Below are 110632 nucleotides of genomic sequence, written 5' to 3'. Positions count from 1 at the left end.
GCAGGACTTTGAAACTCCAGCGTTTGGGGAGGCCAGAGGCAGGAGGATGGTGAGCTGCAGGCCAACTGGGCTCGAGAGTTTTGGAAGTGGTTTTAACAAAACTGCAAAGGAGCAGATGAAAGAACAGGGGAGAAGCCACAGGAGAGTTTGTTGGCTTACAGACAATTTCACTAGACTCTTCCCAGGGACCTAGCAACAGATTAGGTCATCACATGGCTCTCATCACCTGACAGCATATAAGAGAAGTACCCTAGGTCCTTTCTCTGTCTCTCCCCACTCTCCCTATCTCCTGTCTAACTCCTCTCTCTCTCTCTCTCTCTCTCTCTCTCTCTCTCTCTCTCTCTCCCCCCCTTCTCTGTTCTCAAGTGTTCCTGGCCAGGCTCTCTTTCTTTCTGTCCTTCTCTATCCCTGCTTTCTCTGCCCTGTGGCTCTGTCTGCCTCTACTCCTTCTCCAGGTCCTCAGTCCCCTCCCCTCCATTCCAAATAAACCTCCCTTACACCAGGTCTGTCCCATGGCGTGATTTCTCAGCCTCGGCATGGTCCCTCCTTACTCCTGCTGCCACCACATTATAGTTTATAACAGAGTTGGCCCCATGACCAGAGAGGCAGAGGCTATGATGTGTCAACAAACAGCAACCCCAGGGTAGTGCTACCAGTTAGGGCTGGAGCTGGCACTTTATAGCCAGTGAGTCTATGGCCCTTTGCCCTAGGCCAGAGGTCTAGGGTCCCAGAATCAGGAAGGTTGAGAACCACTGGTCCAAATCCCAAAGCACTTCCTACGCAGTCTTTACCTCCACCCTGGCTTCCAACAGGCAACCTGCTGAATCAGAGCCAGGCCATCCGTTCCAAAGATGACTGAGATGTCACCGCCCATGTCACACCCTGCAAAAGGTGCTTCATGTGCTTGGAAGACAAATCCAAGCTCCCCTCCTCAGCCCGTGGCATCTTGCTCTGCTCTGATGTCACCCTGCTTGTTCCCGCCTGCTTCCCCCATCTGGTAGAGCCCCTGACCTCTTCTGACAGCCTCCAGATGCCCTCTTGCCACAGGACCTTTGCACCCACTTTGTGTGTGTGTGTGTGTGTGTGTGTGCGCGGGGGTGTTGGTAGTGGTGTCTTGTCTTCTGATTCGTTGAAAGCCTATGCCTCGGATCTCTCTGCAAACGCTTGCTTCATCTCTAAAAAGCATCCCTCGCCTCTGACTCCCTGTTCACCCAGCATCGCCTCATTCACACTCCAAGCAGCTCCTCCCCGCTCTGCCATCTGTTTTGGGCCTGGTCTGTTCACTGCCTGGCTCCTGGAGGCATCAGCCCCAGAGGGCAGAGATATCTACCATTGGGCTTAAGAGCTTGCTAGCGCCAGGTCTAGTGCTGAGAAGAGTGGGGGTGGGTGGGTGGGTGTAGTAGCCAGCCTCTGCCTTCAAGTGGACCCAATGTCGCCTTTTGCCTATCTCACATTGCACACATGGGTGGGAGCTTGGTGATGTCATTGTTAGCACCCACTTGGCCACTCCTTCCTTGCTTTGACAGGAATCATGATATTCCATCCTAGGGTTGGCAGATCTGAGCCTCAGCGTTCCCAAAGCTGGCAGACCCAGAGGCTTATGGCTCCTGAGAGCTGGGTGGCCTAGACCATGGCTAATTCAAGGTTATGCCAGAGACTAAAGTCTCTCGATTTTCTATTGCTCCAAGCTTTCACCACTGTCTTGAAGCTTGGTAGCTGATGTAAGCAGCTCCCAGCAGCAGTGAGCAGCAGGCACCATCTGCAGTTCAGAAGGTGTTGGAACCTCCGCTTCCTGCTGCCTGATTTTGCAGAGCTCCGGTTTTGTTCATTGGGATCTTTCCTTGGTGCTGAAGATTTCACAGACTCTCCAAGCCTGGCCTTTCTTGGCTGGCCAGCTCCACCCGGTCTCCCTGCTTCTGCTGTCCCCTGTCCCACATTTGTCTCTGCTGTCTCTGCTTCCCAGTGCTCTGCCCTGGGATGCTCTCAGGAGTCCTGCATATCTGTAGATAAGAAGACAACTTGTGGGAGTCTCTATCCTTCCGAAGTGTGAATTCTGGGGGGTTAGATCAGGCTGTCAGGCTTGGCTGGAGGTGCCTTACTTGCCAAGGCATCTCGATGACCCAGCTTTTATTATTATTATTATTATTATTATTATTATTATTTGGTTTTTCGAGACAGGGTTTCTCTGTGTAGCCCTGGCTGTCCTGGAACTCACTTTGTAGAGCAGGCTGCCTCGAACTCAGAAATCCGCCTGCCTCCGCCTCCCGAGTGCTGGGATTAAAGGCGTGCGCCACCACACCTGGCTGACCCAACTTTTTAAAAAAAGATTTATTTATATTTATTTACTCATGTGTGTGTGTGTGTGTGTGTGTGTGAGAGAGAGAGAGAGAGAGAGAGAGCACTGAGGAGGTCAAAGAAGGCATCAGATCCCCTGGAACAAGAGGTATGGATGGTTGTGAGCCACTCTGTGGGTTCTAGAAAGCCAACCTAGGTTCTTTGCAAGAGCAACAACTGCTCTCACCCACCAAGCCATCTCTCCAGTTCCCAAACCAAAGTTTGTTGAGGGTTTTGGAGTAGACTCCCCACCCCTGTCACTAGCTGTCCTCTCTCTATGGACTTGCTCCGGTGTCTTCACAGCACTGAGAGCCTTCGGGATTCCTCTTTCTTTCTTTCTTTCTTTCTTTCTTTCTTTCTTTCTTTCTTTCTTTCTTTCTTTCTTTCTTTCTTCCTTCCTTCCTTCCTTCCTTCCTTCCTTCCTTCCTTCCTTCCTTCCTTTCTTTCTTTCTTTCTTTCTTTCTTTCTTTCTTTCTTTCTTTCTTTCTTTCTTTTCTTTCTCTGTGTAGGCCTGGCTGTCCTGGAACTCACTCTGTAGACCAGGCTGGCCTCAAACTCAGAAATCCACCTGCCTCTGCCTCCTGAGTGCTGGGGTTAAAGGCGTGCGCCACCATGCCTGGTCAAGGGATTCCTCTTTCTTTGACTGGCTTGTCTCACTGAGCATATCAACACGCAGCCATGCTGTTTTTTCTTAAGAGGCTAAATGATATCCCACCATCCACGGGGGCCACGTGCTGTTTACTCTTGTGGCTGTTGGTGCAACGTGGGTTGTGTCCGTTACACTATGCCCCTTCACTTTCTTCATATCTCCTTGGCAGTGTCTCATACCCACGGGCCCCTGAAAGTGCCCCCAACTCCCGCCCTGCGTTTCTGATCCCAGGACCCATTCTGCCTCCTCCATCCTTCTGGTTGCTGTGTCCCCCACAGTCCCAGCACTGGACTCAGCTTAATCTCTCATAGGCTTCCTGGACACCCCTGGCAAGCAAACTACAGGCCTTCCAACCCATTGGCAAAATCTGGTGCCTTGCCTCCCCACCCCTTCCATGTACCTGATAGACAGAGCTCTTGACCCAGAACTGTAGTCATCACATCTTTATGTCTCTTAACATGTTATTTTAGAACTATTCATTCCAAACAAGAACAAGGGAGGAAATGTCTTGCCCTCCCTCCTGCCTTTATTAAAGCCAATGTCTAAATATTGCCTTTGCAAGTGTTCCCCTGTCCCTCCAGTTACTGCTTTCTCTCGTGGAGGAAAGAACAGAATATCAATCATAAGACATTCTGGAAGTGAGCTTTGAAACCCAATCATGGGATCCCTGAGGCAGAACGAGGCCTACCAGGCACGCTGCCAACAGTTCCACGCCTGCCTTGCTCTCGTGGAACGGTAGTCACGTGTCTCAGCAAAGCCATGACCCTATCCTTCCTGATGCACTCTTGAGGCCTAGGTTGTGAGTGGGTCAGGTGGCTCGGGAAGGAAGTGAATGGGTGACAGCTAGGGGGTTGTGCTCCCGTCTCAGGCAGTCAGAGCACCGGCCTTCCTGCTTGTCAGGCGTGGAATGTGTGTGTGTGTGTGTGTTTTAAATTAGGTATTTTCTTTATTTACATTTCAAATGTTATCCCCTTTGCTGGTTCCCCCTCCGAAAAACACCCTTACCCTATCCCCTCCCCCATCCCCCTGCTCACCAACCCACCCACTCCCGCTTTCTGGCCCTGGCATTCTCCCACACCGGGGCATACAGCCTTCATAGAACCAAGGACCTTTCTTCCCATTGATGTCCGACTAGGCCATCCTCTGCTGCATATGCAGCTGGAGCCATGAGTCCCACCATGTGTGCTCTTTGGTTGGCGGTTTAGTCCCGAGGAGCTCTGGGGGTACTGGTTAGTTCATATTGTTGTTCCTCCTATGAGGCACAAACCCCTTCAGCTCCTTGGGTCCTTTCTCTAGCTCCTTCATTAGGGACCCTGTGCTCAGTTCAGTGGATGGCTGTGAGCATCCACTTCTATATTTGTCAGGCACTGGCAGAGCCTCTCAGGAGACAGCTATATCAGGCTCCTGTCAGCAAGCACTTGTTGGCCTCCACAATAGTCTGGGTTTGATGTTTGTAAATGGGATGGATCCCCAGGTGAGTCCATCTCTGGATGGTCATTCCTTCAGTCTCTACTCCACACTTTGTCTCTGTAACTCCTTCCATGGGTGTTTTGTTCCCCCTTCTAAGATGGGTAGAAGTATCCACACTATGGTCTTTCTTCTTCTTGCGTTTCATGTGGTTTGTGAATTGTATCGTGGGTTATTTCGAGCTTCTGGACTAATTTCCACTTATCAGTGAGTGCATAGCATGTGTGTTCTTTTGTGACTAGTTACCTCACTCAGGATGATATACTCCAGATCCATCCATTTGCCTAAGAATTTCATAAATTCATTGTTTTTAATTGCTGAGTAGTACTCCATTTTGTAAATGTACCACATTTTCTGTATCCATTCCTCTGTTGAGTGACAGCTGGGTTCTTTCCAGCTTCTGGCTATTATAAATAAGGCTGCTATGAACATAGTGGAACATGTGTCCTTATTACAAGTTGGAGCATCTTCTGGGTACATGCCCAGGAGTGGTATAGCTGGGTCCTCAGGTATGTCCAGTTTTCTGAGGAACCACCAGACTGATTTCCAGACTGGTTGTACCAGCTTGCAATCCCACCAGCAATGGAGGAGTGTTTCTTTTTCTCCACATCCTCGCCAGCATCTGCTGTCACCTGCATTTTTGATCTTAGCCATTCTGACTGGTGTGAGGTGGAGTCTTAGGGTTGTTTTGATTTGCATTTCCCTGATGACTAAGGATGTTGAACATTTTTTTAGGTGCTTCTCAGCCATTCGGTATTCTTCAGTTGAGAATTCTTTGTTTAGCTCTGTACCCCATTTTTTAAACAATAAGATTCTAAATTTAGGGTATTTTGAGTCATAGAAATATTGTGGAGACAGAAGTGTGTTCTGAGATTTGTCACCAACTTCTACCATAAAAACGTATGCTGCCACTGCTCATGAGGAGTTAAGGGCCCTTTATATCAGATTTAACCAAGGGTAGAGATCATAGCATATGACTGTAATCCCAGGAATTAGGGGATAGAGGCAAGTAGGTTAGGAGTTCAAGGTCAGCCTCAGCCACATAACAAGTTTTAGAACAGCCTGAATTCACCATGTGAGATCTTGTCACATAAAACAAAACAAAAACTCAAAGATTTAATAAATGGTTCTCACAACTGTGTTTCTCCTAATATTGCCAGTCCAAAGATTTTATCCAGGCAAGACATGATGTTTAGTGACTGTCTCCTCCTGGTTGTTCAAGATTTGGGACGAGGGGCTATCTGGTGCAGTGGTGCTAGTTAGGACTTGGCTCATATTTTTCTTTTTTTTCTTTTTTTTTTTTTTAGTAGTACAGAGGCTTTTTATTTTTTTTATTTTTTTTAAATTTTTAATGTTTTTATTACATATTTTCCTCAATTACATTTCCAATGCTATCCCAAAAGTCCCCCATAGCGCCCCCCACTTCCCTACCCACCCATTCCCATTCTTTTGGCCCTGGCATTCCCCTATATTGGGGCATATAAAGTTTGCAAGTCCAATGGGCCTCTCTTTCCATTGATGGCCGACTAGGCCATCTTTAGATACATATACAGCTAGAGACAAGAGCTCCGGGGTTCTGGTTAGTACATCATGTTGTTCCAACAATAGGGTTGCAGATCCCTTTAGCTCCTTGGGTACTTTCTCTAGCTTCTCCATTGGGAGCCCTGTGATACATCCAATAGCTGACTGTGAACATCCACTCCTGTGTTTGCTAGGCCCCGGCATCGTCTCACAAGAGACAGCTATATTTGGGTCCTTTCAGCAAAATCTTGCTAGTGTATGCAATGGTGTCAGCGTTTAGAAGCTGATTATGGGATGGATCCCTGGATACGGCAGTCTCTAAATGGTCCATCCTTTCATCACAGCTATGAACTTTGTCTCTGTAACTCCTTCCCTGGGTGGGCTCATATTTTTCTAACCATCAGTCCATGGCTGGGTTTTCTCTGAGGTGGACTGCCACGTCAATGAGTTTGCAAAAAAAGAAAAAAATCATGGCGAAGTTTATATTCCCTTAGGCAAGAATCTGTGACTTTGCCAGGTATCGGAGAAACACACCTTTAATCCCAGCACTCAGGAGGCAGAGGCAGGCAGATCTCTGAGGCCAGCTTGGTCTACAGAGGGAGTTCCAGGACAGCCAGGGCTACACAGAGAATGTGTAGAAGGTGTAGAATGTGTAGAATGTGTAGAATGTGTAGAATGTGTAGAAGAGAATGTGTAGAATGTGTCTTAGGAAGGGATTGGGAGAATCCGGGACTTACCTTGGAGGTTTATGTCTTTGTTGTCTGATGTCATTCATTCAGCCGGGTTGCCTCCCTCAGGAAGGAGTTGCTGCAAACTCCCCATGAGGGGGCAGCCCCACCACCTGAGTCTGCTGCACAGCGATGTCGTAACTGTCTTAAACATGCTCAGTGATGTTCACATGGTAACAAATGACCAAGCACACACTGCTCAGAAGAAGCCTCTTAAGTGATATGTGGCAGGGTTTGAGGGCCATCTGCCCTCTAGCTGCTGTGAGCTGACCTGAGGACAGGAGGTGTCCGCATGAGAGATGAGTGCTCCTCCATGTGAGAGATGAGTGCTCCTCCCCGCCCCGTGTGAGGGATGCCCATTTGTCTCTTTCCCATTTACTTTGCTGTCTCATATGGGCATCAGCATGGATTCACGGATATTGATTCACATGCTAGAATCTATTGCGACGTTAAATATGTTGCTCCTGTTGTGAGGGCTCTTTAGTTGGCTCCTCTGGTAAGCTCTGCCTACCCGGGATGTCAGTCATTTGGGTGCACTTCTGAGCCTTGCTTCCACTGTGCCCTTCCTATCTAGTTCTTCTTCTTCTTTTTGTTTTGTTTTGTTTTATTTTTCGAGACAGGGTTTCTCTGTATAGCCCTGGCTGTCCTGGAACTCACTTTGTAGACCAGGCTGCCCTCGAACTCAGAAATCCAAATCCGCATGCCTCTGCCTCCCAAGTGCTGGGATCAAAGGCGAGCACTACCACCGCCCACCCGGCTAGCCAGTGCTTCAAGAAAACCTGTCACTCAGAGGTCACAGTCTGGGCACTGGGTATTAATGCTAACTGGGGCTCCGAGTTGGTCCTTCTCTCCCTTGTTCATCTCTCTTCAGCAGAATGCTAGCTTTTACTGACACACCACCCCTACCCCACTGCTTTTCTGTTCCCCTCACTCATCTCTCTGCCTGTGTCATTTGTGCCCCGCCCTGCCCCCTCTCCTGTCTTGTCAGTCCCAACACCCGCTGAGTGCTCTCCAAGGCTTCAATGGTCAACGGACTTTATGCTGTATGCTGGCCTCCCACTGCCCTCTTGGGGTTGAGGTGTGCACAAATCTGGGGCCGCTGTGTTTTTCATCTCTCTCTGTGGGAAGGATGTTCCTGGCTGGTGCCAGTACAGCTGAGCAGAGGCTGTGGCCAGATTGGTAACTAGGCACTTGAGGTTTGTATGTAGTCAACAGAGGCACCCTCAGAAGCCCAGGGGTCACAGGCCCCAAAAGGGAACCTGGGTCATTTCCAGGTCAGTTTGGGGATCATCCAGGCCTCATTGCTATGTGATGTCCCTGGGCAGGACACAGAGGCTTCTGTTCTGCCTTGAGATGTGGGGGCAGTGGGGAGCCCCCAAAATGCTCTCTCAAATCTACTTGGCTGCGCCCACTGAATAGCTTATGAGTCTGTAATTAAAGCAACTTTTCATGTTGTTGAAGTGAGATGGTGCAAGGACATCTTAGGATGTCCTTCAAGGAACCTTTGCACAGCCTAAGATGACTGAAACTTCAGTGGACACTGGGGAGCCCGAGATATAGGCTCTGACCCTGTGTAGGTCCAGGGCACGTGCGTAATCACCAGCCCTTGTGTTATGGAGTACAGCGAACCCTGAGTATCTATACTCCTTGTGCTTTCTTGGGCAACAGCACCTCTTGGGTAACAAGCTTCGAGGTTGAATGTCTCCACTGAACAGATTGGTGGCACTGGCTGCACCCACTGAAAACTGTTCCCTGAACCTGAACAACTGAAAAGGGTGAAGGCTGTTGGGGGCCAGCAGGACCACTGATGTATGTCTCTCTGAGGGAGTGGGGAGACGAAGAATAGTCACAGGATACACACCACAGCAACAGGCAGCAGCCTGTAGCCATGAGAGCCTGGACCGGCTCCCTACAGAAGGAGGTCACAAAGGAAGGTGTGTAGGAGGTAGCTTTGTCCTGAAGAAGGCACTTGGGGCCCTGCTCAAGAACGTACTTCAAACAAACCCTCATGCTCCCGAGTGCTGAGTTCTTGACTCTGTCCCCGTGTGGCACCACCCTAGGTCCTGGACATCTCAAAACAAAGATAGTGTGAAGTTCCTCATTCGGTCAGGAGCTGACAGAATCACACACTTAATTGCAAAAGAAGAGCACTCGTTATTACCACCCAGGACAGAAGAGGCACATTCGTATCAAAGAGGAGAGGCTGGCGCTGTCCCGAGTGACACCTTCCCCACTGACACTATTAATCCCGATTTACAGTGGGAAAAAATGACACAGCAGAGAATGAGCACTGTATGTACCTAGGACAAGATACAGATGACCGACCACAGGTGGCACCGAGCCCTGCCTCACTGGGACAGCACCCTGACACTGTCACAGTCTACACAGCATGTTTTGGTAATAAACAGCCATCGCTTCTCGGCCTTTTGGCTAAGATCAAGTGTGGTAATAAACAGCCAGTAAGCAGATCATGTAAGAGCAACATAAACACAATCAGGTTTTTTAAAAACACAGTTTTTACTTTGTGTGTGTGTGTTGTCTATGTATATGGCCCATGTGTGTGCCTGGTGCTGAGGCCGGAAAAAATATGGAATTCCCCAAGACTGGGATTACAGACAGCTGGGAGCTGCCATATGAGTGGTGGAAACTGAACCTGGGTCCTTCACTGCTCTTAGCCACTGAGCCACCTCTCCAGCCCCCTCCCACACTGTGCAGACCCGGCTGGTCTGGACCTATGGAGAACAGACTGGCCACTTCATTTTATTAATCACTCAAAATAGGAAATTAAAAGGAGCCCTTCTCAGCCTGGCCAGGTGGTGCACATCTGGCAACTTGGGATGCGGAAGCAGGAGGGTCAGGTGTTCAAAGTCATCCTTGACTGGCTGGTTTTGTGTGTCAACGTGACACAGGCTGGAGTTATCACAGAGAAAGGAGCTTCAGGTGAGGAAATGCCTCCATGAGATCCAGCTGTAAGGCATTTTCTCAATTAGTGAACAAGGCAGGAGGGCCCCTTGTGGGTGATACCATCCCTGGGCTGGTAGTCTTGGGTTCAATAAGAAAGCAAGCTGAGCAAGCCAGGGGAAGCAAGGCAGTAAGTAACATTCCTCCGTGGCCTCTGCATCAGCTCCTGCTTCCTGGCCTGCTTGAGTTCCAGTCCTGACTTCCTTTGGTGATGAACAGCAAGCTGGAAGTGTAAGCTGAATAAACCCTTTCCTTCTTGGTCGTGATGTTTTGTGCAGGAATAGAAACCCTGACTGAGACAACTACACAGTGAGTTAGAGGCCAAACACAAAATAAATGTAAAAATTCTGCACACATAAAATGGACAGATGCTGTTGGGAGGTAGATCTCTGTGAGTTCAAGGCCAGGTAGTGAGATTCTGTCAACTCCCAACAAACAAACAAGTCCCTTCTGTTTATCTGAGTCCCTGTAAGAGTCTAGACTCGTGAGTGTGGCAGCACTTTTGCTCTAGACTTACCCTGTGGCCCCCGTAGGCAGCTGAGGGCATGTGTGATGTTTTTCCTGAACTTTGTGCTGTGGACAGGGGGTAGGAAGTTGCTGCCTGGGAACCAGAGACTCAGATTGGGCACAGCAGTGTCAGGGAGTCCTCTGAGGACATCTGCAGTCCATGTGTTTATAAAAGTCCCCATTTGTGGCTGCAGCCACTGGGGATGGGGAGGTGGAGGTCTGGGCATTGACACAACCTCACATTCCTGAGGGAAGGAAGCAGAGCTTGCCACCAGCCTGCTGATGACCAGACACCCCCGGGGATAGAATGGAGGAGCCCGGTAGCTGCCTCCAAGGCAGGTGGTGGTCCTGTCTTCTCTGTTGTTGGTGGCATCTCTCATGGACACCCATTTCCCTGACCTGTCACCTTGAGTGTCTTGATGGTAGCACCAGGCCCACACCACAGTGAGGACCACTTGGAGGAAAGGAGCCCATTTCTGGGCAGGCGCGTGGCAGAAGCTGCTAGGGATGTCTGAGAAGCACAGCATAGTCCTGAGCAAGCTCCAGTGCCGGGATGGAGACGGGGCTCTGGTGTTCATTTCTGCTGTCAGGATACTGTGTGCCTAGCACGTGAGAACTTCCGAGAGTAAAGGCATCCTGAAGGGAGGGACACACAAACCCGCATCTTCGTGGGGCAGTCAAGAGCCTGAATGGCAGGATGACCTTTGGCTGACTGGCCTGGCAGAGCCCCTCAGGGGCACAGCTGGGACACCCTGGAGCACGCCCCTTCCGGCAGGCATGGAGAAGGCACTGCTGGAGGAACACCCACTTTCCCACAAGCAGGCACAGTACGTGACAGACACACTGAAGAAGGAGAGCCCCAGGCTGCTAGCTAGAAAAGCTGTTCTTCCCATTTTATTTGATAATACATTTTCACAGAAACATGATATATTTACATATATACAGATAGAGACTGCTGGTCAAAAATCTGAAACAGAAAATGTCACCAAAAATTTACAAAAGCCACCGACTGACCCAGGAGTCGGGCTGGAGAACCTGGATAGCTGCATGTAGGTCGGCAGAGCTTGCAGCTCAGCTTCTGACGTCTGGACTGTGGCTGCTCTGAGCAGGAGCCCAGCACCTGTGGCCACAGCCAGGGCCACAGCCAGGGCCACAGCCGTGCTGCTCGCCTGGGGCTGCTCCGTGGCTGCCGTCTCAGGATGCACTGGTTTGCAGGTTTTTTGAAGCTGCGAGCATTGCTCTTACTTTGGCCATGAGATCCTGTGTGGGAAGACATGAAGGAGACCTGAGCCTCCTGCTGACCAGATTCGTAAGGGGGCCATGGTGAGGACAGGAGGCAGAGCTTCCAGCAGCCAAGCCATGCCCTTGAGTAATGTATGCAGCTTTGAACCCTTTGCAGGCCATACAGGGACCAACCTCCCAGGGCTGTGACCCCATGTGGCCCGAGGGTACAAGCAGGGCCTAGGATGTGTCTGTCACCTGTGGAGAGTCAACACTCCACAGCATGGCAACCCCACAAGGACATGAGCTTCCTCTGGAAGATGAGGCCCCCTAGGAGTTGATTTCTTCTCCTTCCTACTAGGCTCTGACCTAGTGCTTGGCCGTGGCCAGCCAATAGATTTTGACAGGGTCAGTAACTGTGAAACAAGGGGCGAGCGAGGAGGAAGCCTGGCACTATTATAAAAGGTGGGCAGGGAAGGGAGCACCCCCATCTTACCTGAGTTATTTTGCTCTGCACAGAGGAGACGATTGCTGAGGAGATCTGGCCATCTTTTTCCTGAGAAACCCCCCTAATGCAGAGGAAAGAATGGAGGCTCAGATACCCCCAGAATCTGAAGAGCAGTTCCCATGTCCTGTAGAGTACAGCTTCCGTGGCGAGCATTTGCCCCCACCGGGCCACCTTCCTATCTCAGGGGCATGCACTTGTACACCCACTTCACGGGCCTCAGAGAGTGAAATCTAACACTAACCCCAGCAGTCCACAGATGCTTGCAAAGAGGAAAGGCACCTACAGCAAGGCCACCAGGACCACAACAACAGCCTCAGTGGCTTTTGGTTCCCATGGAAGCGTCTGTGGGTGGGACAGCACCCACCACCCCAGAGCGGTTGGGGCTCTCTACACTCCCTCTAGGATGCAGCCTTTCAGATGCTGACCCTCAGGTGAGCTGTGTTCCTCACCGAGCAGCCATGGACCACTCCAGATTCCCAGACTTGAAGGCAATCCCAACAGGAATAAGTCCTTGATCCCGTTTGTCACTGAGACACGCTGAGTCCTGCACGGCTCCTCGGGAGCTCTTTTCCCTGAGGAAGGACTCTGGATGCCCAGTAAGGCATGGGTTGGGGAGCTGCCCCCATATGCTCCTGTCTGAGGTCAGGACACCCAGGGTAGGGATTGGTGGAGGCCCTCACAGCGCTCCAGGTCTCACTGCCCTCCCTCGCTCTTTCCAGAAGTCACAGTTACCTGGAGCGTTCCTGGGAGGAACCTCGGCTCTCCACAGGAGAGATGCTGGCCGAGTGGGCTGAGTGGGCCGAGGGACGCTGTGCGGCCTGTTTACTCGGGGAAGTTGACTGCGACCTGGCCTTGGCTTTGGTGCGAGACCGTGAGCGCCGTTTCTTCTTCTTCTCGTGGGGACTTCTGAAAGAGAAGTGCTCTTGTCAGGGTACATGGAGTGCTCGACAAGAGGGCAGTCTCAATTTGTGTCAAGGGGCCCCTCTACAGACGAGACCTTTTTTTGTCTTTTGAAGACATATATTCTGGGATGGCTCTGAACTAACTATGAAGCTGAGGAGGATCATAAACTCCTGATCCTCCTTCTTTTATCTCCTGAGTTCTGGGATTACAGGATGCACAATTGTGATTGGTCTGTGTGGTACAGGCAAATTGAATCCAGACCATCATGCATGCAGGACAAATACTTTACTGAGCACACCTCTAGCCTCATATGCATGCCTTAGACAGCTGTAATCCTTCAGTCAATTGAGCCTGTGCATCCACAGAGGACTGGGTGTTAAAACAACAGTCCAGAAGCCAGCCTCGGCACAGAGGAAGCTTAGTTCTAGGGAAATGCCTGGCATTTAATGTACAACGAACAACCTATTTGCATTAAAAATACCAAGATAACCAACAAAGAAAAGCCTCTAGGAAAGTCTGTACCGCTTTCTCATTCATGCCAAATGACAGGAAAGTATCAGCCCATTCCCGTAGACATCAGCTTCATCTGCTGAACACACAGGAGGCAGCCTGGGTCATTCTGGGAGTGTCTGATATCCGCCGTACCAGCTCAGCTCTGACCACTGCCTCGCTCACATTGCAGGACAGGGCTCCCAAGCCCATCTGCCCCCATTCTACTCCTTCCTTCCTTGCTTCGCTGTGTCTACCATGTACAGATCTTCGCACTCACGAACAGTGGGCAGATTGGGAGGACGCACCCCCAGCACACAGGATGGTGCCACAGCCAGCCTGCATGCCACCTCCCACCGTGTCTGTTCTGAGATACTCTGCACATTTATCACTGACTCCTAGGGCTCTTCCCTCCCTCCTGGGCTGCAGGACACCACCAGGCAGCCTTCCTGCTCAGCAGTATATTTCACAGTGTGTCCACAGGAATACTAACCAGTGTGATTAACCAATCATCGTCGGCCATTTCTATCCTGTGATCACCACCAACCCTCAGCCCCATGGTATTTGGGTCTGCAGAGGAATCACAGAGGCCCTTCTCAACCTGGCCCCGCCTTCTATCCTCCAGGAAGCCCTCCAAAGCCTGTCCACACAGCCCTTCCTAACCTGGCCCAGCCTTCTATCCTCCAGGAAGGGCCCAAAGCCTGTCCACACAGCCACTGTTACACTGGGTGGCACCCTGTGTTGTATTAGACTATGTGATACTCCTGTATTTCTTTGGTGCTGTAATGCAAAAATGTTCCTGCCTAATGAGAAGCTATGTTTGGGGTCTGTGGCATGGAGACTCCACAGATACGCCATACCCCATAGTCAACTCCAGTGCCCACAGGGGTTTATAGACTGACAAGCACTAGCAGTGGGCCAGTGAGCTCAGTACAGGCAGCAGTGTCAGCAGAGGCCCTTGTGAGGCCACCAGTGTCATCCCAGCCTGGCTTTCTGTGCATCACCTAGGTAAGAGGCCTGAGGAGCACAGCTGCCTCAGGAGCCCAGCACAGCTTCAGTTATACCCAAAGTCCAGAAGGACAACAGCTTGTGATTGAGATTTAGCTCCTAGAAGGCAGTGTCCCTAGGTTGGAGCTATGGGTGGCAGCCTGGTGACCTTTGGCAAGGAGACGTGGATCTGAGTGGAAATGGTTCAGATACCAAGCACATGCAGGGAGAGCTGCTGGGCTGGAGTGTCTGTGTGCACAGCTGAGCTGGGTTTCAGAGTGGGCAGCCCAGGATGGCATGGCTGTGTAGCTCAAGAGTGAATGGCTTCCTCACCACAACTGTGAACTTGGTTTAGTGTGGTGTGTGTGTGTTGGGGGGGGGCCCTGCATGCGCACATACACATTTGAGAGCAAATATGGAGGTCAGAGGATGCCAGAGGATGGTTCTCCCATTCTTCTACCCTTTCATGAATCCTGGGGAATCAAACCCAGGCTGCCAGGCTTGCACAACAAAGCGCTTTACTTGCTGAGCCATCTCACCAGGCCCAGTTTAATCTTAACAGTCTGACCTCACACAGGAAGAAGTTAAGCTTTTGCAGGAGCGAAGCAGTCTGCTCACTTCTGAAGTTGCTGAGGTGCACTTTGCAACTTGGCCCTCTGTGCTGTTGCTGAGTTGTCAAAGCAACACTGCAGCCCTTTGTTCTGGAACATTCCCTCATTATACTTTCCAGCCTATGCCACTCTTCACAGTCAATCGTGACCGCTGCTCTGTAGGAACCAACCACTCACCACTCTGTGTGGGGTTCTGTAGTGTTCCCGAGTCTCCTGTAAAACTGGGCATGTCCCTATTCTTACAGGACTGCCCTGTGTGCAGTTTTGGTAACCTCACATCTCCTTGCTTCTTTTTTTTTTTTTTTTTTTTCTCGAGACAGGGTTTCTCTGTGTAGTCCTGGCTGTCCTGGAACTTGCTCTGTAGACCAGGCTGGCTTTGAACTCAGAAATCCTCCTGCCTCTGCCTCCCAAGTGCTGGGATTAAAGGCGTGCACCACCACGCCCGGTTTCTCCGTGCTTGTTGACCAAATGTTTCCAGTGCACTCTGGGGGAGAAGAGCAGCTATAAAGTCTGGCAGGTGCCCTGTAACTTGTAAGAAACTGTAAGCTGTGCCTGCAGCTATGAAAATGGGCTGCAAGCGCCCTCACTCACTCACACTAAGCAAAAGCAGAACCTCATTGTTTCCCTTACTCCTGATTGCCCATGTTCAGCAACATCTAAGCGTACCCTGCTAATGTGTTTCTCTGTGCCATCAGTGGCCTCTGGTGTTGACACAGGCAACTGTGGGTGTCTTTTTCACAGGGAGACTAACCACTTGGTCTCTTACTTATTCCTGGAGGCAGGTATTTGACTTTAATGACACCAACTATATTATATTTTCCTCCTATGGTGGGGTCTCTTCTATATTCTTGTGGGTGGGTGTACACACTTGTGTGGAGGACAACAAACTTCATTCTTCAGTTGCTATCCATTTTGTTTTGTTTTGACAGAGCCTTACTGTGGAGTCCTAGCTGGCCTCAAACTCAAACTCTGCCTGCTGAGTTTCCATGGGCCCGCCCATCTGTTCCCCTGGTACTGGTGTTTCTAGCACATACCATCTGTCTGGCTTTTTTTTTTTTTTTTTTTTTTTTTTTTTTGGTTTTTCGAGACAGGGTTTCTCTGTATAGCCCTGGCTGTCCTGGAACTCACTTTGTAGACCAGGCTGGCCTCGAACTCAGAAATCCACCTGCCTCTGCCTCCCGAGTGCTGGGATTAAAGACATGCGCCACCACGTCCGGCTCCTGTCTGGCTTTTTATATACATCCTGTAGATAGAGCTCAAGTCTTCCTGCTTGTGTGGCAGGTACCTTACTGAGAGAGCCATCTCCCCAGCTACCAGGGTTCTCTCCATCCTAAGCAGTCCCAGGCACACACAGTTTTCTGGTTCTGGCTTGTGCATTTAGATGCTGATCTAAACTGAACTAACATGTATAGTTTGTTCTTTCTCATTGCAGTGTTCAGTAGGCTGAGCAGGTTTCACTGGAGAACTCTCCAGTCCCCCTGAACTGCTTCAGTGCTGTGGTCTAGCCACAGGCCCAGGCCGCAGCGTGGGCTCTGAGGGTGTCACGGTCTCAGTGCTGTGGTCTATCTAACCAGAGGCCCAGGCTGCAGTGTGGGCTCTGAGGGTGTCACGGTCAGTGCTTCAGCATGAAGCTTGACTTTTCCTGCCACGGAGATCTAGGAGGTCAAAGAACTCCACCTTTGTCCTTTGACTGTCATGGTCTCAGAAGGCGTAGGGGTGGTTGGATCCACAGAGCACAGGACAAGAGCTGTGAGCACAGGACAAGAGCTGTGAGCAGTACCGTTTGCTAGAGTTGAGGAGAGGCTGTTTCTCAGAGTACTGGTCTGTGACCACGAATACGCACAGCATCCTTGCCGGCTTATGGATTAGTCAATATGGTTGGACGTGAGTGGGAAGTGCCCATCTCTCCACTGAGAAGGTGGATGAGCGAGTGGTAACCTGATTCCTGCATACTGGATTCACCGGGAAAAACAGGTTGGAACTGGTAGCAAGGTTCCAAGATGTAAATTCCAGTTCCTAAACTGGATTTTCCTAAACAGACGAGGAACCAATCAAATGATGGCCTCCTGTCACTTTGGGACTTTGTCCATCTCTCAGAAAGAAAGAATTTCCTTATTATCCATTTACAAGTCTGTAGGCCATTCCTGCTTGTCAGCCTAACCACAGATCAATTCTTTGACTACTTTTGCTTGCAGTGTCTCAGCTCACTTTCACGAGTCCCTCCCTAGCTTCTGCTTTGCCGCTGACTGGCTCTTTCCCCAGACTCTGGCCACACTCCGACACTGCCTTCCTCTTGGAGTATAAGGTAGACATTAGAGAAAGCGATGTCTTTCCTAGCTGGCACCGACACGGAAGAAAGGCCATGCTTCCACGTTCCACACTTCCAGGCATGGCTGACTCTTTCTCAATGACTGCTTCTCTCAGCAGGCGTGCGTGGGGTGTGCTGTAAACCCACCCGTGGCTTTCCATACTGTCGTCTCAGGTCTCTGACACACTGCACCACTGTCCAGGTCAATGCTGTGCCCCTGGGCCACTGGCCATGGCTGCAAGTCTGTGTCTATCTGCTTGCACTGTATCCTGCTGTCACTCTCCCAAGCACTGAAGAGCCATTGTTGCACTTTGCACACTTTGAACATCACATCTCAATGACAAAACACCTGCCTCAGAGTTAGCTGTCACCTTCTTGCCATGAGAACAGAGAAGTACATCTTCCTTGCCTTTTAAGATCTGTTAGTGTGTGTGTGTGTGTGTATATATATATTTTAAGATTTATTTACTATATGTAAGTACACTGCAGCTGTCTTCAGACACACCACAAGAGGGCGTCAGATCTTATTACAGATGGTTGTGAGCCACCATGTGGTTGCTGGGATTTGAACTCAGGACCTTTGGGAGAACAGTCAGTACTCTTAACCACTGAGCTATCTCTCCAGCCCCAGTATATTTATTTTTAAAGTGTCTTATTTTTTGAGTCAAAAGTTCCACTTAGTCCAGGCTAGCTTCAAACAGGCCATGTAGCAGAGATGACCCCTCTGCTCCTGCTGCCCCCACTTAACACCTTCCTGAAGATAGGCTCTGTTTATGCCCAAGACTGAGCCAAGGTCTTGAGTCCCCTACCAACTGAGCTAACCCAGGCCCTAAACTGTCTCTCATAAAGTGGGGTCCATGGTGGAGAGCTTTGTTTAGCTACGAGAGGCCTTGGCTTCACCCCTAGCACTGCTCATACCCCCAAGTCTCCAAAGCCACCTCTTTATAAACAAGCCTAGGACCTGCCTGACCTGCTTATCACCCACCCTCTTCCTCCTTTGTTTTCCTTTCCTTATCTGCTATTTTCTTTTGAATGAAGTATTTTTAATGTTTTATATCCTCTTAGCTTTTATTCATTTACTTAAAAACATTTTTTTTTAAAATTTTTTTTTGTTTTTTTGAGACAGGGTCTCACTACTGTAGGCTGACTGTCCTGAACTGTATATACCAGGCTGGCCTCTGTCTCTGTGTGTACTACCCCTGGTTTCCTCTCACCCTCGAAGACATTTATATTTACTTATTTTGTGTGTGCACATACATACTTGTTTGTGTGTGTGTGTCTGTGCTAAGGCCCACATGTGGGGGTCAGAGAACAGATTGTGGGTGTCGTTCTCTCTTCTAACATGTGAGTTTCTGGGATCACACCCAGGCTGGTAGGCTTGGCAGCAGGCGCCATCCCCACCCTGTTTGCTTTCCAGCTAAGTCTTCCTGGTTGTTGAAGGAACTGTAAGGCACATCCTCTCATTTTTCCAAGGTCACCTTGAATGAGTAACACTCAAGCACACCGAGAGCCTTTCAGCTGTTAACTTCAGATGCTATGCCAGATGCAGTGCTTTGTATCAGGAGTGCAGTGGCAAGAAGCCATTCCTACGTTCCTTCTTTCCTTCAGTACCACACCAGGGCATCCTGTTGACAACAGTGGGAATTCCGTGGGCTCTAGTGAAACATGACTCACTGTCCACGCTCATGCTGTCTGCGGATGCTGGCACTGCGTTCTTGCTTTGACAGTGTCTCATAAACTTGTTCAGCTATGGATAACCTCGATCTCTTGATGCTATCTTCTGTGTGTTCAATGGCGAGGTCACAGGTGGGCACTGCTATGCTCTGTCTACCAGACTGCACTCTAAAAATGTGCATCAGGCTCAGGGCCTGATCTCCAAACCCTCACTAACAAGAAGTGGGGTGGGCTGGAGAGACGACTCAGTGGGCAAGAGCACCCACTGCTCTTCCAGAGGCCCCGAGTTCAATTTCTCAAAGCCATATAGCAGCTCACAACCATGTGTAACTCCAGTTCTCTTCCGGCCTCAGCAGGCACCAAGCACACATGTGATGCACAGGCATGCCGACATTCATGCACATAAATAATTAGATAAAAATAAAATGAAAAGAGCCGGGGCAAGAAAGGCAGGAAGGATCTGGACACTGGTATCTGAGGAGCACCACAGCCCGCGGAAGAACAATGTGACATCTGGCCTGGAGGCTCCTGGAGTCTGTCACAATCAGACAGAATAAGGGAACAGGAAATTGTACAGTCTACCTGTCCAGAGCAGTGCTGGACAAGGGAGGGGGGGCCAGCTGACAACAGAGTAGAGAAGGTAGCCATTCTGGCCGTCACTGACTATCGTGGCAGAAGGCTGCTGGGAAGAGAGCTCACGTGCTTGCTCAGTGCCCACTGGAAGGTGAGCTGCTTGGTCAGAGGTCAGGGCAGAGGCAGCTTTACCTGAGGGACCAGGTGCACCATCACTAAGGTGCTCCTTCCATGCCGAGGACCACGATCCCACAGCACTGCTGGCCTGCATTCTTTTGCAACAGAGGTGGAGTGGGTGGAGCCAGAGGGAAGCAGAAGAGGACATGCAGCCAAGTGAGCAGCTGAACGAATGTGTGAGGTGCTTTCAGTACCACATTAAGACTCGTAGTTAGTGGGCAGAGCAGTGGTGGAATGCACCTTTGATCCCAGTACTAGGGAGGCAGAGGCAGGCAAATCTCTTGAGTTTGCAGGCCAGTCTGGTCTACAGAGGGAGTTTTAGTACAGCCAGGGCTACATAGGAAAAAAAAAAAAACCCACCTGTTTTGAAAAAAAAAACAAAAAACAAAACACAAAAGAAAAAGAAAAAGAAAATCCCCAAGCTCCTTAGTTAGCTATAATCAGTCTGTCCAATAGTGCAAAAAGAGCACAGCAGCATACCTTCCATCTAGGTGATGCCAAGTATCAGAATTAGCACAGGCCAGACCTACCCGCTGAGATGGCGGTGTGGAGGGAGGGAGAGTGCCTGACACAGGACTGAACGGGGCGGGACAGGATGGCACTGCACGTGGAGCAGCTCCAGTGCTCAGCTGTCTGCCTCTTCCTATCCTTTTAGGACAACCGTGCTCGAGCAGAAGGCTCAGAGGCCTCATAAGTCCTATGCCTAAGATGGGGATGGCTCCCAGCACTGTGGACACCGGCCCTCTTCCACCTTCTCCCATCATCTCTCTTTGAACGTAAAGGTTAATTTGAGGGCAAAGCAAGAATTCTTCTGTTGAGAAAGATCTTTTGCTGTAAAAATTAATTTTAGACCATGCCCTTTACATATACCAAAGGTGATGATGAACTTCAAATGTTAAACCACTTGCTTCAGGAATGAATCCTGTGTATTGCAGTAGCTGGGAGGATTACAGAGGCTGGAATGTAATTTATAAATGTGAACTTGTATTGCAACCCTTTGCTAAAACTCATCAGCCTCATGTTCCTCTGCTGGCTTCTCAGGTAACAGAGAATGATCTCCTTCCCCAGTCAACAGGCTGCCTGTGACCAGCTAGCAGGCTGCTCCTTCACCTTAGGCTGCCTACTCTACCCATGTCCTCTAGGTAGCACTGTGGACAATGGGCAATAGCTGGGGCCCCAAGGTCCACGGTTTATCTGTAATCCCGGGTTTGTCCCCCACAGATTCTAGCCCTTTCTGGCTGTTTTTCCCATGACAACTCCTTCCCAACTGGGAACTAGAGTGATCCATTAGGTGACACTCACTACTGTTGGAAACAGAGGAAGATGCTCCAGGGCAGCACTCATGCTGGAAACATGACTCCCATGGAGTGGCGGCCCCCACTGCAGCCAGAGTCTAGATTTCCAACATCTTTCAAAAGCCTATACATAAACCACTTGGTCTCTAGAGGGCTGCTGCAGGGAGGGACTAGTACCTTCAAGAGGGACCTAGTGGAAGGTGGTAGGTCACTAGGGACATGCCCCCTGCAGAGGGACCAACCTTTAGGCTTTTGGCCCTAACATGCTCCCACAACAATTCACTGCCTCAGCACAGGCCCAAAGCAACAGGACTAACATACAGAGACCCCCAAAGCTGATCAAAATAACCCCTCACTCTCTATAAGCTGATTTACTCAGGCAATGCGCTATAGAGATGCAAGGGGACCAACACAGCCAACAGAAGCAGGCACCACAGAGTGTACACAGGTTTCCCAAAGTTAGACAAGAGAGGGCAGGGCAGCTTGGGGTTCTCACTAGGTGGAGGTACAAGGAAACTATGGCTCACAGGGTAAAAGGGTGTCCCTGGCTACCAGGAGCTAGGTTCAAATTTAGTGGCTCTATAACCACTTTGGCTGACCTCCCTGTTAGCCTTACAATGGATACAGAAGTGATCCAGGGTCACAGCCTGGATCTATTCTTTGCCCTGCTCCAGTGGTCATTACTGGAGACAAAGCAGGACACTGAGAAAAGATGTCTATTTTTTCTTAGTTGACCCCTGTTCCCTGAAGACAGCTGGGAGGGACTGGGGTAGATTCAGCAGAGATAGCAAGGGCCCTGGGTTAGTGTTAAGGAAGAGCAGGGTCCAGAGAAAAGCCATTTGAGGGTTCCACAGGCATGGACACATTGTGCCCTGGAACCCACATGATCCCAAGAGACAGCCCTACTGAAGAAAGGGACTGCACCCTTTCATTATCTGTGACTCTTTCACACAGGTGACAGACACCAAGACTTCAGACACGTTTTTCCCTGTGAGACATGGTAGCCTACCTGGAACGGGTCCTTTTCCTGCTGACTCCAGGGCTGCCGCTCATCCGGTAGGCTGTAGGGACACTCCTTTCTTCCCGCCGTCTCTCAGGAGAGTGAGCTCTCCTTCTTGGGGACCGAGACCGTGACCTAGACAGACAACAAAGTAGACTTTAGCTCTGTCTGAGGCCTGGTCTGTGTGGTGTGCACCTCCCTAGCATGAGGCGAAAGAGACCTCAGTCTGAGATGCAGGCTGCGCAGATGGGCCCTGCATCTTTAGAGGCTGTGCATCCTGACACCAGCTTGGAGGTACAGGACCTCTCCCCACCCCTGCCTGCACTACAGCAAGGCTCAGGTCTTCAGGAGGCTGCGGCTTGAGCCTCCCTGCTCCTGCCTTGTGCTCTCTCCCAGCCTGGGACTTTCAACTCCCTGAATCCATTCCTATGCTCAGGCAGGGAAAGGCGCCTAGATACTGGCAGTAGGGAGAAACTAAAGGTTGAGAAGCTAAGAACTGCAGGTTGCACCATGACATTCCTCCTGTTACTCATCTCAGGCCATGGACCTGAGATGAGGGGCAGGAGGCATCAGGACCATACTGCAGACCCACTGGCATGAAGCCCAAACCCTGCACCTGCTCAAAACATGATACCCTCGTGACAGTCTGACTACTTTAAGTCTATGGGAGGTTTCATGGACCAAAAAAAAAAAAATCTAAGAATACTTATACTTTTTTTATTTTGATTCATGCCGGGATATACTCCACAAATAGCAAGACAGACCCTCAAGTCCCTCTCACCCTTTGTGAATCTGGAGGTCCTTAATAAAGGGTTCCTCAACAATGGTTTGAGACTTTTATGTTCTCCGACCATCTGCTATTTCAGGAAAATGTGCAGTAAGCAGAAATTTAGGGGGAAAAAAGCCCTCCCAAACCCGAACTCTCTTTGTTCAGTTTCCATGACAACCTACTCAAAAACATTATTAAGAGAGCAGTTTGACTTCAAAATTTGAAAAAGTTCTTCACTGAATCATTCTAAACAGAATGAGTTCCTCCCTCCCAATAAAAACAACACACAGTTGTTCAGGAATCAAGTTTTGGTCATATCCTGGTCCCCATGAGCCCGTGCTGGCCTCTCCAGCCGGGCTGGTCTAGGTGGCGTGCCTCCCCAGACCTTCCCTAGGCTACACAGACTACAGAGGTGGGGGCAGTCAGACACCTTGACGGTTTACCAGGTTTCCCCTCAAAAGAGCTCCAGGAGTCAAAGCTGCTCGAGGCCGAGGCTGCCTGAGAACTCTCCTGCTGTGCTGCCGCCACTGCCGAGCTGCTGGGACAAGGCTCCACACTCAAGATCCCTGGGGAGGCTGAGGGCCTGCGGTCGGAGGCACATACTTCACATTCAGAATGAAATGTGCCGGGCTGGGTGCTACCAGAGCCATGAGAAAGCTCCGCTCACTCAAAGCTTTAGCACCTATGGATGCTTAGCATAGAATTCTACAATAAACTCAACAATTAGGAAAAATAAGTTAGTTTTAAATGCCTGCAGATTCAAAACGTTGAAGTACAATACTGTTTTGCAGTGGCCATTAGTAGTAAGAATTTTTCAGAACACAGCGGCTGTTCCCAGTAGAGTGCAACTCTCCTGGGAAGGAAGCCCTGCTCAGAACAGGGCACCAAGTAACAGCCAGCAATTCTGCGGGTTTCACTGTAATCAAGTAAGCCTTAATGCTTTTAATTTTGTTAACCAGGCTCTTAATATTGATGCCAGGACAGGGCAAGAGCCAGGAATTTCAGCCTACGAGTAAATCAGTAGTGTGATGTCACCACAGGCCTTCTTAAAGAAGACAAACTGGTCTGAATTTAAAACTTCCAGGCACAGTGCAACAAAGACATCCCTTTCTGAATGACCACAATGCTTTGCTTTCGGAAGCAGGAAATTTTTAATGATAAAACTCCAAACTATTGTCGGGATGCCAGTGTCTGCACCCATACCAACCACTTCTACTGCTCCTCTCCCTGCTCTGGCTTCTCACAGCTGTGGGACATCAACAGTGACTCGGAAGCCAGGCTGTGGATCTAACCCACCAGGAACTGGCTACGGCTGTGAAGGTTAACTGCACTGGGGCCAAGCTCCCCTCTGTTTATCCCATTCACAGGTTTGGCATTGTTAAGAGCAGGTATCTGAGCCTTTCCTAGCTTGGCCACAGGTCACCCCAACATAAAACTATCACCTATACCCACAGGAATACAGAAGTTCTAACCATACCCTTTCTTCCTTTAAAAGACAGTTTTGGGGGTTAAATTTCCTTTTCTAGTTTGTTATAGTTTACCACTGGAAAACGGATAGTAAAAGACTCAACAATTTAAAACTAAAATAGAATGTCAATGTTATAGAACCTCAATGCCTGTACAAGTTCTTCGTGGCTATTTTGTTTGCTTCTTTTTTGTTTTTGTTTTGTTTTGTTTTGAGACAGGGTTTCTCTGTGTAGTCTTGACTGTCCAGGAACTTGTTCTGCCTCCGGATTGCTGGGAATAAAAGTGTGTGCCACCACTGCCAGCTTTCTTACCAAATGCTAAATGGAACCAGCAAAGTCAAACAAAGTCCCATTACCTTGCACCCCTCCCTCATTTGAAGGAATGTATGGAGTTCTCCTTAAAGAATGTCTTTATCAAGCAGACCCTCTCCAATGGCTGGTGTTCAGACACTCAGCTCAACACTTGAATACTAAGGGGAAATGACTTCAGAAGTTAGCAGGTAAGCATGCCTTCATGCGTCCCTGGTGTAAGTCAGTGCAGTGACCCCACACCATTACACATGATTTACCTGCGTGCCTGCTGCCTCACTTCAGTGAGACTGAAAGCTGTACCCAGCACAAGGGCAAGCAGGAGCTGCACCATGGACAAGATCTACCCTTTGGTCAGTGCTGACCCAGATCCTCAGAACCACCATGCTTTCTGAGGGACTGAGTTATGAAACTGAAGTGTTTCATTGTGGAGAACTTGCCTTTGCAGATCCAAAGCCACCTACAGATTGGACATATGGAGTAAGCAAAGCTTCTGTCCTACAAGCACATCACACAGTAAACGAAAATCAGACTGTCCTGCATTTTATGTGGGACCAGAGCCACTTAGTATAGGGAAGATTATGCATTTCGGTTGCAGTATGCTACCACAGGAGGATGCCAACAACTGCAGCATTTTACTTTGAGCTGGCAGTCATTTAAAAATGACCACTTAGGCTGTGTCAGGCCTGAAAAATAAGTCTGGCAAGGATGGCCTATTGTAGATGTTACCATGGTAATGGGTTCCTCTACCTGAAAGGATAGCTAAAGATAAGATAATGACAGCATCACCAGCATTTTCTTCACTATGGTTAGAATGTCAACAGCTCATAGTAATATGGAGCCTGCTCTCTTGTTTCAGCCACAACTGCAACCTTTTATTTGGTGTTTTCTGTCTTAGTATGGACGGCAGGCTGGCACAAGACATGCTTACTTCTCCTGCCTCGGTCTGGGTGCGGGGAGCATAGGCATGGCTACTTCCCCTTCCATAACCACGGCTTTCCAGCTGCTTCCATCCTGGGAATGAGAGTGCTGCAGGGCCTGCAGTGGGCAACATGACCCTATCTCATAAAGAGGACTGAGGCTGAGGCCTGCCATGCAGCCAGGGACTGTGCCTTCCAAGGGCCCCATTCCAGCTTTCAGTGTTGTGTGGACAGACAGCAGCTAAGAGGGGGCCACAGTGCAAATCACTTACTCTGCAGCAAGCCTTGTCTTGGTATTCTATCTAAACTGTAAAACCAAACACTAACGATGGACTTCTCTCCCGAGGTAAAGTACCTGTGTTATTTAACCAGATAAACCAAAAGCCTCTTTTCTGATCCTCCCTCAGCCACCGAAACGGAAGTTTGGGGGCTTTGAGAATAACCAGCCCTGACACTGTCAAACATTTTCATTGAAGGTCAAATTGAGATGAAATAATGGCCAGAAAAATTTCAGCTTCATTTTGTCTTTTAACTGAGAATTAGACTAAGTAGTAGGGTTTTGTTCCTTAGACCTGTAGACACTAAGATGTAAAGTGTTATGAATAATGCACCTGTACAAAATATGCAAATCTAAGCCTACTGCAAACTCAGGTTGGACAGGCAGAGGACAGGTAAGAACAGGTCAGTGGCAGTCTTCATGCCACACACTGAGATGAACACAGCGAGCCAGAGCTGGGAACCCTCTCTATTGGTTCAAGGCCTGAGAGTCATGAGGGAATTGTTCTTCCCTTGTCTGAACCCTGGAGTAGAGGAAACCAGGGAGAACTGACTGGCCAGTGTGAGATGACGGGTTGGTATAGCTCTGTAGTTTGGATCTGGAACATAAATTCTGGGGGTGCTAAAAAATAAATAAATAAATAAATAGATAAAAATAAAACATGACAGCAAACCTGTTCATTTTTCTAAGAAATATCATGGGTCCTGCGTGTGCACAGTTAACGGTTCAGAATGTTGCACTTCCAAGAACTAGAGCCAAGGGCTCTCCATGAAGACAAACCTACCCCGATGAGGACAGGTCAGACACTTGTCAACCCCAGGCTTGGTGTGGGCAAAGGAGAAAGCACACCACTTTACCACATCAGAGAGAACACTGCACTGCGCATCCAGGAACACAGGACACCAGTGCCTATGAATAGTATTTACAGCACGGGTACCTGGGCTTAATGAATGCTGGGGTGAGGTCACCTGATCAGAGTCCAGGACATCAGAAACCCAGGGCAGGGTGAGAACTAAAGGCTGGACAGGCGCTCTCAATCTCCATCACACTACCAAATGCTGAGCTGCATTTTCAAGCCTTCAGAACTAAGGGGATGCCATGGCATCCTTTAAGTACAAGTTTACTAACTCTGTTGACAGCAATGCCGAGCTGCTTCCTGGACCCCTGGCACCTTGGGCAGAAGGCTTGCTGGTAGACTGCTGGAGAGGCAGCAGGTTAAGAGACATAGATGCACACTGGTGCCTCATTCATTCTCACTTCAGACATTGTGCGGAACATCTGAGCACAGCTTGAGTGGGGGAAAAGCTGCACCGCTTCAGCCACAAGCACTCAGCACAGGCAAGTTTATTCATACAAAAGACTCCAGCATGCCAGCCTAGGAATTTCTACAACTCAACACACGTGCCAGGCTCACTTCAGAACGTGTAAAACACTCATCTCCCACTCCCTAGGAGGCAGTCACCTGTTCTTAAATCTACTCTATGGTTAAAAATAGTCCTGGACACCTTGATCCTCCTGCCTCCCTCCTCCAGGCACTAGGACCATGGGCAAGTGTCACCATGCTCACCTACAATTTCCATTTTTACAAATCTTGGTGGGAGGGAGAGACTAACTCGTTTTATGTGTGTTTGTGACTGTATGTTTGTGTGTGTATGCACGCTCACGTTCATGTGTAAGTCAGAGGGCAACTTGGGTGTTCTTCCTCAGAAGCCATTGTGGGGTTTTTGTTTGTTTTGACTTTTGAGCCTGGTCTCACTATGTAGCCCTAGTCAGCCTACAACTTGCTATACAGACCAGGTTGGCCTTGAACTCACAGTGATCCTCCTGCCTTTGTCTTTTGAGTACTAGGAGTAAAGGTTTATGCCCTCACATCCATCCCGTTCACCTGATTTTATGAGACAAGGTTCCTCACTGGCCTGGATTTTGCTCAGTAGGCTGGGCTGGCTAGACAATGAGCCCCTCTGTGCCCACCTCCCCTATGCTAGGATTAGAGGCAGGCACCAGCATGCTCGGCTTCTTCACTCAAGTCCTCACGCTCAACAGCAGGATGTACTGACTGAGCTACAACCCCAGTGTAGCTTAGACTGGCCTTGAACTGGAGATCTTCTTGTTTCCACCTTGAGTGAATAGTGAAGTTTAAGTAAGCTATGCAGAGATAAGAAGCATAAATGAATCATTTAACCTGCAGTGACAGCTGAGCTCTGAAGTCTCAGCAATGTTCTTTTAAAAAAATCTTTGGATTTGCAAGACACACACATTCTCCCACACACACTCTAGCCTGTGCTCTTTTTAAATTCTGCTGGCTTTATAGGGTAGCAGGAAGCGGCTCAGAGTGTAGGGCGGATGGGAGCAAGAAGGCTTGAGTGCCGGCACACCTACCTCGACCGCCGCACTGTCCGGTAGGCACTGGGCAGGGAGTGCTTTGCTTTTGAGTGGGATCTAGACCTGGGCTTGGAAGACGAGTGGTACTTGGGAGAGCGGGACCTCGTCCGAGACCGTTTTTTGTGCTTCTTCTTCTTTTTCTCTCTTTCTTCTTCTCTTGGTGGGTCTCTGCATCTGTTTGAAGGCCTTTCTGGAGGCTTCCCCTCCAACATGGGCAGAGTTCTACCACCAACCAGCAGAGGACAGGGCATGACACCAGTTTCCTGGAAACAGAAAAGTGAATGTGTAGGTGTCAACCGAGAACACAACGCTCTGGGCAGATAGTTCTTGACTCTGAGGAAAGAAGACCTTTCAGTGGACATATATAAAAATCCCCTTCTGTGTGAGCTGGATCAAACCTGTTATTGAAGCATGTGGGAGGCAGAGAGAAGAAAACTGCTTTGAGTTTGAAGCCTGCTTGGACTACAAAGTTAATTCTAGACTGGCCTAGGTTAGAGTGAGTTTGTCTCAAAAGACTCTCTCTGGCCTTTCAGGAGAAATGTAGTTTGAAGTAGTCATTCAATACTATACATGGAAGAATTCTCATTTGTGCCTAGAAGATTTAATAGTAAGGTTTATGGAAAACTTCAAGGTAGATGCTCTGTGATACCCCCACCCCCCACCCCCCATACTGCTCCAGCTGTCTGGAGCCCTGGGATGGAATGAGGACAGAAGTGGTGTGCACGTGCATTTGTAAACCTGCAACTGTAGGCAGGAGGGCCCTGTCTTCCTGCTTCGCTTGGGCCCACTCTAGAGGCAGCTGGTGAGTTGGTGAGTAGCCCTGCACATGACTCTTACAGAGCTGCTAGCTCACAGTGAAAGCTGCCCAGTGGGCTGAGCTGAGGCCAGATGGCTACCTGCAGCTGTCAGACAGGAAGGCGGTGTCTCAGCCTTTCCCTGAGCTCCCTGCTGCTTAGGCCACTATGCTTAACCACAGACAGGCTTGGCATCACTGATGCAACATTTTTAGCTATTAGAGAGACTGCTTAAAGATTTAGTGTGCCATTAACCTCTCTCTTTCTTCTTCTAGACGGGGCCACACCAGTGTAGCCCTGACTGGCCTGGAACTCACAGAGATCGGCCTGAGTACTGGGATTAAAGGTGTGGGCCACCATATCCATCCAGTAATATTTTTCTATGTTAATGAGCATGCTTTAAGACATCACTTGAAATCATACCTGGATCTGTAAAATCATCTCTAATGACCAGTGGTATTGGACAGACCACATGTTACACGTGCATGGTAGAATGCACCCTAAGGAGCTGGCTGAGCTAGTCTCAGCCCTGACAGATCTAGTAGTCCCACCTCTGACTTTCTCTCATGTCCGTTAGGAGCCTGTAAGAACTCCTGTCTACATCTACGTCGCTAACTGGGTGAATGTGCCAACATCTGTAGGCCAAGTACATATATCAAGGAACTTGGCAAAGTCAAGGGCAAGTTGCTTGAGATTAGTACCATTTTGGGTTTGACTATCATTTATAGACTATTTACTCTGAGCCTTTTTGTTTCAAAGCAGTCAAGACACTTATCACCAGCTGCTCTCCTCATGCACCCTTATAATCCTCCTGTGCACACGCAACCAGGGAGACCACTCCAAAGTCAAACAACCATGGATTACAGACAGGGCCAAGGCTGGCAGACAAGAATGGAGCCACTCTGAGAGAAGGCACAAGCTGGGTCAGCACTGTGGTGCTGCCAACAGGCTGATGACAAACGACTTTGACAGACTGAGTCCCCATTAAAACATCCAGAATCTGAGAACACAGAGTCAACCTTGCAATCATGACTTGTTTTTATCTATCTGCACATGTGGCTTTACATATTTTTAAAATGTACACTTTATCTGTCTTTCTGTGTGTGCATGTGTGTGGAGGTCAGAGGAGAACTTACTGAGTCAGCTTTCTCATGTGGGTACTATGTATCAAACTCATGCTTATTAGTCTTGGCAGCAAGCATCTCTACCTACTGAGCCTCCTCACACTGTCCTGTCTCACTCCAACTTTGAGACAAGTTCTCATGTAGTGCAGGCTGACTTTGAACTTGTCATAAGCAAGGATGACCTGACCTTCTGAACCTCCTGCTTCTCTCTCTGCACTGCTGGGATTATAGTACGCTAACATGTGTCAAGGACAAGCCTAGGAAGGACCCTGTGCATGCCAGGCAAGCACACTGCCAACTGAGCTACATTCCAGGCTTACAGATGTGTCTTAACCTCTGGTCGCTGTACAAAGGATAGTGAAACAAGAGATTCAATCAGGCTCCACACGTCCCTACCCAGCCAGGCCCTTGTAAGCTTCCTGTTCTTGCTGCCCATGTCTCTCCAAAGCTGCAGAGCTCCTGCATGCCCCACACCACAGAGCCTCACACATGCCCTCATCCAGGGCCACAGTGCATAATGGCTGCCCCCAGCTGTGTGTACTTTGCTCCTCCATTTCTGCAGGAACAGGCTTTGTCTGAGGGACCAGAAGACAGCCTATCTCTGTGGGGCTCTGGGAAATGGGGTCATAGTGCCCTAGTGGGGTTCTGCCACCTCTTTGAAAAGCTCATTCTGGGAAGGGCAGTGCAGAGGTTACCCTCAAGAACAGAACCACTAAAAAGATGCTGGTAGACATAGAAACAGCAGGTCTGGACATCCAGGAGATGGGAAACTTTAACCACAGGGACACTCCAGACTCCAAAGGTCCTTACAAATATCAATGTAATTAAAGTTAAAAAGGCTGTGGTGGCACATGCCTGCCACCCCGACACTTTGTCTTTCTAACAATAGCAAACAAGAGCAAAGGGCTTGTACTCCACTATGAACGAAAGCTAAGTGAGGTAGTCCGAATGAAAATGGCCCTGATAGGCTCAGAGGGCGTGGCACTATTGGGAGGTAGACCTTGGAGGAAGTATCTCACTGGGAGTGGGCTCAGAACTCTCAGCTCCTCTCTAGCACCATGTCTGCCTATGTGCCACAATGCTTCCTGTCATGATGATATTAGACTAAATCTCTGAACTGTAAACCAGCCCTAATCTGTTCTTTATAGGAGTTGTGGTCATGGTGACTTTTCACAGCAAGAAAACCCTAACTAAGACACCAAGCATAAAGGATATTTAAAGACACCTGGAGACAGACAGGCATGACCAGAATTCTCACAGCTGCCACCAACAGTGTTCACTGAAGGTTCTGGGAGATGGGCACTGCTTTCCCATCTCTCCACACAAAGCATCCTAAGGTACCGTGTGATGTTCCTGTTCACGGCCAGCACTTAGGCCATGACCTTTTGGTGTTGAGAATGAGCTCAGGGCCTCCTACACACTAGTGCTCTACCTCAGAGCTACACCCAGACATGGATGGCTACTGTTTACCTCTTTAAAATTACAGCACAATACAGGATACAGATGCTGGCACTGAGATCTCTGCCCCCAAGTGTAAGCTCAACAATGTGGCTGTGACCACTGAGGCCCTGCTCTAGCCGTAGCTGTCTGACGACATGCAGCTGGAGGCCCTACATGGAGGACCATGAGCTGGGCTTCCTGATCAGGACCCACACCTATGTGCTCTGAGAGTGCAGCCTGAGTCTGGTCTGTCTATAAGGTAACTGGCACAGGGTCTCGTCACAGACTCAAAGCTATGAGCAAAGTCTGTGACTATGCTGGAGGGAGGTGTTGGTTGGGCTGCTGCCATCTGGCTCAGGCTGTGGCTCCAAAGCCAAGGGTGAGTCCAGACCAACTTTCATCTACCACAAGTATGCCATCAGGATGTCCTTCTACGTACCTCAACTCCGAAAGTACTCTCCTCAAGTTTCCCAACTTCTGCTTCTGGAAGAGGATTTTTTAAGGTTTGTAAGAACAACGCTGCTTTCCTTTTACGTTCAGCCTGAAGCTGCTTCTCCTTTGATTCCTTGGATGCCTGGGCTAGCTTTTCCCGGGCAGCAGCTGCAAGGCGGTCCTCCAGCTTTTGTTTTGCTAAAGGAAATAAGAAAGGCAGAGTCTACAGCAAGTAGCATTTCATTTCTGGTTTTCATAGGCACCTTCTGGCTATCCAACACTGTCATTTCAATACTAAGCCAAAGCAGGTAGATACCTGGACAGACCAATATTTTCAGAAAATAAACTTATTATGGCTTTTGGGGGGAGGTACACTTTATTTTCAAAGGCAGCGAGGTTGAAGGGGTTCCACGGTGGCAGAAGCTGGGCTGGACACTGGAAATCCCAGAATGGCTCTCATGTACAGGGCCCCAACACACTCCAAGTGGGCAAGGAGTGATGCCCTGTGGCAAGTGTCTGAGTCCAGAGGGCATGGCAAGCTGCTGAGCTCACACACAGGGAGAGTGCCTGTGGGCCCACAGCATGCTTTTCTCTGGAGGACACTGGCTCCAGGAGTCTCCTTTAGTCAGGGCTGTATGGTCTGTTCATGCATACCCAGAAACACATTCCAAGAAAAGCAGTTACAACAGGTAAAAACACAAACGCAGTCACTGAGTAGCCACTTCACTGTGGAAGACGACTTATTTTGGAGGGGCAGATGTCCCCAAAAGGTTAGGCAAGCACTGTAGCAGCCCCAGCCCATATGCTACTGGCCATGCTGTGACCCATGAAGATGACCCAGGGCTGAGAAATCAGCTCTGGCAGGCATCATCTTCAAGGGCTGATGGTTCTGCTGAAAGACAAGTCTCACAAAAAGGCCTCTCCCAGTGTGGTGCATTAGCCAGCGCTGGGAGTCCAGGCCTGGTGTCTCACCCTGGGGCTGTCGTCCAAGTACAAAGTGCGCCTCCATTAGAGCCGCCCGCTTAGCGCATTAGGCTGCTCTGAGTACAGATTGCCAAGGGCACTGCATCAAGTGAAGGAGCGCAGTGCCATGGCAGTGCACACAGGACGTTCAGAATGCTCCTGCATAGCTCCAGGCTTTCGTTCGAAGTCTTAGAATTTCTGGCTTAGCACATAAATCTTATATTTGTCTTCTTTCTTTCAAGAACTTTAAAAGCTCGACAAACCTTGCTTGGCTTCCAGCTCCTCCTGGGTAAGCTGTGGTTTCTTCTCCTCTACAGCTACGGAGGGCGGGGCAACAGCAGGGCTGGGGTTGGCCACGCTGCTTGTGCTTTCCTGGCATTCCCTGCTTTCTTCATCCTCTTCACTGTCATCGTCCAGCTTGACACGGTTTTTCTCCAAGGGAAGGAGGTCATTTTCTTTGGCTTTGATGGCAAAGCTTATTGGAGCAAAAGAAGCTGTTGGGAAAAGGTGACAATTGTGACGTATTTTTAGGCACCAGCGGCAGAATGTGCAGACAGTGTCACAGGCACTACCACCTGCAAGAGGGATGGCTGATAGGCAGATAGCATCTGCCAGGAAGGCACAGCGTGAGTATGCACATGTGTGTGTGAAAGTGCGGTCTACAGGTGGGGATGTCGTCAAAGGAGTTCTGTTCAAATTTCTGAGGCAAGGCATCAGACTGCCCATGCTGGCTGAGGTATGCTAGCGTGGGCAGCAGAACAGTACTGACATAGCAGACACGTACCCGCTGAACACCGAGCAGTCACCTTCAGTTTTAAATGGTCAACTTTTGTCATTTTCCTTTTTGAAAATACATTTGCTTAGTGTGTACACTTAAGAGCATGTCATGTGTGCAGGTCAAGGTTAGAGGACAACTGGGAATTGGTTCTCTCCCTATCACATAGGTTGTGGGCATTAAACTCAGGTTGGCAGAATTGGTGGCAAGTATCTTTACCCACTGAGCCATCTTGTTAGCCTGCTTTTTTTTTTTAATATATCTATTTAATAGAATATGGCATGCAGCTGAACTGGTTTGAGTAGGCACATGACATGGCTAAGAAACAGTGCCTAGAAAACCTCCAATTACATTAAAAAAAAAAAAAAAGGCTTTTCCTCAAGCAAAATCCAAACCAAAACAACCGAAACCAAAACAAATACAGAATTCATTTCTTTATTCAGTTAACAAGACAAGCATCATGTCAGAACTTGCTCTACACCTATTACAAACATTTCAAGGTGAAGCAAAAATTTAGGTGTTATACTCCCAAACCCTAAACTCTGGAACACTTCATTTAAGAGACACATAAAGGCCTTAAGGGGGAAAGTCTTCTGCTGTGTCTGCTTGTCAACAGCAAGTTCCTCTGTCACTCACTCTGCTGATACAGTCAAATGCTATGGCCTTCACTCACTGACAGGCATCAAGAAGCTACAATGGGGGGACAACTCCAGTGTGCTGAAAGCCAGCTGACTGAGGTAAGTGGGTATGTGAAAGAGGCAGGTTCTATCAGGGATGTGACTCCCTGCAGTGCCCTCCCCTCGCCTTGGTTCTCAGCTTTTACAGCACAGCCAAGACATTTCTCCTAACACCTCAATGATGATGTGCAGCAGCAGATTCTGAGTGGAATCTACTACAAGGACAGAGACGCAGCACAACAACCAACACAGCCCAGGGCTGACTGCTGACGGGAGTGGTGAGCACTTGGCAGGGTGAAGAGGGATACTGTGCTGTGCTGCTTCTGTTCATGTCGTAAGGTTCCTTAAGAAAACGAACTCTAACAAACAAATCCTTAACTGCCTATATGGTCTCTTTAATAAGCAGAGGCTCATGGACATTTTAAAAGGAGAAAAGACTTACATGAAATGTTAATGGACTCACTTATGAGTTGATACTAAAAAACAAGATGATTTAAGAACACGTACTGTTTCCGGAAAAGGGAACAGACCTGTAGATCATGAAAACACAAATCCCTAGAGTACTTTACCATACTCAGTCTGGAGAGGCAGTCACAGACAGACACACAGCCAAAACCACCTGCCCAGGAACCTAACCTGTGTGTCTAGATGCCATGCCTCACTCAGTGCTGATGAGATTATCAGGTGCCCCATGCCCCACAGCACTGTAAGAACCAAGGGGCCAAGGTTAGGAAGTTTCTCCAGGTAAGTCAGCCCAGCCAATAGCCTTGAGAATTCTCCTGGAGTGTTCTCATTATTCAATGCGCACACCACAGCTTGCATTACCACCAATCCTAAGCTCTTTCCCCAGGTGGCCAAGACCTTGTGTGATGCAGCTAGACCTGCCCTTCTGCACTATGCAGAAGGCCTGCATTGAGATGGCCGCCCTAACCTTCAGGACTGGGTCCAGCACTGCTTCCCTGAAGCACATCCACAGCCTTACAGCCTTCTTCTCTACCTCTGGGTAACAGCTGCATGTGTGTGTACACATCATATGTGTATTTGGAGATCTTAGCTATATAGCCCAGCTTAGTCTTAAACTCTGAACTCCCTGCCTTAACCTCCTGATTAGGTGGGAATGCCGGTGAATGCATTTCCCAAAACCCCAGATGAGTGAGTGATATTAACATTATTATTGGTTACTATATATTGTTCTTGTGTGTTGGTGTCTTTCTCTGTATTCTCCATCTTATCTGAAACTGGTATTTACCAGTAGGTAGCCTAGATGGCCAGTGAACTCCGGGAAAACTGTTTCTGTTCCTCCTCATCCCAAACACCAGGGCTCCAGCCATCCCTGTCTTTGTAGCAGGTGCTAGGGATGGGAACTCGGGTCTTCCTCCTTGCATTGCAAGCACTTTACCTACAAAACCATCTTCTCAGCCCTGTACTAATTAAAAACACAAAACAACAGCCCCCACACACACCGGTTTAACAATTTTATTTTAGATTTATTTTATGTGCATGAATGTTTTACCTGCATATGTATGTGCACCATGTGCATGCCTTATGTTCTTGGAGGTCAGAGGAGGGTGCTAGATCCCCTAGGACTGTAGTTACAGATGGCTGTGAACCACTATGTGGGTTTTGGGAAATGAACCCAGGTCCTCTGCAAGTGCAAGGAATGCTTTTATCTACAGAGCTGTCTCTCTTCAACCCCAACTACCAATTTGAGAAGAAAAAAGTGTCTTGTGTAAACAAGCCTGGCACACTAGCCACATATTTTTCTCTTCTGAAGAATGCCCTCAGTCCATTTTCTGACCTAGAAAAGTTCTTTCTATAGGAAGGACATTAACTGTTTATCTTTCAACGTACTGATGCTTGGACATTTGCGTTTACCTATATTCTCACTCTGCTTCCCTAGACCTTTAAGTCTCTGATTTCTGGCTCCAGTTCTCTGACTCTAAGATTATATATGTTAACAATTTCTTTTCTTCCTGCTCCCATCTCTTCCTCTCTCTGCAGGGTCTCACGTAGGCTCACGAGGCTGTGGCCTTGAGCTCCTGACCCTCCAGTGCTACGATCAGGGGCATGCACTGCCCACACTGATTGCACTTAGACACTAAACTTCTGGAATCGCTGCTGTTAGATACCTTAGTGTTATTAAATCTTTAAAAGTGAAGAGGCTGTTGAGATGGCTCAGTAGGCAGGGCACCTGCTGCAAGGTTGGACAACCCAAGTTCTATCCCTTGGACACAACCGTAGAGGGAAAGTCTACCTGTCCAGCTTCAATTATCATTATAATACAGAAGTTTCAAAAGCACCAGTGCTTTCTCAATGCCCAAGAAGTCAGCTTGCAGACGGGTGAAGGAGTGACCACACCATAGCCCTGACACAGGCCCCACTGTCCATGTCCTGTCCCCGCTTTAGCCCACAGCCAGATTCCACTCAATACTTTAACCTTGTGCTTCTCAGTGCTGAGCTCTACAGAAAGAACGCTGAGCTCGAGAGCTTCTTACTCCCTATCTCCCATACGCTCTCAAGGAGCTTTCCTGACAGAAATGTTCTGGTTCTCCAGGGCAAATTAAGCCAGACTTTAATTTGTTTTGGCCTCTTGCCTGGTTCTAGCGGCTGCTAACCAACCAGTATTTCAAAAAAAATCTGCCAGACTAAAAATCTGTCAGATCTTTCTCTTTTCTTGAAATAATTTTGGCGATTTATGTTTTCTTTGAAATGGTATTTTTCCGTGACTTGAGTTCATTTCCATTTAAGGTGATGAGCATGCTTTGTGTATTTTAAAAAAGATTTACAACCTTGCATTCATATCTGCATTCTTTTTCTCTTGAACACACACAATATATTTTACTGATCGTTTTAAAAAATTACTTTCTCAGTAATTTCTCCTTTAATTTTTAGACCCCTTGTCTCTGCTTTCCTTATGAATATTTTATAGATTTTTGAGGGGTGCTATCAGGAAGCCTGTATTTGTAACCCTGCCTAAACTTCAGCAGGGTTGGGTTCTAGAGTGCCACTGACTGGGCTTCTGTCCCAAGTTCTGTTCTTTTTCCATTCCATCCCATGCCCCCCTCTCCCCCTCATGCCAAGGACTGAATATATTCAAGCTATATTGTACTGCACCCAGCTCACTTCCTAGGTTCTTCTCATCAATTGTTCATTTAATTTTTTCTGTCTTTCTTTTGTTCACCCAACATAAAGAGGTAATGCTACTGTCTGTTTCGGAATAGTATGTTATCAAATGTCTTGCCTCCAGCAGTGCAGGGGACAGAATCCAGGGAAGCATTACTGCCGAGTTATGCCCCGGCCCACAACAGCTCTTTGATGCTCTCGATGTCCTTATTTTCCTGGCCTTGGGACTTCAGGGTGCTGCCATGCCTACAGTCTTCTGTTCTAACATTCAGATGTGCAGAGAAATGAGGCACTGACTTGCTTTCTCTCCTCTTCAGGAGCTGTTTCTACCTGGATGAACTTCTTCCACATCTGTCCCTTCCTGTGAGACTTTTGAGAACTTTCCAGTCTGTCTTCTAGTCAACCTGACCCTGGTGACTTCATCATGTTTAACCTAGCAGCATCTCTGAGCAGTCTTCTGGAGCTGTCAGATAGATTATCTGTGGCTAAGTTTTATAATAGTCTCAACTCTGTGAACATAAAGACCTACGGATCTGCCCTGACACTCAGGGCTGAAGGTTCAGCCTCTGTCCTGTGAATCTCAGCAGGGCTGCGCTCTACATCCTTCACCTCAGAGAAGCAGGCCTGTCTCTTCCAGGCCTCAGTGCAGGAGGGGTGCTGTCAAACACTGCACAGCTTGTACTCTCATCTAAAGCCTCTCCTGACAGGTACAGGGCTCCTTTCTCTGTGGCTCTGCAGGTATCCCAGGCAAGACCAATCTGGAGGGTGCCTCCTGGGTAACAGCCACCTCGTGGATGTCCCCTAACTAGTCCCAGCCTCCCACCTTCTCCTTGCTGTCAGTGGCTATCCTGGGATCACTGTCCTCTCTCCTCCTCCAGTCCCAGGTAGACTGCCTGTCCTTCCATCATGGGACAGCGTCTTGAATGGCTTCTGGTGCAGCTGCTACTCTGCTTGGCTTCTACCTTTGCTTATTTCAGCGAGGGCTAGAGGCTGCCAGTCACCTGACTTTCTAAACAGTGCTTTCCTAGTGACAGCCAGATGATTGTGACTCTGACCTCACATGGAGGCCACTTGCCATTCTTCTGCCCAGACTTGTCTTCCACTGCTGCCACTCCCACACTAGCCACGGACTCCCCAAAGGCTCCCGTTCCTCTGCTTAATCTCAAAAAGCCAATGCTAGATAAAGCATCCACTAGTAACCACAGTCCCAGGGGAAGCAAAGTCCTAGATGATGCGCAGTCCACCTCTCCAGACTGAATGCCTAGAGCCACCTGTCTGTCCCCAAAGCACAGCAGGGACCTCACTTATCTCTGAACATCCTTTTCTGTGGTCTCTTTTCCAGCACGTGAAGTTATGGCTTCTTCACGGTCTACCACGGGGCTCTGCTAAACAGCCCAAAACAGCCTTTCTCATCAGTCTTCCATCACACCAGCCACTTAAACACATCTGTCCTGCTAGACCACATCATCTAGTCAGGGACAGGGCAAGGAGACCAAGTGTGAGTGAGCACAGCACTGCCTGACTAAGGTGCTCAAGGGAGCCACTTGGACAGAGAAAACAAACCTCATCTCAATTGTCTGTACAGGGCTGGAGCTGGAAGCCAGTGGAGAGTTTCTGGGGGAGGATGAAACATTATTTGAAATTTGTAAACACGGCCACTAAATGATGTTAGCTAAAAACTGATGGGTCCTAGCTTGTCCCTAATGGGTTCCAAACACCATGCTGGAGAAGCAGGACGAGGTGAGCATGTCTGAATACAGTGGCTCTAGAAGGCAGGCCTAACGAGTCCCCATGGTCTGAGGTACCTAGTCCTGTCCCTCAGGAGGCCTGGGCTTCACCAGGACAGCGCACCTTTTACCAGCTTCCCGTCCACGGTGCTCTTGCTGGACCCAGCCTCCTTCTTCCCGCTGCCTCTTCCCCCAGTCTCTGCCATACCCTCAGGAGCGCCGTCCTCTCCAGCTTCACCCGACTCTTCAACAGCGGTTTCTGTGGGAGCCTCTTCAGCTGTTGATGCTGCCTGAAGAGAGAAACCTCCCTGAGCACTGTTACATGTCAATGTACTCTGAATGTAATTCACACATATAATCCAGCACGCATGAAGAAAGGGCAAGAGGACCAGGAGCTCAAGGGCATCCTTGGCCAAAACAAAAACAAAAACATCAAAACACTCAGCCTCCCAACCCACCTGTAATAACTGCATTTCCACATTTTAAACCATTCTTGTGTGTGTGTGTGTGTGTGTGGTACTGGGGACTGGACCCAGGCCTCTGGTATGCTAGGTGAGTGCTCTGGCACTGAGCTCCATGGCCAGTCCCACTTGTACTTGTCTAGTAGGACAGACTAAGAAGTTGAAGGAGTACCTTTCTTTAGAAGCCTGGTTACTGAGGATGCCTTCAAAACACAATCCCCAACTGACCATAGAAGAACAAGCCATTTCACCCTCAGCAATTCTTTCTGTCAGAATAAGCTCCAGAGTGTCAGGGACAGGAAAGTACCCTCAGTGCAGGGGACTGTGTGCTGTGTGCTGTGGAGGGCAGGCAACAGCTCCAGCACACACACCATGAGGTGCATTACAGAGTAGTCAGAAGTAAACTGGGCACAGAGGCACATCTGCAACTCCAGCACTTTGGAGGCAGAGGCAGGAGAATCAGGAACTGAAGACTAGCCTGGGCTACATGAGACCATGCTCAACTCTCCTTCTCAAATCTGTACAATTAGTCTCTGATGCTTGAAGCAACAGTGGTTTTTGTTGGGAACATGCTGGACTGGACAAACGACCACCAAGGCCTAAGTGGGTGGGTGCTTCAACAGATCCAAGACAGTCCACCCCCTGAAGGGATAGGTCAGACATAGTGTGGCCCTCAGAGTAAAGAGGAAGTCCCTTCTGCACCTGTCAGCACATACCTGTGTGCTACTGCCTCCTTCTTTCTGCAGGAAGAACTGCTTCTTAAACTCGTAGTAGGCGTTGTATTGGTGCCAGGGCTGAAGAAATTCAAATCTGTGAAGAGTGAAGGTCTGGTGTTTCAACATGGCCTACATGCAGTCCTCGGTGTTCTCACATATGGCCTGCCCTGTTCTGGGAAGCTCATAGACACAAGTCAGAACAACTTCATAGATTCTACACGGCTTCAGTCCTGCTCTATCCACTGACGTGTGAGTCAAGCCAAGGCCTAACCCAACCTCTACGGTCATATCACAGGGGATTTGACACTATATATGCAGCCCATGTTTTATTCGCATTGCCAGGCATAGGGGACATGGACCCTTGAGAAGTGTGAATTCCAGCTTTTCAAACACCTACATGGTCACTGCACAATAAAGACAACAACAAAACCCTCTCTAACTCTAGGTAATTTCATAAGATGAACAAAAATATGTCTACCTAAAGATAGTCCAGGGAAGGTGAAAGCACAAAAGAATCCTGACAGGGTTATAGAATGCTAAATGAAAAAACCCTCAATCTCATATACCTGACATGCTTGTAAGTGTTTGACTTTTTTGCAGCATGGGGCTTGATCCCAGAAACTCATAAATGCCAAGCAAACACTGTCCCTGAAATTCACGAATGCCAAGCAAACCCCCCAGCCCAACACCTCACCTTTCACCTTCACCTCACCTTTGATCGTTCTTGGCTCGAACACTGGTCTCAAATTTAAGGCCATTTCTAGCGACGTACTCTGCCAGCTTGTCAATCACAGGCTGGATGTCGGGGGGCGGGGGTATGATGGCCACGGGAGCAAGCGCACTGTGGAGAAGAGCCGGTGAGCAACCCTGAACTCAGCATGGCTTGAGCCTGGCACTGGCAGCTGGAGGGTCCTTTCAGGTTCAGCCATGTAAGAGCAAGACTAAAGCAGGTCTAAAGGCAAGAAGCCCCTTAACGTAATGAAGCCAGCTCCTGGGCACTAACAAGGCCCAGAGTATCACTGCTGGGAGTGAGACTACAGGAAGCTGTGTGAGTGGCACCTTGTAAGCCCAATAGGCAAGACCCTATTTCAAACAAAACAAAGCAAAACAAAACAGAAAACTGGGACAGTGGGGATTAAAGAATAAGGTCCAAAGTCCCAGAGCCAGGATCAAGACTTCCTCCTAAGTAGCATTCGCCTTTAATTATGAGCTACTTCTTAGGGACAAAACAAGTACAAGTCATTAAAACGGGCAAGAACTTGGTTCAACATCCTTCTCTGTGTTAACTTTCTCAGCAACGCCCCAAAAATCACTCCCTAACCCCTCCCACAGGCTAGGCCAGTGATCTACTTCTGAGTGACATCCCCAGCCCACACTTGACTTCTCAGCATGATTAGAAAGAGGGATTTTAGTCAAGCATTTCAGCAGTCATTATGAGAACTGCCCCCCTGCACCCCCTACAACACTCCTGTCCTTCTGAGATTGTTGGTTCTACACTAGATGCTGTAAGACTGTACAACGTGAGATCTTGGAGTCCTCTCCTCACCAATCAGTATGAGACCTTTTGAGCTCTGACAAGTTCAGTTCACCTCACTTGAACTCTGCCGAACACCACCCAGCTGAGGTTTCAAACACGACACAAGAACAGCCCAGAATTAAGGAGCAGATATGGGATCAGGCCTAGGAACCACATTTGCATCTGGCTAGATTTCACTGCTAGAACCATTTTTGGTTCCGAAATGGGGTCTTGTTCTGTAGCCCATTATACTGATGACCCTAAACCCTTGATCCTCCTGCTTATGCCTCCTCGGTGCTAGAAATTCAAGAATGGAACAATTATACGTATTACCAAGCTGGCTTTGAACTTTTTCTTCTTCTTTTGAGACAGGGATTCCCTGTGTATCTGTGACTGGCTCACTATACAGATCAGGATGGCACTGACCTCAGAGAATGCCTGACCCAGCCTGGCTATGTGGCGTTAAACTTTTTTTTTAAAAAGATTTATTTTTCATTATACATAAGTACACTGTAGCTGACTCTGAAGAGTACGCGTCAGATCTCATTACGGATGGTTGTGAGCCACCATGTGGTTGCTGGGATTTGAACTCAGGACCTTGGGAAGAGTAGTCAGTTCTCTTACCCACTGAGCCATCTTAGCAGCCCCCGGCGTTAAACTTTTAATCCTTCTGTTTCAGCCTTCCAAAAGCTGCACGTACAGATGTGTGGTTAATAATAAGTGAATAAGAGCCATGCTAATTCTGGAGACGCAGGTCTGTGATCCAGATGAAGAACACTGGTGACGGCAGCAGCCATCAAGCTGAGCAGGTGGCATGCGTACCTTGTGGTGGTGGTTGTGGAGGTAACCCCGCTGCTTGGTTCAGCTGTGGTTGGGGGTGGAGGAGGTGTGGTCCCAGGAGGCGGTGGTACAGTGGTAGTCACACCAGGTGAGCTGGACACAGTCACTCCAGCAGGAAGGGTGCTGTAGTAAGTGGCCACATCGATCCCAGGTGGGGGTGGTGCCAGGCAGTAGGTGCCATCTGGCAACATGTAGTAGCTGTAGTACATGGCTGCCACAGTTGCTGTAAGAAACAGGGTTTGTAAGCAAGAGGCCAATGACAGGTGAGCCAGCTACAATGTCCCTCAAAGACTCGTGTTCTAGACACTTGTTCCACAGCTTATAGTATCATTTGGGGAGGCTGTGGAACCTTCAGGAGGTGGGGCCTGGCTGTTCTCTACTTCCTGTTCCACCAAGTATGAACAGCTACTGGCTCAGGCTCTCACATTCCACCATGGACTGAGACTCTCTGAAACAGTTGACGTTGTTCCTGTCAGTTATTTGATCACAACAATCACTAATACACCAGGCTAGCAGACAGTTAAAAAGGAGACCGTGACCACGTGCAGCATCCACTCTGCCCATTCCAACCATGTTGCTTCTGTATCTGGAACAATGAGCAGTAGCAGACAGGCACACAACAGCCAATGTTAACAAGTGTGGACTTTCCTAAATAAGCCACTCTTCCTTCATGCACTTAATGCAGAGTGAAAACTGCTGCAGGAATGACTGGTGGGCAGCCCTCTCCCACAAGGCTGCTCAGGCATCCGTACTCACAGAGCAGAACTCCCTAACCTCCCCCCCACACACACACACCAACTACAGTTTTTGGAATGTTTTTTCACTCCACATGCGCTCTATGGGACTGCTATATTGAGCTCACAAGTCTGCCGTCTGTCTCTAACAGCTACCTGTGGTCTTTCCTACAGTCAGCAGTGGTCACTATCAACTTCCAGCTCACTTTATGTACAAAGGACCGCAACCTGCTGTGCTAGCAACAGTCCTGAGAGGTACCCATCTCCTTTAAAAGTTTTAATAGATGTCTTTTTTTTATTGAATTTTTATATGCATGAGTGTTTTTCCTGAATGTATGTGTGCCTGGTGTCTGCAGAGGTCAGAATATTGTGTCAGATTCCCACTCATACTGGAGATACAGAAGTTGTGAGCTGACACGTGGGTGTTGGGAGTCGAACCCAGGTCCTCTTCAAGAACAACTAACTGCTAAGCCAACTCTTGAGTCCTACTTATCTTTTTGAAAAAAATGTTCAAATCTAGCACTTAGCACAGAAGGCTAATGAAGTAACTGGGTTTTCATTTCTAATCCTCTTGCAGATAAATAGCAATTCTGGCTACGCAGGGAATTAATTTCCTCTTCATTAGGACAGAAATGAAGGAATCTAACTTTCATTTGTTCACAGTGGCACAATGAAACAGAGTGGAGTACTAATGTCCCAAAGGGAAGGAGACGGTCTTTCTAGCTCACGCTGGAAAGGTATGCATGCATGTAGTCCCCACACACTGTTGACACACTTGTAGGTGGACTGACTCACTGTTTATCAGGCATGTCATACATATCAAGTCCCCAGTACCAACCCAGATCAGTGTTACATACCAGACGCTGGTACACAGGAACAGCAGTAACTAAGTATGTGTGTAGGGTATGTGGCCCAGTGCCTTTTCACCTCTACTCACAGGGAAACCTACCATATCTCTTCAGCTGGTGGGGCTGGCAAGATAGCCTCACTGGCACCTCTGTTTCCCAGCACTGAGCACTCAGTGTTTGTTTGGTCAAGAAACACCATGTTGTGCTGACAAGACATCCAACGCAGTAACTTGGAGACCCACCCTATAAACACCTGATAATACTGGACACAGTATCACTCAAAACTTAATCGACAGCATTTGCTGTCACCTGCCTCCCTCTGATCTCTTACTCCATGTGACACTTAGGACTTCAATTCATACCTCAGAGACATTTGTGTGACCTCAGAAGGACTCCAGATGAGGTAGCGTACTGATATAAAGTACCTCGTACCCTGGCACCACACAGACTCAAGAGCCCCATGCTGTAACCACTGTGCACCTGCTGTTCCTAGAGCCCCATGCACAGTGTCCGGGAGGAGGCTGGATCCGCCCTTTCCTGTCAGGAGCACCTAACTATGGACAAGGCCCCAAAATGGCCTGAGAGACAGGATCCCTATTAGCTCATCCTGTCCCGTGGATTTTCAGTCTTGCTACCCCAAAATCACATAGGCTGCCACTCTGTGGCTTCTGCCTCTGACATGTACACCCATGGTAATTCCCTGCTGTAGGCCTGATACTGCCCCAAAAGCGGCACATGGCAGAACCCGTGACAAGTTCTTGGCAGCTCCTGATGCACTCAGTGAGTAGAGCTTAGCTGTTCTGTTCTACATAACCCAGCGCTGAAATACTGCACAGTGACTACAGCTCACACTAGCCCAGTCCTGGCTAAGAGTCTCCATGGGTACACACTCTGTGGCAGTGGAGTCTATAGCACAAGCATTCTATAGCCTTGTCATCAGCTGAGCCCAAGGCACAGGTTCCCAAGCACCTACCAGTTCCAACATCACACACCAAGAAGAAAAGTGTATCTGTCTGTCTGTCTCTCTCACACACAAAATCATATACATGAAAATGCCCCACACTCACAGGCTTTCTGATTTTATAATGTAAACTATAAATACACTATTTGACATTTTATAATCTTACTTTAAAGCTTTATGGTAGAAATCTTTCATAAAACGTAAGTATTTTTATATCATCTTTGCAAAAACTTAGTTTACATTAAAAGCCACCTAATGATGGCTTCAATTTTGTAAGATGAAAGAAATGCCAGAGATCAGTCAAGTAACAATGTAGATTTACTTAATACTACTGGGCTGTTTATTCAAACACAGTTCACAACATTATCCAAAAAGTCACACTTAGAATACAGCAAGTCATGAGGCTAACTAAGATGCTATTACAAGGAAAAGAGGGAGTCGCTAGAGAGCCAGCTCAGTGGGTGAGAGTACATCGCTCTCACAGAGGTTCCAAGTTTGGATCCTAGCACCCACATTGGCCAGCTTATAACCTTATAGAACTCCACTTCTAGGGGATCCAACTCCCTCTTCTGCTCTCCATAGGCACTGCACACATACACGCAGACAAACACTCATGCATATAAAAGAAACAACCACCACCACCACCACCACCACCACCACCACCACCACCAACAACAACAACAACAGCAAACTTTTAAAAAGTGGCACCTACTACAGAAGTGGGTAGTGTAGCCCTGCAGTGCAGGTACCTGGTTCAGGGCTGTCTGTGATCTTTAATGCTAGGCTGCCATCCTCAGGACAAGCCAGAGGTCTTGCTACCTTCACATGATACACAGAACTTCCCAAGGGTACTGTTTATTTCTCCATCTCGACATGGGGCCTTGCTCTGATCCCAGAATGGCCTCTAAACTTTGGTCTCAAGTGAGCACCCTTCCTCAGTTTACTGAGGAGACAGGAGTACAGGAACAAAGCACCATGAGTGACCGTGTCTGGGTTTTTAAGTGAGTGAAAATAGGTGCTAGTATGCTAATAAATTTATTTCTTTGAGTACTGCAAAAACCCACACCAAACGAGGCAACAGAGAAACTGCCCCAGGTGCCCAGGCCATCTAGGCAGTAACATGGAAGGAAGGGTGAGCTGCTAACGTGGAGGCACACCTGGAAGCACTTTTCCAGCTATTCACAAGCTTACATGAGCAATAACCCAGGGCAAGGCTGGTGCCATCTGCCTAACCACCTAGGGCCCTACTCCACCAACAGAGCTACACTCCAGTCCTATCTAATCATCTTCCAGAGCCTTCAGCTCTTGAGCAGGTATGTGCTGAGGATCCTGAGCCTTTCCTAAGACACAACTATGACATTAAAGGAGACGTGTAAAAAGAGAGTCAGCAGTGACCCATCTTTCTGGCCGTCCCTGGTGCTGTACCCTGAAGGAAGATGCAGGGCCACTGACTCTGCTCTGAGGCTATGTACCATTCAGGCGATGCCCTCAGCCCCTCCTATACCATTCATGCCATGTCCTTCCACCTCTAGCTGGCTGACAGGCACCCCTCAGCCTTTCCCAAGGCTAAAGGCTTACATTCTATTCCCGTCTCCAGTCCTGGGCTACATCTAAGAACTCTTCACTCGGTACTCTTATCTGGAGAGGTCACTCATGTTCCAAACCAACTGTGTCCAGAACTGCATTGGGCTTTCATCTATGCCCTTCTGTCCTGCAGCTCTGGTCTAGGAAATGTCATGCCTCTAAGTCAGATTTCCTGGGCCTCTTGGCTCAGCAAGCTTCTGTCTGGGAGGTGTTCCCACAACCTTCTTCTTCCTCCTCTTCTGGGGCCTCTGTGAGAATCATCCCAGCTCATGACAGCTTTCTCTAAGTCTTTGGTCAATCCCTTCCTAGGATTCTTGGTTGGAAACCCCTGTATAGCCACTGTGCTGTGGGAACATCTGCCGTTGTAAACAGCACTGAGCCCTGCATGGCTATTTATTACACACAAATACTCATAAAGGCTTAACTTGCAAAGCAGTCACAGGAAGAGTGACCACAGAAATTATTAATGGAATTAAACTACTACAGTAATAGAAGTTAGGTGAACAGGGTTATTCACCCAACATCCTGCTGTGCTGTGCACACCCGTCTTGGTATAATTTAAGATGAAACAGTGTATTTGTGATGGGTGAGGTATTAGGTGGCCTGGGCACAAGGATATAGCAGTGGCAGATGACTTTAAAAGGGTCATTTGAATGTAAACCCCTAGCCACAACACATGAGGACAATTCCTAAGTGACTAGTGGAAGGGAGACTAGCCTACAGGCTGGGTCAGCTGGACGAAGGGACAATTCCGGTCCCGGTGGGAAGGTCTGTGACTGTTCAAGATCTTATCATATAACTCATTATAGCAGTGCACAATTTCAAAATTTTGAGTTATTTCTGGAATTTTCCATCGAACATCCTCAGACTGGATCCCACGGAAAGCAAAACTGCAGATGCAGAGCCTGCTGCCTCTTCCCTGTTTCCCATCTGTTTTGTTCTCTAGCATGCCAGTGCCAAATGGAAAGGCTGTGCAGGCATTCCTGACATAGCACTGGCATGGACACACTGTTCCATGAATGCTCCAGTTGTACAGGAGAGAACAGGCAGTATCAGCCGAGGGCAAGGGCTGGGAAGTTATAGTACAGAGCACTCCAGAACTGGAGGGAAACACACATCTACACCATACTTCTAGGTCCTTCCCACTATCTATCCAAGGGTTGAAATAAAAAAATGTATCTTCCAGTATAGTCTCTTGTAACAAGTTGTAACAAGGATGTGCCCCAGCAAACAAATGAGAACCCCAAAGAGACAAACACAGGAGCTAGTATAGTCGAGCGATGGAGAAGCCACAGGAAAGCCTGAGGCTGGAGGCTGACAATACAGCCCCAGACTAGAGTAGCAGACTGGGAAACAGCTGCCAACAGCCAACACACAGGTGCACAGTGAAGGATGGACCAGTTTCTGTCTTTGGCTTCAGCAGCAGCCACCCAGGCTTCGAAAGATGGCATTATTAGAACTTAAGATGATTCATCTTGACTGGTAGACCTGTAAGGGTATTTTCAGGAAGGATTAACTGAGGGGAGAGGACCCTCCCTCAGAGTAGGCAGCACCTTTCTGCAGCAAATCAAACAGGAAGAGGCGGTCCAAGAGAAGAGGCACTGCTGTCCGGTCCACCTCTGCTTTTTGCTTGTAAGTGCACCCAGCTCTCCTATTACTGCTGCCATCCATCATCTGACTCAGCCTCTTCGGCCTTGCCACATGGGAGAAGACCAATGACTCCCCAGTACTCCCCTAGGCTTTCAGTGGGGACTCCAAAGGCATCCATCCAGCAGCCTTATGAACTGTGCACCTGTATTTGGTTCTCAGCCTTCAGTGGGTAGATGGCTATTATGACACTACCCAGACCAGTCTGTGCCAGTCCTGTGAATGAATCATCTTGTAACATACACACTCATTCTTTTGTCAAGAGAACCATGCCTAATACAGACTGTGGTACCAGGAATGGGTCCAAAATACCAGCAACAATCCCTGAAACAATCCAGCTGCTTTGCTACCTGGAACACATGATCTAGCAAACCTGATGGTACTGCTGCGTTGTCAGTGCTACATGGGGTAATGGTTGGGTCCTTTGAGGACTGCACAAGAGAATCACAGTGGAGGCCTTTGGAACTTTGGAGCAAGGCCTTATTCTCACCCACAGACAATGATTTTGAGAGAGAGCTCTTGGCCTGCTATGGGGACTTAGTGGAAACCTGAGAATCTGACAATGGGCTATTACCACATGACTTGAATTACCCATCATAGGCTAGGCATTACTTACCAAGCCATAAAGTTGGACATGCAAAGCAGCAAAGTAACATCAATTGGAAGTGATAATATTTATGTAACTGAGCCCAAGTAGGTCGTAGATGAAGTTACCCAAGTGCCTATGGTTCCAACTACTCCAACAATGCCTTCTGTCCCCATGCACTCACTGCGTCAGGAGGCAGGCTCTGTGACAGGATGACTAAAGAGAACAAAAGTGAGGCCTGATTTGTGAATAGTGCTACCCTATGTAGAGTCCATTCCCCAGAAGAGGATAGCTAACTGTAGTACTACAGCACCTTTCTGGGACAACCCTGAAGGAAAATCCTGTGGTAGGCACAGCTTTGGGCAGGGCAGAGTTGTATATTTTTAGTATTATTTTTATTCTCTCTATGCATGCATGCTATTGGTGTGCACTGAGGTCAAAGGACAACCTGTGGGAGATAGTTCTCTCATTCCACTATATTGGTCTTGGGAATTGAACTCAGGTTGTCAGGTTTGGTGGCAAGCAAGCACCTTTAACTCAATAAGCCATTTGCTGGCCATATAAATTTCATTTGGACAGATGTACAATTTATACACTGACACAAAGGGCATTCCCAGTATTTTGGATGAACAGCTGGAGACTTGGAAAGAACATGATTGGAAAATTGGTAAGATAGACATTTGGGGAAGAGGAATATAAACAGATCTCTTCAAATGAAGTGAAGATACTTGTGTCCTGTGTAAATGCTCATCAAATGGTTACATCAGCAGAGGAGAACGTCAGAGGATGGCTTGTTTTGTAGACAGAAGTCAACTTTTCCTGGAAGGCCATTCCTGTCATTACCCAATGGGCCCATGAACAAAGGAGTCACAATGGCGAGGCGAGGATGATACATGGGATCAACAACTAAAGCAGCTGGCTTGACCAGATGATGGAATGGCCTTTTAAAGACACAGCTATATGGCCAAGTAGGTAGCAGTAGCCTGAAGGGCTGGGGCAGAGTCCTCTAGAAGACTACAATGCTCCGATTCAGTGTTCAGAATATGGTAGTTTCTCTTATAACCAGGATTCATGGATCCAAGACTCAAGGGATAGAAATGGGAGTGTCACCACCCAACACTACTACCCCCAGTGGTCCACTAGCAACATTTTGCTTTCTGTTCCTACAATTTAATGCTCTGCTAGCCTAGATGTCTTGGTTCCAGAGGAAGGAGTGCTTCTGTTAGGAGGTACAAGAAGCATTACATGGATTCAGTTAAACTAGAAGCTAAGACTTTCACCTGGCCACTCTGGCTCCTGATGTCCTTGAATCAACATTAAGAAAAGGGTTACAGTGTTATCAGACATCACAGAGAAACTGGACTGCTATGGAGAAAGGAAGAGTAGAGTCTTTCTTGGTGTGACCATGTTCTGAGTTAAGTCTGAAACTGTAACAACTCGATCCAGGCAGGATGGTAAAGGAGCCAGAACCTTCCAGGAGGCTGAGGCAGGGAGGACATAAATTCTCAGCCCTCCTGTGTTACCAAGTAAGTTTCAGGCTACTCCCACAGATAAAGAAACAGGACTTGCTGAGTATATGAGCTGGGAAGTAGAAAAATATAAACAACTGTAGCCAAGTAACCAATCACAGAAATGAGGCATGTAACTGCCATGAATGTTTCTGTCTTACATTGTGAAAATGTCCAAGGCTTTATATGTATTTATGAGTAGTAAGCAGATATCTGTGCTTTCTTTCTTTTCCTATTCTATTACCATATAACATTAAGAAAATGTCAGAACTTAAGTGTTGTCGCTCTGTGTATCATATTTAAGTTATAGGGTATAACCTGAAGATATCTGCTCTGGGGGAAGAATTGATGTTTTCAGTTGTTTATCTAGGAGGGTCTGTGAGTGCATTTCTAGGAAGGATTAAATGAGAGGTGACCCATCCACCAAGTGTGTAGCACCTTCCTGTGGGTATACCAGATACATAAAGATGTTTGAGGCAAAACAGTGTTTGCATGTCTATGTGCCTTCATTTTGTTCTTTCTTTCGTTTTTATGGAAGAGTGTTTTGCCTACATGTTTGTCTCTGCATCAGTGTGTACTTGGCACCCTTAGAAGCCAGAAGATGTTAGATCTAAGACTAGAATTACAGATGGTTCAAATTGAACCTGGATACTCTGAAAGAGAAGCCAGTGCTTTTAACTGCTGAGCCATCTCTCTCCAGCCACTTCCCTTCATTTCTTGTTGCTAAGTCTATCTAACTCATCTCAAGATCTGGTTGATATCAGACTCCAGCTACGTGGGCCTTCCAATACATACTGAAGACTAACAGCTCTGGAATCTTCCAGGTCTTCAGCACCACACTGACTGCTGAAGCAGTTACCAAGTTCTCATTCTCTCTGGTACACAGAGAGCAACTGTTGGACTACCCCACTACTACTGTATAGACTGTTATGACTCCCTTTTAATATATATATGTGTGTGTGTGTATGTATGTATATATATATATATGTTTGTTTGTTTGTTTGTTTGTTTTGTTTTTTGAGACAGGGTTTCTCTGTATAGCTCTGGCTGTCCTGGAACTCACTCTGAAGACAAGGCTGGCCTCGAACTCAGAAATCTGCCTGCCTCTGTCTCCCAAGTGCTGGGATTAAAGGCGTGTGCCACCACCGCCTGGCTCTAGAATATATTTTTATATACATACCTTCTACCTGTTTGCTCCTCTAAAGGCTTAAGACAAACCAAAAGAAAAACCACCAGGTGGGAGTGTTAAACTCTAGGCATGAGAAAGCTTGAGGGGCACTGCAAGTAAAGTCAGATTGCTGTCTGCTGCAGAAGAAGATCCCAGAGCGCCTAACTTCAGGATGTGGAGGAACACAGGTGTAGCCACAGCAAGGGTGGATAGAGTCGACCCAACTTCAGAGACTAGTGTTTCAAGTAATCCTGGAACCCAGACTGGCTCTGGGAGATGGAGTGCAGACATTTTTCATAACAAGTGTGCATTTGACTTTCAAAGTATAGATATGTCCCGCTCTAATTAAAACAAAAACTTAGCATATACTAATTATAATCAAAGAAATAAGAAACATCTTACCATATTCATCACGTTCTTGAACTTACAGCAAAGAGAAAGCACATTACTGATACTTTTCCTCAATACTGGTGATTAAACAAAGAGGTGTGTGTGGTATGTGTGTTAGCGCTACATGCATGTGAGAATGTGGTTATCAGAGCAGGATACTGGGTGTCACCCTCAGTTGTCTACTCATTTTGAGTCAGGGTTTCTCATTAAATCAGAAGCTCACCATTTCAGTTAGGCTGGCAGGCCAGTGAACTCCTGGGGTCTTCCTGTCTCCAACCCCATGGCTGTACTGGCATGTGCAGCCATGTCTGGCTTTTATGTATGTATTTAGGTACCAGACCAAGTGCTCTTAACCACTGAGATGTCCATCTCCCATGTCTTCATTATTAGTTTGAAGCAAACACTCAGTAAGTTGCCCAGGCTGTCCTGGAACTCACTCTGTAGAGCAGGGAGGCCTTGATCTTACATTCTCTTTCCTCAGCCTCCTGAATAGCTGACGTAAAGGCCTAGATCACTTGGCATGGTTCCATGTTCCCTCTCAGTTACTTTCTGCCCCCTACCCGTTCATAAAGGATGTGTGTCAGTTTTCTGGACACTATAGACTCAGCAGTACACGCAGCCAACTGGGTGAGTCATCTGAACAATAGGACAGTTCCCAAGATGGAGCCATAGGATCACGACCCTTGGTGAAATGGTGGTGAGGCTGTTGCTACTATCAAAATGTGAAGAACTAAAACCATCTACTAAATGTGTGGGGCAAACGGCTGCTGACCCAGCACTGTGATGAGGAATTGGCTGGCAAACACAGCTGTACTAGAGAATTTCTACCCAGAACAAATCAATCCACTCTGAAAGCAGACGCAATGAAGGAGATCCTCTTGCCAAATGCCGGCAGAGCAGCAGAATGTGCTAGGAAGGTTTCTTGCCGCTGTTTGAGAAAACTGCTGTGCTAGTCTAAGGCTGACGAGACCTCAGCTGCACCTAGAGTTCATCCTCCCAGACACACAAGCCTCTGGCACATTCCTAGTCGGATTCTGAGTTAGCAAGCACCACTGGCAACCTTGGCTTGATTGCTAATCCTGCTGCCACAACCCCTGTCCCCCCTTTACCCACCCATCTATTTTGCTCTCAGACATCGGCTTTTCCTGATTTATATAATAACTCTCCTGTCACTTCAAATACACTGATGCATCTCTGCATAAAGCTAACAAATGGTATGCTGCAAAGCCAGCTTCTTTTTTTTTTTTTTTTTTTTTTTTTGGTTTTTTCGAGACAGGGTTTCTCTGTGTAGCCCTGGCTGTCCTGGCACTCACTTTGTAGACCAGGCTGGCCTCGAACTCAGAAATCCGCCTGCCTCTGCCTCCCGAGTGCTGGGATTAAAGGCGTGCGCCACCACGCCCGGCCAAAGCCAGCTTCTTAACAAAGCAGATTTCCACTAAAGTGTGCAGGGCTTCATATAAAGCCAGGGGAACACTGCTTAGGTCAATGAGGGTTCACTGAGACTGTTACCAGTGACGTCACAACCATCTTAGTGGGTGCACACACACACTCCAAGATATAATCCTAATGTAAAACTCCCTGACATTGTCCTCTTTAGAACACATCTCTGTGGGTAACTGACACATAGATACTTAGATAAGTTACCTCACAATTTGAGACTGAGAGTAGAGGCTGGTAAACATTTGTAGAAAAGACAGACGTGCCGGGCGTGGTGGCGCACGCCTTTAATCCCAGCACTCGGGAGGCAGAGGCAGGCGGATTTCTGAGTTCCAGGCCAGCCTGGTCTACAGAGTGAGTTCGAGGACAACCAGGGCTATACAGAGAAACCCTGTCTCAAAAAACCAAAAAAAAAAAAAAAAAAAAAAAACCAAAAAAAAAAAGGACAGATATTGGTAGACTGGAAAGATGGCTCAGTGGGTAAAGGTATCTCAGCTTGCCAAGCCAGACCACCTGAGTTTGATCTCCAAGAGCCATCCATACTGTAGGAGAGACCTAATTCCTACAAGTTATCCCTGAACTTCCATTTTTATGCCATGACATACTCACAGCCACACATACACAGATACACAAGAAATTTACAATGTAACAAAAAGAAAGACATAGATTATGTTTCTGTGTACCTCCAGGTAAAACTGAAGACATTATTAGATCTTTATATGATGTGAGAGAAATGAAAACAAACAGGCAGTTTTTCCTTCTTGTCATCTGCCCACCTTGGTCTCCTGACTGCTAGGTAACTACAGACATGTGTGTGCTGATATACTCAGCTCCAAATGTCCACTTTGGTGGAACTAACACTATCATCAAAGCTGCTGCCCCGAGACTGTTACTTCCATCCGTCTGGGTGTACTAGTGAAGAGAGAGGATCTTCTTGGGTTAGCCTCATCTAATAGGGCTTGAGTTTGGTGTCCCTTGTAACAAATCATCTTCAAACCACAGGCTACACACACATGTCTCTTGCAGATATGGGCTGCTGAAAGCACACTGACAATCTGGCCAAGGGCTGCAATCTTGGAACTTTCTATAGAAACACTTGTCTTTGTTTTCTCAAAGTCTTCCTGGAAGCAGAAAAAGTCAGTGGAATAACAGCTCTTTTTGATCCCACCCACAACTGTGACTTTCTTGATTTTGTTTGTTTTCAGACAGGTCTCACTCTGTAGGCTTGCCTGGCCTTGAACTTGTGGCAATCCTTCCCTGTTTTCGAGCTCTTTTCTAGCCTCATGATGTCAGTGGCTGTACCCCAATGGCTTACAGATCTACTCCTCAGCACTGCAATGCTGTACTCAATTTGTCAGTCTGCACCACTGGGACCAAAACCCCAGGCTTAAAGTCCACAGGGGAGGAATGAACTCATCTAGGCTCACGGTTTCAGAGCTGCTTAGTTCACACTATGGTGAACCAAAGAAAGGACTATGGAAAGAAGTCAGGACAAACGCCATGTCCTTCAAAGGCTCCATCTTCTCCTTTCCATCCTTCCCAATAATGCTGTCATATCCATAGTCATCAAGAAACTAATTCCAGATTAGATCAGAGCCCTGACAACCTATTCAGCTGTGGAGACAGTCACACATCCACTGCTGTGTCCAATAGTGTCCTTCACTATCCCCTGCAGTCTCTCAGGAAACACTCGCCAGGCAGCCAGCAGTATGCTTTGCTCCCCTCCAGCACTCTTACAGCACAACCAAACTGACGATCCAGGGCCCGAGACCCAACACCAGTTACATCTCTCACTCCCATGTATCTAGCAATGTAGCCACTTCCACAAGGAGGCATAACAAAGCATAACTCAGGCAAACCTGTAGGTGACTGGCTGGGAAGGCTTGCTCTGAAGCACCACAGCCCAGCTTGCTGCCAGAAGTGGTCATTTTTCATGAATATGTTTTGCCCAGACCAGTCTCAGGATGGTTATTACCATAGTAATCTCAGAGTCAATGAGCAACTCCACACCCTCTTTTCCCTGACAACAGATGCCTGTTGCTATCTGCATGCTGCAGCAGGTTCTATGAGGTAAGTGGATCTCCCTTACCTCTGCAAGGCCCTGCTTCCTTCACACTAGAAATGTACACTCGGGGGAGGCCATGATGTCTTGAGCACATCTGTTGGCACCAACAGTCACTGTCACTGCTGAGTCATTCCTTCTCAGGACGGCAAAGTTCACAGAGTGGATACTGCAAAGCTTTAGGGTCCCCAGAGGTGGTAGAGGGGAAAACAAAGCTGAGAACCCAAGTTTCTCTTTTCCATGCAGTCAGTTCAGGTCTTTAGATTCCTTGCTTCACCCTCTGAACTCAGGTACCTGACTCTCAGGAATTCCCAAAAGATCCCTTCCTAGTCCAAAGCAGTCAGCGCTTTCTGATACAGAATCTTCCACTGCAGAGGGTAAACATAAAGTCAGGTAGCCTCCAAACTCCTTATTTTGCACTGCCTACAGCTTTCAAATAGAGGGATGTCTCTGTCCTCATCTCTGCAAGTGTGTAAGAAACTTGATAATTGGCTCACCACACTGATTCGAGGATGTCCCATCACAGCGGACAATTGCCATGGTCTGCATTTAAAATAGGGCGCATACACCATGATATATCTGAGAAAATGAACATTACTTTCCACATTAGTTCATCTGCCCTGTTGAGGCTTCCAGACAACCCAGTGCCTTACAAAATATCTCCATAGCCAGGGAGATGGCTCTCTTATGAAGTGCTTTCACACTAAGCATGAAGACCTGTGTTTAAGTCCCAGAACCTAAAAAAATGCATAATGAAGTGGTAAATACTTATAAGCGTTAAGTTAGGAAAGTGGTACCAAGAGGATGGATCCCTGGGACTCTAGCCAGGCTGTCTAGCCTACTTGGTGAGCTCCAGGCTACTAGCAACATTGTCTTAAAGTGTCTTTAAGAAAGACTAGCTTTGACATCAGCCTGAAAATGGGAACTGGAATGACTTCTGCAGTGAGCATGAAGGTCACATCTGGGCCACCAGATGCATCTACAGCGTCCAACATGTTTAAAAAATGTTTCTTTTCTTGGATTAGACTTTCTTCCTGAAAAGCCTCTCTGAACTAAGTTAAAACTTACACAGTGCATGTGAGCCATCCATCCATGTGGAAATCAGAAGCCAGCACATGTATGTATCTTCCTCAGTTGACATTCTCCTTAACTGCTTTCCACCTTATCGTCTGAGCCAGGGTTTCTTACAGGCCGCACTGTTTACTCCCTAGGCATAGCTGTCTCTCTGTTCCTGACGGTGGGTATGAGGCTTAGCTGCTTTAAGCTCTGGCCACTGAACCTTCCTTTCTGTGATGGACTGTGATCTGCAATAGTGAATTGCACACATCCTATCCCTCTCCAGGTGTTTTTTTCCAGGACATCTTATCACATCGACAGAACAGCTAGGCCAGAAGCTAAGTAAGTACAGATGACTGGGCATTGTCAGTCAAGCAGGGGTCAGTGTGGGCTGTTATCTGTTCTCTCACAGACCCCGGGCCCCATTCATATATTTAAACAACTCAAGAGAAAAAAACAAACAAAGAAGGAAAATAGTTATTTTACAATATGGAAAATATGTGGTTCTCACATCCTAATGGCTACACAGTTTTTGTATTGTTTCTCTGATAGCATTTCATGTAGAACTTCTAATCCTCCTGCTTCTACCTCCTGGCTTATACCAAAATATTATTATTATCCAAGTATCTTGTCTGTGGTGACATGTTTGGAAATGTGTACTCCTGACTTCTAAGAAAGTCTAGCCCTGCCCCCACCGTACAGCTTAGAAAGAGGACTGAAACACAAACACAGAAGCAACGCAGCATGAACAGGATTGACCACAGAAGACAGAAATAATCACCTGATGCCAAAGAGAGGCAAGCCACAAGCAGAGAACAGGACACTCACAGGGAAAGGAGGCACAGACCAACAGCCAGAAAGTGGTACTGAAAGCATCCGACTAATGGGACTGTGAGCTTCCTACTGAAGGGACACATGGGAAATGCAGACTGACTAAGCAACTGACACTGAAGGCAGAGGCATTGGCATTGGCAGGTGCCCAAGTGCAAACAGCACATAGCTAGTGGGTAGGCAGACAATGCTGAAGCCTCTTCCTGAACACAGGGCTGAGTCACTATGCTGTAGGTGCATGTGGCTCAGCAGAGGCTGTGTTGCAATGTATGTCAAAAGGCAGCCAACATGTTCAAACATAAAAGAATTTAAGAGAACAGCATCAGACCCAGCAGAAGAAAACCAGTCAACTAGTAACACTAGTGCCTGCCAGCCGAGGGTCCTCTGTGGTATCAAGAGTTACGCTGGGCTCTGGTTCACAAGGCTCCGAGGGACAGAAACTGTTATCTGAAAACCTCACACCCAGACCTGGACTTGGTCTTCTTTTATATGAAGGCTGAAGGCTGGCTTTTTTCTTTCCTTTGAAACAGTCTCACTCTCTATATGTGTCAGGCTGACTTTAAATGCAAGAGCTTCCTGCCTCTACTTCCTGAGTCCTCTGAGTCCAGTAGCTACCAGGTAGCCTACCAGTTACCAGTGCTCATCTGTTTTACCTAAATCTCTGAAGAGCCCTTGAAAACACCTAGCTTATGAGACTCAAACTGTCCAAGAGATGAATCACATAAGCAACTCAACTGGAGATACTGTGCTGGAAAAAACAATCCAGTGAGCCACAGACTGAGGCTAAGCAAGCGGGAATTACAGTTAGAGACAGAACACACACATTCCTCATATGCTCTCTCAACATGAATCGAATAGTCCTAACAAAAACTAGGAACAGGGCTAAGCAAAGGGAAAGTGAGCCCAGGGCCTGGAGATGTGCTAGGCAAAGGCTGCTCCTCTGAGCTAGAAACCCTGGGAAGGAAATGACTTCACAGGGACTCATCCCCTCTCACACAAAACCATGCAACTTCACCTCCTGTCCTTACGGGGGCCGGGGCTGAACCCGAGGTGCTCCACCTCTAAGCTACATCCCCCACCTCTGGATCTCTACTCTGAACTAGAAAGAGACCTTCCAGGGCTGGCTTCTTGAGTGGTGACAGCTACACCTAGAGTTTAGCTCTGTGTTTGGATCCCAGGATCTGTGGTTGAACCCCAGGAAAATCTTCCCACCATAACCCCCACCGCTTAAGTTTTGCCGTGCAGCTACAGGCAGGTCATCCCTCTCCTCTGTGGTGAGGTAGTTCCACGGCCACACCTTCCTTGCTTCTTCCTACCTTTCTAGACTAACAACTACACTGTCTACAAAAGACAATACCACTGTCACAGCCACCCAGCTGTGAAACACTGGCACAGGGACCAATGAGCTGGCTGAGTGGGCAGAGGCTTGCTGCCAGGCCTGACAACTGAATTTGATTCCTGGGACCCACAAGGGCGGACAGAACTGACTGCTGCAGGGTACCCTTGGAACGCCCTGCATGTACTATGCTGTGATAATACACATAAAATAAATTTTAAAAATATGGTAACAAAATGTAAACTAGGATAGGCTCGGGAAATGGCTTAGCAGGTAGAACTGCTTGTGCACAGGCCTGATGCACTGAGGTTGATTCTGAGAACCCAGGCCAAGGTAGAAGGGAAGAACTGACCCCACAAGATTGTCCTCTGACCTTCCACAAGAACACTGAGGCACATGTGTATCCTTGCTCACATGCAATCATGCATACACACAGAAAATTCAGTCACAAGGAATACTTTAGTTATTTATAGAACATTACAGAAAGCATTGTTGGCTCTGACAGTGGACAATATTTCAGCATTAATGCCTCTTGCATAATTTAATTATACTCTTCTATAAGAATTTATTGCAAAGTAGCCAAGTAATAATAGAATAGGGCTTGAAAAATGGTTTACCATCAAGTTAAGAAATAAAAGTAATTGTTAATTTTATACATCTTCACTTAAAGAGCTTCTAGAAGAAATTTGATCAAATAAAAAGTAAGATGTTCTTCCCAGGCTGCCCAAATCTGGGGAAATTAGTGAGAAGCAAGCCCAGGAGCCGGGTGTGTCCTGAGCTCCTAAGTAAGCACCAAAGGAAAGAAGAGCCGCTAGCTTTGCTAGCAGAGACCCACATGGCCGCGTGCCTAGACACGCGAATGTCCCAGCCATGAGAACTCACTCAGCAGTGGAACCCTAGACATACCTGAACACTCGAGGCTGGCATGCAGATCAGTGGTACAGTGTTTCTTCTAACATGAGTGAAGCCCTACGTTTCTCCCCAGCACCACCTAAGACCTGGTGTGACAGTGGATGTCTGCAATCCTAGCTTGTAGAGATGGAGACAGGAGAGCAGAAAGTTCAAGGTCATCCTTGGCTACAAGGCTGAGTTTGAGGAAAGCTGGGGTTACATGAGACCCTGCCTCAAAAAAAAAAAAAAAAAAACCAAGACAAAAATCTGCATGTTTGTTGGCAAGGAGCTGTTCAAAGAGGCAGATACACAAGCTACCCCTCCACCTCAGCTTCTTTCTCCCAGTTCTCAATGACACTGTATAGCTTCAGACACCTACACAGACGTCCCTTCCACCTCATGCTGGCCTTCTTCCCCAGCATCTCTACTTCCTCAGAAGCCACACACTCTATGGGCCCCCAACAGTGCAGACAGCTCTATTCAAGCTCCAGTGCTCAGGAGGCGGGCAGGGGAGCAAAATATTCATGTAGCTACTGCTATGCTTCAGTAGCGAGAGGCACCTCAGCCTCTGGCTATCACTGAAGTCTTAGACTGGGTATCCTTGGACACTAACAGGACATGCTTTGGATGTGCATGTTTGAGTCTTATACCTAATGCCATTCATACCGCCTGCTTACCCCATAATCCCACTAATAAAACCACTGCCCATCAGCTTCCTCTTTGCTGCAGTGACATCTGTTTCTCCATTCAGGCCCTTTGGTTAAGATGCCCATTTCTGTGGCCTCCAACCCAACTCTGCCCTGTGGGGCCTCCCTGGGTAAGCCCTTGTGCAGCAGCTGGGGAACAGCTGAGCAAAACCTTTAAAATGACATACACTCATTTTCACCTCATTTATCTGAAGTGGCTCTGAGGGGATTGCCACTTATATCCCACCTGTGAAACTTATTTGTACACTAAACATTTCCCCCATTTCCTTAATAGTTTCATTAAAAACAAAAATGCATTCGTAGACGTAATCAAGTGTTGACTATGGTTTAAAGTAGAAGGCCTTTCCTCCTGGCCCAGCCTCTCCTTAGGAGAACTCATCTGGCTCTCAAACTCAGAAGTCAACTGGTGGACAGCCACAGGCTCTGGCTCGCTGTTTTCCAGACACTGCTCTTGAGCCCTGGCTGTGCCCACTTTCCTCTGCACTTCCTGTTGCAGAGACAGCCAGTGCTGGGCTGTCTGTGCTAAGCCTGTAGGCGCTCCCCGAGGGGCAGTGGTTTCCGCCTGCAGGTAGCTGTGCCATGGCACACCAGGCAGAGGGGGCTCCACTTTGCAAGGCTGAGATTTTGCTTTTTACCACATTTTCTCTTAAACAATTTCTTTTCAGTTAAACTTACTATAATTATGTATCTGGTTAAATTTTATGCCAACACACAATTTAAATAAGAAGAGAATTGCTGTTTCTGTGAATTTAAAGTGGAATGCTTTGGAAAAATAGGATAAAAAGCCAAGTGCTTTAAAAAGCTACTGTGCAATTACAGGAGGAAAAGAAACTGTTGAGGCTCCAAATAACAAAATAAAAAGCCTACACTGCAGGGCTGGAGCATTGGGAGCCTGCTTCCCACGAAACCCTGACTGGGAGTGGGGATGAGGAAGGTGGGGGACATGCTTTGCTGGAGCCTAAGGAGCAGCTGTAGCCCAGAGTTGAAAGGGTGGAGAAGAGCACATACGAGCTCTTCAAAAGAAAAGACGGTGGGCCAGTGAGACAGTGAAGGCGCTCGCCCGCTCACCCTCTCACCGGCCCTCTCACCCCCAAGCCTGCCTGCCCACCCTACAAGCCTAGCAACTGAAGTCTGGTCCCAGAATCCAGGAAAGAGAACCAACTCCACTCAAGTGTTCTCTCACATGTGTACGTATGTATGTGCTCACAGTGTGTGAGCGTGTGCATGCATGTTCGTGCATGTGCGCACATGTACACATACGGATAATAAATAAAACAATGTTAAAAAGATAAAGAACAAGCCCAGCAGGCAGGGCTAGCCGGCCTGGCGACAGTGGCTCTGCTCTCTGAAAACTGATCAGATCCACACTACCATCTGCAGACCTGTTTTCACTACATTTGTTGTTTTTAAGGCATGAACTATTTCATGGACTTCCAATAGCAAGTCACATTTTGCCATGTCTCCTTGTATTAGACTTCTTTCAAGTTTCTCATATACTGCTACTGTTGTTTAGATAACCAGAGAATTTTCTAAAGGAAGAAAAGAAAAGACCTCTACAAATCACCTTAGGTTTTACTTGACCATTGCAATGTGGAATCTTAAAATACAATAGAAATAATTATTTTCAATGTTTCATTCAGAATATAATAAATTTGCATTCTGTATGTACAGATGGCAAAAATCAAGGCCTGCAGAAGTACAGCAACTCATACAGAAAGGGTCTCACTGTACAGCACCATTGCTGGCTTGGAACTTTGTACACCGGGCAGGCTTTGAATTCAGAGGTCCACCTGTCTCTGTCTTCCAGGTGCTGGAATTAAAGGTACAAGCCATCAGACTTGAGATTTGCTTTATGTATGTATTTATGTATGTGTGTTTCTATGTGTGTTTGTGACTGCAGAGGTCAGAAGAGGGTGCTGGGTCCTGTGGAGCTGAAGTTATACCCTCCTGACATGGGTGCTGGGAAGTACACTCTGGTCCTCTACAAGGGTAATATGTGCTCCTAACTGCTGACCCAGCTCCTCAGGCTTCTTAACGTTTTCAAAGTTACTCAGCAGTAACCGAGAGCCTTGTGCATTCCTAGAGTAATGCATGAGAGCACAGTGGTTAAGAGCACCAACTGCTCTTCCAAAGGTCCCGAGTTCAAATCCCAACAACCACATGGTGGCTCACAACCATCCATAGTGAGATCTGACACTCTCTTCTGGAGTGTCTGAAGACAGCTACAGTGTACTTACATATAATAAATAAATAAAATCTTAAAAAAAAAAAAAAAAGAGAGAGAGAGAAAGAGAGAAGCAGAGGAGCACGCCAGGCCTGACCTTCATCCACAGGGGGATCCACATGTACAGAGGCAAGGCTGTTTAACACACCAGTACAGCAAACACAAAGTGAGCCAGCTTGGAAAGCAGGGCACACATGGGCCTGGGGAGCCATCATGACCCTCTCTGTCCTAACCACAGCAGTCTTGCACATCTTTCATAATCTTTAACTATCCTCTGTGTCAACCTATCTGTCAGCCAGACAAGTTGCAACAGAAACCAGGCACACTCACTCTGTGCAGAGTCCTGACATTGCTACCCAAGGCTCCACAGTCACAGGTGCTCCCTGCTCCTGTCCTGTCTGCTAAGTAGTAAGGCTTGGTGGACACTTGCCAAGGCAAAAGCAAGGTTATCGAATGATGGTGATCATTCACACATATGCATGAGTCTCTCTCCAAGTGTCATTCCACCCCTCTCTGGAACGCCGTGGGAAAGAAGGAATTCCCAAGAGTCTGCTAGATTTAACCCTGATACAAACTGGGATAAGCCACAGGCGCTGTCTGTAGGCAAGGTTCGGAACATTACAATCAATTACCCAACTGTGAAAGTGTATAGTAGAGCACACGTGCCAGCCACAGACTATGAGGGCTCCTGGATGAAGTGCTTGCGGTGCAAGCTTGATAACCAGAGTTCTATCCCCAGACCCTAGTAAAAGTGGAAGAGAACTGACTCCACACACATCACTCCATCATACACTCACAGGAATGCTAAGGAAAAAAAAAAGATGTTGAAAATAAAAAGAACAGTGGGAAAAAGGCTGGCGGCACTCTGTACAGTACTCAACAGCTTTTTCTGTTAACACTTAAGCAATCTAATCACTGTATGTGGATAAATTTACCACAAAGGAACTAAAATCAACAGCCGTGATTGGTTTTCCTCTACTTGGCTGGATTTACGTGCTGTCCTAACAGTTGGCTACAAACCAAGTTCTACCCAACTAAGCAGAGCCAGAGCTGCTGCAAATGACCAGCAACGGGCCAAAGGAACCAAAAATTTCATATTCTGGCCACTTCACAGCAGGAGTGACAAAGCCTATGCCAGAGATTTGGACTCAAGCAACTCTAGCAGCCTAACTAGCCATAAGACAGGAGAAACAAGCTGAAACAGATACCCACAGATTAAGTACAGAGGGAGGCAAGAGTTCCAGACAGGTGCCTGGCAGAACTACAACCCTGGAGAGACCAAGGCTGTTCCTAACTGCAATCCCACAGCCAAGGATGCTGGGACTTTTCTGATGAATTTTGGGCAGTTTCATTGAGACCCAGATTCTAAGCTCTAGCCACCGACCTGGCTCTGCTACAGTACCAGAGTCCATCTGTTGTATTAAGTGATTTTCTTGATCCTAGGCAGAGGGCTGTGTGGCTCCGAGGGCTGTGGTCCTTGTAGCTGATAATAGGAGCATATCTGAAACCCACCAGCCCTATGTTAATTTGTTTGCTTTCACCAACTCCAGATATCTAAACAGCCCACTCTTTCTTATGTCCAGGACAATTCATCAAGGCCTGATGTCCATTTTGGTCAAGGGCAGTGTGAACAGGACTAGACCTCAAGTAGAATACACCAAGCCTGGGATTCCCTCAGAGCCAGAGGAAGGACTGTGGGGTCCTAGGGCCCTGTCTCGAATCTGCATGGTCCTCTGATATCCCACACTGGTAAAGTTTGTCTCAGGCCACTGTTCCCACTGTACTGCACATGCCGAGTCACCCACCACATGGCTGTGATGAGTCAGCTTGCTCTACCATCCTCCTTGGGCCACAGGGTCTTGGCACAGTGCCACAGCTAACCTCTGTGTGTAACTGTTCACCCTTTAATGATGGAATTAGCTTCACTATCCCCAATTTCTACTACTTTCTTCTATCTATGGCTATAAAAGGATACAGGAACATGAATAGACAATGCATTTGAGTCTTGGAACAGGAATATAGGAATGGGCAAGATAAATGCCTTGGTCCGTGAAGTGCTTGCTGCGTAAGCATGAAGATCTGACTTTGGATTCCTAGTACCCATGTAAAAGCTGGGTACTGTGACTTGTGCCTGGGAGGTAAATACAGGACCCCCAGGGTTTACTGGCCAACCGGTCTAGTTAAATCAGTGAGCAATCTTGTCTCAAAAAAAGGTGGAGAGTAATCCAATCCAAGAAGGAACCCAACATTCACACATGTACACACACAGCTTCAAACACACACACACACACACACACACACACAAGAACAAACACATATGTGTATATAACACCTCCCTCCCTCCCTAACTCTACGAATACACACTTAGAAAAAAAAAAAAACAGAAAAGCAGGAAACAGGCGTCTATAACGTGGGAGTAGGTACCAGCACAGCACTCCCTCTCTGGAGTACAAGCAGCCTGCTTGGCAGAACCTCCTGCCACCACTGATTAGGTCCTTCATTAGCTTTCCCTGGGGTTGTACAGGGCACGGGACAGGCAGGCTCTGCACCTGGACCTCTTCCCAAGCTTGCACATGAACCAGCAGTAACCTCCAGAATGCTGCTAGGTGACTGCTGCTGTGGGCTAGGTGGCAGGACATGGAACATGCAGCCAGCCCCTCAACACCTCAATTTCATCATTTAAAGAAATGGTCTAAGTTCCAGCCCAGGTTTTCTAGGATATACTCACAAGGTTCATAAATTGATTTTTTTTTTTAAATAAGGTCTCAGTCTGTTAGCCCAGGCTCACCTGAAACTCAAGAGATCTACCTGCCTTTGCCTCCCGAATGCTGAGATTATAAAGGCCTGTGCAGAGCCGGGCGTGGTGGCGCACGCCTTTAATTCCAGCACTCGGGAGGCAGAGGCAGGCGGATTTCTGAGTTCGAGGCCAGCCTGGTCTACAGAGTGAGTTCCAGGACAGCCAAGGCTACACAGAGAAACCCTGTCTCGAAAAAACCAAAAAAAAAAAAAATAAAAAAAAAAAATAAAGGCCTGTGCTACCACATCTGGCAAGTAACTGATTTTTATAGTCTTGTCACTTTATTACATCAAAATGCCACATCTGTATTGACCAGTGTAGAGACAGAAGTGCAGAGGAACTAGCATATATATAGACTGTTCAGCCTCAATATGGCAGCTCCATCTTCAGTACCAGACCCCATTCCACAGCATCTCATTTCACATGAGGAATGCAGTCTGCAGCAGGCCACCACAGCACAGGCTGAGCCTTCTTTGCTCAAGGTGGCTCTTTCACACAACACTCAGAACAGCAATGAGGCCTGACACTGAACCTAGGACAGATATTCTGATCACTCTCCAGAGTGCTCCCCTTCAATGCTTAGGAAGACAAGAGAGCAGCAACCACAAGATTCCAAAGAAACAAAATCCCCTACACATTACAACCAACTCTCTCTAGTCTTAGGTCCCACACCCACTATTCAAGCAGTTCGGATACAAAATACAAAAAGGAAATAGTGCATTTGTAATGAACAGGCATTAATTTTTCCTTATCACAATACCTTGGAACAATACAGCATTAACAATTATTAAGATAGCATCCATAGTGTATTACAAGTTCTCCACACAGGACTCTTGAGTCTGTGAGAGAAACCTTAGGTTTTCCTATCTGTTGGGGGCAAGTGATATCACTGCCCAGTAGAAACAGAGGGTTGACCATCCATGCACAGCAATTGTGACAAGCGACCCCACATTTTCTCATCCCTTCTTGCTGTTCTCAACAAAACTGTGTCTGCCTAATCCTGTGCTGGTCCCAGGGCATTCTCAGAGCACCAAACAACTCTAGAGCACAGCACACTATGCTATCTTCCCAGTCTCCGCTTTTGTCAGTCTTAACAAGTCTGAGCTTTGTTCAGCACAGCAACGTTTTGAAACCTAGGTGCTACTTTCCAGCCTCTGCTGCTTACTCTTCTGCCCTTGCCTGACTCTTCCTGTCAAGAATGCAGAGTCACAGGCCAGGCAACCATGCCTCCAGGTCCCTCCCTCCTGGACCACAGAGGAGGTCTGGGGAGTGATAGCTCCGCACCAATGCAGGAGAGCATGAGAAGCAGGGTGGTGGCTGCATGCTGGACATACAACAGGGTACGTTGGGTACTCACAGTCTGCCGTGTACTCCACCTGGGAGGGCTGAGCAGGTGTGCCATCTGCAGTGGGTGGGGCTGGAGCTGAGCTGTCAGCTTGTGCTTTACGGACAAGGGCTGCTAGAGGATGATCCGGGTCTACCACCTTCAAGGGCTAAGAACAGAGAAGACATTTGGCCTTAGCACTTTCGACATTCTGAACCATATACAACTTTGCTGTTGAGAAGAGACTCAACCTTATGGTACTGTCGGCATGCCTTAAGAAAACCTTAGTACACATTCAGATACAGTGAAAGCTGCCACTGTAGAGGCAGAGTCACTTACATCAGACCCAAGAAAAAAACAGGAGCAGAGAGGCCATGGAGGCAGAACTGCATGTATGAATCCAGTGTCAGAAGCACGCCTGAGCACAAGAGCACTCCCATAAGCACAATTGCCTTGATGCTGCCTGCTCAGTGCCGGTCTACTGGCTCAGTATAGCTCCTGTAACTCTCCTCCTTGCGCCTCTAAAAACCACCATCCTCAATCCCTCCTCTGAACATGGTTCCATCTGTGAGAGCACACACCCAAACGCAACCTTCTTGGCAAGAGCCACTGTTATTTAGGCTGGGGACACACAGAAAGGTTCTATCCAGTTGAGGCCAAGTGCTCCAGCTGGCTGTGAGTACCAGAAGAACTAAGTGGGTTTCATCTCCGTAACAACTTCTAGGCAAAGAGCAAAGGAAACATCAAGACCCAACAGCGACTCACCAAAGTGTGCATGACAAACTCACAACCTTCAAACTCTCTTAGTGGAGCTTCTCATCAACAGCTCTCACCTCCTTAATCAAGAGCCAGTCCTCCCAGACATCAGCTACACTCTGTGTCTGTGTCTTCTACATCACAAATGACAGTCTCATAGAGATGAGAGGAGGGCCAGAGCAAAGCATGTCTTTAGGAACTGTTTATGAAGGGAACCAAGGCTCCAGGAAGAAGACATTTAAAAACCTAGAAAATCCAATCCTACTAAATTCCAATCAACAGAACATAACAGCTTCCAAATCTTCACCGACACTATTTATATAATAAAACAGCCATCGCTTGCTTGTGAGACCTGTAATGCAGGCATGAAGGAAAGCAAACGCTTCATCACCACATGGAACAGAGAAATGCAGACACCTCGGTGGTAAAAAAAGATACAGCTGTACCATAGGAAATGGCAGCCTTTGTGTTTCCAAACGTAAAGGAATAGCCATTTCCTGACAGTGTAAACACAGCCTAGTGAGGGAGGGAGGAGATAAAGACCTTCATCAGCTCTTCCAGGCGGCTGCTCTTCTTGGAAGCAAAGAGAGACGGGTGCAGGTAACTCCCATCTTCCTCATCATCTTCCTCTTCGTTGTCAGAGGTTGGCCCAGACTCTGGAATTGAATTCAAGATGTTTACTATCAGGTTTGATGGCACACACTTGTAATCCCAGCATTCAAGAGGCAGAGGCAGGTAGACAGTCACAAGTCTCTGGGCCAGCCTAAGACTCTACCTCCCAAAATTTATCATTTTGGTTTAATTGTTAACATGTGTCGAATCATCACTCTATTCTATAACTATGCTCATCGAGATCATATTTAAAGAGATTCTGCTTGGTGGTAGATACTTGTAACTAATCCTAGCACTGGGAATTGGAAGTGAAAGGATCAGAGTTCAAGGCCAGCCTGGGGTTCATTAGCTACAGTTCCAAAGACCAAAATAAACACAGGGCTAGAGAGATGGCTCAGCAGTTAAGAATATAACTCTAGCTCCAGGGGACTCAAAACCTTGGCTTCCATTGGTACCCAAACATATGTGGCAGAGACTCAAAAAGACACGAACACATACATGTAAATATATATGCCCCCCTCCCCTGAAAAAACCCAAGGTTTGTGTGTGGCCCTGGCTATCCTGGAACTCGCTCTGTAGGCCAAGTTTGACTTGAACTCAGAGATCCTCTTGCCTCTGCCTCCTAAGTGCTGAGATTAAAGATGTGCATCACTACTGTCTGCCACATCAGAAAACAGATCTTGCCACCTTAAGTAAACAGATAAATCTTACATTAAAAAGACAGACTGACGGACTAACTTTGGGAGTCAGTGAGCTTGATCCCCAGAATTAATCTGGTAAAAGCAGACAACTCCTGCAGATTACCCTCTGACCCCACATGTATGTCATGGTAAGAACAGGCCCACATACAATACAAATAAGTAAGCATGAAAGAAGAGCAACACGGGCTGGGTGTAGCAGCACAGGCCTTTATTCCCAGCATTTGGGAGCCACAGAGAGCTGGGTCTGAGTTTTGAGGCAGTTAGGTCTACAAGGGGGAGTAGGGGAGGGGGAAGGAGGGAGGAAAATGAATACAAATGAGTTGTGGAAAAACTTGAAGGCCGACAAGGGCAGAGTCCTACATAAGTTTTTTTCCCTTGGGTATCTGTACACAAAGCCATGGGTTAATGTTCCTCACGGTTCTAGAGAGAAGGGAGTGCCTCCTCTTCCACTTCCCAGCCTCCCTTTGGCATTGACTGGAAAGCTATGATGGGATTTTTTATATTCAAAATGGGCAAAAACCTTGACTCATGAAAGCAAATATGTCCTATGCACTGTGGTGCAGGCACTTACAGAATAACCCGAGAGTCAAACAGTTTCCTCTGCAAACCGTTAAGCAGCCAAATGAGAGGAAACATTTGCAGCCTGGATGACCACTTGGCTCTCACCGATATTTAACCACATTTCAACCATCTGGAGAGTATGGACTGAGGCTGGAGACCGATGTGCCAGCAGAGCTAAACCGCGGCACAATAATTCAATTCTGGATTTCAGTGTCGCTCCTGTGAGAATGGGGACCTTCTCACTTCCACCCCCAATCCCTCCACCTGACACAGGCCCACATACTTTTCTTCTCCTCGCTCTTGCTCTCAGCTAGCACCGTGTACCGTCCTTCCTTCATGGCTTTCTGGATGAATTTGTAGTAGGGGTTGAGGTAGTGATCAAACCGCAGGAAGTCGAACTGTGAGTTTCGAGCTTGCTTGGCCTTCAGCATGATCTCGAACTGTGCTCCCTGCTTGCATACAAAGTTGGCTGTGCGCTCAATGATGGCATGCATTTTGGCTGTTGGTGGCTAGGGAAAAAGTCATGGTGTCAGTCTATGTGTACACACGTACGTACACACACACACACACACACACACACACACGTTACGTGATTTAATAAAATGAAACAGCTTGGTTTTACTGTTCCAATTTAAGAATAAGATATTTCAAGGCTAGCAAGGTGACTGAGCAGGTGAATACACTGATCACCAGGTCTGACAACTAGAATTCTATTACCAGAATCTATGTGGTGGAAGGAGAGAGCTGACTCCTGCGAGCTGACCTCTGACCTCCACTTGTGTATTGAGGCACATATGTGCCCACAATGTCCCCAGATAAACAAATGTACAATATTTTTAATATCAACAAAGAGAGTTCACACTAGAAAATTGCATGGAAAAAATGCTTATGTAACTTCAGGATCTCATCCTTTATAAAAGTGGCTTAATTTCTCAAATTTAGTGGCTAATTAATAACATCCTCCTCACTTTAAAAAGAAGAAATGTCAAGACCAGCAAGATGGCTTATGGGTAAACAGTATCTGCTGCTAAGCCTGATACCCTGAGTTCAAAATCCCTGGAACCCACATGGTGGAAGAAGTGACCCCTGCAAGCTGTCCTCTGACCTCCACACAGATGAAGTGGTGCACGGTGTCCCCGCCACCACTCAACAAATGAATTGTAATAATGCATTTTTTGAAAGAAGAGCAGTCTCTACAGTTTTAAAGTTATTTGGCTCCTGTATAAACTAAGTTCCATATTAAAGGAAATCAAGTGTGGGACATAGGTCTTGATGAAGATTTTCTCCAGCTCTGGCTTAACAAAGATTCATTTGCAAAACAGGCCATTTTATATAAACATGTCAAAGACCAAGGATCACTTCAACATGCCCTACAGAGGCAGACAGGATTGCACCACACAGGCTCTTGGTGGACCAGGTCAACTCACTGGCATCAGTGTCTTAAAAGTAGCTACTATGATGATGCAGTGGCTACAGTAGCTCAAACACAGCACCAATAACTGCACAAAAACAAAGCATCTTAGTTTCTGGTTTTGTTTTTGGTTTTTTCTTCATACTTTTATTTATTTTCTGTATGTGTGTGGGTATTCTACTGGAAGTCAGAGGACAAACTGCAGGAGTCAGTTCTCTTCTATCACGTGGGACCCAGGGGTAAAACTCAGGTTTGATGGAAAGTGCTTCCACCTTGCCAGTCCCAAAATACCATATGAACATACCTCATGATGTACTAACAGGATAATAAAATATAAGAAAAACTATTTCTCCTAGAGAAAGCCATTTATAATGGTTAATTCTAACTGTCAACTTGACAGAATCTACTATCATCTGAGAGATGGACCTTTGAGCATGCCTATTGGGGATTGTCTTGATTACCGTTAACAGAGGTGGGAAGACCTGCCCACTGTGGGTGGCACCATACCCTGGCTTGGATCTTGCATTATAAGTAGAGAAACAGAGCTAAACAGCAGCATACACTCATCCTTCCCTGTTCCTGATTACATATGCAATGTGACCAGCTGCTTCAAGCTCCTTCCCTCTTGCCTTCCCTGCCAGGATAGACTGTACCTTGATCTGTGTATATGAATTAATCTCTTTCCCACTTATGTTGCTCTGTCAGGGTACTTTATCACAGGATCAGAGACTAAGGCAACATTCTCTGCATCTTTACTATGTAGATCTTAAATTCTCTTTCATTTAAAACCATCACTACCATTCCAGCACTGAGTACTATTTTAAGAATATACTTAGAAAGCCTAGCATGGTGGCTTTTGATTCCAGCCCTCAGAATGCAGAGGCAGGCAGAGCTCTATAAATTCCAGGCTAGCCAAGACCATATATTAAAACCCTATCTCGGGGCTGGTGAGATGGCTCAGTGGTTAAGAGCACTGACTGCTCTTCCGAAGGTCTGAAGTTCAAATCCCAGCAACCACATGGTGGTTCGCAACCATCCGTAATGAGATCTGACGCCCTCTTCTGGTGTGTCTGAAGATAGCTACAGTGTACTTACAGATAAATAAATAAATCTTAAAAAAAAAAGCCCTATCTCAAAACCAGAACAAAACAACAACTCCACCAAAAAACAAACAAACAAACAAAAAAAAAACCCAAAAAAACCCAACATCAATAATAGCTAATAAGGACCGGGATACAACTTAATGGCAGAACACATGCTTAGCACCCACAAGGCTCTGGGTTTGAACTCTGGCACTAAATAATCACATACAAGCCCAACCAACCAACCAACCAACCAACTCCCCTCCACCTGCAAACAAGCACAAAACTCAAACCAACAAACAGTGGGCCAGGCACAGGACAGGAAGCCGCTAAGGACTGATTTCCAAGAGCTATGGGAAGTCCTGCATAGGGGCGAGGAGGGAACAGATGAGTAGGAAGGTGGTATAAATATAAATAGGGAGGAGTCTGGGAGTCTTCCCAGTGAGAAAGGAACCTTTTCCGCCTAGGTCCAAAGAAGTGCCAGAACAGTCACAGCACACACAGATCACAGTAGAACTAGCAGAAAATGTGGCGACTGTCTCCCATTAATTGAGAGTGGAAATGAGCTCTCCCAAACCAAGCTTCAGAACCCTGTGGCACAAAGGAGAGGAGAGACACGGAACTTTGGCAGGATGTGGAAATTACCTGGAGAGTCACACACCAACACAAGACCTGGTGTCAGAGCAGCACCCACAGGTAGGAGATGAGGAGCCCTTCTTCTTCACAGATAAATGGACAACAGTAATGAAAGACCAGGGTTTCTTCTATGTCACATGACTGGGATTTGCAGATAGGAATGCAAGCAAGCACAAACACACTGGCACAGGCCTGGGGCACGCACAGCATGTCCACATAAGAGCTTACTGTCCCATGAAAGACTACAACACCAAATAAGCCTCTCTCTCCTTTCCCACTGTCCAGTGTGTTCTTCCAGAAACATGTTCTAATAGGCCTGCTAAGCAGCAGAATTTCTGGGCCCCTAAGCCTGACCAGTGGTGAGTTGCAGAACCTAGTAAAATGCAATGCTACCACAAGGAAGCCCACGAGTCTATGAGCACCAAGAAGACATCATTCATAGCTCAACACTAGGTGCTGTCACCCACATCTGCCATTTCTAGTGTCTTGGGACTTGAGGAGGGAGCGAATAGGAGAGGCTGAACAAAGGACTCCGCACTTCGCCTTACAAGGTTCCATAGGACAACACTGCCAGCTGGAACAGGTGGCTAGCTCATGTGTGGGACTCAGGGAAGGACACGGGGTTTTAGATACCTGGGAAAGAGATAAGTAACTATACCATGTCAGGACACATGATATATATAAATACATATTTGGAGAAAAAAAACCAGGTTTCTGATTTTTTTTTCCTTTGGAGCAGAAAAACACATCCATAAAGTTACCATTAAAAAAAAAAGTCAGGACTGGTGGGGCACACCTTTAATCCCAGCACTCAGCTGAGAGTTTGAGGCCAGCCTGGTCAACAGAGTGAGTTCCAGGACAGCCAGAGCTGCAGAGAAAACCAAACCCAAACCCAAACCTCAAACAAACAAAAAACCACTACCCCACCCCCTAAATCCAAAGTCAGGTCAGATCATCTGAAGAGGCCTGGGTCTACAGGCTCACAGGCATGGATCAGGGGCTGGAGTCAGTCATGCAGGCACAAAAGCTGGGAGGGAAACAGCAGGAAGCAGGTACCTTGTGGTCACTAGGTTCTACCCAACGGCTCATGTAAACCAAGAGCTCCAAGAGCACATGCCTTCTTACCCAACTCTAACCCAGCCTTCCAGGTCTAGGTCTCCCATCTCAGCTGCCACAGTAACATTCATCCATGTAAGCAGGCCACCATCCAGAACTGCTACTACCAATACTGCCCTCTCAGGTTCTCCATCGCCACCACAAAGGCTGTATTCAGTCCACTTAGTTCAACCAGCTACAGTTTTACCTTTTACCATCTACACAATGAAGGCCCAAAGCCACACCTAAAAACGGAGAGACTGATGGGGGGTGGGGGGGGAGGGAAAGGAGACAGCCAAGGACTCAAGCCGGCTCTTCTTTCATGAGCCACATGCACTGTATTCAGGGACCTCTCAAACCATGACTCTGGAGAACTGTGGGAATGGAACAAGGCTCCCTTAACTGTCTGTGGGTACAAGGTAACTATTAAACAGCTTAGTGAAGTTTGCCTTGTATACAGCAACAGGAACTAAGCCATCAACTTTCTATTGTACCTGTGATGGCTTGTATAAGCTTGGCCAGGGACTGGCACTATCAGGAGGTGTGGCCCTGTTGGAATAGGTAAGGCATTACTTGAGTAGGTATGTCACAGTGGCCGTGGGCTTTAGGACCCTCATCCTAGCTGCCTAGAAGCCAGTCTTCTCCTATCTGCCTTCAGATGAAGATGTAGAACTCTCAGCTCCTCCTGCACCATGCCTGCTTAGATGCTGCCATGTTCCCACCTTGATGACAATGGACTGAATCTCTAAACCTGTAAGCCAGTCCCAATTAAATGTCCTTATCATACCATGGTGTCCTTTATCATGTTGCCTTGGTCATGGTGTCTATTCACAGCAGTAAAACCCTAAGACAGTACCTTTGTTTTTATATTTGAATAGACATTTAAAAAAATCTTTTGTGTCAAAAACAAAAGGGCTGAGGAGAAGGCTCAGTCGATAACAAGTTTGTTGCACAAGCATGAGGACCTGAGTTCAAGCCCCAGCACTCATGTGAAATGCTAAGCACAGTGGCATGTGGTAGAAATGATGCACTGGGAAGGCAGAGGACAAAGAACCAATCCTAGGGTTTGTGGCTAACCAATCTAGCCCAAGACCTGAGCTCAGGTCTCAGTGAGAGACACTGTCTCAAAATATCATGAATGGTTTCTGAACTGAGGGTGACCTATAGTCTCTACTTGTAGAAGTACATTATGTACACATACCCACACCCCACCTCACATTTGAGAGATAAAAGAAGACCCCAAGTGTGAGGCCAACATAAGATATGATTGAACCTGTCTCAAAAGATAGGTCAAAGGCAGGAGAAATGGCTCAGCATCAAGAGCACATATTGTTCTTGAAGAAGATCCAAGTTCGAGTCCCAGCACCTTCAGGCTCACATTTGCCTGTAACTCTTTCATTCTGGCCTCCTTAAATACCTGAATACACAGTTAATCGTAAATAAATGTGTTTAGTATAAAATATAGATAATATAGCAAATGGTTCTTTAGGCTCAACTTCAATGGGCCTCTAATGTAGAATAGTTTGCTTTGGAACTGCAGACGCAGTACATATCAGAATATGGAATGGAAAGATGGCTTATTGATTAAGAAAGAACTCTTTCTGCTCCTCCAGGGAGCCAGGCTTGATCTCCAACACCCATCCGCATTAGACAACTCCAGTTCTAGGGAATTTCACAGCTTCTTCTGGCTTCTGAGGGAACCTGCACTCATGTGCACAAATCCCCACAGACATGTATAATTTAAAATGAATCTTAAAAAAAAAATATGTGTCACTGTAAAACTTAGGATATTAACTCCTCAGGAAAACATTTTCAGCTCTCACCAAAGCAAAAGAGTTACAAGAAGGAAACAGGGAAACAAACCTATCACTAAGCACAGAAATTTCTACCCGGATTTCTAAGACATCCAAAGGAGGGCAAGGCACCACCTTCCCTCCCAGGACTCAGGAAAAGAGCAAGAGCCTCAAGTCCATGCTGACTGAGGGTGGCCACACCAGGGTGGGGAGTGTCGGGGGGACTGTGGGTCGGTCATGGTGTCTCCTGTCCACCTGACGATTTACACTGCCAAGCACAAAACCTCCAACAGTTATAGCTTCAACACTTGCTACTGAGTGAAAATAATGTCAAAGAAGACACATTTTCCTGACACGGACCCTCAGGAACCCTTTCCAAACATGACTTATAAACAATGGACTGGAGGCACATGCCTGTCACCGCAGCACTTGTGGGGGTGGAGGAGAGAGGATCAGGAGTTCAAGGCCCATCTTAGCTACACACTCAGCCTGAGGCCAGCCTGGGTTACAGGAGGCTCAGTTTCAAACCTAATTTAAAAGGGGACTGGTGAAACAGCTTATCAGATGAAACACCAAACTGGAGCCTCAACAGAGACAGGCAGGTGCATTCAGAGCCCTCTCTCTGCTTTCCTCATCCATGGGAGGGCAGCCAGGACACGTCACATGGACCCAAGAGTCCAGTGAATGTGCGGTAAAGAGCAAGTGCCTCTACAGCTCACAGTAGACAAAGCCAGAACTTTGCTGACCACAAGACTGCCCCAGCACAACCGTTTCCACATCGGTATGTAAATGGCAGCATCTTAGCTGGACCCTAGAGATCCCCACCGAACTCCACACAGACTCCACACAACTCTCTGATGCGCTAGCTGCTGCCTTCCCTTCTCTTCTTCCCTTGCCCTTCCTTTTCTTGTTCTAAAACATGCATTCTTTAAAAGTATTATGTGTATGCATGTGTGCCTTCATGAAGTTATCTGTACTGTGTGTGCAGGGGCTTGAAGAGGATTGAGTGCATGGGGTCCCTGAACTCATGAGTTCATCTGGAACTGAACCAGGGTCAGAAAGCAATCTGAGCCATCTCTCCAGCCTTCCTCCTCGTTTTCGGAGACAGGGTCCCAGCCTGAAGCACTCGGGCTAGCTTGGGACTTGCAATCCTCCTGCCTTAGCCTCCCAAGCCCTAAGACAACAGCCGCACAACCCCACACCTAACGTCCATTTTTCTTTAGAGGTAAGTGGGCTATGGTCTTTTACATACAACTCACAAATGATCTTGCAGCACAGAGCATCTAAACAGCGGCTGGCTGCGTTTTACTCCACACTCTCATGCACCACAGTGAATAGCAATAAATAAGGCCAGTGGAGAGGCACACATACCAGCTCCACATCAGACGGGACGCTTAATCCTAAAGGGGCGATGAAAGGCTCTTCATTTTCTTCCAAGTTTTCAGCCTCATTTTTTTCTGTTACAAAAAAAACAACAACAACAACAACAAAAAAAAAAACCCTTCAGTATGATGACCAACAGCAAGCAAAGATAGTGTGGGCTTTTCCTGACTTTCTACTGGCGCACTACTCCTTCTAGAAATCCCTTCTTCCAGCTTCCTGATCCACCCTTTGAAGAGCACCATTCACGGATCCCAAAGAGGTGGGGGAGATGCAACAACAGGAGCATGTTTCTGGGGCAGGAGGAAATCTGAACTCCAGCCTAGGTCAGGATTCTGGGCATAGGCTTCTCTTACATCTGTCTCTGTGCTTTAGTGAAGCCCAGCTCACTTCCCTGGTGTAAGGGAGCTAACTTCACATGGCCACCTCCCCCAGAGCACAATGCTTTCAGCTTAGCAGACACTCAGTAATTGTGTGTCTAAATGTGAGCACGGGCTTGCCACAGCGCATATGGGAACATCAGGGGACAAGCTTGGGTGTTAGCTCTTGCCTTCCACTTGAGACAGAAGCTCTCTGTTGTTTCTGCAGTCTTCAGGCTACTGAACAGGGACTCTTACTCTACCTCCCACCTCCCATAGCTGCACCTGTTGTCACTTTCCAGTTTTACCTGGCTCCTCATGGATGTGCATTTAATGCTTCTACCAACTTCCATAGACCCCTGACGAGTGACCTTAAAGTCAGTAAAGTCCTCTGACGTTACTATACACATAGTATCTCAGTCTGCTCTGTGTTGACTGGGTAATTTTCTTAGCATGCTGGGGATACAGCCCAGCTCTTCTCTACCTCTGAGCTATATCTGCCTCTCCCAAGCCCTTGTTTAAGACAGATGCATTAAACTGGTGTCAAAACCACCTCCAACTATTTCTGTGGGTCCCAGATAGTAACAGAGGTAATAGCCAAAGTCCCCCAAAAGTCAATCCTGATCACCAAACTATAAAACAATCAAATCATCTCTACCCAAGCAAACCACTCTCTTTTAAAAAGAGTAATCAAGACACATTTTAAAATCTTTTTTATTGTTGTCCATTTAACATTTTCTGCTATATCTTTTCTGAATTCTAAGGTACTAATCCACCTCAATAGCCAACTGCATCTTTACCAATTTATTTACTTTTAAAATTACGATCTTTTGTATGTGGCTGTACATGTGTGGAGGTCAGAGAACAACTTGTGGGAGTCACTGCGTGGGTTCTGAAGTTCACATCACTGAGAACCACTAATGTGACAATGATGACCTCAGAGCACACAGAAGGACTCTGCTTACACTCTAAGTGCTTGGAGTTTTTTGGCAGCACTGTTTTCCAAAGGTGCCACATTAGCCTAGGGAGGACACTGACTTCAAACTTCAATGTTATACCAACAGTCTTGTCTTTTCTTTAGTGTCAATAAGCCCCTTAGGTGTCTTTCCACTGGATGCTTCTGCTGGAAACAGGATATGCAGAAGAGATTCATAGGAGACAAAGGAATATTAACAACTGCTAGGCAAAACTGCCATGCAGATGTCCCCAGAATGGACCCTGACACTATGGAAGTGTGGTGGTCAGAATAAGAATGGCCTCCATAGGCGCATGTATCTGAATGCTTAGTCACCAGAAAGAGGCTTAAAGTCACCCCTATAATGTTTCAAAGAATTACAAGGATTATCAGCCATGGTCTTGGTGGAAGAAGAGTGTCACCGGTGGTGGGATATGAAGTTGCAAAAGCCCATGCCTAGCCCAGTCTCTCTCTCTCTGCCTAAGAAGTCCTTCTCAGCCATTGCCCCATCTGTCTGCATGCCGACATGTTCCCCATCATGATGATAATGAACTAAAAGCCTCTGACGTTGTAAGCTCTCCCCAGCTCACTGCTTTCTCTTCTAAGAGCTGCCTTGGTCGAGACACGATGACTAAGACAGGAAGAATGTGTGTTCAGTGCAGAAGCAGGATCCCATGATGGGGAACTCAGTGAGATTCACCCTAAAGGAGCAGGCGAGAAGCCACTGGGTCCGGCAACTAATCAAAATCAGAGGTCCTGTCTCTCCACTCTACTCACAGCTCAGCGCCTAGCCTCAGAGGCCCTGTCTCTCCACTCTACTCACAGCTCAGCGCCTAGCCTCTAGCTTTGCTCCAACAAGAAAAGGAGGCAGCCAACCCAGGCAGTGGTGGCACACGTCTTTAATCCCAGCACTTGGGAGGCAGAGGCAGGTGGGTTTCTGAGTTTGAGGCCAGCCTGGTCTACAGAGTGAATTCCAGGACTGCACAGAGAAACCCTGTCTCGAAAAAGACGAGAAAAAAAAAAAGGGGGCCCTCACTAGTGTCCCAGACGGTGGTGCTGTGGTCACTGCCCACCGGGGACAGGCCTTCCTTCCCCTCACCTCTCTGCTTCGAAGGCTCCTCCTCTTCCGTGGGCTCTGATGGGTCATAATAGTCACTGCCGTAAGTGAACCCTACGGCACTGTAGTTCCCATCCTCCGCCAGCGCTTCACTCAATCTTTTGTATTCTTCCTCTTGAATAAAAATGAGAATCTTATTAACAAAAATGGAAGTTTACTGAGAAAAACTTTATCATACATTTCTAGAGTGCATCTATCAGTGAACCATACAATACACTTTTTCAATTTTTTTTTTTTTTTTTTTTTTTTGAGGAGAAAATGTTTCTGGAAACGACACTTGGTATCTATCAGCATGTAGTTTTTGCCAGTACGTGTTTACCCACAGATAGAAGAATACACGTCTTTTATGGGAAATTTCTTCCTGCTGAGGAAACTTTGGGATTAAGAACTGTATTAAAGATCACTAAGGCAAAGACAAGAACATCGACTTGAATTCATACAATACTGTTAAAGAAGAACAGTTAAAGAGTTTTGTTTTTGTTTTTTGTTTTTTCAAATCCCAGTCTGCCCTGAAAGGCTGGGAAAAGTCTCTGTGGCTCTACATATAAACTGTCCTGAGGTCCTCTCAGAACGCAAAGACTCCTGCTTTCCAATCCACTGGGTACTGTCAAGATAATATCAGAAAGAGTGAGTATAAAAATGAACGGGACTAACTTTTTAAATACTTAAAATTTTAAAAAGGTGTGGCTGAAGTAAGTCTTTCTTGAGCAGTACCTTGCCTTGCCTCCTCCTCAAGCAAGTCCGTATGCAAGGCTAAATACCTCTCTTCATCACACAGCGCCTCTACCCGAGCCTCCTCTTCAGACAGCTGGTAGTCTCGGTTCCACGTGGCGTACTCAGCATCGTACGCAGAGAGGTCATGCAGGTGACCACGCCCGTCGTATCTGTAATGTGAACAGGCTGGTCACTGGAGGGAAGTCTACACCCATGCTGGTTGTGTGTGACACTCTATGCACATACTTACCAATTAAACTAATGAAATAAAAATATTAAAACAAATGCAAAGCTTCAGATTTATACTTAACATGACTAGTCATCTCTCACCTACTTTTAAACTGGAGTAATCATAACAAAATCTAAGCACCTCTCTACAGCACAACAGAACTTAGAGCTAAAGGCAGACAATCCTTTAGAGCAGAAAACGTATCCCCCTTGCTAGCAGTTCTTACCATGTATGCTTTGGTCAACCATTCAATGCCACTTGCAAAAAAGTATCTGTTCTCAGTAGTTAAATATTACAGCTTACATTCACACAGACCGAGTCCATAAATACCTATCCGACAGAACCAAACGGGCGAAATTTCCTCGCTTCTTCCTGCTAGTCCCGAACTCTCAGGAGAGATCTTCACCAAAGAAACTTGCGTCCATTGGAGGTAAAATCTTGGCTAGGCTTGCCCCTAGCCACTTGGCTGAGGAGAGAAGTGCTGGGTTATGTGGTAGAGAGACACACATACAAAGGAACAGTGACATATACATGCAGTTTAAGGAGGTTCACTGCAAACACGGCAAAACCATCGGAAGGCGCAGCATCAGTATGTCCCTTTAACTTTAAGTCCCAGGATGAAGACATATCGTTGCAGACCAATGGGTACTTTACCAACTTAGGAATAAGGAACACTTCTGCTATGTTTGAACATAAGACTCAATGGAGATGCTGTCACTGTACAGCTGCCAGACAACAATTTAAATCTCAAATTTAGGTTGCATAGGTGAATGCGGAGTGACAAACCAAAGTTGGCATGATATATTAATGTTGACTTTTGTGATGGAGACCAAATTAAGGAAGGAAAACATACACCACAGGAAAAAGGCCAAAATTTCCTGGGAACCCCAACGGTTTCATTTTATTATCAAAATCTGCTTAACTTTGATGTAAACCTCCTTAACTTACAAATGTATTATTTTCAAATATTACACATATACATGTGTGGTGTTTGCTCCCCACCGGTTTTGGGAGGTCTAACTCATATCATGCAGAGAATGATATGGAAACTGCATACGGAGTAGAGGTTTCAGCATTTGCCCAACTTTTGACAGTACACATCCCCACGAGTGCCTGGGAAGCAGCATCACTGGCTATCAACCGAGCGAGGTTCAAAGGCATAGCACCTTCCAGCAGAGTGGACCATCAGATCCAGAGCCGATCTGATAGACAACACTCCCTTCACAAGTCCTTTCTTCCTAGATCTCTCCCCAAATGGAGACGTAAGGGATCGGAAAGGCCTACTGGTCATTAACCGTGTCCGTTCTGGCCAGCTCACAGGTAATCCCTACAGTCATGCAAGTTCCAAGTCTTTGCAGCATCCAGTTTTACTTGTCTCAAACGATGGGTTTATTTCACTTGGAGAAAACCACGCCACAGCTTAATGGTTGCTCACAGTTAGTCCTGGCCCCAGAAGCAATATCGCCCAACGGAAGGACAAATACCCAAACCCGGGATGGTGGAGAAAGAGAGATGGAAAAAATGAGGAGAGAGGTGGGGAGCAAAACACCCAATCATGTAATGCCATCCTTTTCAAATCAAACACCATCAGAAATCCACGTTCCCACCCCTTTACCCTCAACTCCAGGCACCCTTCAGTGGGTGTGATTTGAAAAGAACAAACACAAAGGTATAAACCCAGCTCCACCCTTTGGCTTTAGAAAACAGTGAAACCAGCTCTAAGAACGCTACCCCCTAAGAGCAAGGTCCGCACGGGTCGACCGGCTTCCAACAAGACAGCAACTTCACCCACTACCGCGGTTGGGCAAATGGTCGCAATAACCGCGGGGAAGGGCTCGCCCGGACGCCAAAAGTCAAGCCGGCCAGAGACGGTTCAGGCTACCTCACGGGGTTGGGGGGTCCAAAAGAAGCTTCTACCCACGGGCCTCGGCGTGCGGCGCTTCGGAGGAACAAAAGCGCACTCCCGGGCTCCCTCCCCGCACAGCCAGCGGAGGGACAGCGGCACCCGCCCCACGGCGCGGGCGGACGGGCCCCGGGCAGCTTCCACCCGCGCTGAGTCGCCAGCGGCAGCCCGGGCTCGAGGGGTTGCGGGAGCAGAGTCGATCCCTCCGGCGACGGGGAGGCGCCAGCTCTGGCCGGAGCCTTAGGGCCGGTTTCACCGTCCCCTCCCCCCGGACGCCGGGGAACGTGGGGGGCAGGGAGGCCCCCCGAGTCCCCGGGCTCCGCAAAACCCCCTTTTTCGGTCCCGGCCATCAAGTCAACATCAGGCGAAATCAAGCGGGCGAGGGAGGGGAGGGTCGACGGGGTGGGGGGAGGAACCGACCTGTCGATGAGGATCTTGGGGTCCCCCATCCAGGGGATGAGATGCTGTCCCTGTTCCTGGGCCAAAGCCCGCTCGTCGTCGCGGAACAACTTGCAGGCATAGCCGAAAACCAGAAGCTCCACCCGGTTGCCCCCAGTGCCGGTGCCGCCGGGCCCGGCCTCCTCCTTCACTCCGCCTTTCCTCTCCGGCTTGGCACGGCCCCCGCCGGCACCGTACATGACAGCGTCCCCGACGTCCGGGACGGTCTACTGCTGGGCCGAACAACGTCCCCGATGCCTCGCCTGGCCTACCCACTCAGTCACAGGCGCCGCATCCTCTTCGCAACTTCAACACAGCCGCCATAGCGAGCCACAAAATGGAGGAGACGCAACTTCCGGTAGGAAGCCCGCTCTTTCCGGAGGTGAGAGTGGTAGATTCGCCACGTCCGCAAGTTGTTTGAGCCACTAAAAAATTAAGTAGACGTTAATTTTCGTTGTCCAACTTGATTTTGCGATGGTAAGTTGTGTTTATGGAAAGAAATTTATTTCTGCCCTTTTTTGGAGGCCTCCTAGGATGTGGCGAAAGCGCGGTTGGTGGCCGCGCGCCAACTTCTACTATCGTTGGAGGGCGGCCGTCAGGTGTAGAGGCAAAGTGGGGATCTTGTTGGGAACGCGTCTTTGCCGTCCTAGTGAGACAGTTTGCTCCTTTCTAACAGCCCGATTTTTAGATCACTAGGAAGCCTAGCCCTTGCCGTCTGGCTGAGGACGTTTCCAAGACTTGTGAGCCCTAAATATTCGGAGTAGCGGGCTTTCAGTGGCTACGGGCTTCAGTGGTGGAGAGACTCCAGCTAGGAGACAGCGCGGCGGGTTGTTTCCTTCTGGGGAGCAGATTCTTTTCTTTTTCCTTTTCCTTTTCCCGTTCCCTTTCCCTTTCCTTTTCCTTTTTTAAATACAGGATGTTACTGTGACCCAAATTAGACTCGAACTCTGGCTGTCCTAGCTCAGTTAAGATGCTAGTATTATCGACGTGAGGTCTGCTGGGCTGCAGTTTTTTCTGGTGTCTGACCCAGATGCTTGATTCCTTGGGGGGTGGGGGTGGAAAAAAATCTCCTTATTTCTTTTTCCCCCTTTCAGTTCTGAACATGGACACAGGGCCTCACCTTTGCTAGGTAAAACACTATCATTGAGTTATATCTGCAGCCCTTTTCGTTTTAGTTTCAAGATAGGGTCTTGCTTAGTGCCCCGGAGTGACGTTTAACTTTAATTTTTAAAAATTTTTTACTTATTTTGTGTGTATATGTGTAGGCGACTCGAGTTAGATCGAGTCCGACTGGATGGAAGAAGAGAAGGACTTCTCAGCCACGGACACGCCCCCTCCCGTCCCCAAAATAACTAAGTTTTTAAAAAGTGGATAGTGATTTAGAAAAACAACTGATGTTGACCTCTGGCCTCCATGTGCATTTGTGTACACACGTGCACACATACATACAGACATGTACATAGTACACCAGAACGAATACTAAGTAAAATAGTTAACATGTGGAGAAGGTTGTTTTGCAGAAATGTTTGTGTCCGTTTTTGAAACAGTTGGGAAAAAAAAGAAAAAGAAACAATTGGAACTTTTGTCTTAACCTCAAGCCAAAATTCATTTAATGATTTTTTTTTAATGTAAAGTAACTCAGCACACACACACACCAGCAGAGATGTCTCAGTCGATAAGTGCTTGCCTTACGCACATGCGCACCTGAGTTTGATTGCCAGAACCCATGCAAAAAGTACTGGGTGTGGTGGTGATTGCTTATAATCCTTGTGCTCTAGAAGTAGAGACAGGTTGAGGTGTTGGGTTCCATGGCCATCTAACCTGCTTTACGTGGTGAGTTCTAGGCCAGTGAAAGGCCCTATGTTACACTAGATATACTTGAGAAATGACATCCAGTGTTGTTGTCTGACCTCCATACAGGCTATTTGAATTTCATCTAAGTCTTCCCTAAGAACCCAATGCCCTTTTACACTATAAGTCAGTGACTTATGATCCCCTAGGTAAAGACCTGAAGGCTGCCGTAGACCTGAAGGCTGCCTTTGGGGACCACATACATCTGTGATATAGCTGGTGCATACACTGTTACTTCTTGCCCCAGGCGGCTTGCTCTCTGGTCCTTTTTTAAAATTTTTTTCGAGACAGGGTTTCTCTGTGTAGCCCTGGCTGATCTTGAGCTTACTCTGTAGACCAGGCTGGCCTCAAACTCAGAAATCCACCTGCCTCTGCCTCCCAAGTGCTGGGATCAAAGGCGCACGCCACCACTGCCTGGCTTGCTCTCTGGCTGACTAGCTCACAATGCGATCTAGGCTTCTGTTGTCCTGTGGGCTTTATTTGTGGAAAATAAATTGCTTTCTTGTAGCTTGTTGCATGAGTGTTTTCTGCTTCACCGGCTTGAGACATACTGCTAGCTAGTGCACACGGAATGAACCCCACTTTGAGCTGTTGTGGCCTCTGTGGCTTCTGTGTTTGGAAGCCACCACTGGCAAGCCCTCCTGGATCAAGTCCCACAATTTATGTTGTGTTCTCTGAGTTTATTTATTTATTTGGACAGGGGAAAGTTACAAACTAATATAGAAATGTCAACAGAAACTGCCCTGTTTTTATCTTCCGGGACCCTGGCTGGCTTTATCAGAAAACCTCTAGTATGTAAAATTACCAAGAAGACCTGGATTCATAGAATAGTCTTGATCCAAGGAGGTTAGAACTCTGTCTAATGGTACACGTAGTTGATGTGTACATAAGAACTACAAGTTCCGTGGGCAAACTGCAGCTCCGAAGCTTTTTTTTTTTTTTTTTTTTTTTTTTTTTGAGACAGAATCTCATGTAGCCCAGGCTGGCCTCAAACTTGCTATGTAGCCAAGGATTACCTTGAACTTCCGAACTTCCTGCATCTACTTCCCGAGTGCTGCTATTATAGGAGTGCGCCTGGTTTATACGGTTCTGTGGATGGAACCCAGAGCCTCATACATCCTAGGCAGGCACTTTACAAATGGAACTGTATCCCTAGCCCTATACTTGGGTTTAACGCCAACTTGAGAGGCACCCAGATTAAACAGCGCCCTAAGGCTCCTTCTCTCCAGAATGTGCGACCTATTTCAAAGGAAGCTTGGTGTATACATAGGTGACCTTCTGACATCAAAAAGTACAGATGCAGTGAAGGATTGGTGATTTCACCTGGTGATTTGAGCTGTCTCAAAGATCCCAGAAAGCCATTTTAGCCTCTGCCATCTTCACCCACATAGCCAGAGACTTGAGGTCAATGGGGTAGGTGGGAGTGTCCTGCTACCTTAGCAGCTTCTCTGCGGTGGACTTAGAAAAAGGTGTACATGGCCTTAACTTCCTTAGGAAGAAGCCAGGAAGCTTGCTCAAGGCCCCAGATCCCGACTAGCTGGATGAACATTCTGCTGTGGCCAAGGAAGCCCCATGGATCTTGTTCCACAGGGAAACCAGAGCTCCTTGTCTCTGTTTTCACAAGGCTTAGAGTCAAGCTAGGGAAACACAGGCTAAACAATAGGTGTTGTAACATTTTACCACTACATGGTCTTGTGTTTCCCTAGCCTGCTTCCAACTGGGGTGAAGGAAGGCCCTTAACTTCTGATCCTTCTGCCTCAAAGTGCGGAGTTAAAAACATGACACATCATGCCTGGCTAGAGCATGTCAATGGTTCTAAACCTTCCTATCACTTGGATCCTTTAATACAGTTCCTCATGTTGTGGTTGTGGTGACCCCCCAACCATGAAATTATTTTTTGTTGCTACTTCATACCTGTAATCTTGCTACTGTTAAGAATCGTAATAGAATTATCTGTTTTTTCTGATGGTCATAGGCAACCCTTGTGAAAGGGTCATTCGACCCCTCCAAAGGGATCTTGACCTATGGTGTTGGGGCAGGGAGCTCTAACCCAGAGTTTTGTGCATGCTAGGCGAGCACTTCAGTTAAGTCCCAACATCCTGTTTTGCTGTTTGGTTGAGATGGAGGTCTCTACGAAAATAGCCTAAGGTGACCTTGACCTTCCCGCCCCAGCCTCCAGAAACCTGCATCACTACAAACGCCCACCATCTTAAATAAAATAACCACCTTAAAATAAAAGTGCCTTGGTTGCAGTGTGCCCCAGGCTTCACTTCCTCAGCGTGGCATTTTGACAGCGCAGTTTAGAGATGAATGAAATGGAACCCAGCCAGAAGCAGTGGCTGTTCACTGGCTGGCAAAGGGGAATTTTATTTCTGAGGTAAAGACAGGAGCTTATCTCAAATCTTCACAATTAATTTTGCCTCCCTTCCACCTTTCCCTCACTTTTCTGAGAGCTCTAAGCCTCAGGGAAAGAATAATAACAACAAGAATTTTTAGGTCCTAACAACTATGTTTAAATTTCCTTCCTTCTCCTCATCCCCAGTGAGGGTAAGGGGGCCTCGGAGTCAGCACAGAACACATCCAGACACCAGATTCTCAGCACAACGGAGATTGATTACTCTGGAGGGGCCATCGTGTCTTCCGGGTGGGGATGAGATGGAGGTTGCCTTTGGGTCAGACAAGACAGCAACGGGTGTTTCTGCAGGCCTGGTTTTTAAAAGGAGAGAGAGAGAAAGAGAAGTCTGTGTTAAGATGGTAAATCCTGATTGAACATGTTAGCCAGTGTAGTCAAATAATGAATTTTGATTGCAGCAGGACCTTGGCGGTTTAGTCAAGCATGGGGAAATGGTCAAATAAAAGAACAGACTTTGGTGGCTAGCTTCAGAAATGTAATCTAATGCTTTAGCAAGGGAGAAGGAAGGTGGGTGGGCAAGACCTACAGGTGCAGCCACATTTGCCGTTTCAGACCTGTTAGAGAACCCCTCCACCAATGCTGTTCCTTAATTAAGTTCAGGAGCCGCTGACGGGGAGGGCCTGGTAGAAAGGTAAGTCTGTGCTCAGCTCACTTTCTCCATTTTATGAAGTCTGGGACCCCAGCCCGTGGGGATAGTGCCACTCACAGACAGGGAAGCTGGGGTTTCTCTCTTCAGTTATCCAGGCATTCATAGAGGCTTGTCTTCCAGGCCATTAAAGAGCCTACCAAGTTGTCCATCAGTATTAACTATCACCCACCCACTCCATCTTTGGGCCACAGACAGGAAGTTTAGGTTTAAATAGAAGGGAAGAGGAATGCATAATTAAGCAGTCCTATCTGGGTGGTGGCAGCACCCACCTTTAATCCAGAACTCTGAGGCAATCCGATCTCTGTGAGTTCAAGGCCAGCTTGGTCTGTAAATTCCAGGACAGCCAGAGCTACACAAAGAGACCCTGTCTCCAAAAACTAAAAAGAAACACTAAAATAAAATGAAATAATTAAAAAAATAACAACAACAACAACCAAAAACCTACTTGGCTTCAGTCTGACCTGCAAGATGGTCTGCTGAGTGAAATCTCTCAGCCTTCCTCCTTCCTCATCTGTGAACCTGTAATTTTGGGGTTTTGTTTTGTTTTGTTTTCTTTTTTGAGAATCTAACCAACAAGAGTAGGAAGCTCATTCACAGTCAAAACACATCTTTTTTGTTGTTGTTGTTGTTTGTTTTGTTTTGGTTTGGTTTTTCAAGACAGGGTTTCTCTGTGTAGCCCTGGCTGTCCTGGACCTCACTCTGTAGTCCAGGCTGGTCTTGAACTCAGAAATCCGCCTGCCTCTGCCTCCCGAGTGCTGGGATTAAAGGCGTGCACCACCACTGCCTGGCTCCTTGGCTCTTTTGACTTGTTTTTAACCTGTGGGCCTGCAGTCCTGTCCAGTGCTCCTCAGAAACCACCCATGGTCTCATTTGTGGAAATAGTAACAATTGTTTTTCAACAGTTCTTTGAACGATGTAACTTGTAACTTTCAGAAGTCAGTAAGACCGGTATTCATAGCCAATGTGAAGACAGACAGTCAAGGGTAGCTTTCTCATGACAGGTCCACACCATTTCAAATCCATTCTAAAACATTCCCCACTTCCACTCGTGTGTGTGTGTGTGTGTGTGTGTGTGTGTGTGTAGGTAATATATATGTATGCATGTGCATGAGTCTAGAAGTCAGAGGACAACCTTGGGTGTTTAGTCCTCATCTTCTACCCTGATTGACATATGGTCTTTTGTTCACTATGACACAAACCAGGCTAGCCGGCTGTGCACCTCAGGAGATTCAGCTGCCTCTGCCTCTCATCTCCTCATTGAAGTACTGGGGTGACAGACCAGTGCTACTACATCTGGCTTGACATGGGGTCTAGAGATCCAGCCTCTGATCTTTAGGCTTGCACCACAGGCAATTTACCCACTGAGCCATCTCCCCAGCCCCTAAAGACATCTCTTTTCCTTTTTTTTTTTTTCTTTCTTCTTGAGACAGGGTTTCTCTGTGTAGCCTTGGCTCTTTTAGAACTTACTCTCTAGACCAGGGTGGCCTCGAACTCAGAGATTCACCTGCCCCTGCCTCCCCTTTCTTAATAAATTCCAACTCTGCTTCACACTAGACATCCTTTTCTAGGGCAAAGCCAAGAACCTCATTTCCACCTGAAGGAAGTTGTCTGAGGCACTTACCGGGTTCTGTGAGAGGCTGCATCTTCTGCTTTTGCTGACGGGATTATATGAGCCCCTTGGCCCCTTTCCAACTTAGCTGCAGTACCAGAGCTGGAAGCACAGAGAGAATTAAATTCATGTCAGATCATAAAAGAAGCGCCATTACTTATATAGCAGAGGTGGAGGGGAAAAGCCCAGGTGGCTGAGAGAGATGCTGTGACCTGCAAGTCTTGGGTCAAATGTGTCTTGGAGACTGCGGGTCCCTAGTGAATTTATAATTGGCTTGCCCTTCCACATAAGAGCCAATAGCAAGAGTGCCACTTGGTTCTCCAAATGGACCCGACTGCCCTGCCCCCCAACCAATCTCATTATATAGCCGGGTGTAGCTTCAGACCAGACAGCCTCAAATTTAGGGCCAGTGCTGGATTATGAATTGAGAATGCCTGGCTCCAAAGATCATTCCTTAGGCTCCTCTGGAGACCTTTCACCTGTGATGTGCAGCTCTCCATAGCTGTGATAAAATGCCTTTAGGTAGGAAGGGGCTCATAGTTTGGAGGTTTCAGTTCATGGCTACTTGGTCCATTGTTTCTGGACAGTGGGGAGACCATTAAAGCAGAGAGGCTGTGGGAAGGGTCAGAGCTGCTCACTTCGTGGGATAGAGGGAGGAAGGGAGGAACACAGGGATGGAGTGGAAACAAACTATCTCCCTTAATCCACATGGCCTACTTTTTCCAATTAGGCCTTACTTCCCAAAGCATCCTCCATCTCCCAGCAGCCCACAGTTACGCTATGAATCCATCAATGGATTAATCCACCAACAGGGCCTAAACCCCAGCTAGCTAAGACCATCACCACAGTGGGAACCAAAAAACGTCAGCCCCTGAGCTTCGGGGGAGTGCTTCAGATCCCATCCTAGATTGCTTTCTGTTGCTATGATAAACACCACAACCCTAAGGAACTATGGGAGGGAAAGGCAGGAACTCAAGCCAGGCAGGAACGGAAACAGAGATGGTGGAGAGATACTGCTTTCTGGCTTGATGCCTAGTTCAAGTTCAAAATATTATACAGGTTACATTCTCATGCTCAGGGAATGGCATGGCCCATGGTGTGTGGACCTCCCTCCATCAAATCACAATCGGGAAAATATCCCCCACACACGCCCATAAGCCAATCCAATGGAGGGCAATTCCTCAGTTGCGATTTTCTCTTCCCAGATCGACAAAAACTCGGACAGATCCAGACCCTAGATACCTAATAACAGCTAAAGCTACAGGAACGAAGACCCCAAACTAGCCCCCTGTGAACTACGAGAGGGTGACAAGGAGAGTCTTCAGCACCGGCTCCACCCTCTCCAGCCCTGAGTGAAGACAGAGAGGCAGACATGACACTGTCCTCCATATGACCAATGAACCAAATGGGGCTGCAACTTCTCGTGGGTTCCTCGGATCAGATTCTTCTTCTGGGGCTGGTGAGATGGCTCAGTGGGTAAGAGCACCCGACTGCTCTTCCGAAGGTCCAGAGTTCAAGTCCCAGCAACCACATGGTGGCTCACAACCATCCGCAATGAGATCTGGCGCCCTCTTCTGGAGTGTCTGAAGACAGCTACAGTGTACTTACATATAATAAATAAATAAATCTTTAAAAAAAAAAAAAGATTCTTCTTCTGATAACTCAGCCTGGACCCCACTACCAGCCACAGTGCCCTTATCAATTTAGAAAGGCCACTTACCTTACGCTCACATCCTTTGTGAAGGAACAATGGGCTCCTTTTCGCATTCATCTCCCTTTTAGATAATGCGCATACAACCTACACCATCGAGCAGGGTGGCCTTGACTCAGGTTTCAGGAAATGGGCTCAAACCAGCTAAAGTTAGAGTAAGTTTCCCCAGTACTTCCCGTGTAGAAACCCATCCTCAAAGGGATGCTCACAAAGATACATGGCTCAAGAAATCTATTTAGGTGGCAACTCAGGAGGCAAGGTAAGCGTGGGAAACAGAGGATGTAGTTTGTAGGAGATTGCGCACATCATGCTTGCCGCATACCAAGCAGGCATTAAAAAGCCTGTAATGTATACAGAGACGCGGGAACAAAGACACTCATTACGGTGCTGCGTGGAAGAAAAGATTGAGATGAATGTTTGGAGATGGGAAATTGCTTAAATAAGTTATGAAACACCTTACAATGGGACACAGAGCCATTAAAAATAATGAGGGCACCGAAATGTAGCTATTTAGGATCATGGAATACATAAAAATGCTGCTGTTTGTGTGTGCATGCATGGGGGAGGGGGGCAGGGGCAAGCAGGTGCGCGTGGGGGAGGGGCAGGTTTGTGTGTATTTGTTTACATAAACAATCTCTCCGGAATGGGCCTTACAGACAGGGTGATCAATGCAGTCTTCAGAGAGGCCAGCAAGGTTTTGTGAGGTCAAAACAACAATGTAGCAGAGGGCCTCAGTGAAGGCTAATGGTTATTAAGAGCATGTAACTGCTCTTGAGAGAAGACATTGGTTCGGCTCCCAGCCCTATAGCAGGTGCTCACAACCACCTATATCCCTAGTTTTCAGGAATCTAGTGCCCTATTCTAGCCTCCGTAGGCATCCCACATGCACCCCACCCCCACCCCCAAGAAGGACTCCTACAGATGAATACCTGCACGTACATACAAGTAAAACTTTATTTAAAACGTAGTTCAGCAGAGGGGGGCACCGAGTTCAGCCCTCAGCACTGTACCAAGTGTGGGCACGGTGGTCAGGCCTGCAATCCTAGCACTTTGGAGGTAGGGACAGGAGGATCTGGAGTCCAAGGCCAGCCTCAGCTTCATAGTAAGCTAGAGGCCAGCCTGTGCTATATGAGATTCAGTCTCAAAGAAATGAAACAAGGAACCCTCTCGCAAAACAATGAGGGATTCCCCCCCTTCCTTGTAACCATTTCCTACTTTGACCTTTTGAGCCTGGGGCTATCTTTTGGGGGTGGGGTTGAGGAAAGAAAGCAATAGATAAAAGTGTAACCTTTGCAGAGCCAGAAAGCTCATGCTAGGTCCTTAGTGAAGTACCTTGGTTGTGGTGGAAGGCTACCAGCTCTGTGCCCAGATGTCCCCTCCAGTGTCAACCCCACGCTGGGAACCCTTGCTCAGGGCCTACAGTATTTTATCTCAGAATCTTTAGTCCTCTCACAGATAGGTTTCATGTTGTTTGTTTGTTTGTGACAAAGTCTCCCTCTGAAGCCCAGGCTGCCTTGAACCTCACTATGTTGCACAAGTTGGCCTCAAACTCATGGCAATCCTCCTGCCTTGGGATTACAGGCACGAGCTAGCATCAACATGCCGAATCTTCAGGAAGCTGTAACTGTTGAGAACAGTCTGGGTTCCCTGGGTTGCTGGGATGCAGTGCTCACACAGAAGCCACCCATGAATGCTCCCTTCCTGACCTCACCTCTTACCATGATGCTAGGTTAAAGCTCATGGTCCTATCTCCATGCTACTGGCTGCTCATCCCACATTACCCACAGTTCATCAGTAGTCCCCCAAGCTTCTTTCCTGTCCCAGGGTCCCCCACTGCTCCTTATATGGTGCATATTCTGCTACCTAAGTGACTCTTGGCAGTGGCTGTCCCCATGCTCCTTGTGCTCAAAGATTCTGGCAGGTTACAGAAGTCAAGAGAGGCAGTCCCCAATTCTTGTCCCCTTGGGAGCAGGGGTGGTCAGTGCCATGTTGTGCTGGGCCAGGAGAGGTTGGGTAGAAAACAGGGTTGAAGTCAAATGGAGCAAATGGGTGAGTTGGGGCGCTGGCTCAGGAGGGACCTTCTTGGTACTGGATTCCATTTCATTGATCACTCATCGGAAAGCAGCATGAGCGCACTGTCCTAAGTAGCTCCCAGCTGGGGGTTTTAATAACAGCTTTTCAGGGACTCCTGTCTCACCTTTAGAACAGTGCTTTGAGCCCGAGAAGACACCAGTGGTCAATCAACATCATGCCCCAACCCAGTTTCTGTCCTCTTTTCATTATTCCACCACTCGAGCAACCTGAAGGGGCGTGACAGCCTGAAGGGGCGTGGCAGTCTGAAGGGGTGTGGCATTTCAGCCTTCCCAATGGAGTCTGAATCCCGAGTTGAGGCAGTGAAGTTGGTAACTTATCCTGGAGCATTTCCAACACTCACTGGAAGGTTCTGGAAGTGTCCCCAGTTCCTATGTGGCTGGAGGCATTCATTCTGATTAAAGGCTAGGCAGTACTGTCGGAGGGAACCTGCTTACGTTGTGTTACTATTTTTTTTTTTTTCTTTTGGAGGACAGAAATAGGACAAATGCAGAGACCTGGGAATCTCCCAGGGTAGAAAAGAGGCCCACTGGGCCTCGGGGAAGACCCTTCCTTATCGATAGACAGCCCTGCTAAGAGGTATCTGTCTTTATACTTCATGTTCCAACTGTCCCCGAAATGAAGGATAAGATGGAAGGGAGAGACAAAAGACCAGTTCTGCACAGTGCAGGGTCTCCTGGCACTGGCTCCAGCCCTGACTCTTGCTATGATAAACACCCTGACCAAAACCAACTTGGGGAAGGAATGGGTTTGTTTGACCATGTCACAGTTCATCACCAATGGGAGCCAGGGCAGGAACTGAAGGCAGGAACGCGGAGGCGAGAACCGAAGCAGAGACCACCGAGGAATGCAGCTTACTGGTTTGCTGCAGGCTCATGTTCAGATACCTTTTTTCATTCTGCCCAGGACAACCTGCATGAGCATGGTAGCGCTCATAATGGACTGGGCCCTCCCACTTAAACAACCATTAAGAAAATGATACATAGACGTGTCTACAGGGCAATCCTACGGAGACATTCCTCCGTTGAGGTCCCCCCTCTTTCCCAAGCATTGTTAAATAGTCAACAGAGATTCACCTTCACACTAGCTCTCCCTGATAGATCCTGGTTTACTCCCAATAGTCACCCGCTAGCCATCTTTGTTTCTAACCCTTCCCACTTCTGGAACTCGTTCTTCAGTGCCTTCAGTACCTTCCTTATGAGGAGATCCTCTTTGGGCTTCTAACATCCTTAACCAGACAGTGCGGCTCTTTATCTGAGTAGCACTTGGATGGGGATGGGGATGCAGAAGGGTTGATTGCCCTGGTTTGGGGGAGAAGGGAAGAATGCTGAGAAGGGGTGGTAGTTAGAGGAAGGATCCCATCACCACTGCTGGTCCTGGGAGTTCTAGATGCCTAAGTGCATTTTTCAGAGGCCACGGGCTTGCTTCCAAGTGTGCACACGAGGAGATGATGAAAGCCATGGGCTGTTTCACCTGAGTGACACTTTAAGCCTCTGGCCGTGGGGACTCCAGCTGTGCAGTACTGGCTTAGGCTGTGGGTTCCTGATGAGGCTCGAATACAGCTTCCATCGCTCAGGCGGATACCAGAGGCTCTGCAGCAGTGCCTGCATTTCTCCCACAGCGGGGTTTGGAGCAATTATCGCCCTGATTGATGCCGCACCATTTCCTCTTTGATTTACAGCGAGCAAGGTGGCTCAGAGGGGCCATGTGTTCACGACACAATAATGACTTTACTTCAGCAATGGAGTCTAACCATGTTCTGGGGGTTGGGGGGAGGGAAAGTCCCTGTGACTGGCTGGACTGGAGCAGGCGGACCTTGGTCTTTGCATACTGAAGTGTTGGGGAGAGAGCTCCAACCACCCAGAGCTGCAGGAATCTCAGGGCTCAGAAGGGCACAGGCTCTTCTGCATTGCTCAGACCCAGTTTTTCCTGAAGTACAGACAGTTGTCAGGGCTTCAGTATGGCCTCTTAGATGGGAGTTTAGTGGTGCTATGTTGGCAACTGTGGACCTGTCTCAGCCCTTAGTACATGGCAGGAAGCTGCAGACATGGCTGTCTATGTCTTTATGACACTGTGTTGTTTATTCTAAGGCTGTCTGGGACCTCTCCCTCTCCCCACGGTCTTCTACTTCCACCCACCCAGAGAGCCTAGAGTGGTCTTCATCCTTCCTAATGCTGCGGCCCTTTAACACAGTTCCTCATGTTGTGATGACTCCCAACCATAAAATTATTTTCATTGCTACTTCATAACTGTGATTTTGCTTCTGTTATGAATCATAATGTAAATATCTGTGTTTTCTGGTGGTCTTAGATAAATGCTGTGAAAGAGTCATTCAACACTCCCACCCTCCCCCAAGAGGGGCTCATCTCACAGGTTAAGAACTACTGTCCTAGAGTGAGTCAGGCTGGCTTGGGGCAGGAGGCTGAGGCAGAAACATTGTTCCAGGGTTGGACCAGTTTGATGGGACAGTGTCCAGGATATGTACCCATCTCCTTTCTCCCTCTTCCCTAACACCTGTAATTTTGTCATATGTACATTGACATGCACATATGATACATGTCAGGTATCTTTGATTGCCGCCATATTTTTTGAGATCATTGGATCTGAAACTCATTGATTTGGCTAGACTGACTGTTCTGTGAATGCCAGGAATCTGTCTGTCACATCAGAGCGGAGATAATAAGTTCGTGATAGCCTTTTCCCACTCCAGACATGGGTACTGGGGATCTGAACATAGGTTCTCATGTTTACACACCTAGCCCTTTGCCTATTGAGCTGTCTCTTTGGCCCTCTTTTTAATTTTGGAGTATCTCACTCTATAACCCAGGCTGGACTTGAACTCATGGCAACCCTCCCTCCTGTCTCAGCCCCTGTTGATTGATAAGTGTGTGTGTGTGTGTTTGTTTGTTTGTTTAAATTTGAGCAGCCCAGAGTGCCAGCCAGTCCATTCATCCCTTCCCACATATCTGCTCCTCTGACCACCTCTGTCCTCGTCGTGTGTGGGCACAGAGGTAGCCATGACTGTGGATGTTGATGGGGCTTGACAGTGTGTCATGTCTTTGTGTGATTCGTCTCTCTGCAGTCCTTGGGGACCAGCCTCTCGGTTCCAGGCCTGGACAGTCTGGTCTTGTGTTGAGGGTGACTTAGTGGTGGATTCTTCAGGGTAAGTGTGTCATCAAACTAGGCCGAGCTCCGGACTCTACCTGAGCCATTGTGGAACACCGTGGATGGGTTGCTAGGTCACTCCACACCCAGCTTTCCATTTCCAGAGACTTTAAGACAAATGAGAAACCAGCCTTTCATCCAAGAAGTGACCCCTCGTGGCTCTAGCCACAGGGTCACAGGTGTGACATGCTGTAAGACACCTGAAGGAAGCAGGCTGTATGGAGGGTTTTCCTGGCAGAGGGAATGGCATGTGCAAAAGCCTGGAAGAGGAAGCACTAACAGGTTATGGGGAGCCTTGGGGCTTCCGGTGGAGGGAAAAAGAGCAGGAGCAAGTACAGGGGGCATCCTAAGGTCACAGCTCAGGGGTCTTTGAAGATCTTGGCCACCAAGATTTGGCACGGACTACAATTTCAGGAAGTCAAAGTCAGGCAGGTTGGCGTGGCTAGGAAGAGACAGGAAGTTCTGGATCCTGGAGCAGTTGCTCTGCCTCTCACGGGGCTCACAATGTACTCACTCAGGCGCAGTGAGCATCTGCGCCCTTGCTGGGCTGCCTGCTCCACGGAGAGTGGGCAGGAAGCTATTCTGGTCTAACTCTCAGGTTATATGGGGTCTAATCATCACAGGACAGTAGCTATCCTCCCTGACCCACAGACTTCGTCTCAGCGACAGCAATCACGGCCCTGATTAGTACTGAGTTCACAGAAGAGGGGCTCTGAGATGCTCCAGGGAAGGATGGTGTCTCCCCACTCCTTGCCCTTCAATCACTTCAGACATTAACCTCTTGTGCTACCTGAAATGGGTTCCAAGTCCTGCAATGACAGAGCCTGATAGGCAGCAGGGACCCAGGGCTCCTAGCAGAAGGTCTAGGTGATGCCCCACACTCTGAGATCTCTGGAGTGGCTGTGAACATCAGCAGACAGTGGTTAATTGATGGAAAACACCCCTCTCTGTTTTTAACGATCAGGTTGGGATGAGGGGCTGTAACTGCCCCAGGCCATGGACTGAAGCCTCCATGTCATGACTCCTGCCTAAACTTTCTCTTTGTATAACACAGTGCCTGAGATACATAGATTATATCAAATGTTTGTTTCTGTGAGGCACAATTGTGTTAACCGTGAGCACACTGGAGAGTGAGATCTAACTGGGACATGTTCATGCCATCAACAGTCATTGTCTCCATGGAGCAGCTGACAGCCCCTGTCCTTGACAACCACATGTTGTTTCCTCAGAATCTGGCTACTTTAAATAAATCAGGTAAGAATAATTGTTCAGTTCCTTCTCCTTTAAGAGTGAATAATATTCCATTGAACAGACGTACCACATCCTGAGGTCTTCTTCACACATTCAGATCTCAGGATTCAAAAGAACTACAGACCCTGCCATAGGCTACTCCTCAGCAGTGGGGTGACCCGGGTCCCAGGCAGGCCTGTTTGTAGATTTCTGGGGAACTGCTACACTGTTTCTCAGGGCGGCTGCACTAATTTTTTGTTTGTTTGTTTGTTTTTTGTTTTTTTGAGACAGGGTTTCTCTGTATAGCCTTGGCTGTCCTGGGACTCACTTTGTAGACCAGGCTGGCCTCGAATTCAGAAATCTGCCTGCCTCTGCCTCCCGAGTGCTGGGATTAAAGGCGTGCGCCACCACCGCCCGGCCAGCTGCACTAATTTATATTCCAATTTCCCCAGGTCCTTGCCAACATTTGTTACTTTCTGGTTTCACAATTCCATAATGGTTGCTCCAAGTGGGTGAGACAACGGCTTACTATGGTTCTGATTTTCCCTTCCCTCGTGACTGATAATCTTGAGTGTCTCGCAGTGCGTCTGATAGCCTTGATGTAGCTTCAGGGACTTGCCTACTTAAGTCTTTCACCATTTTCACCCAAGTGGTTTGTTTTTTCCTGTGGAGTGGCAGAGGCCATTTGGAGTTACTGATTACTTAAATGGTCTGCAGGCACCTGCTCCCTTCTGGGAGTGGCCGTTCCCTTTGATGACCCCCCCCCAACTCTTGTTATTTCTTAGAGAAGCTTTGATGGTGTTGTCTGATTTGTCAGCTGTCACGAAAGTGGATATTTATGGTTTCTTTGGAAACCCAGTTCTGTCGTATGATGTTTTGATGGGGCAGACACATGAGAGGATGTCGGACATTTAGGAAGAATATAAATACCACCCCACAGACAGTGGGAGGAGGCTCTGGCCTTGGTTCACCTTGCATCGAGTTGCTGATTTTAATTTGCCCTGACTCCGTACAGGGAACTCGCCAAAGAACTTCTTGTGATATTCCGGTGGCTTCTCGCTGCTTCTATAGACTTGGGCTGATTAGCGGATCCTCATAGTTTCTTCTGGAACAAACTGCCGTTGCTGATTCTGTGAGTGGTGATTGCTGAATGCACTGGACTGCCACTGCTGATTTGTGTTGGTGTTTTGCTAGAGGACTGGACTGCTGACAACAAAGATTGGAATAGCCCCAAAGAACAATTTCCAAACAGGTCCACAAGCCCCGTTTCCTATTAACCCTTCTTTTCCACTACCTCTGGTGGGTGGTGTGCTAGAAGGGACTAGAAAGCCTTTAAGAACCCTTATTAAAATAGGTTTTGAAAAATCTGAGCCTATACTCCCCTCCCCCCAAAAAGAGCCTCATGGGTCCTTTGAAATTCTGTATGAATTTTATTTTATTGTCTAGATCTGCAATGGGGAAAAGGAGGTCTCATGATGTTGGCAGGGATGGCTGTGCAGATTGTGTTGGGTATCCAGAGACATTTATCAACACCAGTCTCCCAGCGCTAGACATCTTTCCACGTGTATTTATATTTTCTCTCTGCAGTGTTTGCAGCCTTCAGAGTTGTATACCTAGTCTCTCTGGCCAAGTCCCTTTCTAGGATGTGTTGTTGTTTTCGCTGCTATTGCTTAATTTCCTGTGGGCATTGGTCATGTCGCTGTCTCAGAACAAGGCTGGTTGTCACGTTCTATTCGTTCTGCTGCCTTGCTAACCTTGTTCACCCATCCTGACGTTTATGGTGGTGTTTGGGGTTTTCCCTGTGTAAGATCATGTCATGGGCAGATGCATCTTACTCCCAGCCCCCTCTGCTTTGGTGGCAAGGCTTTGTTGTGTGGGTTATTATGGGATGTGTCCCGCAGAAGGTCTGTTGCCTTAGGAAGAAGGTATGTTCTGGGGCTGTGGGTGGCACTGTGTCCATCTGGATAACAGGTTCTTTCGGTTCTTCTGTTTCCTGTGGCCTCTCTGAATGACCCACCTCATCTTGGAGGTGGCTGCTTCAATCTGCTGCTGGGGTGAGCAGCCATGAGATGCCCTCCCTCATGCCAAGGATGTTTCATCCATCAAGCCTTACCTGGCAGGTGCCAATCTAGTCACACACTGCATCTCCTGCAAATCCTCTCACACCAGGTCCCTCCTGTCTCCTGTGGCAGGCTTTCTTAACACACTTGTGGTCACCTCTGCTCACCTCTTGGTCACTATCTGTATGGAATACATCTTTCTGCCTTTCCCTTTTAAATCTCTGAGTGTCCTTGTGTCTAAAGTGTGTGTCTTCACCCAGAACTGGTCCTGTCTAAAGAAAATGCAAGGACAAAAATGGAGCAGAAACTGAAAGAAAGGCCACCCAGTGACCAGCCCAACTTGGGATCCATCCCATGCACACACCAAACCCTGACACTATTACTGATGCCATATTGTGCTTGCAGACAGGAGCCTGGTATGGCTGTCCTTTGAGAGGCTCTACCAGCAGCTGACTGAGACAAATGCAGATGCTTACAACCAACCATTGGATTGAGGTGAAGGACCCCAAAGGAAGAGTTAGGAGAAAGACTGAAGGAGCTGAGAGGGATTGCAACTCCATAGGAAGAACAACAGCATCAACTAACCTGGACCCCTCAGAGCTCCCAGAGATTAAGCCACCAACCAAAGAGCACACATGGGCTGGTTCATGGCCCCAGGCACATGTGTAGCAGAGGACTGCCTTGTCTGGCCTCCGTGGGAGAGGATATGCCTAATTCTGTGGGAACTTGATGCTCCAGGGAAGACAGATGCTGGAGGGGGTGAGCTGGGTGTGTGTGTGTGGACTGATGGGGGAGCACCCTCTCAGAGGTAGGGTGGCAGGGGGATGGGGTGAAGAACTCAGGGAGGGGCAACCCAGAAGAGGGCAACTTTTGGAATAATAAATAAAATAATTTAATAATAGTAATAAAGGCTGAGCAAATGATGAAGATCAAGCCAGCAAGCAGCAGTGCTCCATGTTCGTGCTTTAGGTTTCTGAGGGACCACCCGCTGCCAGATGAAGTAAACATTTCTCTCCCCCCACCCCTCCACCCGTCACCCAATAAATAAAGTGAGTGTCTTCACACATGCATACACACAAAGACTTTTCAAAAAAGACGAAACAAAAGAGATGGGATATGGTTCAGTAGGTAAAGTGCTTGCTGTGCAAGCATGATGATCTGAGTTCGAATCCATGTAACCCATATACAAGCCAGACACGGTAGGACACCTGCATCCCCAGTGCTCCTGGAGCATGATGGGAATCAGGAGAATCCCTGGAAACTCATGGACCAGCTAGCCTGCTGCACAGAGCAACAAATGATAGACCCTGCCTCAAACAGGTGGACAGTGAGGACTCACACCCAAGGTCGTTCTCTGACCTCCACACATGCACCAGGACACACACACACTCACACGAGATACAATAGTTATAAGTAAATTTAAATGTAAATACAAATTAAAAAATAAATAAGCCAGGTAGCTGTGGCGCATACCTTTAACCCCAACACTCAGGAGGTGGAGGCAGATGGATTTCTGAGTTCGAGGACAGCCTGATCTACAGAGTGAGTTCTAGGACAGCCAGGGCTGCACAGAGAAACCCTGTCTTGAAAGACAAAAAACAAAAAAAATATATATGAATGAATGAATAAGTTATGTTTCAGACAGTCTATGCCTGGGTCTTATTTTTGTACAGCCACTCTGCCTTTATCTAAGGCATTTGGTCTTTTTATGTCTCAAAAGAAACTCGGATGGAAACACACCAGCTGTGTACAATCACTGACTGCTTAACCTTCTGCCTTGTTCCTTTGTCCCTCCCTCCCTCTCTTGTGGCCTTCCTTGCTGTCTGGTTGATGATTTCAGCACGACATCCAGTGGCATCCATTCCCTGCGTCTTCAGTAGCACCTCTCACGGTTACTGTGAGAACCTCATAAAGCGCTTTAGAGTTGTAACATCCTGTCTTAAACCGTTAGCAACCCGACTTCAATCACTCTGCTCTCTCTTGTCCCCTCGGCTTCATATCAGTTCATTGCAGGTTATAACTCTTTGTTCTTCATGTCCATTAGCACAGAGGCACGGTGGCCTCTCAAAGGCAGGACCAGTGGCCTTTCCTTTATTCTTGTGTGTGTGTGTTATACATGGGCAAATTCAAGCTCATGTATGTATGGGTACATGGATGTATGTAAGTATAAATGCTATGTCTACAAGTGCATGTGGAGGTCTGACATTGGTGTTGAATTATCTCTTTTTTTGGTCACTCTCCATTCTATTTTCTGAGGTAGGGTGTCTCCTAACACAAAACTTTCTATCCTAGCTAGTATTGGATAGCTGGCTTGCTTTAGATGTCTCCTGTCTCTGCCTCCTGAGTGACGGGATTACAGGTGACTGCCATGCCCATCCAGCTTTCATGAGGGTCCCAACACCAGTCCCCATTCTTACAGGACAATGAACCACCCCCTGCCCCAGGGTTCTGATACAGTCACAAGGTTCTCAGGGTACTTGGGAACTAGGTGATGAGGACCCACTGGATGGGGCGAGGAGGTTGAGTGTCTCTCCTTGGAAGACAGTGCTAGCTCTCAACTGCTCAATGCTTATAGACCTGGTATCCATTTAACCCCTTCTTGATGCTTGATTGTCCATGGCATCCTTCAGCACTGGTGTATTTTTTTTTAAAGATTTATTTTTATATATCTGTCGTTGTATTCAGACACACCAGAAGAGGGCATTGGATCCCATTACAGATAGTTGTAAGCCACCGTGTGGTTGCTCAGAATTGAACTCAGGACCTCTGGAAGAGCAGTCAGTGCTCTTAACTGCTGAGCCGTCTCTCCAGCCCACCAGTGTATCCTTTACATATTGATGTGTCCCCTGGTTACTAACTCCTGTCTTGCAAACTGTGCCTGGCAGCAGCACTGTCTCTGCCCTGTACCTAGAGGTAATTATCTCATAGTGGATGGATCAGCAAGAAGCTTGAGGCCCAGAATGATGATTGTGGAAAAGTGGTCATTCATTCATTCATTCATTCACTCATTCACTCACTCATTCACTCACTCATCCATACATTCATCTCTGTAGTTTTCATTCAGCTACATGTTCATCCTTCAGATCCCCTCAGGATGGGACTGTGGGCTCAAATGTCACTAGGGTCCATCAAAATGCCGGGGGCAGCAGATGCCTATACATGGCAATAGAGAGGGCTGCATCTCAAGAACAAGAGCACAACAACATAAGAGTCAGGATGTTGGCAGCATCCCTGTAGTAGGCCAAGCACCAAGTATTCCCAGGGAAGGCGGGGCTTCCAGAAATAACATTGGCCATCAAATCTGGACATTGCTCTGCACAGGGCAGCTCTCCTAAAACTATGCTGTTGAACATAAAGAGATGGTAGTGGGCTCATGCACAAAGACCTTGCTGAAGCATCACAGTCTCCATGGCAACTAGGGTTGAAGGTCCAGATAGGACAAGACTCCACCTGTGCCCAACAGAGCTGTGCCAGCTGCAGCTCACACACACCCTGGCAGCCTGTTGTCATGAGAGAGATACAGGCTAGTATGATTCTTACTGACACAGGGCATTTCTGTGGGAGGCCACTGCACTCTAGATGCAAACAAATAAAGCCAAAGCCCAGAGGAAAGCAGGGCACAGGGGTCTCATATCTTGCCCACCTCAGGTTCCTGGCTGGTTGGACTGTGCTCAAGGATCAGCAGAATTTAACGGATGTGGGGAATGGACAGGGATGAGTTAAATCTGGGCTCTGGCTTCCCTTTAGCCCTTCTGGTAGGACTTGAAACATGGTAGTTCTAAGGATAGTGGCCTCCAAGGCTGATTACTTGGTTTCTCATAAAGATGATTTAGCTGGGCACTCGAGATCACTATCTGAGAGCACTACGCACTACTTGCTGTACAGCGTACACTTCCATCAGCTTGACCAGTTGCAGAATGTCTGCGTTCATAGTACTGATCACTAACCTAGCCTTCTTCCCTGTTCTTCCTGGTTCTCAGCTCAGCTTCGTCTTCAAGGTCACAGTCTTCTCCTCAGACCTCCATGGCCTTAAGTCATCCATCATTATCCGTCCATCACCTATCTATCATTTCCCACTAATCCATCTACCTGTTTGACCATCCATCTATCTATCTACAAACCATCTATCCATCCATTCATCCATCCACCCAACCATCCACCTATCCATCCATTAACCACACATCCGTCCATCTGTCTGTCCATCTACCCAACCATCCATCCATCCATCCATCCATCCATCCATCCATCCATCCATTGGTTCACACCAACCATTCATTCATTCAACAAGGCTTGAGCTGCTCCTACATTCTAGGAGCTGCTCTGAGCTCTAAAGTCTATCGGAAAAATCTCCCTTCCCTACCATTCCTTCCCTCTTGGAGCTCCCCTTTGTGGGAGAAGAAACATAGGCCATTGTGCATATGAATGAAGAAATGAGGGTTCCAGGGTCATCAGGAGGCAGAAATAGAGTGGATGGCAACATCAGCTAGAAGCTGGAACCAGATGGTCCAGCCTCTGTGTACACCTCTATAGGAAGAGCAAAAGGACAAGGTGGGACACTAGGAGCACAAGAAAGGGAGCACAAGAAAGGGTAGAGACCCAGGGTCCTCAGCCAGGGCAAGAGAGGAGGCAGCAGAGGGGGTGCCAGGCATTCATTCACTCCACCCTGTATACCTAAGAACTTTGCCCCTCCTCATTCAGCAGTCACAGACTCAAGAGTGAAGGCTACCTGGTAGTTGTGGGTAGGTGGGGAGGCAAGCATCCTGCCCCCTCCCCGTTCTCACCTACTCAATGCATGTCACAAAGCCAAAGATGCAGCACTGACCCATCACAGTGACAGGGACCCTACAACTACTGAGAGCTGTGTAACATCAGTGCATACATACTATCCCTGCCATCCCCACACGTGACTTTTAGACTCAGAAGTCATGTGTCTGAGCAACTTCAGCAGCCATGGGGAGGCAAACTGCCACAGAGCCTATAGAACAAGTGCCATGAACACTGGGATGTTCTCATGTGTCCTCGTTACAAATCACGACAGTCCTTGCTCATTCCCTGGGTGATTAGAGCCAATTTTAAATTACCATCTCTTCATCGTAAGGGGTGCTTATCTTAATTTCCACATCTGTAATGCACTTTGAATTATTCAGCTTTAAAGTTTTTTTTAAGCCCCTCCTCCCATCTCTATGCACACATACCACAGCATGCCAGTGGAGGTCAGAGAACAATTGAGGATGAGTTCTATCTGCCCTGTAGTTTCTAGGGATCAAACTCATGTCTTCAGGCTCAGCAGCAAGCATCTTTATCCACTAAGCCATCTTGCCAGCCCCTAATCTATTCTGCTTTAAGCTGCTCTGATATAGTGCTTCATAAAACCAAAAGTGCCAGATTACCCTAAAATGATGGGTGGGCAGTGTCAGGAATGTCCAGAATATGATATGTGAGGTTGAGTTTCCGCTCAGTGAGATGAATTCTTTAGAAGCTGCTGTCTGCAGTCTGGGGAGAGAGGAGAGGCGCTCCTGAATTCCACCTGGAACCTCCCTCAGGAAGATGTTCCAGGGTTCCACCTTACCCATGAGGGGTCCTGCCTGCTTCTTTATATGTCTGCTCAGAAAGGGTGATGGATGGATGAGAGGACCAGAGGACCAACCAGGGTGGACATGGCTGTAGCTTAGGCGAATGGGACAAAGGGCATCCTTATTACTTTTAGTCAGGGTTTTCTACAGTCTCAGGACTTATGGAATGCATCTATCTATCTATCTATCTATCTATCTATCTATCTATCTATCTATCTATCTATTAAAAAAGGAAATCTATTGGAATGACTGACAAGCTGCAGTCCAACTAACCCAACAATGGCTAGCTGTGAACAGAAAGTCTAAGAATCCATTAGTTGCTCAGTCCCACAAGGCTGGATATCTCAGCTGGTCTTCTGTATATGCCGGAATCCCAAAGAAGTAGGTACCAATACGAGCTAAGGCATGGGTATGCTAGCAAGACGAGGACAGGCGGTTAGAGAGCAAAACCTTCCTTCTTCATGTCCTTATGTAGGCTTCCAGCAGGTGTGACCCAGATTAAAGGTGTGTCTTCCCCTGTGAAGATCCAGGTCAGAGGTGTATCTTTCTACCTCTGAGGTCCCATCCATTTCAAACCAAGCAGAAAATCTCTCAGAGGTGTGCCCTCTGTTTCTGGTCTGTAGTTCATTCCAGATATAGTCAAGTTGACAACCAGGAGTCGTGATCATTCTGCTTTCTTTACTGGGTTTCTGGAGTGTGAGTATGTGCACTGAGTTCCATGTCACAGGAGCTCTGGGTCATAGGCAACTTGAGGATGATGTTTATGGGCTCCAGGTGGAGCCTTCTGAGCTGAGTACCATAGAGAACCAGGTGTCAGTTGAGCCCTTTCACCCTTGGTGGTCAGTCAGGGACATGTCTCAGGATGGGACAGTCCCTCCTGGTTTATAGTTGAGGAATCTTAGGCACAGGCAGGTCAGGCATCTGGACCAATCTGACCTAGGATGTCAGAGGCAGTATGCCTTCTAGAAGACCCACATCTGTGTGACTCCTTTCCTGCAGTGGAGACCTGGGTCAGCTGGCAGTCAGGTGAGCTCAGCTGCACGCTGAGCATTGGTGTCAGTGTGGGTCACTCTGCTGCCTTTGCTGTCCCTCTTCCTGGCTTTCTCTGTCCTGCATCCTCTGCAAGAGACTGAATGACCCACTCAGACCGGGCTAGGGCCTGTGGGGGAAGGCAGGCTGTCCTGACTCCAAACGTTGGATTCCATGAGGCAAGTTTGTCTGTAGAGAACAGAAAAGCCACATGGCTTGGGCTTGGCAGATGTTGATGTGGGGCACAAGTGCCCTCACTTGACCTTGGTGGAGCTGCCTCTGCTATGCTGGGGAACAAGGACACAGTTTTCAGGGAGGCAGATCTGTGTCCTATTTTGTCACTTGATCCTGAACCAAGGAGGCTGCACAGCTGGCACAGAGGCCCTAGGGCTCTGGGATGAATCTTTCATGGGGTGCCAGGCCCAGGGGCCCCTGTTCCATGTTTCCCCATGCTCTCTTGGGTCCTGCCATCTGGGAGAGGAGCTGCTCCTATGGCAGGGGAAGGCAGGGTTTCTGCTGCTTCTTTCTATGCCTCTCTCTAGCAGGGCTAGCCCAACCCTGCCTGGCTCCATAGGACTTCTGCTCTTCCCTGTAGAGGACTGGTCATATATAGCTATCCCTCACTCCTACATGTCCCCTGATGGTCATAACTAGCTCTGAGGGGGCTGAGAAGAGACACCATCTCCATCCTATTAAGAGCTTCAGATTAGACATTGCAGTTGGGGTGAGAGTTAGACTTTAGAGCTAGAGTCAGGGTCACCCCAGGTTCTCCCATCCCCTGGTGCTATTGTTGTCAGGGTCCCATGTGAGTAGACAGCAGAGGGTCTGGCCTGGGACCCTGAGTCGATATGTGAGGGTCAGTGAGAACTTGCTTAGGAGACACACCTGAGTCCACAGGATTGCTTGTTACTACAGTGCAGCACAGCCCACCCTGACTGATACATTCCGCCTTCCCCTGAGCCAGTGGCCTCAGCTATCAGACGGAACTGTGGAGACAGACAAGAGGACAGCACAGGGCCCTCATTTACAACACCACACACAACAGCGGGGTCAGCGGTGCCTCTGAAACGACCGTGGGTGTAAGGCTCAGCACATCCCGAGGTTCCTTGTGAGCCAGAGCTTCACTGCCCAGTGGATGACAAGAGGATCTGGGGAGGCAGGGCTCCCCTTGTCCTGGTTTACGGAGAGTGTGTTTTGTTTCTCGGGCATGAGATAGGACATTTCCGAAGCGCTTGATCTCTTTAAAACCTTCCTCCCTCGGAAGCCACAAGCCAGAGACGCTCATTCATTTTGTGCCTGGATGAGCTTGGCTGCGGCATGTCCTCGGGGCTGCTCTGATTCACCAGGCGTCCTGTGCATCCTTCCTCTCCTTGTTGGAGAGTTTTAATTCAGGAACTTGTTTCTGGGACACATGTGATTGGCAGCGAACAGGGAGGATGACATCTCTGAGCTGAATTCTGGAGATCCTTCTGTGTCTTTGTGCTTCTGTCACATGGTTGGGAGGCCCTACCTACCCTGCACACAGAGACAGCAGGGTGAGCCTGTGTCTCTGATCACCCAGGCTTTAGAGATGAGCCCTGCACTGCCCTTGGCTGTCAGGGCCATGGGGAAGAGGTGGTCTTTGCAGGGGAAGGGCCACCTGTTAAGGATGTAGGTGCTTCTCCAGTCTCTTGCAGGGTCTCATTGGTTTGAGGTCAGAGTCCTAGAATCCAGAGGCTGAAGTAGAGAGGGGACAGAGAGGGGATACCCTAACTCCAGGTTTTAAGAGCTTCCTCATTTCTTCCATTGCACTTGACCTAGAACAGTGATTCTCAACCCGTGGGCCGAGATATCCCTTTGGGAATCACATATTAACTATCCTACATATTAGATATTTGCATTATGATTAGCAACAGTAGCAACATGACAGTTATGAAATAGCCATGAACTAATTTTATGGTTGGGGGGAGGGGGAATCACCACAGCATGAGGAGCTCTATTAAAGGGTCACACAGCTTTAGAAAGGTTGAGAGCTGCTGTAATAGAACATCACATAGAGTTTCACTGACCCAGAAACTGTAGCAATCCCGGCCCTGGCTAGCAGAGAAGCCTCAGAGATGGGCTGGGGCTCTAGAGACAAATCAATGATAGAACTGACCAGCCCACAGGGAGCCTGGGCAGCCTGGGTGATGATGTCCAGCCCAGGGGGCAGCAAGCATCCTCTGGGCTTCTTGTCTGGAGCCCTGGTAGCACGTGCTCTGGACCAGGAGCAAGCCTGGGAGAGGGTAGGTCTTTGTCCTCCGTGTCTCTCAGCTGGCCCAGTCATATTTGTTTCCAGAACACAGGGGTCCCAGAAAGCAAATTAAAATTTTAATACTAAGTATATATTTTAGTACTGGTCTTTATTTTTTAGTTGTTTTTTGTTGTTGTTGTTGTTGGGGGATCGTGGTTTGTTTTGTTGTTTTGTGTATGTTATTTTTTTGGGGGGGGGGTTGTTTGTTTTTGAGACAGGGTTTCTCTGTGTATACAGCCGTGGCTGTCCTGGAACTTGCTCTGCAGACCAGGCTGGCCTCAAACTCACAGAGATCCACCTGCCTCTGCCTCCCAAGTGCTGGGATTAAAAGTGTGCACCACTGCCACCCAGATACATGTGACAAATGCAGTCTAAATGCAGATATAAGATAATTTCCCTCTCTGGGCAGTGGTGGCACACGCCTTCAATCCCAGCACTTGGGAGGCAGAGGCAGGTGGATTTCTTAGTTCGAGGCCAGCCTGGTCTACAGAGTGAGTTCCAGGACAGCCAGAACTGCACAGAGAAACCCTGTCTTGAAAAACCAACCCCCCCCCAAAAGATAATTTTCCTCATGTGATATGTCACCTAGGAGACACCGGATTCTCTTGGAGGGTGACTGGAGGTAGACAGACAGGCTGTGACCTGAGATAGGAGTTCTCAGGGTCTGGGGTGTGGGTGAGGTGAGGAAAGCCATATATGAGAATAGAGTGTGGCCATGAGCATAGTAGCCACAACCTCAGCCTCCTCTCTAAGACCTGGACCCTCCCTCCGCCTTCCTGCCTCTCCAGCACCCCGCGCAAGCCAGGCTCAGAGATGTTCAGTGCAGGCTGGTGTTGCTGAATGTGCGGCTGTCAGTCCATCTCACTGGCGCGTGCTGTATGCACAGCTGTCACAGATGTCACTATGAGGCTGACTAGTCAGAGGAGGAGATGGTGACCCAGGCTGGGAAAGCAGGAGGCTGTGACCTGGGGTCTGCAGGAGTCTAGGTACTGGTGGGTAGCATCTCCAGTGCCATCATGTGTTAAGTCTGCTTCCAATGAATCCAGCAGGCGTCAGGAAGTATAAGGCAAGTAGACTCTAGCTGGAATCTGCTGTGGCTCTGGAGCCCACAGACCACTCTCAGACCCTGCCAGTGTGCAGAGCTAATTTTCTGGAGGTGGCTGAGTCGTGTCTCCTCCCATCTGTGACCTCACTATGCAGAGTTCCATTGAATCCCAGCCAGAGGGCTCCTCTTGACCCCAGAGCTTCAGAAAGGCCCAAAACACTCCAGCTCAGAACAGTCTGGGGAAAGGCATTAAAATGGAAATTGCTAGGACAATGGCTCACTTAGATTGCCTCTCTGCATTGCTTTAACAAGCCCTCGCCCAAAACTGTGCTAGTGGAGAAATCTCTGCTGGTTGTGGGTGGGCAGGAGATGCAGGTGAGAAAACTCATTTCTAAGCACCGTGGGAAGAAAAGCATTTATTCCACCCTCTCGGGTTAACTGTCTGGGGACATGTGAATTAAGCTGACAAATAAGTTAACTGGTGACCAAGCATTTTTTTAACACCCAAATGCACAGTGAGGTTTGAGGGCTTAGATGCAGCTGGGTGGTAGTGTGGAATCTGGAGGGACACTTGGGTGAAAACACAGAGGCTCTGTTGAAGATCAGGGGCCCCCAAGGGATCAGGGGGAGCCATGGTGGTTAGAACTCTGAATGGGATGGGATGAGTACACGTGGATTCCTAGAGCATGTTCCAGCTGTCTTGGTTATGGCTCCAGTTTCTGTGGTGGAACACTCTGACCGAAGCAACTTAAGGGAGAAGGGGTCTATTTTGTCTCACAATTCAAGGATACTGCTCATCATGGTGGGAAAGTGACAGAGAGGTGCGGGGCTTGAGGCATCTATAGTCAAGGAGCAGAGTGACAAATGCTTGTGCTCTCCTTTTTATATAATCCAGGTTCCCCAGGCCACAGGATTGGTACTGCCCATAGTGGTTGGGCCTTCCCATCCTAACCCAGTATGGATAAGTCCCCAGAGACATGCCCAGATATCTATCTCCCAGATGGTCTCCAATCTCAGAACATTGGAAATTGAGATCAATCATCACACCAGCCTTCTTTGTGGCCTCCTGTGACCAAGTTGACTCCAGGAACAGAGAAGACTTAGCATCAGAGGCAGGGTTCCTTGGGGGTGGAAAGCGGCTAGTCATATGAACTAAATGTGGGAATGCAGGAATAATTGGTACGTTTCAAAAAGCATTTATGTCGGGCCCTGCCCAGTTTTGAGCCCTGTCATGTCACCAAGTCTCTTGATCCTGGAACAAAGCATTATTACCATCTATGTCAATATTACTGCCACCACCACCATCATAGCTGTCAACAGCATCACCACCATCACCATCATCACCACTATCAGCAGCAGCATTATCATTAAAATCACCATCATTATCACCATTCTTGCCGTCACCAACACCATCATCATCACTATTATCATCACCACAGCATCAGCACCACCATGGCCCCAATCTACTTGCAGGCTT

General features: G+C 47.8%; 1 protein-coding gene across 8 annotated transcripts; it reads right to left on the bottom strand.

Annotated features, from left to right (window-relative positions):
* Positions 1 to 11039: 11039 nt before the first annotated feature.
* Sfswap (splicing factor SWAP) lies at positions 11040 to 82790 on the bottom strand. 8 transcript variants are annotated; one of them, XM_021163135.3, is made up of 19 exons: positions 82440 to 82790; positions 79888 to 80057; positions 79156 to 79287; positions 76734 to 76819; positions 69629 to 69854; positions 68015 to 68127; positions 66749 to 66884; positions 42607 to 42847; positions 40981 to 41109; positions 40269 to 40362; positions 39216 to 39381; positions 33053 to 33283; positions 31834 to 32024; positions 28034 to 28299; positions 23113 to 23265; positions 21923 to 22048; positions 12629 to 12802; positions 11885 to 11957; positions 11040 to 11427 (listed from the first exon to the last, which is right to left on the bottom strand). In XM_021163135.3, the coding sequence occupies exons 1-19, from the start codon at positions 82655 to 82657 to the stop codon at positions 11362 to 11364; spliced, it is 2991 nt and encodes a 996-aa protein (XP_021018794.1). In that variant the 5' UTR covers positions 82658 to 82790; the 3' UTR covers positions 11040 to 11361. The 8 variants fall into 8 exon arrangements, with proteins under 8 accessions (XP_021018794.1, XP_029333075.1, XP_085693336.1 ...); XM_029477215.2 differs by having other exon boundaries at positions 39300 to 39381; XM_085837210.1 differs by having other exon boundaries at positions 79935 to 80057; positions 80447 to 82609.
* Positions 82791 to 110632: the final 27842 nt, after the last annotated feature.

The sequence above is a fragment of the Mus caroli genome, unplaced genomic scaffold (genome assembly GCF_978045245.1).
Source record: "Mus caroli unplaced genomic scaffold, Mus_caroli_1 scaffold_4, whole genome shotgun sequence".
NCBI classification, from domain to species: Eukaryota; Metazoa; Chordata; class Mammalia; order Rodentia; family Muridae; genus Mus; species Mus caroli.
Note: the sequence above shows the minus strand (reverse complement) of the source record. Positions and strands in the feature narration are given on the sequence as shown.

Bases quoted from the DNA above. Each gene is read 5' to 3' on its own strand.
- Sfswap (XM_021163135.3), bottom strand. From the start codon at position 82,657: ATGTACGGTGCCGGCGGGGGCCGTGCCAAGCCGGAGAGGAAAGGCGGA. The intron at 76,820-79,155 runs GTGAGGGGAAGG...TTTTTGTAACAG, and splicing joins GGAGCCTTCGAAGCAGAGAG to AAAAAAATGAGGCTGAAAAC. The intron at 69,855-76,733 runs GTATGTGTGCCT...CTTTTTCCCTAG, and splicing joins TCCCGTCTGATGTGGAGCTG to CCACCAACAGCCAAAATGCA.